This window comes from Stomoxys calcitrans, chromosome 2 (assembly GCF_963082655.1).
Source record: "Stomoxys calcitrans chromosome 2, idStoCalc2.1, whole genome shotgun sequence".
In the NCBI taxonomy this organism is placed as follows: domain Eukaryota; kingdom Metazoa; phylum Arthropoda; class Insecta; order Diptera; family Muscidae; genus Stomoxys; species Stomoxys calcitrans.
This window is the reverse complement of record NC_081553.1, coordinates 36,063,953-36,208,131: the sequence shown is the minus strand read 5'-3', so window position 1 is coordinate 36,208,131 and position 144,179 is coordinate 36,063,953. Positions and strand designations below refer to the sequence as shown.

General features: G+C 38.9%; 9 protein-coding genes across 9 annotated transcripts in view; 6 read left to right on the top strand and 3 right to left on the bottom strand.

The window, feature by feature from the left end:
* Positions 1-23,848: 23,848 nt before the first annotated feature.
* LOC106089177 (basic salivary proline-rich protein 1) lies at positions 23,849-25,832 on the bottom strand. The gene has a single exon (XM_013254960.2). The coding sequence runs from the start codon at positions 25,762-25,764 to the stop codon at positions 23,923-23,925; it is 1,842 nt and encodes a 613-aa protein (XP_013110414.2). The 5' UTR covers positions 25,765-25,832; the 3' UTR covers positions 23,849-23,922.
* Positions 25,833-35,254: 9,422 nt separating this feature from the next.
* On the top strand, positions 35,255-51,428 carry LOC106089201 (fibroblast growth factor receptor-like 1). The gene is made up of 5 exons (XM_013254995.2): positions 35,255-35,644; positions 44,588-44,832; positions 44,891-45,006; positions 50,438-50,663; positions 50,729-51,428. Exons 2-5 carry the CDS (start codon positions 44,703-44,705, stop codon positions 51,334-51,336), a joined length of 1,080 nt encoding a protein of 359 aa, XP_013110449.2. The 5' UTR covers positions 35,255-35,644; positions 44,588-44,702; the 3' UTR covers positions 51,337-51,428.
* A 13,347-nt stretch (positions 51,429-64,775) lies between these two features.
* On the top strand, positions 64,776-65,526 carry LOC106089180 (glutathione S-transferase 1). The gene has a single exon (XM_013254964.2). The coding sequence runs from the start codon at positions 64,778-64,780 to the stop codon at positions 65,453-65,455; it is 678 nt and encodes a 225-aa protein (XP_013110418.2). The 5' UTR covers positions 64,776-64,777; the 3' UTR covers positions 65,456-65,526.
* A 6,976-nt stretch (positions 65,527-72,502) lies between these two features.
* Positions 72,503-73,195, bottom strand: LOC106089181 (glutathione S-transferase 1). Its single transcript, XM_013254965.2, has one exon. The coding sequence runs from the start codon at positions 73,181-73,183 to the stop codon at positions 72,503-72,505; it is 681 nt and encodes a 226-aa protein (XP_013110419.2). The 5' UTR covers positions 73,184-73,195.
* A 2,436-nt stretch (positions 73,196-75,631) lies between these two features.
* LOC106089182 (glutathione S-transferase 1) lies at positions 75,632-83,725 on the bottom strand (the record flags this gene model as incomplete). The annotated part of the gene is made up of 4 exons (XM_059363340.1): positions 83,595-83,725; positions 81,603-81,690; positions 76,372-76,426; positions 75,632-76,307 (listed from the first exon to the last, which is right to left on the bottom strand). A coding segment is annotated over exon 4 (660 nt), but the record flags the coding sequence as incomplete, so codon positions are not given.
* Positions 83,726-88,220: 4,495 nt separating this feature from the next.
* LOC106089200 (venom acid phosphatase Acph-1) lies at positions 88,221-96,063 on the top strand. Its single transcript, XM_013254994.2, has 5 exons — positions 88,221-88,731; positions 93,277-93,372; positions 94,114-94,356; positions 95,117-95,656; positions 95,716-96,063. Exons 1-5 carry the CDS (start codon positions 88,582-88,584, stop codon positions 95,881-95,883), a joined length of 1,197 nt encoding a protein of 398 aa, XP_013110448.1. The 5' UTR covers positions 88,221-88,581; the 3' UTR covers positions 95,884-96,063.
* Positions 96,064-100,216: 4,153 nt separating this feature from the next.
* LOC106089199 (juvenile hormone esterase) lies at positions 100,217-113,704 on the top strand. Its single transcript, XM_013254993.2, has 5 exons — positions 100,217-101,091; positions 112,566-112,776; positions 112,839-113,162; positions 113,223-113,355; positions 113,417-113,704. Exons 1-5 carry the CDS (start codon positions 100,282-100,284, stop codon positions 113,616-113,618), a joined length of 1,680 nt encoding a protein of 559 aa, XP_013110447.2. The 5' UTR covers positions 100,217-100,281; the 3' UTR covers positions 113,619-113,704.
* A 1,402-nt stretch (positions 113,705-115,106) lies between these two features.
* Positions 115,107-132,112, top strand: LOC106089174 (uncharacterized). Its single transcript, XM_013254957.2, is given in 11 exon segments — positions 115,107-116,037; positions 116,390-116,600; positions 119,813-120,133; positions 123,232-123,364; positions 123,443-123,627; positions 125,485-125,563; positions 128,002-128,902; positions 128,973-129,183; positions 131,296-131,616; positions 131,679-131,811; positions 131,876-132,112. Coding segments are annotated over 11 exon segments (3,510 nt in total). The 5' UTR covers positions 115,107-115,209; the 3' UTR covers positions 132,063-132,112.
* Positions 132,113-143,208: 11,096 nt separating this feature from the next.
* Positions 143,209-144,179, top strand: part of LOC106089202 (carboxylic ester hydrolase) — a 4,908-nt gene continuing 3,937 nt past the window's right edge. Inside the window, exon 1 of the mRNA XM_013254996.2 lies at positions 143,209-144,179. This exon is cut by the window's right edge and continues 1 nt beyond it. Within this exon, the coding sequence (XP_013110450.2) occupies positions 143,356-144,179 (824 nt within the window). The 5' untranslated portion in view covers positions 143,209-143,355.

The window sequence follows — 144,179 nt, the reverse complement described above, 5'->3', positions numbered from 1 at the left end:
CCCATGCCAATATGGCTTAGGTTGTTGTTGTTGTAGCAGTGTGTTGCACACTGATTAGAGCTGGCAAACTATCGATAATCGCAACATTCGATAATTTAATAATAACTATCGATACTATCACTATTTTCCAATTTCCTATATTCAAACGAAAATGAGTACTAAAAATCGGGAGATCGATTTATATTTATAAAAGCAAATAAAACCAAGATTTATAAAATCGGTTGGAAGTCATGAGAGAAATCATTATAAAAAATGTTAGCCTAATCGCATAAAAATTGCGCCCTCTCTCTATATGGCCGCTGTATCCAAATCTGAACCGATTTGGGACAAGCTGCAGAAGAATGTCCAAATGCCTAACACAACTCATTTACCCAAATTTCGGCGAAATCGGGCAATAAATGCGCCTTTTATGGCCCCATAACTTTAAGTCTGGAGATCGGTCTGTATGGCAGCTACATCTAAATCTGCATCGATCTGAGCCAAATTGAAGAAGAATGTCGAAGTTTCCAACACAACTCACTATCCCAAATTTCGGCTACATCGGACAATAAATGCGCCTTTTATGGGCCCATAACCTTAAATCGAGAGATCGGTTTGTATGACATCTATATTCAAATCTGGACTGATCTGGGTAAAATTAAAGGATGTCGAAGAGCCTAACATAACTCACTGTCGCAAATTTTGGCAAAATTGGCAAGACCTTAAAACGAGAGATCGATCTATATAGTAGCAATATCCACATCTGGACCGATCTGAGCCAAATTGAAGAAAGATGTCGAGTGGCCTAACAAAACTCACTGTCCCAAATTTTGGCAAAATCGGACAATAAATGCGCCTTTTATGGGCGCAAGACCTTAATCGAGAGATCGGTCTATATGGTAGCTATATCCAAATCTGGACCGATCTAAGCCAAATTGAAGAAAGATGTCGAGTGGCCTAACAACAAACTGTCCCAAATTTTGGCAAAATCGCAAGACCTTAAATCGAGAGATCGGTCTATATGATAGCTATATCCAAATCACTAGTGGCCTAACACAACTCACTGTCCCGAAATTCAGCAAAATCGGATAATAAATGTGGCTTTTATGGGCCTAAGACCCTAAATCGGCGGATCGATCTATATGACAGCTATATCCAAATATGGACCGATCTGGGCCAAATTGAACAAGGATGTCGAAGGGCCTAACACAACTCACTGTCCCAAAATTCAGTAAAATCGGATAATAAATGTGTCTTTTATGGACCTAAGACCCTAAATTATCGGATCGGTCTAGATGGGGGCTATATCAAGATATAGTCCATCTTCGAGCTTAACCTGCTTATGGACAAAAAAAGAATCTGTGCAAAGTTTCAGCTCCATATCTCTGTTTTTAAAGACTGTAGCATGCGGCCCTTACAAAAAATTCTGACAAGCCTTCGATCAAACTCATTCGAATATTCCGTTGTCTCCGTGAGTCCCGTCCCTTGGAAAATGCGTTTTCACCAAAAGCCTCTACATGTCCTCCGTTGTCTCTGCTCTCACTCTTATGTCGACTGCTAACGTTTTAGTTTGGACATAGGTTTTTGAGAGAAACCTTTTCATCTTCGCAACGTTATTGGCGCTATCGCCCTGTCTGCAGAAAAAGCTTTCAGGAAGCACGTTTTGTAGCTCTGATCATCTTTTCCTTGAGCTGTGTGTAATACACATCCCCATAAAGTGCCGCTTTTTCACCATGTGCTCTATTATAATGTCGGCGGATCTCTTTCCCAATGATGCGAATCTCCCCAGTCCGTGCTATTCTAAAGCTAATGTAGCGATGGACCGAAAAGGAATGCTCCATTGAGACCCTCCAATGCTGAACCTCATCAAGTAAATTTTCAGATGTCATATAAGATTTTCAGAACATATCAGTACATCTAAAACCTCCTCCTTGATTCTATTAACAAACCCTTAAAGAGTTATTAGGTTCATAGTATTCAAGAACTTTGCCATGGCTTGGCCCAGCTTATTCATCTTGGTACTACCACACTAAATGTGGAAATGTGATTCTCATCGCACCCTATTATTGTAGTATCTCCTTTCCTGTTTTTTTTCGACTTCCTTACCAGTCGGTGTCGGAGAGTCGACAAAATTTTGAAGAAACTTTCTCCAAAGACAAAATTTTGGAGAAACTTTCTCTAACGAAAAATAAATGTTCTCTCAAGACCAATTTGTTCAATTTCTACTTAAAATACCGAGGGTGAGGTAGAGGCTGACACCGGAAGCGCATTCGTCAACGGTAGTTTGATGGAAATGGGATGAGTGAGGTCGGGACGTTTCGCCAACCGAGGAATACATTATGACAGCCTTTCTCGGCATCGAGGGGGCTTAACAACATTTAGATGGGTTCGTAATCGCTGCCATTTACCGTACAAGGGTTCACCCAAATACCTCGTGATGTGGTATGGATGCGGGGCAAGTTTCTGTCGAAGATCAACGATATGTCAGTGAGGAAACTGTTGAGGTGCGCAATGAGGGTTAGGGATAAACTCAAGGAAATACAGCTGGTTATCATCTCACGGGGAAATCTTCGATTCGAAATTGTTCTGAAAGTTAAATAGAAAGGATGAATCCGATGATGCAGCCGTGGGTAGAATAGTGCTGGCATATGGAGCTCTGGTATGCTGAAAGGCTGTATATAGGAAGATTCATACAAGGAATCTCGAAAGGGTGTAAAGACTGGCCTACATTGGAATTACGGGGGCGTTGACGTCCAAACTGCTGACTGGATTGCTGGATGCAAGAGAGGTTTGGGAGACGGATAACCTGTTTGAAGAAATTGCGAACTGTGTCTGTCTTTACTGATGATTGCAAGACGATGGCTGGCTGCATTGAGTGTCTAATCCGAGACACTCGATATAGGTATTTTGCTGAGACTGCCTGATGAGTGCACGGCCTATGCTATAGTTACATTCTGGATACTATAGATGCGAAGAAAAGATTGAGAATGGTCACAAGACTACCTGGCTCCGAGACCGATTAGAGATAAGGGCTTTAGTACTCGCTTCCCGAAAGAGAAGGTAGAAATGAGGTGTTTTGAGGAAAATGGTGTCAGGGACGGGATTGGGGTCTAATCCAAGACCCTCGATATCTGTAATTTGCTGACACTGTCGGACGATTGAATCTATAGTTCTAGAATGGATACTATAGACGCACCGGGATCAATTAGATAAAGGGGCTTCAGGATTCGCTTTTCCCAAAGCGAAGATTGGGAGACGAATGTTGTGTTTGAGGGAGATGAGACCTCAGTGTTAATAGATTCGATCACGAAATGGATTCAGGCACGGATTTGGCGATCTACGCTGAGAAACTCGATATCGGTCAATCGCTGAGTATCCCCGTCGAGTGAGCTGAGAAAATTTTTTTCTCGTGAAGTGCACTATCTGTCAACCAGTTTTGAATGTGTGTGTGTATTATAGTTAAGAACTATAACACACACAAGCAGCGAATAATGGTAACACACACAAATTCAGAGTTGCACTAATCACTGATTTTGACAGATAGTGTACTCAATATTTTGTTGTTGGGCAACTGCCACTACCTGAAAATGAATATATCATGCATATGAAATCCTGGGAAGGGATTAACCACCTTCGAAACTCAGGATTTATATCGATAGTATGGCGGCGCTTGGATTCGAGGGTACTAAGGTCAAAATGCATGACGAAATGTTTAGAATCATATGAACTTATAACATACCGCTGACTTTTTTGGTATTGGTCGAAATTGCAGAAGAAATGGCCAGATTGGGGTCGAGACGGCCGATGCGAAATATGCATACTACCCAGATGTACATTAGGGACTATGCCGCTGAGGTTAAAGGAACTCGGAATGTATGCTAAGGGGACGGGTACGGCCACGGATCCATTCTGGTTTTGGGGGTTAGACTGAGGAACTTCACGGCTACCTGGCAACGAGACCGATTCAATATACAATCTTCCGGATGAGAGGATTGGAAGAGAGATTTTGTGTTTAAGGAAGATGAGACCTCATTCTTCACTGAGAGTTTCAAGATGGAGTCATGGAAGGGATTGGTGTTCTCCATGCCACTCAATATCAGCTTGTCGCCTGTGTTGTCGGGCAAGTTAATGACATTTTAGACAGAGGTCTGTGTCACTTCGGAAACCGAAAATTAAATCTTGGGAAGTGGTTTACCGCCTTCAAAACTGAAGATTTATGGGGACGTTATGGCGGCGTTCAAGGCTTTGGATTCGAGGCGGGTAAGGTCGCGGTGCATAGTGAAATGTTTGAAATTCCTAAATGAATTCCGGATTCTTTCCCGGAAAAGAGGATTGAGAGATGGATGCTGTGCTTGTGGTTTACAAGAGCTGGGTCTTCCCTGATGGCTCCAAGCTGGAGTCAGGGACGGGATTGGGAGTCTACTTCGAGACACTTTACAACGGATTTTCGCTGGGACCAACGAACGAGTGAATCGACTTTCGGCAGATATCTATGCCAATTGAAATACGGGGAAGTACTTTCCTTCTACGAAACTAAGGATTTATGTGGATTCGAGATCAGTGGGGTGCGTGACGTAGTGCTTGGAATCCCAAAATTGAGTTCGGGCTATTGACATGTCGCTTTCTTGTGTTCCGGGATGTGATGGTTTACCGACAAATGATAAGATTTTTGTAAGAGATTCCTGATAACTTTTACAGGAGTTACAAACTAGCACAGAGTGATAGGCCATATGGCGGCGCAAATAGGAATCCCGCATAATGATGACTGGAGAAGCTATTTTGATGAGGATAAGGAGAAGACGATCAAGCTTTGTCCATGCCTGATCTACTTTGTCCCAGGATTTTTATCGTCAAGTTGTAGTTTTTCCCCGATTTGGTTGCAGATGTATCTCTAGAAGGTCTCCTTAGGCACGTTGAAAAGACGGGATGGTTTCGACAGAGGATGGATTGTCATGTGAGAGTAGACGCGCAGGACCACTGGTTGGTATAAACCGATTACAAAATGGGCTTGGACATGCGTACTCTGGCCATGCAGATACATATGAGTGTGTCGGATAGAGGAAATATTATCTAAGAATTTTTCTCTAAAGGTAAAATTTCTAAGAAATTATCTCCAAAGATGACATTTCTAAGATTTTCTCTAAAGACAACATTTCTACGAATTTTTGCCAAAGACAACATTTCTAAGAAATGTATCTCTCCATCTAACTCTAATAAATCTCTAAATAAAAAATCTATCCATATTTCTAAGATTTTTTCCAAAAAAAAAATCGAAAAAATGTTGTCCAAATTCAAAAATTTTAAATTTTTTCAAAGTGTATGTAGAAAAAAATCATACATTATTTTAAAAAAAAAATCCAAAATGATTCAATATATAATTGTTTGTTTATATGCGAGAGAGTGAAACTTTTTTTCTAATCTTTTCCAAGAAGAACCCCAAAAGATGATAACCCTGTGACAGCTTGGTCTTTGATAAAGTTTAAGTGCGGTTTTTGGTTTGCTAAAAAAAAACTCAATTCTTATTATATTCCCACTTAATCATTCAATTTAGTTTCATTGTCATAGTCATTGGAGACAATCCATTAAAAATGCAAAGATTTGGCAAAGTGCTAGTTTTTATACTGCTTCTAAACATTTTCTGGATTCATAGCAGCCAGGCGGGTTATACAAGCGAGGAGACACATGAAAATAGTGCTGCGACTTCGATGTTAGTATCGAGCGAAACCAGTAAACATCATCGGAAACACACTTATGATAATGCACCACCATGTTCTGCGGCTGCAGGTTGTCCTTTGAGAGCTCCTGTCTAATTGCCAGTTCCAGGTACTCCTGCTGCTCCACCCCCATCATGTCCAAATGGTGCAGGTTGTTCTCCCAGCGCTTCAGCCAGATTCGTTCAGCCTCCGGATACTCAACCACCATGCCCTGGTAATGGCCAACAATGTCCTTTGACGAAAACCACCTCATATGGCAATGGCATAGTATCGCCTACAGCCCCCGCAGGTTATTCTACTTTTCCTGGTTATTATGGAATACATCCAGAAACACAACCACCGCCGCCTTCTCAAGCATCTTTTGTACATGGAGGACAAGTTGGAACTTATGGGCCTCCACAGCCAGCTGGCACCCATGTTCCTCCCCAGTTTTTGCCCGCTGCATCTAGTCCACCTACAGCAGCTACTGATTATAAATATCCTAGTTTTCCCGGTTATTATCCTCTTCCATCTGGATACCCACCTCCACCTTACGGTTATATGGGACATTATGGAACACTTCCAGAAACACAACCTCCGCCGCCTTCTCAAGCGTCTTTTGTACATGGAGCACAAGTTGGAACTTATGGGCCTCCACAGCCAGCTGGTACCTATGTTCCTCCCCAGCTTTTGCCCGCTGCATCTAGTCCACCTGGAGCCGCTACTGATTATAAATATCGCACCCCATCGCAAGTTCATTTTGGCCAACCTGAACGAGGTTACAGTGTCTTGAATCATTCGCTTAAAACCAAATCGGATTACACTGAGGTGGGCTCACACACGGGACCTTTGCAACAGGCCGGTGGTAATGGCTATGGCAGTGGCTATGGTGGATATATGGGCATGTATAATAGGCCTGGTTTTTAAGTGTTTATGGATCCACATCAAATCAACCTTATCACAATAGGTCTGTTCGCGTACTTTTCCAGTAAACAATTGCAGGAGAGGGAGTATAGCATTTTTTCTCTTTTGCTATTGATTTGAAGTAAACAGCTGATTTTCATAAAACAGCTGCTCTATGCTGCAATTTTCTGTTGGGAAAGACCTCCAGTAGAAATTTGCAAGCTCTCAATAACCAAACGCTCAAAATTTTGCTCGCTCTTCTGCTGGCAAAAAAAGTACGCGAACGACTTCTAACAATAATTTGTGCAAATTTGCGGCATGCGAACACACATAGTATTTGTTTATACGAAAAGTTTCATATATTTTTTGTAATACTAGCTCAAACGGGCCCACTCCGCTGGGCCTTCTTTTACTTTATATGGAACAAAACTATCTTTGCAAATATATTTTCGACAATAATAGAGCTTTTAGTAAAATACCATGCTTGATTAACAGCATAACAGTATAAACGCCTTTATCTGAATCCCATATTATCTTTATTGTACAACGAAGGGTTTGGGGCCATTTAAGTTTGGATGTTAGATGTACTCCACTTTTAAACTACATTATTTGAGGCCGATATTCCCATAGAGATTTTGGGAGTGGGAAGGCCCCTAAGGTGGTGATTGGTGGGTTTTGGGGGGTGGTGTGGAACCCCAGTGTGGACTTCCGAAAGTGGTTATGTATTTCGTGCTCTACTCCCAAAATACCTCTTATTTGAGTCCCATATTGCCATGATAGGTAAATATGTATGTCCGATTTAGAGGCTTTTTCGGGTGTGAGTTGGTCCCACGTAGCCTTGAAAAAAATGTAAGCATAGTGCTCTACTATCAAATACCATTTGTTTAAATCCAATATTGCCATAGGTGTAAGGAAAGTTTATGGGATGAAGCGTCCCCCAATCACTTGGCCTCAAAACTGGTTATCAAATTCGTTTTCTAATCTCAAATACTTTTTATTTGAGTCACATATTGCCGTGGTCGGTAAATTTGTACTCACTCTTTGGTGGTGTTTTGGGGAGGGGGCGTTGCCCCAAACACATGGTCCCACATCCGTATTTTACTCCCAAATACCTTTATTTGAGCCCTATGTTTTGATGGTCAGTAAATAATTGCTGTTTGCGGGGTGTTTTGGGGAAGGGGTAGACCCCCAGCAAATTTGTCTCGAAAGTGGGTATCAATTTCGTGCTCTACTCCCAAAAACCATTCATTTGACATGGTTGGTAAATATGTACAATGAAGGGGTGTTTTGGGTGGTACCCCAAACTCTAAGTCATGAAAATATTTCAGCATATTGCTGTACTCTAAAATGTCATTTATTTGATCTGCATATTGCCATTGTTCTCAAAGTTGGGTATCAAATTTGTTTTCCTATTGCAAAAGTCAGCAAATATGCCCAGTTTGGGGTACGGGCTCTAAAAACTATCAATATCGATCTCCACTCTCTTAAGGCCCAAATTGTCATGGTGAGCAAATACGTCGTATTTGGGTTTGTAATGGGGGATGGGGTGGCCACTCAGTAACTTGGCCCTGAAAATATGTATCAGATTCGTGTTCCATTCTAAAATACCTTTTCCTCTCCATATTGCAATGGTCAGCAAATACGCCCTTTCTTGGTGGTGTTATAGGGGTGGGGTGGAGCCGTAGACACTTTCCCGAATATTGATATCAGATTCGTGCTTTACTCCCAAAGACCTTTCATTTGAGCCCCATATTGCTATGGTCGTTAATTTGTACTCTTTGGGGGGTGGCAATAAAGAGCTCAAATAAAAGGTATAAGAGAGAGAAAGAGAGACTGGATAAACCATATGCTAAGGAACAGGTGGATAAATTGCGTGTCCCATGGCATAAATATAAGGGAGAAAGTGGCCACAGGGGGGCATTTTATCGCCACTCCTATGGGTGACAACCATAAATAACCTATTACGGATCCTGACTGAGGAGGGATTTGAACCCGTCTGGTTCTGCTAGTATCTAAATTTGGTCGTGGACCATACTCGGTTCGGTTATAGAGACCCTTGTGCTTCTCACTCTTCTTAATTTCAGTGAAAGCGGGTTAGGTTAGATTAGGTAGGTACTCTATATCAGGATATAGGCCTACGAGTTTATAACAGTTATATCTATAGTTCAAGTACAGCAAAACCGGTTAAAAGTGCAATTTTTAATGGGCTTAAGACCCCAAAGACTCGGGGTCGCCCCGGTAGACGAGTAGGTAGTGTGCTCGGATTTGCAGTGAGGGGTTGTGGGTTTGATTCCTAATAGAGGCTTGGTTTGTCGATATTGTGGTATCCCAATGGAATAAAATAGCCAAAATGGAATGCCAATCTAACATAACCGTATCTAAAGACTCTAAATTGACAGATCGGCCTATATGACAGCTATGCCTAAATATAGTTCGATCGGTACCATACTTGGAGAGGATGTTGAGGGAATGAACATACCGTTCGAAATTTAAGCAAATAAATGAGCCTTTTACGAACTTAAGACGCTAAATCGACGGTGGAGCATACCTGGCAATACTTTATCTGCTTTTCGACTCTCCGACACCGCCACCCACGTCGGAGCTGCAACGGCTGGTGAGGAAAGCAAAACAGACAGAAAAAGAGGTACTAATAGGGAGCGATGCGAACTCTCACCACATTTCGTGGGGTTGTACCGACACTAATAAGCGGGGCCAAGCATATGACTGGACTAGACCCAGAGGTCCAATGTTAACCCATAGAAGACTGAAATATGCCTGTTCACGGGGAAGACGAAGGTGGGCCAATTTAACGCACCACGTTTCCTCAATAAGACGATTTCGATATCTGACAAGGTTAAATACTTAGGTGTAAACTTGGACAGGAAACTGAATTGGAAGTGTCACATTAAAGAGCGTACTGACAAGGCTCACAGATGTTGGGCACTATGTAGACGGGCCGTTGGCTCGAAATGGAGTCTCAATCCGAGGATAGTCCACTGGCTCTACACGATTTCGATATCTGACAAGGTCAAATACTTAGGTGTTAACTTGGACAGGAAACTGAATTGGAAGTATCACATTAAGGAGCGCACTGAAAAGACTCACAGATGTTTGGCACTGTGTTGACTATGGCTCGAAATGGGGCCTGAATCCGAGGATAGTCCACTGGCTCTACAGGAGCGTGATTAGACCCATACTTATACGCCTCAGTAGTTTGGAGGACTGTTATGGAGAAAAAGTGCAACATAAGGACCATACAACAGGTTCAGAGAACATGTTGTCTTGGCATAGGCGGAGCGATGAAGACCACGCCCACTAGGGCACTGGAGACAATTCTAGATATCCGATCCATTGACATACAGATTAAGTGTGAGGCAGCCACTGCGGCTATGAGACTTAAGGCGATGGGAGAATGGATTGAGGATGGGAGCAGCTCATACCATCGCGGTATAATCGAGGCGACGATAGGAAACCTGGAAGTAAGGGAAAAGGTTTCCGATCGGATACCTAAGATGAACCTTAAAGTCGAGTGCAAGGCACTGCTGCCATCGGCACAGTCTTGGATTGACGGAACCCTAGTATTGCCATCTGGAAGACCATCTTACACGGATCAAAGCTAGAGGACAGAGTGGGCGTGGGGGTCTACATTGAGAACCCAGGGACCGAGATCTGTTTTAGACTGCCTGACCATAATACGGTCCTGTAGGTGAAGATCCGGGCGATCACAGAATGCGTGAGGAGGTGTGGTGCTAACGCGAGGACGTCAAGTGTGAACATCTTCACCGTCAGTACAATTGCCATAAGGGCAATAACAACCAGGACGGTAAGGTCACGAATAGTCTTGCAGTCTAAAAAGGAGATTAACGCCTTCTCTGAGGATCGCAAAATCCGCAACGTTTAGGTGCAGGGCCATAACGGAGTAAGGGGAAATGAAAGGGCAGACGATTTGCCGGTAAAGGCCAGAGGACTGCCGTCAATAAACTTGGTTATTCCGAAGCCTTTCGGGTTGACGCAGTCCGAGTTAGGGGAGTGGGCGACGAATGCGCATTCAACATTGTGGAACAGCGAAACGGTCGGTAGGACGGCGAAAATCCTATGGAGGGAGGGATCCAGATCGTGAGTGGATGGGGCTATTACTGAAAGGAAGTAAGAAGGAGATCAGTATAGCTTTTGGTATCATAATGGGACTCATAGGACTACGAGCTCACTTAGTCCTATCGGTGTGGCAAGTGATAGCATGTGTAGGGCATGCGGGGAAGATGAGACGTTGGAGCATTTCCTTTGTCATTGCCCGGCTTTCGCGTCTAACAGATAGCGGCACGTAGGTGGAGACACAATACCAGACATGAACCAACTTAGGGGAGTGGTATTGAAAACAATTAAGGATTTTGTAAGTAGCACGGAATTCCTAACTTAAAATTTTCTTTTTAGAGGTTACTTTATATTGGGTTGCCCAAAAAGTAATTGCGGATTTTTCATATAGTCGGCGTTGACAAATTTTTTCAACGGCTTGTGAATCTGTAATTGCATTCTTTCTTCTGTCTGTTATCAGCTGTTATTTTTAGCTTGCTTTAGAAAAAAAGTGTAAAAAAAAGTATATTTGATTAAAGTTCATTCTAAGTTTTATTAAAAATGCATTTACTTTTTTTTTTTAAATCCGCAATTACTTTTTGGGCAACCCAATAGTTTTTAGACCGCATGGATCTGAGCGGAATTTCAGCTTATTATCTTATTTTTACAAGGTTTTAGTGTGATTACAACAGACGGACAGAAAAGTCCAAAATTCAACTTTTGGAATATCAGAAAAGTCGATTTTCAATCTCACTGCCAACCCTTAGCGCGAATACGTTAAACGGCCCAACCTCGGTCTGACCTAAGATATATTTACAGGTAGTGGCAGTTACCCAACAACAAAATATTGAGTGCACTATCTGTCAAAATCAGTGATTAGTGCAACTCGGATTATGTGTATGTTTTTAGCTCACGTCATTTTTCGTTGTTTGTGTTTGTTATGGCTCTTAACTATAATAAACACACACAACCAAAACTCGTTGACAGATAGTGCACTTTGCGAAGAAAAATTGTTCTCAGCTGTTTACGGTACACTACCTGGTAATTATGCCATGGGTCTGACATAGCGGCGAAGGTTTGCGATGCTAGATCGTGGTTGTGGGCGGTACTTTTGTACTTCTTTAACCACAGTGATGAAACCGTAATTTTTTTGCACTTTGTTCAATTTTGTGCCAGTTTTCGTATCTGGAAAACTGGTGTAAACTTCATACTACAGAGGTGTCGCTCTGCGGTAAGCCTTTCGAACTCGGCAATAAAAAAGTATGTGCCTTATCGTTGAGTTTAAATTTGTAGAAGACAGCAGTAATTGATTTTAGAGAAGTATCCTCTTTATTCTTTAATGGAATGTTCATAAGCAAATGTGAATTTTTCGTATTTGAAAAAGGCAAATATTTTCTTTTAGAGTGTCTGCAGTGTACAACCAATTTCATTAAAAACAGTGTTTGAGTAAATTTATTAATGATTTTTTTTTTATACAAAACATTCAAGCAAAATGAATGGAATTTGACAACGTTTTAGGCCATCCTAATATCAATGGGCAGATAAACAACTTCTTCATCATTGTCAGTGTTGGCCGTTGGAACATGCTGATTAGATGTCTCAGGTTTAACCAAAGGCGCAGGGTTGCCTGCGGATGGCAAGGGATTAAAAATGGGTCCATTTCCATTGCTGTTAGAAGAAGTTCCATGTGGTGGCGCAATAAGAGGACTTGCAGTTTGTGATAGAAGAGTGTTTGAGCCCATAACCTGTTGATGGCCAAAAATATTTGCCAATATGGCCGGATCTATGGTGGGTTTAACATTGTCTTGACTTGATACACTTGGGTTATATGTCTGTCCAGGTGGTGTTTGCACAAATGGAACTTGTTGTCCTGGTGGTGTTTGCACAACTGGAACTTGTTGTCCTGGTGGTGTTTGCACAAATGGAACTTGTTGTCCTGGTGGCGTTTGCCCAAATGGATTTTGTTGTCCTGGTGGTGTTTGCACAAATGGAATTTGTTGTCCAGGTGGTTTTTGTCCAAATGGTCCCTGTTGCCCTGGGGGCAGTTGGGTAAATGGTGACGTCTGTTGATTGGGGATTCCCACCGTCTGCTGTTGCTGTGGAGGTACTTGAACAATTTGTATTTGAATGGGAGTAACTTGAATTTGTTGTTGCTGTTGTTTTTGTTGCTGCTGCTGTTGTTGCTGTTGTTGCTGTTGTTTTTGCTGCTGCTGCTGTTGATTCGGTCGATTGTTTTGTTGATTCTGGTTTTTATTAGCCGCGGGGTTTCTCGCATTATTGGGTCTGGCCTGCTGGTTGAGACGATTGTTTTGTTGCTGTTGCGGCCTTTGTACTCCCTGATTTTGATGCATTTGACCTTGGTTAGGTCTATGATTGCCATTTCCCTGGTTTTGCTTGTGTCCTTGCTGTTGATTTCGATTTGCATTTTGCCCTTGATTGGGTCTTGCATTTTGCCCTTGATTGGGTCTTGTATTTTGTTGATTTTGACCATTATGCGGCCTATTTTGGGCATTTTGATTTGGTCTATGTACCACACTTGAAGATGATGCACTGGATGTGGCAGTGGCAGTTGCTGTGCCACGATTGCCATGAGCATTGGCAGTGGCTGTGGCCACAGATACCACCACTGCCTGCCCTTGCACCTCACTGTGTGAGGTTTGCTCCAATAAGACAATGAGGACAATGGTCAAGTTAATTGATAACAATTTGAATTTCTTCATATTGTGTGTAAGCCAAGCGAACAGCAGCGTTGAGTTTTTAACACTTCTTTATGGTTTGAAAACAATGAATATACTAAAATTGTGATGCTATGCTGAGATTTTGGTAATCAAATTTATTTTTGTGGGTTTTTTGTTTGTTTTGAAATCTCCAAGAGAATAGAAAACTTATGTTTGAGAAGAGTATGGCAAATTGGGTGAAAAGAAATGTGTTTAACACATATGGGTCATTCCATGATGATGATGAGACATTAAAAAGCAAAATCTGCCACTAAAAGAACCTTAAATACCAACATGGATTCGTTAAAAAAATTACAAAAAATTAATAGCTCAGTTAACGTGAGGTTCATTTGGAGGTCCAGATCGATGAATGAATGGCTTCTGCAAATTTGCCCATGAACATTCCATTAGGGAACAGGGCCAAACTTCTCACATACCAATGAGTGCTGTCCGATTCAAGTTTAGGCATAATGATTAGAGACCTCTTTTTATAGCCGAGTCCGAATAGCAATTTAACATGACTTCTATGCATAGCAAAGTACCTCACAAAATTATTTTCGTCAGGATACGAACCCATGCGTTCAGCTTCATAGCCGACATGCTAACCTGAAACCGAAAAGTAACTCCTAAGAAATCTATTGCGGGAATTTCGTGCTGCTCATGAAACCTTTAATCGTTTTTCATTTTATGCCCTTAAGCTGTCTCACCTCAGAGGGTGTTATTATCGCTTCTGCTCCGGATCCTCGTAATGGACGATCTTCTTGATAGAGGATGGGTGTTAAAGTTTGTGCGAACGGGGGACTATCTGGCTATACTCACCACAGGGAATTTGTTGGACGCGGTTTCGGAGGTCTTGAATGGCGCACGTGGATGAGTTGCTACATGGGTGATGGGTTGCGGCCTGGGTATGACAACGGGGAAGCGTGCCAGCAGCACACTATCTATTCTGTTTACGCGTAGACAAAAGACACTTGTCTTTAGGCTAACAAATTTACAGGGGGTGACTTTAAATTATAGCAGTCGGCGATGTTTTTGGGGGTGAAATTGAACAGCAGACTGCATTGGTGACTGGAACATATTCAAGGATTACAAAGGCCTTCTCGTCATTTTATTCGTATCAGAAGCCCGTGGGGAGCAAGTGGGGTTTATGGCCCAGGATAATGTATTGGTGGTGCGGCCAGTCCTAGCCTACGGCTGCCACTTTTGTTGACCGGTGACGGTTTTTATGTCACATGTCTGCAACCTTAACAGGGCAGCTTTAAGTTAAGTGTCTGGGAGTGTTGGAACCATTGTGATTAAGTCATTAGAAGAAATGCTGGAAATTCAGGCTATAGACTTATTTATAAGGGAAAAAGCGAGAAAACTCTTCTCAGATTGTTGCTTGAATTGAATCGTGGGTCACGGGCGAGACACACACGCATATTAAATAGTACCATGACGGTCTCTCAGAAGGAGAGAGTCCTTCCTTCAGGCATTTGGATTAGTGGCTTTTGTATTTCTAGCTTCCGTGCAGGTAAAGTCATGCGAACAGCTGGGTACAATTTTTTTATTATTGTTTTGATTTTGCAGTAAATCCAAATGTCAAAGGCTTGATAGCCCAGTTGTGATTTTATTCGACATTTCATTTGCCCCTCAAGGCAGTTTCTTTGGGGTAGACTTTTGTTGTTGTGCTAATGACTCTACCTCTTAATTTTACCATGGATCCGAATCTATGTTCGCTCATTGGATCGATCGTACACCTAACGCGCTGTATGAAAAGTTATTAATTTGGTTCCTTAGTTATTGATCTGGAGACAACAATGTAGCTTTGTGACATATTTTAATTTAAAATCTGGAGCTGTTCACTACCATGTTTATTGACGCGGCGAAAACTATAGCCCCAACCCATAATCGGACATTATCTCTCAGAGGCTAAACCTAAGATATTTTCTTCCCTATCTTCACATTCTTATAACGATTTTATGGGTCAATTATGGATGACAACCTTAGGTCAATTGCGTTGATAAATTTGTATTACGGATGGCAACTTTCAACTGAAGTTGCCAATGTCAGTTGCTGAAAATGGGATTTTTCGGCAACCACTTTTTTGTAGTTGCTCTGTTGTTTTTATACCCACCACCGTAGGATAGGGGGTTTATTCATTTAGTCATTCCGTTTGCAACACATCGAAATATCAATTTCCGACTCTACAAAGTATATAAATTTCGGATCGTCGTAAAATTCTAAAACGATTTAACGATGTGTGTGTGTGATGCCGTCTGTCCGTCCGTCTGTTGTAATCACTCAACAGCCTTCAACATTTGAGATAATGGGCTGAAATTTGGCACATATACGTCTTTTTGGTGCACGCTGGTTAAGTTCTTGAACGGGCCAAATCGGACCATATTTGGATATATGTAGCTGCTATATAGACCGATCTGCCGATAAAGGGTCTGATGCCCATAAATGCTTTACTTTTTATCCGATTTTACAGAAATTTGAAACAGTGGGTTATTTTCAGCCCCCCGACATCTGACCCAAATATGGTTCAGTGGGTTATTTTAAGCCTTCCGACATCTGACCTAAATATGGTTTAGATCGGCCTATAAATAGATATATTGGGATGCCCAAAAAGTAATTGCGGATATTTCATATAGTCGGCGTTGACAAATTTGTTCACAGCTTGTGACTCTGTCATTGCATTCTTTCTTCTATCAGTTATCAGCTGTTACTTTTAGCTTGCTTTAGAAAAAAAGTGTAAAAAAAGTATATTTGATTAAAGTTCATTTCAAGTTTTATTAAAAATGCATTTACTTCCTTTTAAAAAAATCCGCAATTACTTTTTGGGCAACCCAATAGCTGTCACATAGACCGATTTCCCGATAAAGGGCCTAATGACTTTTAATGCTTTATTTTTTAACCGATTTGGCTGAAATATGAAACAACGAGTAGTTTTAGGCCTCCCAAAATAGGATCCAAATATGGTTGAGATCGGACTATATTTCGATATAGCTGCCATATAGACCGATAAAGGGTCTGAAGCACATAAAAGCTTTATGTTTTATCCAATTTCGCTGAAATTTGAAACAATTAGTAGATCTAGGCCTCCCACCATTCGACTCAAAAATGTTTCAGAACTTAGATATAGCTGTCATATAGACCGGTCTCCTGATATAGGGTCTGAAGCCCATAATAGCTTTATTTTTTAACCGATTTCGCTGAAACTAGAAACAATGAGTAGTTTTAGGCCACCCAACATTGGACCCAAATATGTTCCAGATTGGACTATATTTAGATATATCTGTCATATAGACCGATCTGCCGATCTGAAGCAGTGCATTTTTTTAAGCCTTTCGACATCTGTGCTAAATACTGTTCATATCGATCTATATTTAGATATATGTAGCTGCCATATATACCAATCTGCCGATAAAGGGTCCGAAGCCCATAAAAGCTTTTTTTATTACCAGATTTTGCTAAAATTTGAAACAGTGTGTTGTTAGCCTCCCAATATCCGACCTTAATATGGTTCAAATCGGGCTATATTAAGATATAGCTGTCATATAGACCGATGTTCCGATAAAGGGTCTGAAGCCAATAAAAGCTCTATTTTTTCATCCGATTTTGTTGAAATTTTAAATAGTGAGTTGATTTTAACCTTCGGACATCCGCCCAAATATGGGACTATATAGATTTAGCTGTCATTTAAACCTATCTTCCAATTTAGGATCTTAATCCCATAAAATGAACATTTATTGTCTGAAAATGTTACTTGTATATGAGTTCTCGGGACCTGAATAAAATATGATCGAGACCATCCACTATATAATAAAATAGGATGATTATTATATCTTTGTTTAATTTAGTACATATCGGTCCAGATTTGGTTATAGGTGCCATATAGAACGATCTCTCGATTTAAAGTCTTGGCCCTATAAAAAGTGCATTTATTATCCGATTTTGTTGACATTTTACGCAGTGAGTTATGTTGGGCTTTTTTAAAGACTGTAGCGTGATTACAACAGATAAACGGACATGGCTAGATCGTCTTAGATTTTTACGCTGATCAAGAATATATTGGGTTGCCCAAAAAGTAATTGCGGATTTTTTTAAAGAAAGTAAATGCATTTTTAATAAAACTTAGAATGAACTTTAATCAAATATACTTTTTTACACGTTTTTTTTTTCTAAAGTAAGCTAAAAGTAACAGCTGATAACTGACAGAAGAAAGAATGCAATTACAGAGTCACAAGCTGTGAAAAAATTTGTCAACGCCGACTATATGAAAAATCCGCAATTACTTTTTGGGCAACCCAATATATATTTAATAGGGTCGGAAATGGATTTTTCGATGTGTTGCAAAAGGAATGACAAAATGAATATACTCCCATCCTTCGGTGGTGGGTATAAAAAATAATTGAATATAATAATATAAAATAGAATTAAATAGTACAACATATTACTTACCTGGTGCGTTAATATCATCTACTTCCTCCTTCCATGCTGCCTTAATTGCATTCCTGTTCGAATGCAATCTGTGGGGTTTATATGCTCACGCTTCATTTCCTCTGTAAACTTATATTCCTTTTTTGGCATATAATAAATAAAAAAGACCCTATTAACACCAACAGAACTTACAACAAAAATAATGCCGCCGATGGTTACCATATGGTTTCAAGTGTTGCCAATGCCATCTTTTTGTAATTTTCCTCACTATTAATAGAGTAGTGCTTTTTCACCTATTTTCCTCCAGCGTTTCGCCGAAGTTTTTTTATATGGAGTTTGACAGCATTCCGCCTGAAAAGCTGAACAGAATACTCAGTTTAAAACAACGCCGACGAAATGTTGGCTAAAAATAGGTGGAAAAGTAGTGAGGATAATGGCAATAAATATTATACTGACAACACTAGAAACTTTTGCTGGCATAATTTTTGTTTGTTTTAAAGGTTCAATAGTTCATTTTCTTTTATTTATTGGTGAAAAAATATATTAAATAGAGAAAGCAATAGGTGCAGATAATGAAACGTGATGGAAACAAAAACATTTGGTTGCTGTCAAATTTCAATCACGAAACAACTGAAAATTTCCGCATCTATTCCGAAAGCAGAATAGAATACCAATACCCTTTCTTAGAAATCTGAACGGAATCTGAAAGTTTGATTTGCCTGTTTCTTAATGGAATGTTCATGGGCAAATTTTCATTTGCGAGTAACATTACCTTGATTGGCACAATAATTTACTTCAAATGTCATATTGCTTCTATTGTAAAAATGCGTTTTAGTGTTTTATTGTAGTATATTTGTCGTGGTAACATTTGTTTTTTGTTTATGTCTTATATATCGGATGAAGTATAATACGTTATAAACTTTTAGGTAAACAGCTTTGTTAAAAAGGATTTGACATTTAGAGTTATTAAAAATTTTGAGGTGAAAAAGCTGTGCTCAGCTGGCCGCTTGATTCTACCTTTTGGGTGTACGCGCTCGTTCTCAGTTCTTGTTCGCTTTTTATTCTTTTTCTTCTCATCCTCCTCTCTAAATTGGATGATGTTAGAGAATTGTGGTGATGATGGTTGCAGCATTTGATTTCATGGCTGTTCAGGTTACTGAATATGAGGGGTAGTTTGCATGACATAATTACCAGGTAGTGTACCGTAAACAGCTGAGTAAAATTTTTTCTCGCGTAGTGCAACGAGTTTGTGTTGTGTGTGTATTATATTTAAGAACTATAACACATACAAACAAACAAAATATTGGCGCCAACTAGTAACATACTAAAAATCAGAGTTGCACTAATCACTGATTTTGACAGATAGTGCACTCTACATTTTGTTGTTGGGCAACTGCCACTACCTGTAAATGAATATGTATTGAGTAGTTTGCGATGGTTTTGCATTAAAACAAAATGGACCATGTTTTGGCAATGTGTCTGTTTGGGTTCATTCGGATGCTGTAGGTTTTAAATATAAGGACCGCATGGTTATGGTTGAGGTATGAGGATGTATCTAATCATTAGGTACTTTTTGGCATATCCAAGAACGTCATTGTAACCATTCTATTCTGATATACGAATGTCGATGGCCAGATACTCTTCTTCATCTTCATCTACATTATTGGTGGATGGTGTAGTGCTGGTAGGAGGCATGATTGTAGTCATAAGCGGTGTGGGATTTAATACAGGATCGTTTACATTCTTACGTGGTGGGTTTTTTGTGGGAGATTTGGTGGTGAGTTTTTGACCTTGCGACATTTGACTTTGGTTGGGTCTAGTTTGATGCTGCTGAGGCCTTTTATTGCCAATTCCTTGATTTTGTTTTGGTACTTGTTGTTGACTAGGAAAAGCATTTTTCCCCATATTGGGCCTGACACTTTGATTTTGACTATTGGGAATATTTTGGGCATTTTTAATCAATTGTTTACCTTGGTCAGCATTGGATCCCAATACCGCATATGAAGTGGATGCACTGGAAGTAGCAGTCGCGGTGGCACGATTGCCCTGAGCGCTGGCGGTAGCTGTAGCGACAGCAACTGCCACAGCTTGTCCCTGGACCTGGGTGTGTACGGTATGCTCGAATAAGACAATGAGGATAATCGTCAAGTTTAGTGGTAAACAATTTATTTTTTTCATATTGTGTATAAGCTTAGCAGCCATTAAGTTCTAAGACTTCCTTAAGGTTTAAAATCAATGAAAATACTAAATTTGTCATAATGTGTTGAGATTTTGGTAATCAAGTTTATATTGGGGGATTTACCATTTGTCACTGCTGTAGAACAGGGCATTATAACTTGGTGCATTTGTTTGTAACATTCGAAAAAAATAGGTCCATTGTTAGATATAATATCGAATCAGATCAATTGCTGTATTCGGTTTTACCATTCCCTTTTGGATTGCTGTCTGTTTGCACGTTCTTCTGCTTGCTAGCCTGTTTATGTGGTTTTGTGAACAATGTACAGACTAAATTTGTGATCAGGCTTCATTAGTAAACAGTTTGTGATCTGTTTTCTTAGCTTGTTACTCTCAGAACCTAAAGTGGGTGCCTTTGGAAAGCGGTGCAGATATAGCTTTCATATATGTATATTTTCGCCCAATTTTTACTAATATTGCAAAATTGAGCATACAAAATTTTGAGTGTAGTATTCCCTTAAGAGTCTTATCATTATAGGTTAATTGTATGCAAATCTATTTAGGTTTATGCATATATCGCGATTTACAATATTACTAATGGACCCATAAGAGCAAATCTATTGATAAATGTTCTTTAAGTTGTAGCGAATGATCTCTCCTATGTCAATATACCATAAAATACACTGCATAAGGTCAAATACGGTTGATACTCAGATAGATCCCCTATTTGTAGCTTTCTACTGATTTTCATTTATGGAACAATAGCTATGGCATAGGAGTATATCGGCCGATCTTCCCCAGAATTTCGCAATCTCTGGTCCATTTAGATATATATGTCATATGTATACGCTATCCAATTTGCAGTTACTCGTAAAATATTCTTAAAATCAGTTCAGACTTAGATATTAGTTTGTATAGATACTATAAAAGACCTTCTGTAATACTATTATGGTTTAGGTTACTAAAATGTCGACTTTGTTCGAGTTAAGGCAATGTTGACTTGTTTAGTTTGTTTTTAAATTAGAAGAGAATATTAATGTTATGTTTAAGAGTGCAGCATTTTAAATGAAAAGTAGTAGTTTAAAGACATATGAGTCATTCCATGTCTTAATGAATCTGTGAACTCGACTCCCATACAAGACAAAAAATTCATGGAAAATCCCCATGAGCATTGGGGATGTCAATATGTTGTAATAAAAACAAGTAAAAAGCCGCTAAGTTCGGCCGGGCCGAACTTTGGATACCCACCACCTTGGGTATATATGAAAACCACTTTCCGTCAAAATCCGGTGAAAAATGCATATCTTATGCCCCATAGCAGCTATATCGAAATATGTTCCGATTTGAACTAAGTGCAAGTACAAGTCATTGTTCAATTGTGTATAACAAAATATTGGTCTTTTTAGTAGCTATATCTCAAAATAAAGCGATCTGAACTATATACGACACGGATGTCGAAAAGTCTAACATAAGTCACTGTGTCAAATTTCAGTGATATCGGATTATAAATGCGCCTTTTATGGGGCCAAGACTTAAAATCGAGATATCGGTCTGTATGGCAGCTATATCTAAGTCTGGAACGATTTGGGCCAAATTGCACAAAAGTGTCGAGGAACCTAACACAACTCACAGTCCCAAATTTCGGCGATATCGGACAATAAATGCGCCTTTCATGACCCCAAAACCTTAAATCGAGAGATCGGTCTATATGGCAGCTATATCCAAATCTTGACCGATCTGATCCAAATTGAAGAATAATGTCGTAGGGCAACTCACTTTCCCAAATTTTCTCGACATCGGACAATAACCGCGTCTTTTATGGGCCCAAAACCTTAAATCGAGAGATCGGTCTACATGGCAGCTATATTCAAATGTGAACCGATCTTGGCCAAGTTGAAGAAGAATGGCGAAGGGCCTAACACAACTCACTGTCGCACAATTTGGCGAAATCGGACAATAAATGCACCTTTTATGGGCCCAAAACCTTAAATCGAGAGATCGGTCTATATGGCAGCTATATATAAATCTTGATCGGTCTAGGCCAAATGGCAGAAATATGTCCAGGGGCTTAATTTAACTCCCGGTCCCAAATTTCGGCTAAATCGGACAATAAATGTGCCATTTATGGGCCCAAAACCTTATATAGAGAGATCGGTCTATATGGCAGCTACAATATATTCAAGTCTGAACCGATCTTGGCCAAATGGCCAACTTTTTCCCTAGTACCTTTTCCCAACGGAAAGGGTAGTTTTAGTACCCGTTCCCAACGAAAGTCTAGTTTTAGTAACCGATCCCAAGGGAAAGTCTAGTTTTAGTGCCCATTTCAGAGCTAAGTCGTTTACCCTTCCATTCCCCCTTACTTCACTATGACGGATATAAATTGTTATTCCAAGAATGTTTTTGATCTAAACTGCCTGCTTGTAATTGCCGTAGTGGATGTTCAGTCTTGACGAAACCACGAAACTTTTTGCATTCCATCCAGTTTTAATATTGTCGCTTCAAATATCTCGCGATCCTATGGGCTGCTCCTATCTTCCATCTACTCTCTCATCGCTTTAACTAATTAATTTGTATGTCTATGATTGGGACAGTTGTCCAGTTATATTCTCTTAAGTTTTGTAATGTATTTATAATGCGCTTCTTTTCCATTATACTACCGAGGGATTATCTTCAGTGTCAGTGCTCAACATCTCTGAGTCTTACCACTATGTTTCTGTATATGACACATCCAGTTCAGTTTCATATCCAAGGTAACTCCTAAGTGTAGTTCTTGTCGTATATTGAAGTCGTTCTGTTGATAATATGTGGCGCCTCCACTCCACTCCATTGGGCAACTTTCGTTTTTACCCTAAACGAACAGATTTGAGTTTTCTCTGGGTGAACATTTAAACTTAAACCGAAGAACTAGCCCACTCGTATGTTATCTCCAAGACCTATTCGGCCTTTCTGCATAGCTGATTCGGATTTCTTCCATTGGAAGCTAAAGGTTTAAATTGCTCTTTAGTTAGGATCTGTGGTAGGCATCACATGAATGGTGTTGGCACTAAAATGCCCCTTTATTATTGAAGGAGTCTCTTTCGAAAAAACCGAGAATTTTGTACTATATATTCACCTCATCTTAACAGGATTAACTATTGTAATACAGGTAGCGGAAAGCCATATGGCTACTTTTTTTAATATTTGACATTAGGCACCACATGGCTTATCCACCTTCTAATGATGTTTCCTGATCAGTATACAAAACCAAACCGTACAAAATCGTAGTTTATAAGGTCAGAAATCAGCGGCAGCCGTCTATGAAAAGACCTCGGGTTCGTTTACTGATACTGAAAACCAAGATATATTAATTTACAGGTAGTGACAGTTGCCCAACATCAAAATATTGAGTGCACTATCTGTCAAAATCAGTGATTAGTGTAACTCTGACTTTGAATATGTTACTAGATCGTGCTATTTTTCGTGGTTTGTGTGTTATGATTCTTAACTGTAATACACACACAACCAAAAATCTTTGACAGATAGTGCACTCCGTGAGAAAAATTTGTACTCAGCTGTTTGCGTTACTCTACCTGGTAATTATGTCATGCTGAAAACTCAAGACATATTAACCCAGGTAGTGTACAGCAAAGAGGGTACAATTTTTTCCCGCGAAGTGCCAAAGAGTTTTGGTAGTGTGTGTGCTTATAATTAAGAACCATAAGTTGTGGTCCATAACACAAACAAACAACGATATGGAGCTTACTAGTAACATACTCAGAGTTGCACTAATCAATGATTGTGACAGATAGTGCACTCAATATTTTGTTGTTGGACAACTGCTCCTACCTGTAAACGAATTAATCTAGCTGAAAACTCACCTTATAATTGTAATACCCAAACAAAAAGTTCTGAGAATTGTGTAGAGATGTATCTTTAAAATACTTTTTTATAAAACATAATTACAACAACAAATATTAAAATTATTGGCCTATCCGAATGTCAATAGGAAGATACTCTTCTTCTTCTTCATTTCCATTATTAGAAATTTGTGTGGTAGTTGGTGGTAAGGTCGTGGTCGTAAGGGGAGCGGGATTGAATACAGGACTATTTATATTTGCAAGGGGATTGTCCACAACTTGTTCTATTAAAATACCCTGCTGAGGTGAATTGGAATTAAGAGAGTTGCCCCTTGGTGGGGCTTTTGTGGTGAGTTCTTGCCCTGGGTTGGGAAGATTTTGAGATGGGTTTTGGAGAAGTTGGGAGGGTGGGGTTTGTTGTTCTGGTTGATTTTGAGGAAGCAGTGCAGGTGGAGTTTGTTGGCCTGCTTGGATGGGTCTATTTTGAGGTAGCTGCTGTGGATTTTGAGGAAGTTTGGCAGGTTGTGCTGATGGTTGCTGTATATAATTGGGTCCAGTTTGGTATGGTTGCTGTGGGTTTTGGATATAAGAGGCAGTAGGTGAGGGTTGTGGGTTTTGAGGAAATAGGCCAGCTGGTGGTTGCTGTAGCTGGTTAGGGCGATTTTGATGTGGCTCTTGTGGATTTTGAGGCAGTTGCCCAGGTTGTTGTTGCATTTGGTTGGGTCTATTTTGTAGTTGTTGTGGATTTTGGGGAATCTGGGTAGGTGGAGGTGGTGGCTGTAGTATCTGCGCGGGACGATTTTGATATGGCTGTTGTGGGTTTTGGATATAAGGCTCAGATGGAGATGGCTGTGGCCTTTGAGGGAATTGGGCAGGTTGTGTCGGTGGTTGCTGAAACTGGTTGGGATGATGTTGATATGGCTGTTGTAAGTTTTGAGGAGGCGGAAATTGCTGCACTTGGTTAGGTCGATTAGGTGGGGCTTGAGGGTTTTGCAGATATTGACTAGGTGATCCTAGGTTGGGTTTATTTTGTAAAGGTTGTTGTGGGTAGGGAGAGGGAGGTGGAAATTGCTGTACTTGATTAGGTCGAGTTTGAAATGACTGTTGGGGGTTTTGTGGATACAAAGTGGTTGGTGTTTGTGGCGGTGCTTGATTGGGCCGATTTTGACATGGTTGCTGTGGGTTTTGGGTATACGAAAAAGGTGGTGATTGTTGATTTGGATATTGCTGCAGTGGTAGTCTTTGATTTTGAAACGGCTGTTGTGTATAAGATGGATATTGCGGCAGCGACTGTTGAGGATTGTGATTTATGGGCCTAACTTGATTCTGCACTGGTTGAGGAGTGTATGGTGCCGGAGCTGGACTTTGCGCATACGTAGCAGTTGGTTGTCTTGGATTTTGTATGGGCTGGGGATACTGATTTTGAACCAATTGCTGAGGGTATTGAGTATTTATAGGAACATTTGGTTTATTTTGAATCGGTTGCTGCTGATTATTAGGATATTGGGGTGAGCGCACTGGTAGTTGTACTAACTGTTGGGTATTCTGAGGGTATTGAGTTGTAGCCCTTACCGGTTGTTGAATGTATTGAGTATATTGATTAACTGCTTGACCGGGATGCTGTGCAGGCGGCCTGACTTGGTTTTGTATGGGCTGCGGCTGATATTGCGGAGAAGGAGCTTGAACGATTTGTTCCCCAGGTCTAGCTTGATTTTGAGTTGAAGCTGGATAAACTTGAGGTGTTGCTGTTTGAGTGGGACGGCCTCCCTGAACTGGTTGATTTGGACGTACCTGCTGTGCTTGAGGTTTCGGATCATCATCGTAGTATATAACATAAATAGTAGTTATATCAGAATTGCCACGATTATTAGCCAAGTTTTGACCTTGAACCAAGAAGCCATAAAACGCTAAGACAAACACAATAATTGTCAACCATTGAATGGTGAATGATTTTTTGTTTGCCATTTGCTTGAAAACGTCTAAAATGATCACTTCGATCTTAATAGCTTGAAATCAGCCCAAGTACTAATAGAATAATTATCTGTCAATAAGTAAGTTGTGTGTTGCGAGACATACAGATCTTGCATTTGCGTGATAATATTGACGGCATACAAATCTCAAAGTTTTTCTTAACAGATGATAATAGATCGAGCGTAACATATGGGCTATTAAGAAGGATGACAAGTTGTGTTTTTGTTTTGGCGGGGAATTTTCGACAACAATTTAGTGTATTCTCATCATACGAAACAATTAATGATGAATTGTTTTAGGAAAATCCATATTTTTTTGGAGTATGACATTGACTTAAATGTTTATTATTTGGAACTTGACACAGAACGTCTTATCTATATGGGCCGTTTAGTTTGCAAAACTTATAAAGCATTGTCACCTTGGGCACACTGAATGCGAAGTGCGCATTCAATAGCCTCAGATGGTCTAACCTATTTCGCCCACTCAGAGAGAATATTAATGTACCGTCATCTGAGGAGTTACTTGCATAGCAATAGGATGATTTATAACTCTCAAAATGGAATATGTTAATATAGGGTTACTGCCATCTATGATGGAATACTGCGAACAGAAATGTCAGACGAAACCTTTCTAGTTAGATATGTTGATTACTTCACTGCAGTCATCACGGCAAAAGACACGGAAGGGCCAGAAACTAAACTATTTCAGTTGACTCTAAAAGCCAAAACAGAATAAGCGCGTTGAGCTTTATTTTTGAGCGTTGCATTGAAAAATGGAACTCTGCAAACAAATCCCACAAAAGCAACGTGCAAAAGTTAAACAATTTTTAACCTTGACACTACTTTACGTATGGCAACACAGAATGTCGCGCTTCAAGCCTAGTACTGACATCGAGTTTTCGTCCGAACAGTTGTCAAAACGCACTATAAAAACAACTTTATTAAATGACTAGGAAATTTTTTTCTAATAGGCAATACTAGGTTCTTTTTACAAAATGATTTCAAATGATGATAGCAACATTGTAAAATTTCATAGATTTTAAATGTACATGTCTATTAAATGCATCAAAAATTGTTAGTTTAAATTTGTAAAGAAACATTGTATTTTTGTTTTGTGTGTGTGTGTTTTTTTTTTGTGTAGAGATATTAGGGATACGAAAGACGCTATACCCGACCAGAAGTGAATGTGAGTCTCTAATACCTAGGAAATCAATAAAAACCTCTGCTCCAGTGCCCTCATTGAATTTGGACCAATCCGTGTTAATAGAGGGACCAGAGAAGTTCGGGACGGCCTCAACCCAAAGCTACCTCTCCGAGAAGACAAACTCCAAGTCGTCATCTAAGAAAGATCCGTCGTCCACGCCATCGGCCTACCGCAGAAATCCGAAGAACGCGAGTTCTTGACTCTTCCAATCATAAGACTACTCAACGGAACGCCCTCCACGTACAAGTGCAAAGGTCTCAGATTAAGTATCGCATTCAGTGCTGCTCTTGGAGCACTTCCCATCGCCTCCGATATCAGCACCGCCGCAATATCCTGTACTTTTTCATCAAAACTATCGTTAGCAAGTTTAGTATTGTGTGTTTACAGAGTTGTATTTTTAAACGCAAAGCTCAAAAACAATTCTCATTCTGTTTTGGTCTTAAGAGCAAAAGGCTGGCTAGACTCCCACCGCTTGCAACTTACGATGCTGAATACGGAGTTGCTATTTCTAACGCGAAAAAATACCCCAGAGAAATTGGATATGCACATAGGCGACATACTGGTCTTAGAGATTGGTCCAATATCTACGGATCCGACAGGATGCAAGGCTAAAAAACCGCGAAGACATCGGCGTAACTCTGTAGACTGAAGCCGAACACAGATGGGACTCTCCCAAGCAGACACAGACTCTTAATTGTGACATGGAATAGCATCCTCCTATATGGGAGTAAAATATGTAGGTAGAAACTGCAGACAGAATGCGGCTATTGAAGATCAGCTCCATGAGATGCAAACTTCAAGAGAAGAAGAACAACTTTAATTGTGCGATTAGCTAATGCGATAAATGACGTAATCGACGGGATATGGAATATTGAGATCAACTTAAAGCTTCACCGGGGGACTCTTGAACATCCACGCTCTTAGAGATTATTCTACCCGAAAACTGCCTGCTTGGGATTAGAATGATGAAGACCAAAAGAAATAGTGAAGATCTGTAAATTTTGAGGATGTGGTTTCATGTTGAATAACTCAGGGAAGTGGAAGATGAAATCTACCGACATTTCTTTGAAGATCAGCTCCATACTATGCAAACTTCGAGAAAAGACAAACAACTTTAATTGTGCGTTTAACTAATGCGATATATGACGTTATCGACGGGATATGGAAGATTGATATCAACTTCAAGCTTCACCGGTGGGACTCTTGAACATCAACGCCCTTAGAGATTGTTCTACCCGAAAACTGGCTACAAGGGATTTGAATGATGAAGATCCAAAATAATGAAGTTCTGTGAGGATGTGGTTTCGTATTGAATAACTCAAGGAAGGTGGAAGGTTTAAGATGAAATCTACCGACACTTCTTTTGAATAGTTCCTGTCCTGTTAATGCGGCTATTGACGATCTGCTCCATGAGACGCAAACTTCTCCAAAAGAAGAACAACTTTAATTGTGCGATTAGCTTATGCCATATATGACGTAATCGACGGGGAGGAATTCGTCACAGAAATTATGGCTACAGTGACAGTATTAGGGAGCACTGATTAAGGTTAACGTTTTGACAATCTATTTATTGAGTAGGTTGCAACAGGTCTAAGGATCTCAGGGATAGCTTTCGTAATGGAACGGTCTTCGGGTGTGCTTTGAAAAGCTAAGGTTTACAATGGCTTAGCTAGACCTACTCGTGTTCGGTACATCGACCTTGGGTGCTCGGGGACAGGGATCTCTAAAGCAGACGGGCTAAGCAAAGGCTAGGGCGATCGGAGGGAAGAAAGGGTATGCTGCTTTAACCTCTATGGATCGAGCCTGATTTGATATGGTACTTCTATCAACGGATTTTAACGCTAATGCCAATGCTGGAGTTTGTCTGGGCATTTGGAGTTGCTTGACGTCTTTGATGGGGTTTATTTTGAGGAAGCTGTACTGGGAAAACTAGGCTGGTTGTGGTGACGGCTGCTTCTTTTCTGTCTATTTTGTTGTGATAGTTGTGGGTTTTCGATATAAGGGTCAGTAGATGAGGGTTGTGGCTTTTAAGGGCATTGACCACGTTGTGTTGGAAGTTGCTGCATTTAGGTTAGGTTTTTATGGTTTTTATGGGCCTAAGACCCTAAGCCGGTGGATCGGTCTATATGGGGGCTATATCAAGATATAGCCCGATAAAGCTCATCTTCGAACTTAACCTGCTAATGGACAAAAAAATAATCTGTGCAAAGTTTCAGCTCAATATCTCTATTATTAAAGACTGTACCGTGATATCAACAAATAGACGGACGGACATGGCTAGGTCGTCTTTGACCATGAATATATATACTTTATAGGGTCGGAAATGGATATTTCGATGTGTTGCAAACGGAATGACAAAATGGGTATATTCATTCCATCCTTCGGCGATATATATAATATATAATTATGGGTCAAGTGTCAGGGTTACCAACAAACCTCCAAAACAGGCAATATAGACCAATCCCAACAATATGGGACATATAACCCTGACGCGATTGGAACATTAGGATGCTAAGTGAAGTAAATTAAAAAGGAGACAGGATAGTATATAGTTAGTGTTGAGGAATCCGCATCTAATTACATACAATATAGTTTCGAGCGTACTGAGTTTGGTATCCTCGAAAGATGACAATGCTGCACTCACCGTATTCGAGAGAAACCTTATTCGTAAATTTTATGGGCCAATATGCAATGGTTCTTTAACTTTAAGAAGAATCTTTCTTTCGGATATGCTAAGTCCTACTGTTTACGATGTAAACAATGATGACAATAATGACAATACATTGACTAATATCTCGTCGACCATTCACAACAGTTTAGCTAAATCGCTCCACAAGTTTAAAAATTATCAAACAAAAATATCTGTATAACTGACGAACGAACTCTATAGCCTTTAAAAATTAAGGTTTTGAGCTGAAATTTGGCATACGTCTTTTTGATGCACGCTGGTTAAGTTCTTGAACGGGCCAAATTAGACCATATTTGGATATAGCTGCTATATATTGGGTTGCCCAAAAAGTAATTGCGGATTTTTTAAAAGAAAGTAAATGCATTTTTAATAAAACTTAGAATGAACTTTAATCAAATATACTTTTTTACACTTTTTTTCTAAAGCAAGGTAAAAGTAACAGCTGATAACTGACAGAAGGAAGAATGCAATTACAGAGTCACAAGCTGTGAAAAAATTCGTCAACGCCGACTATATGAAAAATCCGCAATTTCTTTTTGAGCAACCCAATAGACCGATCTGCCGATAAAGGGTCTAATGCCCTTAAACGCTTTATTTTTTATCTGATTTCCCTGAAGATTCAAGCATTGAGTAGTTTCATGCTTCCCGACATCTGACCTAAATATGGTTAAGATCGGACTTTATTTATATATAGCTGCCATATAGACCGATCTACCGATAAAGGGTCTGAAGAAGATAAAAGCTCTATTTATTACCTGATTTCGCTGAAATTTGAAACAGTGGGTTATTTTAAGCCTCCCGACATAGGACCCAAACAGGGTTAAGATCGGACTACATTTAGTTATAGCTGTCATATAGACCGATCTGCCGACATAGGGTCTGAAGCCCATAAAAGCTCTATTTGTTACCCGATTTCGCTAAAATTTGAGCCTCCCGAAATCTGACCTAAATATGGATCAAATCGGACTATATTTAGATATAGCTGCCATATAGACCCATCTGCCGCTAAAGGGTCTGACGACCATAAAAGCTTTATTTTGCAACCGTTTCGCTGAAATTTAAAACAGTGATTAGTTTTACGCCTCCCAACATAGGACTCGTCCGAGGAGGAGTCCGATCTAAACCATATCGGACTCTATTTAGATATAGCTGCCATCAGACCGATTTCCTCATTAAGGGTCTGAAGCCCATGAAAGCTCAATTTTTTAACCGATTTAGCTGAAATTTTAAACAGTCAGTATTTTTACGCTTCCCAACAACCGAGTCAAATATGGTTCAGATCGGAGTGTATTTAGATAAAGCTGTCATATAGACCAATATGACGGTTAAGGGTCTGAAGCTTATAAAAGCTTTATTCATTAACTGATTTTGTCGAAATTTGAAATACAAAATTCAACAGTGACTTATATTTATTGGACCACTTAATTTCCGTGCCGAATTTGAATGCATAAGTTATCCAATTTTCACCGGATTGTGACGAAAGGGGGTTTACATATATACCCCAGGTGGTGGATATCCAAAGTTCGGCCCGGCCGAACTCAATGCCTTTTTACTTGTTTCAAAATTATGTAGTTTCGATTTGTTTACTTATACTTACTATGGCACATATTCTTGCAGTGGAATGACCCATATGTTAATTAAGAACCAGTTTTTTTAGCGCTTGCCAAAAAAAACCTACAAACAATACTCACTTTTTTGTTGTACTTTTTTTTGTAAAACAAATAACGATGAATAAGAAAAAAAATAAATATTCATAAGTGAAGAGAGCTAAAGGTGTAGCATCATGCTGATGACGAAATAAACGACCAAAAGAATCAATGATCAATACATCAATAAAGAAGCTTTATGGCAACTAAACAATAGTAACTACTCCTTGGCAGAGTTGGGGAAGTCCGAAAAAGGTTTTAGTCTTCTTCTTTTCACATTGACAATGGATGATGACAATGACCCGGGCCATCATTAAGTGGAAAATGACAGCAAACCAACAAAATTCTCATATAAATATTGAACATTGAACGGAATTTACAACATTCACCTCCAGATGTATTTCCTATTGACATTCAACAGAGCAGCATCCCTTTCCATTGTCTTGCTGTGGTCCACAATACTGCTAATGCAACATATCGATGTCATCCATGGCGTTTTAAGAGAGTTTCCTGAATCAAGAAACGGACGTTCATATTTGGATATAGCACGAATTATCAATCCAAATCCCTATGCATTTGTACGCATGCAGCAACCATATCCGGGGCAACCATTTTGGCCGCAAGGAGGTTGATTGAGCAAAATGAATCTACGAGTTATCAATTGTTTATCTGATTTTGATTGTAAATGAAAATATGGGGTTGATAAACCTAAATAAACACTTTCCCCTCCCCTCTATCGTTGGATATTATTTGAAAATCCCCAATGGTCGTATCAATTAACGGTCAATATTTATTTAACTAGCCATTGCGTTTTTATCACTGGCATTTAATACCTATTTTTGGTATTTTTTTTTGGATGCCCACCCAGGTGCTAAGAGTGCGAAGTTTATGAAATTTGAAAAATGAGCGTTTACTCTATGAGCTGCTATCAATAATATAATAAATAAGTACACAGTAAGTAAGCATTGTTTAATTATTACCGTTATTTTCTGCTGGGTGTACATTAGGCTGAAATGCATAAAATGTTGCGATAAGTAGTGAAACATAAATAAAAATAAGGTAGGGTTGGTACTCTGCTCGGCTTTTCACGTGAACAACTGTCAAACTCAATTAAAAAAAAAAAAAAAAATTAAATGAAAAGTGTGTGGCAGGATTGATTGTGTTGGTGACTTCTTGAGACCAAAATAATCCAAATGCAAACTCAGTTAATAAGGGAAAATTTTTACCGGTCTGTAAACAAATTCGTAATCTACTCCCAAATACCTTTCATTAGAGTCCGATATTGCTATGGTCGGCTAATATGCCCATTTGGAGGCAATTGGGGGTGGGCGGCCTCCCATTACTTGGACCAAATGTTTTATGCCATATTTGTAAACTACAGTCCCATTTTGACATGAACTTCCAACATATCTGTTTAGAGGAGTTTTGGGGTTGGGGGGCCCGCTGGGTACTTGGACCCAAATTTTAATACCATATTCGTTTTATGGTTTCCAATACCTTTAATTTGATACCCTTGTTGTGCCCATCGGACCACTTTCGGGGAGGGTCCGCCTCCACCCGATATCTAAAAATTATTTAGTCTATGTATGTTTCCTTCCAGACAAACGTACACAATCTATAAAAATTTTAAGAAAATCGGTTCAGCCAAGTATCATAATCGATCTGATTTTGTATGCCAGATTCGTTATATACTCCCGAATACTTTTCATTTGATACCCTTATTGTAGTGATTACCAATTATTCGGCACACTTTAACTTTTTCTAATTGATTTAAATAGTTTTACTAGTCACCCATCTGCTCCCACTTCCCTGTCGATCTTTATCGAAGTTATGACCACCTCATTCTAACTTGGCGATAAACATAAAGGGTGATTTTTTTGAGGTTAGGATTTGCATGCATTAGTATTTGACAGATCACGTGGGATTTCAGACATGGTGTCAAAGAGAAAGATGCTCAGTATGCTTTGACATTTCATCATGAATAGACTTACTAACGAGCAACGCTTGCAAATCATTGAATTTTATTACCAAAATCAGTGTTCGGTTCGAAATGTGTTCATTCACCGTTCAGCGATGAGGCTCATTTCTGGTTGAATGGCTACGTAAATAAGCAATATTGCCGCATTTGGAGTGAAGAGCAACCAGAAGCCGTTCAAGAACTGCCCATGCATCCCGAAAAATGCACTGTTTGGTGTGGTTTGTACGCTGGTGGAATCATTGGACCGTATTTTTTCAAAGATGCTGTTGGACGCAACGTTACGGTGAATGAACACATTTCGAACCGAACACTGATTTTGGTAATAAAATTCAATGATTTGCAAGCGTTGCTCGTTAGTAAGTCTATTCATGATGAAATGTCAAAGCATACTGAGCATCTTTCTCTTTGACACCATGTCTGAAATCCCACGTGATCTGTCAAATACTAATGCATGAAAATCCTAACCTCAAAAAAATCACCCTTTACATTGAGTATCGTCTTCAGGGATATCTTATGCAATATTCTCGTCTAGGCTAGGAAAAACTCTATTTGCATAACGTAAACAGACTATTTGTGTTGTATCTGTGACGAAATTCCTTTCCTTGTACATATAAAGGGTGATTTTTTTGAGGTTAGGATTTTCATGCATTAGTATTTGACAGATCACGTGGGATTTCAGACATGGTGTCAAAGAGAAAGATGCTCAGTATGCTTTGACATTTCATCATGAATAGACTTACTAACGAGCAACGCTTGCAAATCATTGAATTTTATTACCAAAATCAGTGTTCGGTTCGAAATGTGTTCATTCATGTGTTCAGCGATGAGGCTCATTTCTGGTTGAATGGCTACGTAAATAAGCAAAATTGCCGCATTTGGAGTGAAGAGCAACCAGAAGCCGTTCAAGAACTGCCCATGCATCCCGAAAAATGCACTGTTTGGTGTGGTTTGTACGCTGGTGGAATCATTGGACCGTATTTTTTCAAAGATGCTGTTGGACGCAACGTTACGGTGAATGAACACATTTCGAACCGAACACTGATTTTGGTAATAAAATTCAATGATTTGCAAGCGTTGCTCGTTAGTAAGTCTATTCATGATGAAATGTCAAAGCATACTGAGCATCTTTCTCTTTGACACCATGTCTGAAATCCCACGTGATCTGTCAAATACTAATGCATGCAAATCCTAACCTCAAAAAAATCACCCTTTAGAAATATAATCTTTCCAAAAGGTTAGAAAGATTATATTTAAAATAGTTTTATTAGGCTGCTGATAGTGGTCATCCACAGGAGTTGTGATAAGATATTTCCCGTACCTGTGCTATTCTATACCACTTACCTAACTAGCCTCATTCCTTTCCTTAGCTGACTAATCCCCTCAGATTCCAAGAGACCGATCCAACAGCTAATAGTCTAAGAATTGTTCGGGTCAGTACGCCGGTAGACAAACAATTCAATGAATTTTTATTAAAATCGAGAATCGTAAGTATTTAAAGTAGGTATTTTAAGATTTCAACAAAATTAACTGGGTACTTGGTTGAATTTCGCATTAAGTTTGATCTCATTATTTTTATGGATTTTTTCGCATCACTGTGCAATGAAATGGGCAATTATAATCGAATATTAATAACGCCCCCACCCTTGCCCCCAGACATATGCATTACTTGCACTTACCACATACAATGTCGGCTTTCGCGCTGCCATCGTCGTGGCACATCGTACATTAGCTACTACTCGTATTTATCAACAAATGACTACCGTATATTTGCACATTGATATGTCACGACGATAGATGGATGGAGGAAATAAACAAATACAATGAATGAGCAGTAGCACACAATCCGACAGACAGAAAAACAGAATAACATTGGCGGGTTGCTGTCGTCGGTTGGCTGTCGATCGAATCGATGGTCTTTTATGCGGTTGGCGTTGACGTCGCCGTCGTCGTTTGGGGCTAAGCATATGTAGAACGCAAGCACAATTCTATTTGTTCAAGCAGTACTAATTTGTTCTGATCACAAGCCGGAGTAGCTAGAGCGTGTAAATGAACGGTCCGCCGCCGGTCTGCTTATCACAACAAAAATACACACCTCCTTAGTTGTTGCTAGTGTTGTTGTTGTTTGCCGTAAAAGGCAAGGAGTCTAGCCTACCCCCATCCACCCACCTTTGTGACACTGTAACACTTGTTGAACATTGCTACTGGCAATCGATTTGTGTTGTATCTGTAGGACGTATGTAACGCCGTTACCGCCATTGCCAACACCGCCCTTTTCAATTGATTAGACGCTAACCAGACGCGTGTGTGTTTAAACGTCTTTTACTTATTTCAGTGATTCTTGCGGATAAAACAAAGAAAGTGTGTAAAAGTTTTTTATATCAATTTAATAGTATATGAATGTAATTGTCCTCTATTCAAAAATTATGCTTAAGTGTGGTGAATTAAATAAAGTGCGAAAAAAAAACAAAACATGGTTGCCACCCGTATTCGCTGTAAAATGTACCGCTATAAATTATGCTTCATGTCGAGGAGTAATGTTTTTGAATGAATTTCCGTTTTTATGTGCAAACAACAAAAAACATGTGGCAAAATAAATAATTATTTGCGAATTATAAACATACAAACGTATACCCGTTCACACACTGACACCCCCTTTCCGCAATTGGCATTCACATGTGGATATAAGCTGATGTGTGGCATTCAAAATAATTAAGTCGTATTGAAAAACAACAAAATCCAAATACCAACCAAAATAATAGCAAAAAAAAACAATATATAAAAAAGTAGAATTTATGGCATATAAAATCTATAAAATAAGTAGTCAGTCCTACCTACGTAGTACATAACATACCTGTTGTGGTAATGGATAAGATACCAAACAACTAACCAGGCATTCGGCAACCGATTCTCTACAGCGGTGGAAGACAAGTTTTGGCAGGCCTTAACTGTAAGGTCTTACAAATTCATAAAAAAAAGAGGGCTAACGTAATGCATATAGAACTTAAAGAGTTAAAATATTTGCGAACTGATAACAAGTAACAGCGTGCTAAGTTCAACAGGCCGAATCTGGATCGCATTTGTCGAGTTCTATACGCGGTATCTCTTTTTAGGCAAACAAAGAATATTGAATAAGAACTGTTATGCTATTGGAGCTATATCAAGTTATAGTCCGATTCGAGTCATCAATGAATGCTGAACATTGTAGAAGTCATTGTGTAATATTTCAGTTCATTCGGATAAGAATTTCGCCTGGCAGGGGCTCAAGAAGCAAAATCGGGAGATCGGTTTATATGGGAGCTGTATCAAGCTATTGATCGATTCAGACCATATTGAAGACGTATGTTGAAGGTCATGAGAGAAGCCGTTGTACAAAATTTCCGCCAAACCAGATGAGAATTGCGAGCTCTATTGGCTCAAGAAGTCAAGATCGGTTTATATGACAACTATACCAGATTATGAACCGATTTAAATCATACTTAACACAGTTGTTGGAGGTGATACTAAAACACCACGTGCAAAATTTCAGTTAAATCGGACTAGAATTGCGCACTCTAGAGGCTCAAGAAATCAAGACCCATGATCGGTTCATATGGCAGCTATATCAAAACATGGATCGATTGAAACCATACTTAGCTCAGTTGTTGGAAGCGAACAAAAACACAATTTCAGTCATATCGGACGAGAACTGCGCCCTCTAGAGGCTCAAGATGTCAAGACCCATGACCGGTTTATATGGCAGCTATATCAAACATATGGACAGATTTGGCCCATTTACAATCCCAACCGACCTACACTAATAATAATTTCAAGCACCTAGCTTTACTCCCTACAAAGTTAGCGTGCTTTCGACAGACAGACCGACGAACATGGCTAGATAGACTTAAAGTGACATGAGGATCAAGAATATATATACTTTATGGGGTCTCTGACGCATATTTTGAGGTGTTACAAATAGAATAACGTAATTAGTATACCCCCATCCTATGGTGGAGGGTATAAAAAATGGAAACACGTTTCTTCTCAAGATTGCTGACATAACTAGCCACCAATTAGGACCCCATTTTTAAAAAATGGTTGCACTCTATTATATGAGAGAATTCTTCTGTTGGCAAAATTAGTCAAACCATTTGGAATCGGCTATAAAAACGAGCCCCCTTACCCCTTCAGTAAACTAAAAATGGCAGCATTTTTTTAAATAGGGTATTTTTTCTCTAGTGATCAAAGCGATGTACGATTCTCTAGTCCTACATTACATACCTTGCGGTCATATTGGGTTTTAAATCAATTGTCTGAGTATCACTGTTACCTTCTGTTTTGAACCAAATTCTGGATGATGCCTACGTATAGATCCTATCGACTAGAAAGATCTGCACCCTCTCGTGGCTAACCAAATTCTGACATGAGTTCTCAAGACATAAAGGCCACCGTAGCGCAGAGGTTAGCATGTCCGCCTATGACGCTGAACGCCTGGGTTCGAATCCTGGCGAGATCATCAGAAAAATTTTTCAGCGGTGGTTTTTCCTTCCTAATGCTGGCAACATTTGTGAGGTACTATGCCATGTAAAATTTCTCTCCAAAGAGGTGTCGCACTGCGGCACGCCGTTCGGACTCGGCTATAAAAAGGAGGCCCCTTATCATTGAGCTTCAACTTGAATCGGACTGCATTCATTGATATGTGAGAAGTTTGCCCCTGTTCCTTAGTGGAATGTTCATGGGCAAAATTTGCAATTTTTTGTTCTCAGGACGTTTTTTGTGCCGGGCTAAGCCTCAGTCCGATGTTTTTTCACGCATTGCTAAGCCCAGTGGTGTTACTCCCAAGAAATACATTAAATAATTCGTTTACCGATTTAATATCAACACATGTCTTGTGCAATTGTTCTTTTTCGCTTGCTCATCCATTACTTTTTCAACCGCGTCCAACGTGCGGGAATCTTCCCGGCTCGTTGGAATGTTGCGAACGTTCAGCCAATACCCAAGAAGGGTGAGGCAAACAACCCTGCGAATTACCGGCCAATTGCGATATGCTCCCCTCTCTCCAAGGTTATGGAGAGCATGGTTAATCACCATCTGGTGAGGTATTCAGAGTCTAATGGCCTTCTTAGCGACCAGCAGTATGGGTTACGCAGAAATTGCTCTACGGGCTCTCAATCCACCAGTTTGGTGAGAGTAAGGTTGTGGCTCTGGATATCTCCTCTTAATAGAGTCTGGCACGGAGCACTACTATCAAAGCTTGTCGCATTCGGTGTTGGCAATGGCTTCGTTCGATATATTTCGAGTTTTCTCAGAGATCGCACTATACGAGTCATTATAGATGGGTTCTCATCCAATGAGCATAAATTGACCGCAGGTGTTCCCCGGGCTTTGTCTTTTCTCCTTCTCATTTTCATATTTTCATCAACGACCTGTTGAGTCAGACTGCGAATCCGATGTACTCATTTGCGGATGTCAGTAATCTGTGTCATTCGTACTTATTCGACCATAGGACGAGTCTTCGAGAGATTGAGGACAAGAGGCGGGTTATGAACGATACACTCTGCCAGGATTTGCTGCCCATTCCTGGGTGGGTTCGAATAAATCAAGGAGGAGAGCGATGACGTTGATTGGGGATAGTAGGTATCCAGCAGACCAGTCATCGGTCTTGCCTACGTGCCATTTGTCGAGCTACTGAACACAGTAGAGGGGATGGCCAGGGCGGTGTCGGTGTCTAGGTGAGACACGGTAGATAGTTGCCGGACAGCGAAGGCGCTATGGCCGGTCATCGACAGGAGGAAGACGAGGGAATTGCTGGCGTTCGATAAGAGGTCGATGAGTGCTTTGACAGTGGTCATAACCGGACACTATGTTATAGGCCGCATGGCGGCGCACATGGCGATTCCGCACAATGACTTCTGTAGGAGTTGTCTCGATGAGGATTAGACTATTGACCACTTGCTTTGTTCCTGTTCGGGTCTGCAGAGACGTAGGCTCTCCTTTCTGGGGAGCAGTTTCTTCTGTGATCTGAGTGAACTTGCGAACGTACCTTTGGTATCCCTCACGAGGTTTGTTGAGGTTGTGGGATTTTAATGCTTTTTAGACTTTTTCATTGCTTCTTTAAGGCCTTAGACGATAATGCCTTCAAATACATCACTGCCTTACGAGATGCCTAGACAAAGGCATACCACACACATGGAATATTCATCATAGTCACAACAACTACTTCTTATCTGCCTTCTGTTGTGGCGGTCGTATAAGTTTTCATTCGATAAAGTTGTAAACGTCAGCGTACAAAAAAGTGCCAATAAATTGAAGTATTATTGAATAATTATCTAATGAGAGTAAAGTCGTAAAAATATTATGTAAATTTTTTATAACTAAAGAAAAATGAAAAAATATTTTTTGATGCCATAAATTTATTTAAAATTAATATTAAAAATAGTTTTGAAGAAATTTTGATTAAAGAAAATAGGTCCATTCCAGTTAAGTTCAGGTGGGCTTAGCCTGAGATTCAACACAAAGTATACGCAAATTGAATCAGTTAATATGTGGATTATTTTGGAGAAATCTGATCGTAGAATGTATAAGGAATCTAGGGATAACATGCTATATCCAGATCTGAATCGATATAGATGGTACACCTATAGAAAAATTCAAGCACAGCCTTGACAAAGTGACCACATGCGTTCATTATAGTGAAGCAATACACAGATGTTATCAGAGCAACCACAAATGTTTATCAACCAACAACAGTTTTTGTAAATGAAACGTCCACAGCCGTTCCAATTCTGACAACGTTTAGCACAGATTTTTAAAAAAAATGCAAAAAGGTTTTTCGTGCTTCTGAGTGCTGAACCTGTGTTCCATCCATCTCATTTAATGTTTACAAACGCATAGCACATTGCACCAAAGACTGCTATATACGTACAATGTTTTTAGAATCATTTAAACCTAAGCTTGGTATACATACACATTTTGTAGGGATGATGTTCATAACGATCTCTGCATGAAACAACAACGCGTGTTCACAAAGTCATCCACGCTTGTTAACAATATTTCTAAAAACGTGTGTGAATGATAGGGACAACATTGGTGCATGATTTTGTAACGTATTTATATGCATTTTATGCATTCGCGATCGATTTAGTTACAGCGAACGCTACTATGATTTCCTTTGAAGCATGGTCGGACGGACGTATATGACTAAATCATCTTAGTATATCTTTTATCCTTATCTGCTCGTCTAAAAAACATCTTGACTTTACTTTAATTGGCTATGACAGAACATTTGATCCACTAGCCAAACGTAGAATAGCGTTCCAAGCGCCTCGATCTTCTGCGCTCATTCTAAAATCTCTGACACCAAGTTGCGAATTGTCTCCCACCACTTGATCTTTTCATCGGTCTTTTGGTCTTCCCGGTTTGCGAGTACCACCCTGTTTGAAGACCACCCTTCAGAAGACTTCTTTGCTGGAGCTTCTTCATCCATTCTGACAACATGACCTACCCAACGCATCCGATGTATTTTGATGCATGTAACTATGCAATCTTCGTCATACAGCTCGTGGTTCATACGTCGCTTATATTCTCCATTAACGCAAACTGGTCCATATATTTTACGAAGAATCTTTCTCTCAAATACTCCAAGCACTACCTCGTTTACTTTTACAAGTACCCATGCCTCAGACAGGGGTAGTATCAGTGTCTTGTATAGTGTAATCTTCGTCTGTCGTGAGGTGTCCTTGTTCCTAAACAGCTTCATAGTAGAATTATAGTTCAGAGTATAATTATTTTTCGCTTTATCTCAAAACTGGTGTTATTCGTTTCGGTAACGGCGGTGCCGAGGTAAATAAAGTTACTGACTATCTCAAAGCTGTGGTTCCCAACTTTCTCTATTTTCTTTATCTGCTCGGTTGTACAAGGCGTTTTGGGAGTTAAAAACATCTAATCTTGCAAAAAAATTGTATATGCAGTTCCCAAAATTGCACAGAAAATATAAATCGTTTGTTCCAAAAGACTCTTCTGTAAATGATCCCATATTTGCACATGTTTATTTATTTGTTTATTTCCTCGTTGGATTTGTATTTTTGAAATATCAGCATTTATTTGCCAAGAAAAGTGTGCAAACGTTTAAACTTAATTGTACAAAAAATACCCAAGGCAACCACATAAATAAAATTGCAATGAAAACAATTTTTAACAAATTCTGCCACTAATGCATGCACATGCACTTGTTGGTTTTATTTATACAGTGAGAAACAAATATCGGTTTCCTTAAAATGATCACAAGCTCATTGTTATTTGGAATATTTAAAAATGTTATACAAAGGGGGAAAGAAAAAAAGCTTCATGTGGCTAAAGAAGTTGATGTGGGGGCTATAACCATTTATTGGTCTATGTGAGCTGTGAGGGGTGGCTGTTGAACAATAAAATTCAGACGTCGAAAGGCGAAACAATGTGGTGGACCCGTGAGTTGGAAATAATGCGGCGGAACGTCGGGAGGAAGCGATTTCGAAGAGCCAGAAGTTGCAATGCTGAGGATCTTGTCTCACGCCGAAACGACTACCTTAGCAATTTGAGGACGTTCAAGTAACTGTTGATTAGAACCAAGGAAGATCGCTTTAGGAGATTTGTACAGGACAACAGAGATGATCCATGGGTCAAGATAAACCGCGTGTGCTACCACAGAGGCAACAGGGTTCTAGTCAGGGTGGCCTGGGCGTTTTTAGAGTGGGGGACAATGTGTTGACTTCTTGGAACGAGTGTGCTAGGGTGTTAATGGGAACGTTCTTTTCCGATGCGGATGCGCACGAACAGGCTCCCAGTGTGGAGATAATCGTGCCTCCTCCAAGTCTGGAGAGGGTCGAGATAGTGGACAGTGTCTGCCGGCTTAGAAGCGGAAGGTCACCTTGCATGGACGGTATGACGGGACAGATGTGTAAAAGCATCTGGAAGGCTATACCTGACCATGTCGAGTTGAACCTCACACGTTGTGTCGAAGTAGGCTATTTCCCTCGTACGTGGAAATGTGTTCGAGTCTCAGTCCTTCTGAAATCGCGCGATCGATAGAGGAGCAATCCGAGATCGTATCGGGACATAAGTCTCCTCCGCGTGCCTGCAAAAGTATGGGAGAGGATAATGGTGACAAGATTTAGGGAGGACTGCGAGGAGAGTACTTCTCCGTACCAGTTCGTCTTTCGGGAGGAAAAGAGCACTGTGTATGTGTGGATGCATGTGCAGAACTGTGTGAGAGAATCGAGGGCCTAATATGTGATTTAGATTACCTTTCATGGCGTAGTGTATTCACGAGATTGTCGTGAACTTTCTCTCTGGCGTAGTTACTTCAGTGATAGAAGAGTAGTTGGTGCTAGCGATACCGTTTGGAAGGATATTCAGCGTGGCTGCCCTCAGGTGTCCATCTGTGGTCAATATATATAGGGAACCTCATGATGGAACCCCTGCTGGGACGTCTCGCTTAGTCCTTTAAATTCAGTGCATATGCGGATGACCTGCTCACCCAGGTTGAAGGTGATTCCAGACTTACTCTGTAAACTCGCGGTTGAGCTTGCCATGGGCATTGTGCCCGAATGGAGCGATCATGTTGGTGTTTACGTCGCGGAGAACAAAACCGTGACAATGGTGCTCAAGAGCATCTTGTCGTGGAATCGTCCACCTACGATTCGAACTGATGGAGCTAGCATCAGGAATGCAGGGCTCGTAAAATATCTAGGAGTGATTGTTTCGGAGAGACTGGGTTTCCTGGTCCATTTGGATCGGGTGAAGGAAAAGATGACTGGAGTACCCGGTTTGGTTAAGAGTGTTCTGAGAAGCAACTGGGGTCTTAGTCGTCGCGCTGTTCGGTCCATATATGGTGGTCTATTTGTTGCTTGCACAACTTATGGAGCGCGGTATTGCTGCGACAGTCTTAGGACGAAAGAAGATCCTCTCTTGTCAGAGGAGGGCAATGCTGGGTTGCTTGCCAGTGTGCAGGACTGTTTCGACAGATGCACTACAGGTATTGCTTGGCGCGCCCCCGCTTGATTTACTCGTGAGTTACATGACCGTTCTGTATAGTGTGAAAAAGAGAATTCCATTAGTTCGTGAGGATTGGCTCACTACTTCTGAGCTTACAGATGGGGATGTTAGGCGGCTCAAGGCACTCCTTTTGGAGCGTCTTGATGTTAGGTGGAGAACTAGATGGACGAACAGTGACAATGTTCGGGTGACTTACGAATTTATTCGTGGCGCGACGTGGAGGCGTGGCGCGAGGACTGGAGGCATGTACTGACGAAATGCCCGTACTATGCAGACATTAGAGATTTAGGCGCGATGGGGATTAGCGAGGCGGTGTGGAATTTCAATAGGGCCCAGCCCTGATGCAAGGCTGGCCACATTTTCCCGGAAAGTATTTCATAGGAGAAGGGCAAAACTTAGTGGAGGCATGAATACACGCTTGTTATCCATAGCGAGGTGTTGCTGTGGTGGCTCGACCAAGTGGTTGGGGCTGCGGCGTTTGCCCATCGTTGTTTCCCGTAGCTTTTGTGGTTGTGTTCGGTCATCTGTGAGGGTCCCATGATGATATGTGTGGCGTAGCCCGAGGGCTACCTTGTCCTGTTTGTATTTGTGTATATCGTCCTGATGTATGTTGTTTTGGTGCATACTTTCGTATGCTGGCTTTAGGTCGGCTTAGGGCGATTCATTTCTTCCAGGTGACCAGTCCGGAAGTGTTTGGGATTTAACTGGTAGTAGTTTTTTAAGGCAACGAAGTTTGAACGGAGACTTTAATCTGGTACCACGGGTGTCAGGAGACCCTGGAACTTCGGTTCCAGCCTGGCAATGGTGAGGCTCAAGATGGGAGCAACGTGGTGGCTATGGTTTGTACCCAAATCACGGGTAGAGCATAAGTTCCGGCGTGGAGTTGCGTTTTCAACCGCGTGCCGTGACCCATAGATCGGAAGGAGTTTTAAGTAGTGCTCCTTTTAACCAAGGAGGTGAATGCGTCCAAATACGTGGGATCTAATTGGTACTCATGTGTGGATTACCACATGTGGGGGTGGACGCATTGTATTCACCCTTGGGCCTAGCAGGTTCGGGCCGTGATGGCAGGCATCTGCGTTAAACATATTCGTGTCTCAATTTGTAGCGTAGAACGTTGAAATCAGCAGAATTTTAAAAGGAAAGAATAACGGACAGCTGTTTGTTACCTAATGCAAAAGCATCTCCTTTGAGTTATATTTCTCTTCTATTGTTATTTAAGACTTTTGTTAACCATTATGAACTTATTTTTGTTACTCACTGTATCTACTCTCAATTTCACTTATTCAACAGACATCATCACATAATATTTGGATTTAAAAAAGAAAAATAATTGAAAACCCTAGAATTCCCTAAACAAACTGTAAGCGATAATGTTTACTTATGCCCAATCTGGTCGCCATTGAAGATGGTCCGTGAAATTGCGGAAAAGATTATAACGCTTCAGCATTCACAACTAATAGTACTAGTACTACTACTCGCTGTTGTATATCAAGGTCCTGGCCACAGTGCATTCGCCCTATTTGTCGATTATGCTGGTAAGCAATTTTGTTGTTTTTATTATTTCTGTTTAATCTTGGAAAATTCCGATTTCAGAAAATACTGAACTAATTCAACAGAGTAGTGGTTACAATATAACACTTCAATGCGGTACAAAGGGTCTCATAGATGAAAGCAAAGATAATAATATCAAATACCTGTGGTATTTTAAGGTAAGTTAAGGTATGGTAATGAATTCTGCCTATTTAGAAAAGCAATGTTCAAAATGAATATGTGATTGTATTTGTGAGTTACTCTCTTTAAGTTTCTTTTAATTCTCTCAATATGTAAAAAATCATGTTTTGGAATGAACGATTGATGTTTTGATGCACATATAAGCATTAAATAAGAAAATTTCCATACTTTGCTGTTCTTTCCAAGCCTTAAATGAAAAAATATAATTGTTTTCAAGATAACAGATGATAATTTTTTACTGTTTTAAGTCAAGTACTGACTTTGACTTTTCACCCGAGCAACTGTCAAAACGCATTATAAAACAATTAAGAAAGCATTAAGTTCGGCCGGGCTGAAGTTGGTGGATACCCACCACCTCGGGTATATATGTAAACCTTATGTCCCATAGTAGCTATATCGAAATATGTTCCGATTTGGACCAAATACTAATAAGTACAAGTCATTGTTCAATTGTGTATAACAAAATATTGGTCTTTTTAGTAGCTATATCTAAAAATTAACCGACCGAGCCTAACATAAATCAAAATTTTCCAAAATTTGCCCATGAACATTCCACTAAGGAACAGGGGCAAACTTCTCACATATCAATGAGTGCAGTCCGATTCAAGTTTAAGCTCAACGATAAGGGGCCTCCTTCTTATAGCCGAGTCCGAACGGTGTGCCACAGTGCGATACCTCTTTGGAGAGAAGTTTTACATGGCATGGTACCTCACAAATGGTGCCAGCATTAGGAGGGGAAAACTACCAATGAAAATTTTTTCTGATGGTCTCGCCAGGATTCGAACCCAGGCGTTCAGCGTCATAGGCGGATATGCTAACCTTTGGGCTGAGGTGGCAGAGTACTAAACAAAAATTTTGAATACAACACGGTCAATTTTGTATTGAATTTATTGTTTAGTACTACCTGTACAAACTAGTACTAAATTGGCAATTCATTGACATTGTCTATTTAGAACTACATTGACAGATTATTACTAAAAGGAAATTAGGTATTTAATTCGGCACTACTGTACTTTAGTGAAAAAGTTGCCTTTAATTGGAATTTAATACTTTTTTCACATAGACAAATTAGTGCTTAATTCATTCTTTAGTATTATTGTAGTATTGTACTAAAATAACCATTTAGCCCTTCATTGAAAAATTAACACTAATCTGTCCATTTTGTACTATATAGACAAAGTAGTACTAAATTGAATTTTAAGCATTACTTTGTACTTAATTGACTTTTATGCATTACTTTGGGAAATTTGAATTTTTTGATTATTAACTAATCGTTACACATTAGTACTTAATTGATTTTTATTACTACAGTAACAAATAGGTGCTTAATCGATCATTAACATGTTAGTACTAAATTGACTATTTAGTACTACATGGACAAATTGTTAGTACATAATTCGACACTTAGTACAGCATTGACAAATAAATACTAAATTGAACATATTGTACTCCTACATTCAATTTAGTACTGAGTGTCTACTCTACTACTTAATTTTATAATTAAATTAAGTACAAAAAAATTAAGTACGAAATCAAAAGTTCTGATTTGCATGTTTGGAACTACAGTGACACATTAGTGATAAATCGACTTATTAGTACTAAATTTATAAATACGACTACTATCATCATTTACTATTGCTCAGTCGATCATTTCGTACTACTAATTTGATCGTTTAGTACAACATTGGCAAATTAATACCTTAATGATCATTTCATACAACATTGACAAATTAGTTCCAAGTTCAGTACCACATTGGCAAAATGGTACTAAACTTACGTATGGTACTAAGTAAATTAGTGCTTCATTTTTAATTTTACACTGCATTAAAACTAGGACTTAAATAACCATTAGTAATAAGATGATCAATAAGTACTTAATTGAATATTTAATTCAACATTGACCTAATACTAAATTTATGTATTGATCGTTTTATACTACATTATCAAATGAGTACTTAATTGATTTTTTAATACTATATTATCAAATCAGCACTTTACAGATGTTTTAGTACTGCATTGATAAATTAGTACTAAATTTAAAATTAGGCACAAGATTGAAAAATTAATACTAAATCGACTAGTTAGTACTACATTGACAAAATAAGTAGTAACTTGTTCTCAAGTATTATATTGGAAGATAAGTACCTAATTTGTCATTTTGTACTACAATTATCACTTTGTAATAAATTAAGAAATTAGTAATAAATATCATTTTGTACAATATTGACAAATTAGTATAATAATTTCCCATTATTTCTACATTGACACCATAGTACTAAAATGGAAAATTCGTATTAAAATTATCACTAAGTACTTCATTTTCAATTAAGTACTAAATTGAAAATTAAACATTAACTAACTGGAATTGACAACTGTACAATATTGTGAGGTTCCTGTAGGTGGACAGTATGAACTGTTGTTGTACTCACAGATTGAAAGTAAAATCCCAACAACCAACCCCAGATATAAGATTGTGGCGGTTTATGAGCAGCTTCTTCTCTTTCCGTTTCAGTCTCCCCATGCCACTATGGACATACACATAAGCCAGTAATCGACTTGTAAAAACTAAAAAGTAACCTCGAAAAATAAAATTTGTAATTTTTAGGAAATGCTCCAACGTCTTATCATCTTCCCCACATGCTCTACACATGCTATCACTTGCCGAACCGATTTTGCCTAAGTGAGCTCGTAGTCTTATGTGTCCCGTTATGATACCAAAAGCTATACTGACCTCCTTCTTACTTCCTTGCATTAATAGCCTCGTCCTCTCACGATCTGGAATCACGCCGTAAGATTTTCGCCGTCCTACCGAGAGTATCGCTGTTCCACAGTATTACGTTTGTCGCCCACGCGTTTAAATCGGACTGCGTCGATCCGAAAGGCTTCGGGCTAACCGAGTTTATCGACGGCAGTCCTCTGGCCTTCACTGTCAAATCGTCTGCCCTTTAATTCCCCCTTACTCCGTTATGGTTCTGCACCCAAACGATGCGGATTATGCCATCCTTAAAGAAGGCTTTAATCTCCTAATCTCTCACCAACACTCCTTGGTGACTGTAAAAATGCAAAAAAATTTCGAACGCATCGCATCACCAATCTCCAAGATCTGATGTTTTTAAAAATTAGGGTAATTAGAAGTATTTTTGGGAAGCGATGATAGCTCAGACATTTCGACTCAAATATGGATACCAAATTCGTGCAATACTCCCAAGTCCTTTTAATTTGAGCCCCATATTGCCATGGTCCGTATCTATGAACCATTTGGAGGGTGTTTTGGGGCTGTGGCGGCCACCGGTACTTTGCCCTGAAAAAAGATATCAAATTCGTTCTTTACCCCAAAAAACCGTTATTTTGCCATAGTCGGATATGAAGTCCAGTTAAGAGGGGGGGAGTCGCCCTAAAGCACCATCTAAACTGAACTTCATATCCCCCAAACTCTTGGCTTCAAAATTGAATGTCTAATTCGTTTTCTATTCTCATATACCTTTCATTTGAGTCCCATATTGTCATAATGGGTCAAATAACCTATTTGAAGTATATTTAAGAGGAAAAGCTCCACCTTGACTGAACGCAAATTGTAATGTCATATTCGTAATCTACTTCCAAATGCCTTTCATTTGAGTCTCATTTAGTCATGGTCGGCTAATATGCCCATTTGGGGGTGGGGCGAACTCCCATCTAATTTGTTATGCCATATTCGTAATCTAATGCCGAATACTTTTCATTTGAGTCCCATATTGATAGGAACGTCGAATATATCTGTTTAGAGGAGTTTTGGGGTTGGGCCAGCCCACTGGTTACTTGGACCAACATTTTAATACGATATTCGTTTTCCACTCTCCAATACTTTTCATTTGATAATAATATTGTGCCCATCGGTTCACTTTTGGTTTTGGGTGGGGTAGGGGGGAGGAACCACCCCATCCGATATCTAAATATTATATAGCCTATATTTCCTTCCAGACAAACGTACACAGTCTGTGAACATTTTAAGAAAATCGATTCAGCCGTTTTTGATTCTACGGAACAAACAAAAAAAAAAAAAAAACCGAGTCCCATATAGTCATGATGGGTCATATGCCCATTTTTGGGAGGTAGGGTGACCCCCTATACTTCGAACTGATTTTGTATGCCAGATTCGTAATCTACTCCCGAATACCTTTCATTTGAGGCCCATATTGACATGAACGTCCAATATGTCTTTTTGAGGAAATTTCAGGGTTGGGGCCCTTAGGAGTACTTAGACCCAAATTTTAATACCATATTCGTATTCTATTTTCCAATAACTTTCATTTGATACCTATATTGTCCCGATCGGTCCGCTTTTTATTTTGGGTAACGGGGGAGGTTCTGCCCCCTTCCGAATAAAGCCTATTTCTTCTTCCTGGCCATATTCGCAATCTACGTCCGAATACCTTTCATTTGAGTCCCATATTGTCATGATCCTCCAAAAAACCTTGGACCCAATTTTTAATATGAAATTCGTATTCTACTCCTGAATACTTTTCATTTGAGTCCGATATTGTCCCGATCGGCCCACGTTTATTTTTGGGTAGTACTTTCGGAGTAAGGGGGAGGGCCAGTCCCCTTTCCTTATCAATAAATTATAAAGCCTATTCCTACTACCTGATCATATTCGTAATCTACTCCGAAATACCTTTCATTTGAGTCCCATATTGTCATGATTGTCAAATAAACCTATTTTAAGGGGTTTTGGGGCTGGGGCGGCCCCTCATGTACTTGGACCAAACTTTTGTAATCGTACTCTACTCTGTAATACCTTTCATTTGAACCCAATATTGTCCCGATCGGTTCACTTTTATTTTTGCGTAGTACTTTTTGGGTAATGGGGAGGGTCCGCCCCCTCCCAATATCAAAAAATTATATAGCCTATGTTTCCTTTCAGACCAACCTTCCCAAACTGTCGAAATTTCAAGGTAATCGGTTCAGCCGCTTTTGAGTCTATATGGAACAAACAAACAAACCGGCCGAAGATGAGGAGCTAATAGTAGTACATTATGCACCTTATGTAATTCAGACGCCTAGGTTCAAATCCCGGCGTGAGCATAGAAAAAGAATTTCAGCGGAGGTTATCCTCTTACTAATGCTCGCAACATTTGTTAGGTATCCTGCCATGTTAAGACTTCTCTGCCAAGTGGTGTCACTATGCGGCATGCCTTTCGGACTCGGCAAAGCATTGAGCTTCAACTTTGAGCGGACTGCACTCATTGTTATGAGAAAAGTATCCGCGGTTCCTTAATTGAATGATCATGGAAATTAATTGAATGTTCACGTTATTAAGTAGCAAAATTTTGTACTAAAAAAAATAATATTTATTACAAATGAATAAGTTTGTGTGCTAAAAAGCTTTGCTTCACTTCTAATGTTGATTGCTTTTCCTTTTTCTTACAGCAATGTATAGAATCTTCTGGCGGTAGCACCAATTGTTACCATAACGATGTTGGCGATGAGGACTGGACCCAATTACCTTGCGAAGATAATTTCTGTAAATCTGAGCTGCAATTGAAAAATGTAACCGAAAAATACTCGGGCCTCTACAAATGCACTGTGGTGCCCCATGTGGGAACAAGTGTAGTGGATGTTAAGTTAGTAAGGACATTTCAATTGGACATTAAAAGTAAGTTCCACAGCCACGTGGTGTGCCCCAATAACAACATTTTTAATTTTTTACCCTCTCAACAGATACTTCACAAAAAGTGCCTGAATTTTTGGATGCCTATCCTCTGAATAGCTCAGTGAGTTTGGGCTCCCAAGCTGTATTCCAATGTCGTGTGTATAGTGATGAGTATCCCACAATAAAATGGTTTCGCCGTCTACCTGATCTCAAATATATCGACTATGAAAGTCTACATTCCATCGTCTATTACAATGGGCGAGCATACGAACTCTTGACAACGCCTCGTGAGAAACCCATAGGCCGAGATGTATATCTAAGTAAACTCATATTGAATGAAGTAAAAGCTCAAGATGAGGGCTTCTACGCTTGTGTGCCCATCACAGTACGGGGCTATAGCATACGCGAAGCATATCTACAAGTTGATCCAGTGGAAGATGATTTTGCCACCTATTGGTCGGATTATAGTGAGGAGAATGTAGATGTGGCGCATAGTGATCCACAGGAATTTTGGCTACTCTTTCTAATGCCGGTGGGTTTGGCTATATTACCACTGTCCGTGTGGTTATGCTATATTTTGCATAAACGATGCCGCCACAATGAACTGGGAGATACTGTGGATTTCTCTGAGGAACAAATGACTGCCACAGATCAACAGCGTATGCTTAGAACGTAGTAGGATTAAGTGTAGGGGAAATTAGTGCCAAAGTTTGTTTTAAAACTAGTTTTTACAATGTGTAAATAAATATAGACTAGCATAAACTTAAATCCGATTTTGTATCTTTTCGTTCAGTAGCCTGTCGCTTAGGCGAAGTCTCAACCAGGTGGAATAAGCCTTGCAATAGGAGGTCGTTATAGCTCTTGTCCTGCCGAAGGTTTTTGAAGTCATGTCACTCTTTTTGAGAACAAACGCATCGCGTTGCCTAAGCCGGGCCTGAAACCTTGGACAACGTATTATTTGTGTGGTTACCAGTTATATGTGGAATTTAGGTATAGAAAATCGAAGCCATAGAATGAAACAAAAAATTCCCCGAAATGGAGTGATATATTCGGAGCTGTTTAATTTCTTCTTATTCTAACCCTTCTTTGTTGCAGTCATCCGAATCATCTCCTTATGGATGGGTAATCCATGAGACATCAAGCGCAAGGTTCAACTGGTGCAAAAAAAAGCCTCTACATCAAGAAAAGTATTAGGAAGTTCATAACAGCATTCATGAGGATATTGTAAGGTTGCGGAAAGCAATCAGCCGACATAACATTTTTTAATTCTTGACAGTTCCTGTCACTGAGGATGTCAACTTCTTCTCTACTTATTACACTCATTCTTTGTTAATGTTTTCTCCTATTTGCGACATATTTAATCTGCACATGTTGATATCCTCAATGTTCATGGGACCTTTCCAACTTTTGTTCTCGGCAAGTGACAACCTACTATTATTCAGTTATGAGAACACAGAAGCATTCCGCAGAAGTGGTACTGCGTTCTATGAGCAAAATAGCAGCGTCGTGTCGCTGCGTCAATATAAAATTCGCTTCAATTAATTGCAAATGTAAATAATGCAGGCCACCGTGGCGCATGTCCGCCAATAAAATCGAACGCCTGAGTCCAAATGCCGGCGTGAACATTAGATAATTTTTAAGCGGTGGTTTTCCCCTTACTTATGCTGGCTCCATTGTGCCGCGTCGTCAAACGTCTTAATAGAAGCGTGCCTGATCTTGTTAAATTGTTGAGGACATATAACATACCAATCGTCGATGACCTTTTCATATAGTTGTCGCGAATATCATGCATGACATTTTAAGCAGCAATGTTAACGAACATCTCATTATGTCCCATGACTATTGAAGTGAAAGGTGTGTTATGATGTCCTTGAAAGAGCGCCCGTTTTTCGTAGGACCAAAATAAAATTTTAAATTTTTCGTGGACACAGTAAATGGATTCGTCGACAATCAAATTTTATAACAGATATTCTGTAGGACATGTCAGCAGATATGCTATATCGGTGACAAACTTCAAATTGTCTTAAAGAAGTCTCTGAAGCCAATGTGGTGATAGACGTTTGGACTGCTGGGGTGAGTTGTCATGTGGATATTCGTAGAGCACTGATGGAACCTTCACACATTTAAAGATAACTTCGAACCCTGCCGGCTTATGTTGTGTACGTAGATATATGGACACTACTTATATAAGAAAAATTTTTCTTATATCTGTATGGACCTGTATAAGAAACTAGTTTCTAATAGCCAATTATTCTGTATAGGAAAAAACGCATACTAGAACAAGTAACAGCGTGCTAAGTTCGGCCGGGCCGAATCTTATATACCCTCCACCATTGATCGCATTTGTCGAGTTCTATGCGCGGTATCTGTTTTTAGACAAACAAAGATTATTGAATAAGAACTGTTATGCTATTGGAGCTATATCAAGTTATAGTCCGATAGAAGTCATTGTGTAATATTTCAGTTCATTCGGATAAGAATTGGGTCTTGTAGGGGCTCAAGACACAAAATCGGGAGATAGGTTTATATGGGAGCTGTTTCAAGCTATTTGATCGATTCAGACCAAATAAATCACGTATGTTGAAGGTGATGAGAGAAATTGATTGAGAATTGCGCCCTCTAGAGGTTCAAGTAGTCAAGATCTCAGATCGGTTTATATGGCAGCTATATCAGGTTCTATACCGACTTACGCCATACTTAGCACAGTTATTGGAAGTCATAACAAAACACCTCATGCAAAATCATTTCAGCCAAATCGGATGAGAATTGAGCGCTCTATTGGCTCAAGAAGTCAAGATGCAAGATCGGTTTATATGACAGCTATACCAGATTATGAACCGATTTGAATCATACTTAGCTCAGTTGGAAGATCGGTTTATATGACAGCTATACCAGATTATGAACCGATTTGAATCATACTTAGCTCAGTTGTTGGAAATGCTACCAAAACACTACGTGCAAAATTTCAATAAAATCGGATAAGAATTGCGCCCTCTAGAGGCTAAATAAGTCAAGACCCAAGATCGGTTTATATGGCAGCTATATCAAAACATGGACCGATTTAAACCATACTTAGGGTTGTTGTTGGAAGTTGCTACCAAAACACTACGTGCAAAATTTCAATAAAATCGGATAAGAATTGCGCCCTACAGAGGGTCAAGAAATCAAGACCCAAGATCGGTTTATATGGCAGCTATATCAAAACATGGACCGACTTGGTCCATTTACAATACCAACCGACCTACACTAATAAAAAGCATTTGTGCAAAATTTCAAGCGGCTTGATTTATTCCTTCGAAAGTTAGCGTGCTTTCGACAGACAGACGGACATGGCTAGATCGACTTAAAAATAGATGACGATCAAGAATATATATACTTAATGGGATCTTAGACGCGTATTTATAGGTGTTACAAACAGAATGACGTAATTAGTATACCCCCATCCTATGGTGGAGGGTATAAAAAAAAATTGGAATTTTTTGGACTACAGTTTACTTTATTAATAAATAATTGCTCACGATCTGGGTCACAAGCAATTCTGTTTCAATGTATAGGGCCTTTCAATAAGAGCGCTACAAAAGTTTTTTTCTAAATAAAACCAAAAAAGTTTTGGTTATCAATAAAATTCTTTATTCCCGTATTCCGTAGAAGTCCAAACGCTGAACCCAATTTTCGACGGTTTTCGCGCATGGATCAGTCGATACTGCTGCAATTTCACGTTCGATATTCGTACGAAGTCCATCAATCTTCACTGGGTGGTTGGCATAGACTATATACTTGACATAGCCCCACAGGAAATAGTCTAACGTCGTCAAAACACTCGACCGAGACGGCCAATCGACCGAACCATTTCGTGAAAAAACACGTTCTCCTAACTTGGTTTCTAATAAATTGATTGTGATATTCGCTGTGTGACTGGTGGCGCCGTCCTGTTTGAACCACTTGTCCTCCAAGTCTATATCTTCCAATCGGGGACAAAAATATAACAGTGAGAACGCCATTCACAGTAAGGTGCCGTTCTTGATCATCACGGAAGAAGTACGGCCCAATGACGCCGCCGGCCTATAAACCGCACCAAACCGAATTTTTCCGGGAAGCAATGATGACTTATGGAGTACGTGAGGATTGCTGTCTGACCAAAAACGCATAATTCGCTTATTGACAAAGCCATTCTGCCAGAAATTAGTCAATCGTAGCGCTCTTAACGTTGAGGCCACCGACTCTGAATTTCGACTTAAAACTTACTGAAGAGAAATGTCGAAAGAGCGACAAAGAGCTTTATTTACTCTTGTTTTGGGTTATTCTATGACTTTTGTTTGTGTTATGTCGTCTAGTTGTTGTTGTAGCAATGTGTTGTGTTCCATCTTTCGTCTGATTGATTCTGTTGAGTATCCAGATCCAGGAACCCTGCGACTAAGATGGGGTGCATCCAGTGGGATCTAGGTCTAAGACGAGTTGGTCTTGCTTGTGTGCCGTGTGGTCACAATCGGGACATACATCTTGCACTTTGGCATCAATCCTTGCTCTGTAGGAATTGAGTCGGCGGCATTAGGTAAATTTTTTCAGGTACAATGGGAGGTGCTCGTTCTCCAAGGACCAAATTCACCCGGTAGCTATTCAGCGCATCTACTACCGTGTCTGCATGAATGTTGTCTAGATTTGTTTGATACGCCGCTTGATCTAGAGGTTCCTCTCTTGGAGCGCTGGACCTCACGCTCTAGATCATGGAGATCTACTTTAAGGCCTCTGGGTGGTGAATACCTATCCACAAGATGATGATTTGGTCTCTGCGGTAACAGCCCAGAAGGTATTGCTTAGCCAGCTTGTGGTTATGTCTTCGCACGGGTAGGATCTTTGTCTCCTGATGGAGTTGGTCCACGTGAGAACTGAGGAGACAGCCCGCCGCGGTTCGGAGGGCGGCATTCAGACAGATCTGAATATTATTCCACTGCGTGTCACAGAGCTGACGAGACCACACTGACGCTGCATTACTTACCATAGACCACCAAGTATAGTCTATATCATTCCATAACTGATATAGCCGCCATATAAACCAATCTCTCGAATAAACATCTTGAGCCTCTAGAGGGTGCAATTCTTATCCGATGTGGCTGAAATTTTGCATGAAGTGATTTATTCTGACTTCCAATAACTGTGTTAAGTATAGCCCAAAATCAGATAACCGCCATATAAACCGATCTTCCGTTTTGACTTCTTGGGCTTCTAGAGGTCGAAATTCTTATCCAATATGGTTGAAATTTTGCATATGTCGTTTTGGTATGACTTCCAACAACTGTTCTAAGTATGGTCTAAATCGATGTGTGACAAGACATCCCAATTGCTGCCAGCAAAGGACTTGAGGGTCTTGTTTCTACTTTTAACGTTATCGCAAATGTGAGGTGAATTTGTAAGAGCTGTCAAATGTGACACCAAGTATTTTAGGGCACGCAATGGTGGGAGGCCACTGAATGCCTGGGTTCAAATCCTGGCGAGATCATTAGAAAAAATTTTCAGCAGTGGTTTTCCCCTCTTAATGCTGACAACATTTGTGAGGTACTATGCCATGTAAAACTTCTTTCCAAAGGGATGTCACACTGCGGCACGCCGTTCGGACTCGGCTATAAAAAGGAGGCCCTTTATCATTAAGAAGTTTGTCCCTGTTCAGTGAGAAGTTTGCCCCTGTTCCTTAGTGGAATGTTCATGGGCAAAATTTGCATTTTGATGGTCGGAATTGTCACTCCGTCGATCATAACTTTCAGTTCCCTACGCACCTCATGCGTGTATGTAGTGAACAATGTGGCTGAAGATTTGGTGGCAGATATCTTCAGATTTCTTGCAGCGAAATAAGAGGCAAGCTCGTTGAGGTAGACGTTTAACCTATTGCAGATGTCATCAATGGGTGGGAGGCCTGATGCCATAATCGTACGACTCCCCCTTACTCGGGTCCTTTCTAGGCTTCAGTAGCGTGATCACTCTGTCGTCTAGTAGAATACGGTTACTGTTTTAATTATAACACCCCGGCTGAATTTTTCCATTTGAAGCATTTAATGTCAATGTCAGTTTAATTTTTCCAATTTTGAAGTTTTTGTTGTTCTCAATAGTTTTTAGTCAAATATTTTATACATATTTTTTTTTATATATTCCCTATCGTTTGTTTATCATAAATTTGGCTTAAACTTTAGCCAGATATCTCGAAGACTACATTATCATTAATGATCGTGAATATTTGCTTGAATCTCTTTTTGATGAGTCAACTGGAAGTTCACAGCGTCTATGTACACCTTGACATAAATTTTGCCTATCTATTGGAAGCCTTACCCTTGTCACTGGATTTGTTGGAATATAGGAATTAGCTTGGGATAGTATTTAAGAAAATGTCACATAGAAGAAACGCTTATAGAGCCCTACCAGCCATCAATCAATTTCCAGCAAATGAGAATGCTGAACAAGCAGGTGAACATGCATATTTCCTACCCGGATGTTATCTTGTACCTCAAGTGATTGATTTTAATCACATGCCTAATAGCTGGATGCCATCATGCACTTGCACATGTAGCCTTATAAATGATTATGGACCAATTTACCAAGAAAACATTGAAATCGGATTTCATCCCATTGCACCAGTTTTTAGGGCAATGCCGATGGTAGCTCAAATGCATTGGCAACATATACCTATTGATGAAGCAACATTGATAATGCACCGCTTGCCCCAAATCGATAGGGAGGATTTGTATGATCCTCCCGAGAGTCCTTGGAGGCGGAAACATTCTAATGAAGATCCCAGTGTGTCTAATGAAAGCTCAAGCATTTCGAAGAAGGAAAAAGGAAACGTGTCAAATGTTTATCGTTCCAAGGAGGGGTATTTGGTTGAGGAGCCGTCAGAGGAAAATTAAACAATTTTTAAATGGGAACGAATATTAATATCAACAACTTATACACATTTTTAGAATGAAAAATCCTAATAAATGTGTACTTCTTTCGTTTAGTTTACAAAACGAAAAAAAAATCTAAAAGAATTTAGATTTTTGACCGTTAGAATCTATAGACTTGTAAGATCAAAATAAGATAAATTGAAAATTTATAGTGGAAAGATTAATGGTAATAATTTGCAGGTTTGAGATTCCACTCCGCAGGACATTGTCCGACTCTAGACCATTTTCTTTAATGCCTTTCTCTTCAAAGAGTAGCATTGCAAAACACATTCACTGCCCGGTTCACAAACTTTTTTTTTTAACTCAAGTGAGTCGAGTCACTTTCACCAACATCTGTTTTTCCTTTATGAAATCAGCTGGTTTTGACAAGAGGGCGAACGAAAATCGCTCACTTTCAAAGTTAGTGAACCTGACGATGTTACAATAATTCTAAGGGCTAAGGATTTGAACGAGCTTTCCAGAAGGGGCGAAAGGCTCTTGCATATGGCATATGACTGGGCTAGACCCAGAGGTCTCAATGTTAACCCAGAGAAGACTGTTATATGCCTGTTCACGAGGAAGACGAAGGTGGCCCAATTTAACGCACCACGTTTCCTCAATAAGACGATTTCGATATCTGACAAGGTCAAATACTTAGGTGTGATCTTGGACAGGAAACTGAATTTGAATTGTCACATTCAGGAGCGTACTGAGAAGGCTTACAGATGTTGGCCACTATGTAGACGGGCCGTTGGCTCGAAATGGAGCCTGAATTAGAGGATAGTCCACTGGCTCTTACTTACGCCTCAGTAGTTTGGTGGACTGCTATGGAGAAAAAGTGCAACATAAGGACCACACAACAGGTTCAGAGAACATGTTGTCTTGGCATAGGCGGAGCGATGAGGACCACCCCCACTAGGGCACTGGAGACTATTCTTGATATCCGACCCATTGCCATACAGATTAAGAGTGAGCACCACGCCCACTAGGGCACTGGAGACTATTCTAGATATCCGACCCATTGACATACAGATTAAGTGTGAGGCAGCCACTGCGGCTATGAGACTTAAGGCTATGGGAGAATGGATTGGGGATGGGAGCAGCTCATACCATTGCGGTATAATCGAGGCGACGATAGGAAACCTGGAAGGAAGGAAAGAGGTTTCCGATCGGATACCTGAGATGAAACTTGAAGTCGAGTGCGAGGCACTGCTGCCATCAGCACAGTCTTGGATTGACGGAACCCTAGTATTGGCATCTGGAAGATCATATTACACAGATGGATCAAAGCTAGAGGACAGAGTGGGCCTGGGGATTTACACTGAGAACCCAGGGACTGAGATCTGTTTTAGACTACCTGACCATAATATGGGCCTGCAGGTGGAGATCCGGGCGATCACGGAATGCGTGAAGTGGTGTGGTGCTAAGGCGAGGACGTCGAGTATGAACATCTTTACCGATAGTAAAATTGCCATTAGCGCAATAACAACCAGGATGGTAAGGTCATGACAGTCTTGCAGTGTAAAAAGGAAATTAACGCCTTTTCTGAGGATCACAAAATCCGCATCGTTTGAGTGCCGGGCCGCAAGGGAGTGAGGGGAAATGAAAGGGCAGACGACTTGGCGGTGAAGGCCAGACGACTGCCGTCAATAAACTTGGTTAACTCAAAGCCTTTCGGGTCGACGCAGTCCGAGTTAAGGGAGTGGGCGACGAATGCGCATGCAACATTGTGGAACTGCGAAACGGTCGGTAGGAGGCGAAAATCCTATGGGGGGATCCAGATCGGGAAAAGACGAGGCTATTACCGAAAAGAAGCAAGAAGGAGGTCAGTATAGCTATTGGTATCATAACGGGACGCATAGGACTACGAGCTCACTTATGTAAAATCGGTGCGGCAAATGATAGCATGTGTAGGGCATGCGGGGAAGATAATGAGACGCTGGAGCATTTCCTTTGTCATTGCCCGGCTTTCGCGTCTAACAGATACCGGGACTTAGGTGGAGACACAATACCAAACATGAACCAACTTAGGGGAGTGGTATTGAAAACAATTAAAGATTTTGTAAGTAGCACGGCATTCCTAATTTAAAATTTTCTTTTAGAAGTTACTTTCTAGATTTTAGAGCGCACAACAAGCCGATTACTGGCTTAGGTGTATGTCCATAGTGGGGTGGGGCGGATTAATATCTGCACCCTCTTTTCAACCTAACCTAGTGAACCAGACAGTTAAAATTCAGCAAAAGTTTGGTGTTGCTAAAAACAATGTGACCGGGTATTCGTATCGCCATTTCTGATTCGCCATGAACTTTCGTCAGTGGATTTTGTCAAATGACTTATTGGTGCTGTACATAACTACTAAAAGCCTTCTAACCAAAGGCAAAACGCGTCCCATAGTGGTTGGTGTGTGTGGTGATCTCCGGCTTTTGTTTTCCATTGCAGAAAAATCTCCGATCATTGAGTTTAGGTTGTAAAGCACACACCTGTTGATATGTAGAGCACCATTTATCCATTTGACAAAATCCACTGGAGAAGGTTCATGACGAACCAGAAATCGCGATAGCCAGTCAAATGTTTTTAGCAAACACCAAACTTTTGCTGACTTCTAAATGTCTTTCGCAAAGCTATTCTTTGAATAGAAAGGCATTAAACAAACTAGTCTAGAGGCGGACAATATCCTGCAATGGAATCGCAATAAGATTTTAAGACTGAAAAATTAACAGAGAATTTGCAGGTTTGATTAGATGCCTCTCATTGCTACAGATGCCAATGTCGTTTATTTTTGAATTGGGCCAAATAGTTAAAAACTCGTCTTTGTAATAAATACCCTGTACGAATTGTATGGTAATACGTTAAAAAACGTTACTCTATGTTGCTTTTTGAGAGTTATTTGATTTATACTACTTTGAAAATTTACGGCTGTAATGTATTCGTATAAAAACCTGATATGAGTGCTTACAAAATGACTCGTTATAAATGAGTATTAAAATGGAAGTAAATGAGCAATATCGATTTTTTTTTTTAGCTACACCATAACCAAATAATAGTAAAATAAAATAGAATAGAAATAAAATCTAATTAAATATTAATAAATTATAAACTAAAATAAAATGATATGTATATAATAAAATAGAATAAAATAAAATAAAAAAATTAAATAATATAAAAAAATAATTTAAAAAAATAAATAAATTAAAATAAAAAAATAGAATAAAATAAAACAAGTAAAAGGGCATTAATTTCGGCCGGGCTGAACTTTGGATACCCACCATCTCGGTTATATATGTAAATCCCCTTTCGTCACAATCCGATGATTATTGGATAACTTATGCACCCAAATTTCAACGAAATCGGGTAATAAATAAGGCTTTTATGAGCTTCAGACCCTTAACCGGCAAATCGGTCTATATGATAGCTATATCTAAATACAGCCCGATCTGAACCACTGTTTCAAATTTCAACGGAATCGGTTAAAAACTAAAGCTTTTATGGGATTCAGACTCTTTATCGGGACATCGGTGTGTATGGCATCTATATCTAAATATAGTCCGATCCGAACCACTTTTGAGACCAATAACGGGAGACGTAAAACTACCAACTGTTTAAAATTTCAGCGAAATCGGGTAATAAATAGAACACTTATGGGCTTCAGACCCTTAATCGGGAGATCGGTCTATATAGCAGCTATATCTAAATAAAGTCCTATCTGAACCATATGTAGGTCATATGTCGGTAGGTTTAAAATAACTCACTGTTTCAAATTTCAGCGAAATCGGGTAATAATTACGGCTTTTATCGGCTTCAGACCTTTTATTGGCAGATCGGTATATATGGCAGCTACATATAAATATAGTCGGATCTGAACCATATATGAGTCAGATATTGGGAAGCCTTAAACTACTCATTGTGTCAAATTTCAGCAAAATCTCATTAAAAATAAACTTTTTTTTCCTTTATCGGAAAATCAGTCTATATAGCAGCTATATTCAAATATGGTCAGATTTGGCTCGTTCAAAAATTTAACCAGCGTGCATCAAAAATATATATCTGTGCCAAATTTCAGCTCAATATCTTAATTTTTGAAGGCTGTAGAGCGATTACAACAGACGGACGTCGTTAAATCGTCTTAGAACTTTACGACGATCCGAAATATATATACTTTGTAGGGTCGGAAATTGATATTTCGATGTGTTGCAAACGGAATGACTAAATGAATATAACCCATATCCTACGGCGGTGGGTATAATGAAATAAAATAAAATAGAGTAAAAAAAAATTAAATAATTCAAAATAAAATAAGATAAAAACAAGTAAAGCGCGCTAAGTTCGGCCAAGCAGAATCTTGGGAACCCACCACCATGGATTCTGCTAAAATATGGGAGCTAAATCTAGTTATAGACCGAATTGGACCGCACTTGGCACAATTGTTGAGAGTTATAACGGAACACTATATGCAAAATTTCAAGTCGGAAGAAAATCGCGGCTTGTAAGGGCTCAAGAAGTTAATTAGGGAGATCGGTTTATATGGGACCTATACCATGTTATTGACCAATTTGAACCGTACTTAGCACAGTTGTTGGGAGTCATAACAGAACACTATGTGTAAAATTTTAGCCAAATCGGCTCAAGAAGTCAAATCGGGAGATCGGTTTATATGGGAGCTATATCAGGTTATAGGCCGATTCGGACTGTACCTGGCTCCTTTGCTGGGAGTCATAACAGAATACAATGAGCAAAATTTTAGCCAAATCGGATGAAAATTGAGGCTTTCGGCGGCTCAGGAAGTCAAATCGGGAGATCGGTTTATATGGGAGCTATATACAAATCTGAGCTGATATGGCCCATTTGCAAGACCTACATCAATATAAAGTATCAGTGCAAAATTTCAAGCAGCTAGCTCTACGCGTTCGACCGCTATCGGGATTTCGACAGACGCACTGGCGGACATGGCTAGTTCGAATTGCTAATTGGATCAATTAAAAAATTGGAAAAATGTCAAGTTTTTTAATTAAATATGCAAATTTTTCAATTGAAATTTTTTTCGAAAACAGTGATTGATACTATCATTTTCGTAATTGAAGAAGTTTCAATAAAAAAAATTAAATGGATCAATTAATTTTGTGATTGAAAACAATTTTTGTTTTTTTCTGTGTATGAGTGCTATATCAGGATTTAGACCGATATGAATAACAAAGCCCCACGTGCGAACATCAAAACATGGACCGATTCGACCCATTTACCATCTTAACTGACCTACAGGAATAAGTAGTATTTGTGCAAAATTACAAGTGCATATCTATGCGCTTTCGAAAGTTATCGTCTTTTCGATAAACAAATAGATAGACGGACATGGGTTAATCGACTGAGAATGTTAAGATGAACATGAATATACATACATATATACTTTATTAGCTGGACCGGTGCGCTTCGCTACAGCACAAAATTGCATTTTAAAAATCGATTTCTCTTTATGCAGGGCTACGGGTCTCGTTCAGATCCACATTAAATAACTTTTTCTTTGTATTGGTTAACTACTTCAAAATCATATTTCAAAGTTACCACTTGGGATACCAAGGCAGGTGTTGCCTGCGTTTATCCCAATTTGAGGGTAAAAAATTTACTCTACCAAAGACCTTTTATTGCTGTTCTATTCTATCCTGATCGGCCTTCATATATTATTTTTAATTCTTTTTTGTTTTTGGTAGGATTGGTGGAGGGGGATTGCCCCATGGCTCATCCTTTCATTTGAGTAAAATATATTCTCGGTCGTCCTACATGATAGTTTGGTGTTGCTTTAATTGGGAGGAGAGGGTCGGCCCACCCGACGCTAAGATCCAAAAGACAATTTTTTTGAGTCCTTTGTTGTAGCGATCTACATGTCCTGCTGAACGGTAGGACGTGACCCAGATACTTGGATCTTTATATCAACATTAGATTTGAACTCTACTGTCATAGACCTTCCTTTTAATTACCATATTACCCCGATCAAACTACATGTCCTATTAAAAGGTATTTAGTGCGTGGGCCGGTCCTCGACTCTGCCAAATGATAAACCAGATTCGTAGTCAAATCACAAAGAACTTCCATTGCACACCCATTTTGTGACGTTGGACATTCATGCCCGTTTTGGGGGTTTGTAAGGTTGGGGAGGCACCTTCGACCTAATTCTTATGACAGATGTTTACAGAACATTCACATATCTTTCATTTGATACCCATATTGTCCCAATCGGTGAATATGTCCTGTTGAGGGGTTTTGGGGCATGGGGAGGCGCCTCAGACGCCAAGGAATAAGTTTCAAATTTTTACTCCTCTTTTAATACCATTCATTTAATACCCATATTGTCCCAATTGGTAAATATCGCCTGCTGGGGGTTCTTGGGAGTTGGGCAGGCCCCTCTGATGCCAAGGAATAAATTTGTATGTCAGATTTGTACTCTACTTTTAAATACCTTAAATTTGATACCCATATTGCCCAAATTGGTGAAAGCGTCCTGTTGGGGGGTTTTTGGGGCTGGTGGTGGGGGACCGCCCCAAATACTTAGTGTGTAATTTGTATGCCAAGATCGTATTGAACTCTTAAATACCTTTTATTTGATACCCATATTGTCCCAGGCGCTAAACACGTCCGTTAGGGTGGGTTTTGGGATCGGGCGTTCCCCCAGGTTAATTGACCCAAAAGTTTTATACCAATTTCGTGTTTTTGGAATACCATAAGGAGGCATACAAAATTTTGCTTAGATCGGTGCACCCATCTCCATGATCTGGCGTTTTTGAAAATTGTGATAAGAGGGAGGGTACGCCCCCTTCGGATATCAAAAAATGTAGTACCCTATTTTCGACGGGGGCTCAAACTCTAGCATCTGTGAAAATTTCATGAAAATCGATTCAGCTGTTTTTGAGTCAATACGGAACAGACAAACAAACAAAGCGCAAGAATTTCATTTTTATTTCACATTCATTGAGCAATATTTCGTGTTGTTGCAAACGGAATGACGTTGTAAGTAAACAACCATCCTATGGAGGAGGGTTTACCAATTAAGTGTTAGTACCCCATATACCCAATGTAGGGGACCCTCTCAACACATGGAGTTAAAATTGAGATTAGATTATCTCTTATACAAAATGTGTTTTCACAGTTTGTTTGCTCCGCAGCGGCATTCGAAAGTTCAGCAAGAATTCTTTGAAGGTAGTTGTGTTTTGTCAAGCAATGGCATCGAAACCAATTCTCTACGGTTCTCACACCAGTCCCACGGTAAATGCCGTCGTCATTACGTTTAAAGCACTCAATGTGGACTATGAATTTCGAGAAGTGAAACCATTGAAAGGTGAAAATCAGACACAAGAATATTTGCGTAAAAATCCCACCGGCACAATACCTGCTTTGGAAACAGAGGATCATAAATTTATAGGCGATTCTCATGTCATAACCGCTTATCTGGTTGATCGCTATGCCCCAAATGATTCGCTCTACCCCAAGGATTTGTATAAACGGGCCAAAGTTCAACAACTGCAACATTTCTCCAATAATGTTCTCTTCACCAATTGTGTTAAAGCTGCCTATGCGCCTATATTCGCGCGTTTGAAGACCACAGTGCCTGAAGAGATTTTGGCCAATTTTGATTTCGCCTATGCTACGCTGGAAAGATTTCTAGAGCAGAACAAATGGGTTGCAGGTGATCAGATGACGGTGGCCGATTTTAATTGTATAACCTCGGTGGTATCGATGAAATCTTTAAGGCCAGTGACTAAAGAGAAATATCCCCTAATCTATGATTGGATTAATCGTATGTTGGCCATACCCTATGTTGCTGAAACATTTAACAGTGAACCCATGCAGTCATCGCGAAGATTTTTAAATAAACAAATGGCCAAGTCACATTTGTAAAAGGTGCAGTGTTGTCGCAGGCAACTGAAAAGTTTTTTTTTTATGATTTTTGTTTTTTGTTATGATTTTGTTATGGGGGTATTAATTTTAAATAAATTATTTATCTTATAAATATGATGATGATGGATATTGCGCCCCCTAGATAGAGCTGGCAAAATATCGATGGCACTATCGATATTAAATTTTTTGACTGCATATCGATTGCTATTTTTCCGATGGATGCTATCGAAAAAGCTAAATTTTTTGCAAATTTAAACAAAAATAAGCGATACGACACTTAATGTATCCTTTAAGATACAATAGGCCTATAGAGCGCGCAATTTTCATCCGATTAGGCTAACATTTTGTACAATGATTTCTCTCATGACTTCCAACTGACGTTATTAATCTTGATTTTATTTGGTCCGTGCCTTGATATTGCTTCTATATAAATATATCTCCTAATTTTTACTTCTCATTTTCGTTTGAAATAAAGTTGATGGGATATTAGCGATAGTATTCGATAAAATATCGAATGTTGCGATTATCGATAGTTTGCCAGCTCTACCTCTAAAGCCTTAAGAAGTATAATAAGACATATCGGAAGTCATTGTGCCTAACTTCAGTCAAATTTGAGAAGAGTGGTGCCCTCTACTGGTTAAAGCTGCAAATCGGGAGATCGGCCTACAGGAATTGAAATCAGGTTATGTACCGATACGCACCATATTTGGTCAGGATGTTAGAGGTCATGTTTTTTTTAAGGTCAATGATAAGGGACCTCCTTTTTGAAGCCGAGTCCAAACGGTGTGTTGCAGTGAGGAGAGGAGTTTTTATATGGCATAGTACCTCACAAATGTTGCCAGCATTGGGAGGGGAAACCCATCGCTGAGCATTTTTATACCCTGCACCATAGGATGGGGGTATACTAATTTCGTCATTCTGTTCGAAACAGAATGACCATAAAGTATATAGATTCTTGATCGTCATTACGTTTTAAGTCGATCTAGCCATGTCCGTCCCTTTGTCTGTCGAAAGCACGCTAACTTTTGAAGGAGTTAAGCTAGTCGCTTGAAATTTTGCACAAATACTTCTTATTAATGTAGGTCAGTTGGGATTGTAAATGGTCCATATGGTCCATATGTTTTGATATAGCTGCCATATAAACCGATCTGAGGTCTTTACTTCTTGAGCCTCTAGAGGGCGCAATTCTTATCCGATTTGGCTGAAATTTTGCATGAAGTGTTTTGTTACCACTTCCAACAACTGTGCTAATTATGGTTGAAACTGGTACATAACCTGATAGAGCTGCCCTTTAAACTGATCTGGGGTCTTGACTTCTTGAGCTTCTGGAGTACGCAATTCCTATCCAATTTAGCTGAAATTTTGCACGATTCGTTACGACTTTCAACAATTGTGTCAAATGTGGTTCAAATCGGTCAATAACCTGATACAGCTGCCATATAAACCGATCTGGGGTCATCACTACATGAGCCTCTAGAGGGCGTAATTCTTATACGATTTAGCTGAAATTGTTCACGACGTGTTTTGTTTTGACTTCCAACAAATGTGACAAATATGGTTCAAATCGGTCCATAATCTGAAATAGCTGCAATATAAACCAACCTGGGATCTTGACTTTCTAAGCCTCTAGGCTTATCCGAAATATAGCCTGATACAGCTCCCCTATAAACCGATCTCCCTATTTTACTTCTTCAGACCCTAAAATTTTACACAGTGAATTCCACTACGGTCTTCAACAATCAAATCAAATATGGTCCGAATTGGATCATAACTTCATATAGCTCCAATTTATCCTTTGTTTGCCTAAAAAGAGATTCAGGGAAAAGAACTCGACAAATACAAATGCGATCCATGATGGAGGGTATATAAGATTCGGCCCAGCCGAACTTAGCACGCTTTTACTTGTTTTCAATGATCTAGCCAGGATTTGAACCCAGGCATTCAGCGCCACTGGCGAACATGCTAACCTCTGCATATTTTGAAGACCATATTAAATGGAAATAATTTGGTAAAAAATTTTAGATTAATTAAAAATAATATTGAAGAAGTGTATATAAGGAATTTAAAACGGAATAAGGCGAACATTTGTGGTTTTGGAGATTTGAATTTAAAAGAAAAAACATAAAACAAATATGTTTTAATACATTGAAGAGAACATTTTTTAATAGACTTAGTTGATCCAAAAAATGGGAAAATAAGGAAATTATATAAGAATAAAATATGGTGAAAAATGCATACCTTATGTCCCATAGCAGCTATATCGAAATATGTTCCGATTTGCACCAAATAATAATAAGTACAAGACATTGTTAAATTTCGTATAACAAAGTTTTGGTCTTTTTAGTAGCTATATCTAAAAATAAACTGATCTGATCCATATACGACAGGGATGTCGAAAAGCCTAACATAAGTAACTGTGTCAAATATCAATGAAATCGGATTATAAAAGCGCCTTTTATGTGGCCAAGACTTTAAATCGAGATATCGGTCTATATGGCAGCTATGTCCACATCTGGACCGTTTTGGGGCAAGTTACAGAAAAATGTCGAAGAGCCTAACACAACTCACTGTCCCAAATTTTCGCGACATTGGACTATAAATGCGCCTCTTATGGCCCCAATACCTTAAACCTAAAGAACGGCTCATATGGCAGCTATATTCAAATCTGGACCTATATAGGCCAAATTGAAGAAGGTCCTAACACAATTCACTGCCCCAAATTTCGACGACATCGGACAATAAATGCGCCTTTTATTGGGGCAAGACTTTAAATCGAGAGATCGGTCTATATGGCAGCTATATCCAAATCTGGACCGATCTAGACCATATTGCAGAAGTATGTCGAGGGGCTTAACACAACTCACTGTGCCAAATTTCAGCAAAATCGAAAAATAAATGTGGCTTTTATGGGCCTAAGACCCTAAATCGGCGGATCGGTCTATATGACAGCTATATCCAAATCTGGACTGATTATGGCCAAATTGAAAAAAGGATGTCGAATAACCTAACACAACTCAGTGTCCCAAATTTCAGCAAAATCGGATAATAAATATGGCTTTTATGGGCATAAGACCCTAAATCGGCGGATCGGTCTATATGGGAACTATATCAAGATATAGTCCCATATAGCCCATCATCGAACTTAACCTGCTTACGGACAAAAAAAGAATCTGTTAAAAATTTTAGCTCAATATCTAATTTTTAAAGACTGTAGCGACAGACAGACGGACGGACATGGCTAGATCGTCTTAGATTTTTACGGTGATCAAGAATATATATATACTTTAAAGAAAGTATATATATTTCGATATATAAGATATTTCGATGTGTTGCAAACGGAATGACGAAATGAATATACTCCCATCCTATGGTAGTGGGTATAAAAATTTACAAGCACAATTGTAGGCAAATCGGATAATAGTTGCGGCTTCTAGAGGCCCAGGAATTCAAGTCGAAGGACCATTTTATATGGGAGCAATATTGAAATCTGAACCGATATGACCCATTTGCAATCGACAACGACCTACAACATCAATAAAAATTGCAAATGCAAAATTTGCCTAAGAACATTTCACTGAGAAACAGGGGCAAACTTCTCAGAAATCAACGAGTGTTAACCGATTCAAGTTTAAGCTTAATGATAAGGGACCTTTGTAGCCGAGTCCGAACGTCGTGCCGATGTGAGACACCTTTTTTGGGGCTATATATAAACTTAACCTGCTTATGGACAAAAAAAGAATCTATGCAAAATTTCAGCTCAATATCTCTATTTTTAAAGACTGTAGCGTGATTTCAACAGACAGACGGACAAACATGGCTAGATTGTCTAAGATTTTTACGCTGATCAAGAATATATATACTTTATTGGGTCGGAAATGGATATTTCGATGTGTTGCAAACGGAATGAAAAAATGAATATACCCCCATCCTTCGGTGGTGGGTATAAAAATACATTATCATTCATTAACTTCATTCAGTAAAATGTTACAGTGAATATGAATATTGTCATTCAAAAAAATGCCTCCCACGAATTTGGAAACGATTTTCCCCCTCTAATAGATCTGGCGAAATCAATGAATCCATAGAGATATTATGGTGCCTGCGTGTGGATCAGTTTGTGCAAGAAAGTAAGTGACTTCAAGCACAAGGGCTGCAAATTTTGCACTTGGTGTTTGGTTATGATTTTTATGAGTCATGAGAGCTACGATCGATATCGCCTTGGTATAGCTCTATAAAAACCCGATCTTCTTATTTGAAAAAATCATTAAAAAGTCTTGTGGTCCTTAGTGAAGGGTATATAAAATTCGACACAGCCGAAACTAATATCCGTTTACTTGTTACGGTTTAGGAAATAAAATTGTGAAGTTCTGATTTCGGTTATCGCTCAGACATTGTATTGTGGCCAAAATTTCATTTTATTGGGCAAATTTCGTTTTATTGGGCTATTTCTTCTTATCTTATTATTTTTTTAATTTTACCTTAGAACCGAGCCTTATGTTAAAAAAGGGGATAAGTAGAAAACGCATTCATAGACCGTGAATCATAATAAAAATTAGTATTTAGCATGTATAAAAGATTAAGTTCTGCTGGCGATGGCCCTCTACCATGGATGTCGTTGTAGCCACATTTTCATGTGGAGGTGACGATACTTGTCAAACTCCTGTAGGTGAGCAAGCTCGTTGCGGTCCAAAGGAGCGATCGCTGCGGGAACAGGGTGACCATTGCTTATTTAAAGGCGCCAATAACCTGTGGACGGATAAGCTTCTCGTGACAGCACTGAACACCAAACAAATGGAACTGCTCACAGCTATTCCGAGCCACCACATCTTGTACTAAAGTAAGCAATATGGGAACTGCATCTGAAAATGAGCCGATTGAAGCTTTTTCTATCCTGTGTGGTTTTCAAAGCTATTCCGGGCCATCACCTACCATCGTGTACTACAGTGAGCAATATGAGAACTGCATCTAAACATGAGCCGATTTAGCCTTTATCTATCCCAACCGACCTCAATAAGAAATATATGTGCAAAACTTCTTCTAACGGTTGCCGTACTAGTTCGAAAGACATACGGACTTACAAGGATGTTTGGAAGTCATAACCGAACACTACGTGCAAAATTTCATCCAAATCGGATAACAATTACGGCATCCAGTGGCTCAAGATCTCAAATCGGGAGATTGGTTTATATATGGGAGCTTTATCAGGCTATAGACCAATTTGGACCACACTTACCACGGTTGTTAAAAGTAATGAAAATAAGTAAAAAGGAGCCGGGCCGAACTTTGGATACCCATAACCTCGGGTATATATGTAAACCACTATTCGTAAAAATCCGGTGAAAAATATATACCTTATGCCCCATAGCAGCTATATCGAAATTGTTCCGATTTGGACCAAATACTAATGAGTGCAAATCATTGTTCAATTGTGTATAACAAAATTTTGGTCTTTTTAGTAGCTATATCTAAAAATAGAGGCCAAGACTTTAAATCGAGATATCAGTCTATATGACAGCTATATCCAAATCTGCACCGATTTGGGCCAAGTTTCAGAAAAATGTCGAAGAGCCTAACACAACTCACTGTCCCAAATTTCGGCGAAATCGGACAATAAATGCGCCTTCTATGGCCCCAAAACCTTAAATCGAGATATCGGTTTATATGGTAGCTATATCCAAATCTGGACCAATCTGAGCTAAATTGAAAAAAAAAGTCGAAGGGCCTAACTTAACTCACTGTCCCAAATTTCGGCGACATAGGACAATAAATGCGCCTTTTATGGGCCCAAAACCTTAAATCGAGAGATTGGTCTATATGACAGCTATATCCAAATCTGAACAAATCTGTGCCATAATGCAGAAGTATGTTGAAGGACTTAACACAACTCACTGTCCCAAATTTCGGTGACATCGGACAATAAATGCGCCTTTTATGGGCCCAAAACCTTAAATCCTGAGATCGGTTTATATGAAAGCTATATCCAAATCTGGACCAATCTGTACCATATTGCAGAAGTATGTCGAGGGGCTTAACACAACTCACTGTCTCAAATTTCGGCGAAATCGGACAATAAATGCGCCTTTTATGGGCGAAAGACCTTAACTCAAGAGATCGGTCTATATGGCAGCTATATCCAAATCTGGACCAAATTGAAGAAAGATGTCGAAGGGCCTAACATAACTCACTGTCCCAAAATTCAGCAAAATCGGATAATAATGTGGCTTTTATGGGCCTAAGGCCCTAAATCGGCGGATCGGTCTATTTCGATGTGTTGCAAACGGAATGACAAAATGAGTTTACCACCATCCTATAGTAGTGGGTATAAAAATTTACAAGCACAATTGTAGGCAAATCGGATAATAGTTGCGGCTTCTAGAGGCTTAGGAACTCAAGTCGAAGGACCATTTTATATGGGAGCAATATTGAAATCTGAACCGATATGGACCATTTGCATTCGACAACGACCTACAACATCAATAAAAAGTGCAAATGCAAAATTTGTCCAAGAACATTCCACTGAGAAACAGGGGCAAACTTCTCAGAAATCAATGAGTTCTGACCGATTCAAGTTTAAGCTCAATGATAAGAGACCTTTGTAGCCGAGTCCGAATGGTGTCCCGATGTGAGACACCTTTTTTGGGGAGAAATTTTTACATGGCATAGTAACTCACAAATGTTGCCAGCAATAAAGGGGGAAAACTAACGCTGAAATTTTTTTTCTAATGTTCTCACCAGTATTTGAACCCAGGCGTTCATCGTCATAAGCGGACATGTTAACCTCTGCTCTATGGTGGCCTCCACATCAATAAGAAGTATCTGCGAAAAAGTTCAAGTAATCGACCGCTATAATGATTTCGACAGACGGAAGAACGGAAATGATTAGATCAACTTAGAATGTCAAGACGATCAAGCATGTCTATACTTTATGGGTTCGCGGATAAATATGTCGAGGTTTTACAAAAGAAATGAGGTGGAGGTAATAAAAACAAAATTTTCTAAGCTTAATTTATTGGCGATTTTTTTATTAAAGTATCCTCTTATCCAGGTCTAAGCCTTAATAACATATTTATCCAAAAACTGTAAAGTACCCTTCATAGTATCACTGTATAGAGTCTCATTGACATAGGGTATATCCATCATTCGTTGATACCAATCCATAAGGCGGGGATGCGATTCAGCTGTAAACGGTTTTAGGTAATACAACGCAAAGATACAGGTAATGCAACTGAAATCGGCAATTGTCACATGATCTGCGGCAGCCCATTTATTTTGATTCAAAAATCTCTGCATCATGTCGAAGGCTTCATTGATTGCCTTCACAGTCTCCTCGGGCACTTTGTTGGTCAAGCGTGAAAATAAAGGACGAAAGGCTGGCTTTACACAGGTGGCAAACATAACGCTGTTGGCAAAATGTTGCAGTTGATGTACTTTGGCTCTTTTGTAAAAATCGCGGGGATATAAAGAATCATCTGCACCCTCTTTTGCATAGCGATCTGCCACATAGGAAATAATGGCGTGAGAATCACCTATAAACTGATGGTCCTCGGTTTCCAAAGCGGGTATGGTGCCGGTGGGATTTTTGTTTAAATATTCCTCAGTCAGATTTTCCCCCTTCAGTGGTTTCACATCGCGTAATTCATAGTCAACGTCGAGTGCCCGGAGTGCTATGACCACCGCATTGACCGTGGGACTGGTAAGTGAACCGTAGAGAACAGGTTTCGATGCCATGATTGTTTGAATAACACTAAATTCATTGATATTTTTTTACTGCTATTTTATAGGGTTAATAATTTCAGGCGGCAAGAGCTATCTTATCAGGCCTACAACAACCACATAATTTTTCCAAACTACAAAAATTTGGTTGAGATTATGTTAAAAGAAAAAAAAACATTTATAGAAAAAGCCAATATCGTTGGGGCCCTTTTGCCATTATTTAACCCAGTACAAGAGCGGATTTAAAAAGGTGGTCTCACGCAAACAGCTGTTAACAGCCGGCCAGGTTTGACAGTATTGAGATGTCAGATTTTTGTTTGCATTATCTTCTTTCTCGCATATTCTCTGCTCATGTACCTACACACGCACACAAATTTCTGTGTGTATGTTGGCAAAACATCGATCAGCTTGATGGCGATTTTACTACATATGGTTTTTATGTTGTTGTACAAATGAGACAACCTTTAAATAATTCAGCCATGTTTCAGTACCAAGGTTCATTTATAAGGCAAAGTTCAGAGATCAGCTGATAAGGTTAGCAAGTCTGCCGAAAGTCTAAGATTTAATCCAGGTGTGATTGCACGGTAGCCTTTATTACGGAAGGTCTTGAAATATTGATCTACGATTTTTATACCTACCACCAAAGGAAGGGGGTGTGTTCATATTGTCATTCCAACACATCTAAACATCCATTTCCGACCCTTTAAAGTATACATATTCTTGATCACCATAAAAATCTAAGACGATCTAGCAATGTCCGTCCGTCTGTCTGTTGAAATCACTACACAGTCTTTAATAATAGAGATATTGAGCTGAAACTTTGCATAGATTATTTTTTTGTCCATAAGCAGGTCAAGTTTGAAGAAGGGCTATATCGAACTATATCTTGATATAGCCCCCATATAGACCAATCCGCCGATTTAGGGTCTTAGGCCCATAAAAGCCATATTTATTATCCGATTTTGTTGAAATTTGGGACAATGAGTTATGTTAGGCCCTCCGACATCCTTATTCAATTTGGCCCAGGTTGATCCACATTTGGATATAGCGGTCATATAGACCCATCCGCTCATTTAGGGTCTTAGACCTATAAAAGCCACATTTATTGTCCGATTTTGCTGAAATTTGGGACAGAGGGTTGTGTTAGGCCCTTCTACATCCTTCTTCAATTTGCCCCAGATCGGTCCTGATTTGGATATAGATGCCATATAGACCGATCCGTTCATTTAGGGTCTTAGGCCCATAAAAGCCACATTTATTATCCGATTTTGCTGTAATTTGGGACAATGAGTTGTGTTGAGCCCTTCGACATCCTTCTTCAATTTGGCCCAGATCGGTCCTGATTTCGATATAGTTGACATATAGACCTATCCGCTCATTTAGGGTCTTAGACCTATAAAAGCCACATTCATTGTCCGATTTTGCTGAAATTTGGGATGTGTAAGGCCCTTCGACATCCTTCTTCAATTTGCCCCAGATCGGTGCTGATTTGGATATAGCTGTCATATGGAGCTCAAATCAACGGTATTTGGGAGTAAAGAACGAATTTGATATCTATTTTCAGTGAAAAGTGCCGGTGGCCTCCCCAGCCCCAAAACACCCTCCAAAAGGTTCATACTTACATATCATGACAATGTGGGGTTCAAAGTAAAGGGATTTGGGAGTGGACACGAATTTGATATCCATATTCCAGTCGAAATGTCACCGCTAAAAAGCACTCCTCATTACACTAATTTCAAAAAATAGCCCTCTTAAAATTAAATTTATATTCATTTTCGGGATAAAGACCCTGGGGTCCACCCCACCGTCAAACACAACTTATTTACCGATCATGCCATTATGGGACTAATACGAAATGTTTCGGAAATTAGAGCACGAATCTTATATTTACTTTAATGGCCAAGTGAACACCCCCGAAATAAGTCCGAAATATTTACCAATACGGTAATGTGGGACTCAAAAGAAAGGCATTTGGGAGTAGAGTAAAAATTTTCCCAGGAACCGAGCAGGGGCAAACTTTTCACACATCAATGAATGCTTTCCGACTCAAGTTGAGTTTACGATAAGGGAACTTTTTTATAGCCAGAGTCGGAACGGCGTGCCGCAGAGGTGTCTTCGGGGAAAATTTTTTACACGATCATGCATGGTATGGTACCTCGCAGATGTCGCCAGCATTAAGAGGGGATAACCATCGCATTAAAATTTGTCCAAAGTTCAGCCAGGATTCAAACGCAGGCGTTCACGATATCCACATTCAGGGCGAAGTGTCCCCACTCTAAAAAGATATAAGAGAGTTAAAGAAGGCGCAGCGGACCAGTACTTTACATACACAATTTTTTTTTCTCCTTTTATTAAAAATCATTATTTTAAACCCCTACCAATTTTATATGTTTCCCTTTTCCCTTTTTTGTTTCCCTAAATTTAAAAAAAACATATTTTTTACAATTTTGATACATTTTTATTTAGAAAATTTAAAGAAGTCGCCACAGAATTACCCATCAAAGTATCATAAACCTCCGATATTTGCATTATTCTCTGAAACCAATCGTGCAGAAGTGGATGTGTTTCTTGCGTAAAAGGCTGCAAGTAATACAATCCATACATGCAGGTAATACAATTGATATCGGCTATGGTCATATGATCAGCTGCCAGCCATTTGTGTTCCACCAAAAATCTTTCCATCATGGCATAAGCTTTATCGAAATTTTTGAGTATCTCTTCCGACACTGTATTGGATAAGCGGGAAAATATAGGAGCAAAGGCGGGTTTGACACATGTGGCAAAGAGTATGCTATCAGCAAAATGTTGAAGTTGTTGAACTTTGGCACGCTTATACAAATCTCGGGGATATAGGGAGCCATCATCATCCCTAGCATTGCCATAACGATCCACAATATAGGCTGTAATGGCATGTGAATCACCTAAGAACCGCTGATCTTCAGTCTTCAAAGCGGGTATGGTACCGGTGGGATTTTTCTTTAAATATTCGGGCATGCCACTTTCTCCCTCCATGGGCCGCACTAAGCAAAAATCAAAATCGACTTTAAGTAATTTGAAGGTAATGATGACAGCATTTACACCGGGGCTGGTATAGGTGCCATACAGAATTGGTTTGGATGCCATGACTATTGAAATCAAACTAAATTTTCGTATATTATTTAGGTTATTGGAATAGGAGTTGTTGGGGTCAAAAAAATTATCACCTTTCTATAGAGGGGGGATTATCTTATCTGATCCGCCAAGCGTATTGGGTGAAGACTGCTTGTGAGAGAGAAAGTTTGTTGATTTTTAATATGATATGGTTAAACAAAGAACTACGTACGAGTACACAAAGAATGCGGTTGCCACTAGGGATGTGAGCGTGATAGCAGATCGAGTTGGCACTGCCGATTCACGACTCTATTAAATGGTTAATAAGGGTATTAAACATGACATGCATACAGCGAAGTGCACTACCTGTCAACGAGTTTTGGTTGTGTGTGTGCATTATAGTCACAGACAGTAAATGGATATAGACAAACCATTGACTCTTTTAAGAAGCACCAAGTATAAGAGATTAGAAATAAACGAAGACAATTAAAAGAAAAGAGAATTCAATAGAAACTGTGTGTGTGTTTTACAAAATTAGTTTACCATAGGATGGGGGTATACTAACGTAGTCATTCCGTATGTAACACCTGGAAATAATGATCCGCAACCCCATAAAGAGTATATATTCTGCATCATCTCGACATTCTGATTCGATCTATCCAAGTCCGTCCGTCTGTCGAAATCACGATAGCGGTAGAACGCGTAAAGCTAGGCGCTTCAAATTTTGCACATATACTTTATATTGATGTAGGTCGTTACGGATTGCCTCATAAAGCTCCCATATAAACAGATCTCCCGATTTGACTTCTGGAAAACACAATTTTCATCCGATTTGGTTGAAATTTTGTACATGGTGTTCTGCTATGACTTTTAACAATTGTGCTAAGTACGGTCCAAATTGGTCTATAAGCTGATATAGCTCCCATATTAACCGATCTCCAGAGTTGACTTCTTGAGCCCCTGGAAGCCGCAATTTTTGTCAGATTTTGCACATAATGTTCTGTTATGATTTCCAACACCTGTGCATAGTACAATTCTAATCGGTTTATAACCTGATATAGCTCCCATATAAACCGATCTCCCGATTTGACTTGAAACCGATTGGTTGAAATTTTGTATGTGGTGTTCGGTTATGGCTATCAATAATTGCTGACTATGGTCCAAATTGGTCTATAACTTGATATAGCTCCCATATAAACCGATCTCCAGAGTTGACTTCTTGAGCCCCTGGAAAACGCAATTTTTGTCCGATTTGGCTGAAATTTTGTATTTGGTGTTCTGTTATGACTTTCAACAATTGTGCCAAGTACGGTCCAAATTGGTCTATAACCTGATATAGCTCCCATATTAACCGATATCCTAATTTGACTTTTTGAGCCCCTGGAAGCCACAAATTTCGTCCGATTTGGCTGAAATGTTGTGCACACCTGTGTCGAGTACGGTCTATAACCTGTTATAAGCCCCATATAAACCGATCTCCCAATTTGACTTCTTCCAGGGGCTCAGGAAGCCATAAATTTCGTCCAATTTGGCGGAAATTTTGTCCATAGTGCACACCTGTGTCGAGTACGGTCCAAATGGGTCTATAACATGATATAGCTCCCACATTAACCCATCTCCCGAATTGACTTCTTGAGTCCTTACAAGCCGTAATTTTTTGTCCAATTTAGCTACAATTTTGCACATAGTGTTAACTTATGATTTTCCAGCAACTGTACCAAGTACGGTCCAAATCGGTCTATAACGTAATGTAGCTCCCATATAAACCAATGACCCGATTTAACTTCTTGAGTCCTTACTAGCCGCAGTTTTTGTTGGCTGAAATTTTGCATGCGGTATTCTGTTATGACTTCCAACAACAGTGCCAAGTACGGTCCAAATCAGTTTATAACCTGACATAGCTCCCATATAAACCGCACCCTCGATTTTCCTTATTCGGTTCCAAGAAGCTTTAATTTTTGCTGGTTTGACAGAGTTTGGAACGTGGGATTAAATTATGCCCTTTAACTAAATTTAGTTTGTAAAAATTTGTCAAACGTCAAACTTCTTATCGTTGTTCGTGGTTGCAATTTTTTTTTTTTGAGAGAGAGAGAGAGGGAGTTGGTTTATCTACAGGAAATCCGTTGTATGTGATTATAGTTAAGAATCATAACACAAACAAACAATCAAAAATGGCGCGAACAAGTAATAAACACAAAATCGGAGATGCACTTATCGCCGATTTTGACAGATTGTGCACTCAATATATTGTTGTTGGGCAACTGCTCCAACTTGTAAATATATATATCTTGGTATCAAAGTACCTCATAATCGAAATATCAGCCCAATCACGTTCAGCGGCTCAAGAAACCAAATCCCGGAATTAGCTTATAGAACCCTGTTTACACATTTTTCGATTATTTTTTAAATCCGGATTTAATGGCTCGACCATCTGTTTTCCCTTTATAAAATCAGCTGACGAGAGCCTTAAATCCGGATTTAATGAGCAGTGTTAACGGGGTTTAAAGGGGCTATTTATGAATCTATCTGAGCAGAATTCGATGTGAGTGTATGAGGCTATAAACATTCTATACACACCAAATGTCATCCGAATCGTACAAACATTGAGGCTTATAGCGGCTTAAACATATTATATGGGGCCTATGTATTTTTGAACTAATCTCGGCCTATCCTAAGGGCTTAAGAATTCAAATCTAAGGACGTTTTTATATGGGAACTTTATCCAGAGTTGAACCGATAGGACCCATTTTCAATCCTCAGCGGCTTACATCTCTAAGAAGTATCAGTGCAAAAGTTCACTAGTTCCACTCGTCACAACGTTATAGTGATTTTGACAGACGGAATGACTAGATTAATATGGTGTTGGGTATAAAAAGTAATTTGTAAAATTTTTCGGTCGGTTTTTATTCACCTGCTCATCTTTTGCCAACGCTTTGTAGTCTACTTTGAAAATTCAGAATATTTTAAAAAAAGTACAAAGTACAGGCCACCGTAGCGCAGATGTTAGTATGTCCGTCTATGACGCTGAACGCCTGGGTTCAAATCCTAGCGAATCTATCAAAAAAAATTGTCAGCGGTAGTTTTCCCCTCCTAATGCTGGCAACATTTGTGAGGTACTATGCCATGTAAAACTTCTCTCTAAAAGGGATGTTGCACAGCGCCACGCCGTTCGGACTCTGCTGTAAAAAGGAGGCCCCCTATCATTGAACTTAAGACTTAAATCGGACTGCACTCATTGATATGTGAGAAGTTTGCCCCTGTTCCTCAGTGGAATGTTCATGGGCAAAATTTGAATTTTTTTACAAAGTACAGTCGGAGAATAATTTTAAGTGCATTCCTCATAATGGCAGTATTTCGACAAGATTCACTTCAACATTTTTTAACGTGGTGTAATTGGCTGTAAGCGAATGATTCAAAGAGTCGGAAGTCAGCACACCGTGGTCCAAATGTTAACTAATGGAAATAAGCGATCAACCGACATACAATTTTTTTTATTTTTCGGGAGTACTTCACATTGAGGATGTCAACTTGTTCTCTTTTTACATTCATTCTTTGTTAACGTTTTCTCCTATTTGATGATATTTTCAATCAGCAGATTTGACATCCTTTATGATGTTCATGGGGCCTATCCACTTTATGTTTTCGCAAATGACCTAACCATCTATTAGTGAATCCTGTGTTACATATAAGGTATCAAAGATAAATACTGTTCACCTATCTAACCTTCACACTGGTATATCTGTCAAACTAGAAATGACAGCTATATGATATTTTTTTTTGTTGACAGCTCATCATTTACAAGCCACCAGAAGTATTTGCTTCGGTGTTTATTTTAAAAGCAATTCATTTGTAATCGAGTTCAGGCGTAGAAGTTGGCTCGTACATCACATACGGATATGTCTGGTGATCTCAAACACCACAAAGTGAACAAAATGTTCGTGTATCGCACCATAAATCATTATAATGATACTGGTAGCGCTGATGGTGGTTTAAAAAAACTGACACAACACCTTAAATGGTTCAGAGAGTGAAGGCTCGAACTCAACGAAATCCACGCCGTAGTGGCAATCGAATGGCTAAAGATCTAAAAATACGCCGTGAAAGCGTGCAGAATACATTTGAAAAAGTTAAAGCGTGCTTTTGTTTAATTCTAATATTATTGAACATAGCAAACTTCTGTCAAACCAGCAAATATTAAAGCTTATAGGAACCCAACAAGGATGATCGAGAGACCGGTTTATATTGGAGCTATATCAGGCTATAGACGGATTTGCACCGTATTTGGCAAAGCTGTTGGAAGTCGTAACAGAACAGGTTATAGACCGATTTGAACAGTTGTCAGAAGACATAACAGAACACTACATGCAAAATTGGACAAAAACTGCAGCTTGTAAGGTCCCAAAAATTCAAATCGGGAGATTGGTTTATATAGGAGCTATACCAGGTTATAGACCGATTTGGACAGTACTTGGCACAGTTGTTGGAAGTCATAACAGAACACTACGTCCAAAATCGGAAAAAAACTGCGGCGGCTTGTAAGGGCTGAAGAATTCAAATCGGGAGATCGGTTTATATGGGAGCTATATCAGGTTATTGACCGATTTGGATCGTACATGACAGAACACTACATGCAAAATTTGAGCCAAATCGGACAAAAGTTATGGGAGCTATATTTAAATCTGAACCGATATGGCCCATTTGCAATCCTCAATGACCTCAATATTAAATTTCTGCGCAAAATTTCAAGCATTTTGACACACGGACGGACATGAATAGATTGTCTCAGAACGTCAAGACGATCAAGAATATATGTACATATATACATTATGGGGTCTTAGATAAATATTTATTTAGTTTACCCCATCCTATTGTATAAAAACGTGCTCAAGGTTCAATGGGCACACGATCTTACACCATAGCAAAAACAAAGTTAGACTCGAAAGAGCTAAGGATTTGCTGGGCGAATTTCCGAACATCGTGTTTTCTGACGAGAAAAATATCGCAGTTAAGCAATTCGTAATCTCCCAACATGATCGCTCTTCATTTTGTCCACACATTAGGTGTCCAATTCGCCAGATGCCAATCCGCTGGACTTTTCTATATGGGCCATTTTAGAGAGCAAGGTAAGGAACAAAAAAGTATTCTAGTATGGATGGACTGAATAAAGCCATTGTACAGAAATAGATCAAAATACCGGCAGATTACATTCGTGCAGCTTGCAACTCGTTTTTTACCTTACCAGAGATTATTGTCATTTATTACAGTAAAAAAGAAAATGTCATACAGAAACAGTAAGGAAAGGCAAAATTCGGGCGGTTCCGACTATATAATACTCTACACCTACCTTAAGAATACATTTTGATAGACCTCGGCGGATGTTTTCACATGGGTTATTAAACAATCCGTATTATTTTTTAGCAAATATGTTTGAACTATAATAAATGCGGCAGACAAATAACAACATTATTGCAAATTACCCAAAATCTGACGAACATATATATGGGAGCTATATCTAAATCTAAAACGATCTCGATCAAACTTCTCAGATATTGTGGTAGTTGTCGAGGAAAGCGTTGTACAAAGTTTTGGGAAGAGTGGTCAATAAATGCGCTTGCAGTGGCTCTTGGAGTGAAAATCGGGCGATATAAATATATGGCAGCTATATCGAAATCTGAACCGATTTTCATAAAACTCATCAATAATGTCGCGAGTCAAGAGAAAAATTTTCCCGCCAAATATGGAGAGAATCGGTTTACAATTGACCATTTTATTGCATTATTACTGCAAATCGAACGAACATACATATATATGTGAGCTATATCCAAATCTGAAGCGATTTTTCCAATTGTAACAGTCTTCATCGCTAGACCGAAAAACATGACTGTACCAAATTTTAAGACGATCGGACGAAAACTGAGACCTGTACTTTGTACACAAATTAACATGGACAGACGGGCACAAATCATCGATTCGATCGACTCGAATCATAAAGTGATTCTGAGTCGATCGGTATACCTATCAATGGATCTACCCCTCTCTTTATTCTGGGTGTTACAAACAAATTCACTAAGTTATAATACCCTGTACCACAGTAGTGTTTCAGGGTAAAAAAATTTTGTCGTTAGAATTCCCCATTATTTGTATACCCTCCACCATAGGATGGGGGGTATACTAATTTCGTCATTCTCTTTGTAACTACTCGAAATATTCGTCTGAGACCCCATAAAGTATATATATTCTTTATCGTCGCGACATTTTATGTCGATCTAGCCATGTCCGTCCGTCCGTCTGTCTGTCGAAAGCACGCTAACTTCCGAAGGAGTAAAGCTAGCCGCTGGAAATTTTGCACAAATACTTCTTATTAGTGTAGGTCGGTTGGTATTGTAAATGGGCCATATCGGTCCATGTTTTGATATAGCTGCCATATAAACCGATCTTGGGTCTTGACTTCTTGAGCCTTTAGAGTGTGCAATTCTTATCCGATTGGGATGAAATTTTGCGCGACGTGTTTTGTTATGGTATCCAACAACTGTGCCAAGTATGGTTCAAATCGATCCATAACCTTATATAGCTGCCTATAAATCGATCTTGGGTCTTGACTTCTTGAGCATCTAGAGTGCGCAATTCTTATCCGATTGAAATGAAATTTTGCACGTAGTATTTTGTTATGATATAGCTGTCATATAAACCGATCTTGGGTCTTGACTTCTTGAGCCTCTAGAGTGCGCAATTCTTATCCGATTGGAATCAAATTTTGCACGTAGTATTTTGTTATGATATCCAACAACTGTGCCGAGTATGGTTTAAATCGGTTCATAACCTGATATAGCTGTCATATAAACAGATCTGAAGACTTGACTTCTTGAGCTTCTAGAGGGCGCAATTCCTATCCGATTTGGCTGAAATTTAGCAAGACGTATTTTATTCTTACTTTCAACAACTGTGTCAAATAAGGTTCAAATCGGTTTATAACCTGATATAGCTGCCATATAAACTGATCTGGGATCTTGACTTCTTGAGCCTGTCGAGGTCGCAATTATTATCCAATTTCCAATTTTATCCTCTCATGACCATCAACATACGTGTTTATTATGGTCTGAAGCGGTCTATAGCCCGATATAGCTCCCATATAAATCGATCTCTCTATTTTACTTCTTGAGCCCCCAAAGGGTGCAATTCTTATTCGAATTGGCTGACATTTTACACAGGTCTCCAGCATATAATATAATTGTGGTCCAAACCGGACCATATCTTGATATCGCTCTAATAGCCCGGCCGAACTTAGCACGGTTTTACTTGTTTCAGTTTTAAAAATGGAATTGCAAAGTTAAAATACCTCCACACAACGAGGTGATTTTTTACACGATTTTTACTCATAGTTGTCAAAAAAAGTTAAAATTTAATGGTTTTAGACCTATAAGTAAGATTTTCAATAAACATTCCGTAGAGCAATTAAGCGATTTACGATTTGAATCTCACTGATAAAATGATACATTTATCTCTCTTGTGGTCCCGGGTTTATGGGTTTGCTGAAATGATTTTGCAAAAAGATGTGAGAGACAAATTCTTAGTCTCATTGGAAGGCTTTAATGGTTTTTTAACCTTCTTTTTTCGCTGTCTCTCATTTCTCTTGGCATTGCCATATTGATAAATTGTTGTTTTGTGACAGTAGTTGTAGTTTGCTTCAATGTATCGTTGTTGGTGGAAATATGTTAATTAGATTATTGGCGCTTCACATAAATGCGAGAACAAAAGAATAGGATTACAAATTACAACAGTTATCAAGTCTTTCACATCATTTTTGGGGAATAAATTATATATAAATATTTTATACTATTTGGAATATGTTTTATGCTAAATGTAACTCAATAAATTAAACGTAAATGATTATTTTATTGAGCACTAGCTAATCCGGTCCGCTCAGCTGCGCCCTATAATGCTATGTTGGAGAGGAGTACTCTAAAGTTGAAAATTTTTGTTCGATTTTCGCTTTTTTTTTTGTTATGTTAGTACTCATGTCAATAATTGCGCCCTCTAGAGGCTCAAAAAGTTCAATCGGCTCAAGAAGTTCAGTAATTGCGTCCTAGAGGGCGCTATTATTGTTCGATTTAACTGAAATTTTACGTAATGATTTCTCCTATAACCTCCAACATCCATGGCAAGTATGGTCAGAATCTAAATATGTCTACTGCTCCTTAAAAACAGATCATCCTAATTTACCTCTTAATCAATTCCTAACCAAATTTTAAAAAACAAGTAAAAACGAATTGTGTTCGTTCGTGCCGATACTCACCACTATGAATATATTTATTATCCTATTTTATTATTAACCTACTATATTTATATAAATGTCCAAGTATGGGCCGATCTGAATCATATTCGGTTCAGATACCGAGAAGTTTATATAAGTCACTGTTTAAAACATCAAGGAAATCAGGTAATAAATGGTCCAATTCACTGCTCTAAATTTCAGCGAAATAAGGAAAATTCGGCCTTTATGGGCTTAAGACCCTAAATGGGTAGATCGGTAAAACCTTAATGCGGCAGATCGGTTTATAAGACAGCTATATCTTAATATGGTCCGATCTGGACCACACGCGGTTCGGGTATCAGGTGGCCTGGTACGACTCCATGTTGCAAATTTATATCAAAGTATAGTAAGATCTGGACCGGATTTGGTCCAGACAGCAGGAGTTCTGGTCCAATAAACTGCTCTAAATTTCAGCGAAATAGGAAAATTCGGCCTTTTTGCCCTTAGATCATAAATGGGTAGATCGGTCTATATGGCAGCTGTATTTTTAAACCCGTTCCAGGTTTAAAAATTTGCTCCGGCAAAAATAGGCCTGCTTCGCTCTACGCTCCATTCCACTCCGATTCTTTGGTTGCAATAGATCACTCATATTTAACCAAAATTTAAAAAAATTTTATCTAAACTTATTTGGATGTAGACTTCAGTTGACAGCAACCGTTTTGGATATTTTAACAACCGGACGAAATCACTTGGGTTGATATGTCTCTTTGTTGGCGTTTACCTTATAAACATTAAAATATTTGGTGCGTAGAATACATAATTGGATTGTGTTTAAGTTCCGGATTTGGCATTTATAGACGTTAGTGTGCGCTATAAGATTGAATTTGAACACGTCTCGATTAAGAATATAACACAAACCGACTAGATTCGAATCCTGGCGAAAACATCAAAAAAATTTTTCAGCGATGGTTATTCTCAACTAATCTTGGCGACTTGGTATCCCGCCGTGTAAATGTGGTGTCGCTCTGAGGCACTCCCTTTGGACTTGACAATAAAAAGTTGGTCACCTTAAACATGATTTGGACAAGTATACCCACTGTTCCTTAATGGCAATTTTGTGAGAAAATTTGCATTTACTTTTTTGGAAGTCTGAACAACCAGTTGATATCACTTGCTGTGATAAGTCTCTTTGTTGGCGGTTAGCTTAAAAACAATAAGTGTTTGGTGCGTCGAATACATAAATGGATTGCGTTTAGGTTCCGGAATTGAGATATATATAAACTTAAGTGTGAGCTATAAAATTGAATTCGAAGAAATCCATCCTTCTTAATATACATACCCCTTTCTTAATAAAGTGGGATTAATTTTAAGGGCCGTTGTTGATTTTGAATAACTTTAACGCGTTGCTCGATTGTGTATCTACTATACCGGATTCAAATTTAGTTAAAAAAGTGACATCATAAGACACCTACATGCCATGTAATAGCGACTTTAGTAAATACCAGAAATTCTCAATTTTTAGGAAATAAAGCTTAAGAGAATGATTTCTTTTTCCATTCTTCTTGCCGCCCTTTTTCCCATACTGAGAGTTACCGCAAGTGAAATCTTCGTGGGTGAGAAATATATCCGCAGAAGTATGTCCGTTTATAACGCTGAATGCTTGGGTTTGAACCCTAGCAACGACGTCAGAAAAAATTTTTCAGTGGTGGTTATCCCCTCACTAATGCTGCTCGATTTGGTGGTATCGCTCTGCGGCACGCGGTTCGAATCAGACAATAGAGAGAAGTTTCTTATAATTGAGTAAACTGGAAACGGACAGCGCTTATTGATAAGAGAGAAGTATTTCCACAGTTTTTTACACCCTCCAACGAAGGATGGGGTTATATTAATTTTGTCATTCTGTTTGCAACACCACGAAATATCCACTTCCGATCCTATATATATATTCTTGATCAGCGTAAAAAACTAATATGATTTAGACATGCCCGTCCGTCTGTCTGTTGAAATCACGCTACAGTCTTTAAAAATAGAGACATTGAGCTGAAACTTTGAACAGATTCTATTTTTGTCCATAGGCAGGTTAAGTTCGAAGATGGGCTATATCGGACTATATCTTGATATAGCCCCCATATAGACCAATCCGCTGATTTAGGGTCTTAGGCCCCCAAAAACCACATTTATCATCCGATTTTGCTGAAATTTGGGACAGTGAGTTGTATTAGGTCCCTCGACATCCTTCTGCAATTTAGCCCTGATCGGTCCAGATTTGGATATTGCTGTCATATAGACCGATCCGCTGATTCAGGGTCTTAGGCCCATTAAAGCCACATTTATTTTTCGATTTTTCTGGCATTTAGGACAGTGAGTTGTTTTAGGCCATTCAACATCCTTTTTCAATTTGGCCCAGATCGGTCTAGAATTGAATATAGCAGCCATATAGACCGATCTCTCGATTTAAGGCTTTGGGTCCATAAAAGGCGCATTCATTGTCCGATGTCGCCTAAATTCAAGACAGTGAGTTAAGTCAAGCCCCTCGACATACATTTGCAATATGGCACAGATAGGTTTAGATTTGAGTATAGCTGCCATATAGACCCATCTCACCCATCCTTCTACAATTTGACCCAGATCAGTCTAGATTTGAGTGCAGCTGCCATATAGACCGATCTCTCGATTTAAGGTTATGGGGCTATAAAAGGCGCATTTATTGTCCGAGATGGACCGAAAATATGGACAGTGAGTTGTGTTAGGCTCTTCGACATTTTTCTGCCACTTGGCCTAAATCGGTCCATATTTGGATAAAGCTGTCATATAGACCGATATTTCGATTTAAAAACTTGGCCCCATAAAGAGCACATTTATAATCCGATTTCACTGATATTTGACACAGTGACTTATGTTGGGCTTTTCAACATCCGTGTCGTTAATTACTAAAAAGATCAATATTTTGTTATACACAATTGAACAATCACTTGTTCTTATTAGTATTTGGTCCAAACCGGAACATATATTTCGATATAGATGCTATGGGGCATAAGGTATGAATTTTTCACCGGATTTTGACAAAATGTGGTTTACGTATATACCCGAGGTTGTGGGTATCCAAAGTTCGGCCCGGCCAAACTTGACGCCTTTTTACTTGTTTTATTTATGGTTTATTTTAAGGGTCCAAACTCAGGAAGGCTGTATAGAGCCCTAAGTCTTGCGTAATGTGTATAGTTAAATTTCCAATTCTACATCAAGTCATACTGCACCTATCATCAAAATTTTAGACTCAAAATGAAAGGTATTCTGAAGCATTGTTTGACTCTAGCCTCCAAATTCACGGTCAATCGTTATCGTCACCTTCCACCCTTAATACCTCCAACTTGACTTCTAGTTCCCATTAACCAACTATAGGGTACTATTTCTCTGTTTACACTCATAACCCATAAACAATGTTTGCAGATAGGTGATTATTTTCTCGCTTTGAAAATCTCTGTCTGCTCTAAGCTAAACAAAAACCAAAAGAGCAAGAAACCAAACAAAAAAATTAAAATACAAAACAAATAGAAAACAAGACTACAAACTCGTAATTATGCAAAAACGCATATGAGCTCTTCTCTCGCAGGTCTCTTGCTCTCAAATTCTCAGCTCAACACACATTTTTCGGTTTTCGACTACGATAACCACAACAACAGTGGGGAGGGCGACTTCAATGTATTGTGAACGTTGTATGGACTAGTACTCAGACTCAGTACATCTCAGTACCTTGCGGTAGGCGCACAACAAGTTTAATGAATTTTCGTATTTCATTGAACATTACGGTTCGGGGTCCCACAAAGAACACACACGCGATGTGAAATATTATTTTTAGAAGAAAAAAAAAACAAGAAACTAGCAAAGCAAAATACGAGCGCAAATAAATAACATAACAAATGCAAATTATGAATTCATTGAATGAAGCGTCCAAGTGAAAATTATTCACCAAATTTTTTATTTAAAGCATCCATGCTAACGTTGTGAAGAATATAAATCATTGATTTATTCATATTTATTTAATATACAACAAGTGAATGTTATCTCTGAAAAAATGACAAACATAGATTGTAAATCGAGGCGTGGCACCAAAATATCGGTGATCATTTTGGGCGGCGCTTTATGTGCTGTAATGATGGCTTATTTTGTCTTTGGCGATAATAATGATGAGCGGGGCCTACGCAATTTACGTATGATATCAATAGTAAGTAGGGCATTTACACTTGACTCGCAATTTGTGGTACAGTGGCTCAAGATGAACAAAAATATAAAGAGTAAAATAGGAAAAAATTTAAAATTTTTTTTCTTAATAACCAAATTTTTTGGCAACTCTAATAAGGGTTGAACATGTTCAATAAAGTGTTCACTAGTGATAGTAAAATGGATATTTAATAGAGGTGTGACGCACGAAAAAATCACGACTCGCGAAATAAATCCCAATTCATGGAAAAACGCAACCCCCCAGAAAATCGTGACTTATGAAGAAAGAATAACTTATTCCCAAAAGAAAAATTCAGAGAATCTGTAAATTTTCCCACTATATCGATAAGTGCTATCTGATTCATATCGATAACTACTATCTGATTTAAGGTTTAAGTCAATGCTACTAAACATAGACCAAGACTAGTTAAAAATTCTATTGTGTGAGCCCTTAAAATAGTACATTCTCCGCGACAAAAATTATATTTTAAAACTTTTTATCAAAGCAGTAGTCGATGGAAATCTCACTCCGAAAATAAGGACAGTAGAATAGCGATAACAATGCATTTTGTTGTTTTAAATCGCAAACTGTCGACAAACTATCTTGGAGAAGTTTCTAAGAAGTGAGAATTCAGAGAGGAAGTGGAAGGTAGAGGGTAGTGTGGGTAGACGATAGAACCTGAACACTAAAGACAAAGAAACGAATATAGATAATGCAATACCATAGATAATCCAACACCATGGACAGCAAAGTGCAAGAAACAATTCGTACAAATAAATCCGAATATAGCCTGATAGGCGACTACATAAAGTCGAAACAAAGCTGAGTTACTACCAATAGCAATTAGCTAAAATGGTACCATAGCATAGGAGACCACACATGCTATCTAAATAATTAACCTTATTCCAAAGCCTTAAAACGAGAGATCGGTCTATTTGGCAGCTGTATCCAAATCTGGACCTATCTTGGCCAAATTTAAGAAGAAGAATGTCGAAGGGCCCAACACAACTCACTGTCCCAAAATTCGGCAACATCGGACAATAAATGCGCCTTGTATGGGCCCAAAACCATAAATCGAGAGATCGGTCTATATGGCAGCTACATTCAAATCTGGACCGATTTGAGCCAATTTGCAGAAAAATGTCGAAGAGCCTAACACAATTAACTGTCCCAAATTTCGGCGAACTCGGACAATAAATGCGCCTTTTATGGCCTTAAAACCTTAAATCGAAAGATCGGTCTATATGACAGCTACATATATCCAAATCTGGACCGATCTAGGCCAAATTGAAGAAAGATGTCGAGTAGCCTAATACAAATCACTGTCCCAAATTTCAGCAAAATCGAATAAAAAATGTGGCTTTTATGGACCTAGGACCCTAAATCGGCGGATCGGTTTAGAAGGGGGCTATATCAAGATATATTCCGATATAGCCCATCTTCGACCACCATCCTTTGGTGGTGGGTATAACTAGGATTACATCCAACAGAGCGCAACCTTTGGTTATGGGACCGATTGGTAAATGGTAAGAATTTTAAATTCATAATAAAAATATGGATGCCAGTGTGGTAAACCTGTCCGCCTGAGACGCCGAATACCTGGGTTCAAATCCTGGCGTGAGCATCACAACGTGGTGGTTATCCCCTTACTAAAGCTGGCTACATTTGTAAGGTATCCTGCCTCGTAAAAATTGCTACCCAAAGACGTGTCGAAGTTTGCCCCTGTTCCAGAATGGAATATTCATGGGGATATTGTATTTGCAATAAGAGTTTGCGTACTCAAAAATTTGTGCAAATTTGATTTTTTATTTTTGCAGGAAATCGTGCGCGTGCTTTATTTGCCAGGAGAAGAGATCGAGAGAGTGAGTGAAAGCGAGTATAATTTTAAAAGTTTGGTAGTTTTGCGCAAATTTTTGCTCGAGGATTTTTTCCAGCAGCAATTTGCAGCATCAAACAGATACTTTTTGAAGACCAGCTGTTTTGTTCAAATAAATATTAAAAGAGATTACAAGCTGTTTTTACTTTCCGGTAAATTTTTACTGGAAAAGTACGCGAACAGAACTAAAAAAATATTAGAAACGCAGCCTTTTCTCCAAGACCTTTTATTGTAGTCCAATATTGTCCCGATTGGTTTACATGTAATGTTGGAAAGTTTTTGAAGATAGGCCGGTCCCCAGATAATTTGGAGACCAATTATCTGATTCGTCCTTATTTCTAAAGTCGTTCATTTGAGTCCTACTTTGTTCCGTTTGGCCGTCATGTTAATTTGGGGTTTAGGGAATGGGGCAGCCCTCGTAAAAATCGCATTCAAATAGTAACATTCGATAGACATAGTCGATATCCCACATTTGGAGCTGGGTGAGAGAGAGAGCGCCCTTTGGAGAACAAACAAGTAAGTTTTGATTAGAGATGTGCGCATCAGTGACTTTCCACTCACGAGAAAAAATTTCACGCACGACTTTTTTATGTGAACTGATGATCACGAGACGAAAATTTTACTCACGCGCGACTCACAAAACATGCACTATTCACGAAACACTTACGACTCAAGAGAAAATCACAAGGCACTCACGAGAAAACCACGACTCACGAAAAACTCACAAGTCACGTTTAAACAAATGTTTTTCCATGAAGCGAATAATTTTTTTTTCATGTGTCAAACATGTAATCATACATCATTTGAAAGTACAAATATTAATATGTAAAATGTATCAGCCCTGCATAACCAGTCATTTGATTTTTTTCCTTTTTATGCATCTGTAAACAGTTTGGGTATTTTAGAGCATCCAAAAATTTGATTTTTCGTTTTTTTTTACACTTTGGATGTGATTTTTTTGTGAGTCGTAATTTCCTCTTGAGTCGTGATTTCCTCGTGAGTCGTGATTAGTGTCGTGAGCATGATTTCACTCACTCACGCTCACGCACGAAGAATTTTAATTCAATCAGGGTTACACACGATCCCGTTATTTGATTTGGATCTCACTCAAGAATCACGTTACACACGATCCCGTGATTGGATTTGGATCTCACTCAAGAATCTCGTGACTCACTCGTAACACGACTTCTCACGTACACACCTCTACTTCGGATACCCATCCCCTCGAATATACATACATATCGATGGCTTAAAATAAAAAGAGCCTAATTAATTTTTTTCCAAAATAGTATAGTAATAGAGCTGGCAAAATATCGATGGCATTATCGATACTATGGATATTTTATTATTTGTCTGAATATCGATTGATATTTTTCCTAACGATACTATCGGCAAGTTAAAATGTTTGCAAAATTGAACAAAAAAAAAAGATATCAGACACTGAATGCATCCTATAAGGCACATTGCGCCTATAGAGGGCGTAATTATCATCCAAATGGCCTAAAAATTTCAACAACGATTTCTCTCATGGCTGACTTATTAAATTTGGTTTTATTCTGTCTGTCTGTCCATTGATACTGCTTCTATATAAATCTGTATCCTGATTTTTACCTCTCAGGTGATGGGAAATTAGCGATAATAATGCTTCTTTCTAGGGTACTGGAATTATATCCAAATCTGAACCGATATGGCCCATTTGCGATCCCCAGAGGCCTACATCAAAAAGAAGTATCTGTGCAAAATTTCGTGATCTGTACAAAATTTCGACGGACAAACGGACATATCAAGATCGACTGTCAATGCTATATATTCTTTATGCGGTAGCAGATCAATATTTCGAGTTGTTACGTACGGAATGATTAGATTTGTATACCCCCATCCTATGGTGATAGCTGTAAAAGAAACACTTGAATATCATTTTCTTTCTTAATACCCTAAAAATTGCTTTGATCCACAGTAAATAATTTTAAAATATTCATCGACCTGTACGTATAGACTCGTTTACAAGTGCAAACAATGAACGTGTGTGTGTGTGCATGAACAATCTTCAATGATAACTTGTACGATGGTGCATCAGAGGGGAAAAGCGGTTTCAAATCAAAATATTGTACATATTCTCATATGCAGCTAAACAAATATCCGAAAATATATTGTAATGCAGCCACGCAAAATAATCTCAAAGAGACTTCTAAAAGCAAGAGTAGTCATCAGCATAATACTCTGTATAAATCATATTGCTGAATTTGTTGTATTTCAAAGAGTGAGAGGTATTTTTCTCTTGCGTTTGATAGTTTCAACGCATACACGTGTCTGAAAGTCTCTGATCTTCTAAATGTTTATAGTCACATGTACTCAGAGAGCAATTAACACGTTTTCGTTAAACTCTTCACAAAATTAAATTTATTGAGATCTAATGGGTATGTGTGAATTAGAATTGTATACAGTGAAATCAAACAAACGTTGGCGTGGTGAACGACTAAGATGTACCCTCACACGCCCTCTGAGTTTTTTATTAGATCAAAAAAGCCTTAATTTGAAAATTGCTGATTTAAATTTAAAATATCGAAGCAATGAGAATATAAAATATAGCGATTTATCCGTTTCTGAAGAATTGTTTATTTTATGAATGCACAATTGAATAAGCTGCTTTTCTACTTTTATTTATTTTATAGCTCTTCAGACATGGGGAAAAAAATCCCAGCGGTCTCTATCCAAATGATCCGCATAGTACTCACGAATGGCCAGGTGGTTTGGGAGCTTTAACACAGGTAAAACCAAGATATATTCATTTACAGGTGGTGACAGTTGCCCAACAACAAAATATTAAGTGCACTATCAGTCAAAATCAGTGATTAGTTCAGCCTAATTTTGTTCGCGCCATTTTTCGTTATTTGTGTGTATTATGGTTCTTAAGGGAGGCCACCGTAGCGCAGAGGTTAGCATGTTCGCCTATGACGCTGAACGCCTGGGTTCGAATCCAGGCGAGAGTATCAAAAACATTTTTCAGCGGTGGTTTTTCCCTCCTAATGCTGGCAACATTTGTGAGGTACTATGCCATGTACAACTTCTCTCCAAAGAGGCACGCCGTTCGGACTCGGCTATAAAAAGGAGGCCCTTTATCATAGAGCTTAAACTTGAATCATTGATATGTGAGAAGTTTGGCCCTGTTCCTTAATGGAATATTCATGGTTAAAATTTGCAATTTGCAACTATAATACATACACACAACCAAAACTCATTGACAGATAGTGCACATCGCGAGAAAAAATTGTACTCAGCTGTTTACGGTCACTACCTGAACTAAGTATTATAGGGTAATTACTAGGTTCGACTGTCACAAAAAAATTAAACACCAAAAATTAATGATATTTCATATTACATTCTCATAATTTATAAATTTTCTTTGCTGTGAAACTCGAACTTAGTATCCATCATTATATGTATGTATGTAATTTCACTTAAATCCATCAAATATGTTATTTTTTACAGTTTTTCCTTTCTTGTTTCAGAAAGGTAGTTTACAATCCTACAATTTGGGCAAAAATCTGCGCATGCGCTATTATCGGTTACTACCTCCCAATGGTCTCTACACGCAGCAGCAAGTATCGGTTTTAAGTTCCGCAGCAGAACGTTGCCTTATGAGTGCCAATAGTTTGTTGGCAGGATTCATGCCGCCATTGGAGCATAATAATCCCTTGCCCATTGAATGGCAGACAGTGGCAGTGAATTCTATACCAAGGAATGAGGATACGGTAATAAAATAATTTTTTTAATTTTCCAAGGGTCCGATGAAAACCACCAAATACCAAGGCTACCACTGAGGTAGTCTTGTATTCAAAATGCACTGAAACTCTAGTAGTAGTAGGGAGGTAAATTTAGGTAAAATTTTATAGAAATTTATTCTTTGGGTAAAATTTCATAGTAATTTTGTCTTTAGGAAAAGTTTCATAGAAATTTTGTCTTTAGGAAAAATTTCATAGAAATTTTGTCTTTAGGAAAAATTTCATAGAAATTTTGTCTTTAGGTTAAGTTCATAGAAATTTTCTTATTAAAGAAAAATTCATAGAAATGTCGTCTTTAGATAAAATTTCATAGAAATTTTGTCTTTAGGTAAAATTTTATAGAAATGTCGTCTTTAGGTACAATTTCATAGAAATTATTTATTTAGCAGAATTTCACGAACATTTTGTCTTTAAGTAAAATTTCATAAAAATTTTGTCTTTATGTAAAATTTCATAGAAATTATGTGTTTAGGTAAAATTTCATAGAAGTTTTCTCATATGGGAAAAATTCAGAGAATTTCATAGAAATTTTTTCATTAGGGGAAAATTTTATCTTTAGGTAAAATTTTCATCGAATATTTCTTTAAAATTTCGTCTTAAGTGGCAATTGCATACAAATTCTATCTACTGAGAAAGGTCATTGAAATTTTGCCTCAAGAGAAAATTAAGGTTCATTTAAGTGATATGAATAATAATTTTTAAAGGTTTATTAAAATGTCTCTCCTTATAGTTGCTAGCCCAAAAGAAACCTTGTGCCAAATATGATACAATTCTGGAGAAATTGTATAAATCACCACCACCGGACTTAAAGAAAATCGATGAGGAAAATTACAATCTTTATCGTCTGCTGACCAAACACACTGGCAAGAATATCACCTCGGTCTTGGATGTGGAACTGTTGTATAATATTTTGAAAATCGAGAGTGAAGCTGGTCTTACACTACCCGATTGGGCAGAGAATATATATCCGGATCGTTTGGAACCATTGGCAGAACGTAGTTATACCCTATTTACCGAAACGAATCTCATGAAAAAGGTGAAGGGTGGAGCTTTTCTAACGGAAATTCATTCCAAAATGATAAACAAAAGAAAACGAAATTTAAATCCAGATAGAAAAATATTCCTATACTCAGGGCATGATGTCACCCTGGTCAATGTTATGAACTCTTTGAACATAATGGATCAGACAGCGAAATTGCCAGAGTATGCTTCAGCTTTGGCATTTGAGCTGCATCATAGTTCATTGTTTAAGGATGATTTTGAAGTGAAGGTAGGTTAATGATTTAAACATTGCTTATGGAATATGATTCATGTTTTTCTTTTTTTCAGATTGTCTATTATTACAACAGCGATGATAAATTCCCCAAAGAATTGGCCATACCCAATTGTGATGCCCCTTGTTCCTTGACCCAATTTACCGCTTCAATAAGTCATTTACTTTTGGATAATTATGATGAGACCTGTGAGAATCCCACACCCGCCGATTGCAAAACCTAGCTGGTGTACATTTGTGTGGGCCTTATAAAACATGGGGGTTGGGGAAGAATTTATTTTGTTGTTATATTGTTGAGGAGTATTTATTGTTAAGTGTAACTGTGTATTCATTAAAATGTACGTACTTTGAACTGATGTGTGATATTGAACCACTTAATAAACATTGTTGTTTATTAAATTAAATTAATAGAACATTGTGCACAGGCTAAGGTGATTAAAGTGTTACCCATTAAACATTGGCAATGGTGGTAAAGCGTGTCGCATAAGCAACACGTCATATTGGCAATACTGGTAAACAAACAAAAAAGGAAATTTCAGCTTATCAGCGCTATCTGGCTAGAAGAACGTATACCCGATGATTGGAACCTCAGCATACTATGTTCCATACACAAGAAAGGAGACAAGACGGAATGTGCCAACTACAGAGGAATAAATCTCCTCTCCATCGCATACAAGATACTCTCGAGCGTCCTGTGTGAAAGATTAAAACCTAAAGTCAATGAGATAATTGGGCCCTATCAATGAGGCTTTAGAACTGGTAAATCTACCCTGGATCAGATATTCACACTGCGCCAAATCCTGAAAAAGACCCCAGAAGGAAAAAAACAACACCTACTATCTCTTTGTTGACTACAAAGTCACTTTCGATACCCCTTTACGTTCAAAAGTATTTCAAGCCATGTCTGAGTTTGGTATCCCTGCAAAATTAATAAGACTCTGCAGGATGACACTTGCTGATACGCGTTCCTCAGTAAGAATAGGAAAGATTTTCTCCAAACCATTCAATACCAAACGAGGTTTCAGACAAGGAGACAGCCTATCGTGACATCACTATAATATCTTGCTGGAGAAGATTATACGAGATGCAGATGTGAATAGATATGGCACACTAATCACAAGAGAAAACACATGCTACTCGCATCTGCCGACGACATCGACATCATAGGTCAGTCACCGGAAGTAGTAACTTCTGCCTTTGAAAGAATCGAAAGCGAGGCAGTGAAAATGGGTCTGGCAGTAAATGGAGATAAGACGAAGTGGATGGTTTCAACTCCCAAAACACCCTGTACAACCGAGCAGATAAAGAAAATGGAGAAAGTTGGGAACCACAACATTGAGATAGGCAGTAACTTTATCTACCTCGGCACCGCCGTAACCTAAGCGAATGACACCAGTTTTGAGATAAAGCGAAGAATAATACTGACAAACAGATGCTACTTTGGACTAAGTAAGTAAAGGGTGATTTTTTTGAGGTTAGGATTTTCATGCATTAGTATTTGACAGATCACGTGGGATTTCAGACATGGTGTCAAAGAGAAAGATGCTCAGTATGCTTTGACATTTCATCATGAATAGACTTACTAACGAGCAACGCTTGCAAATCATTGAATTTTATTACCAAAATCAGTGTTCGGTTCGAAATGTGTTCATTCACCGTAACGTTGCGTCCAACAGCATCTTTGAAAAAATACGGTCCAATGATTCCACCAGCGTACAAACCACACCAAACAGTGCATTTTTCGGGATGCATGGGCAGTTCTTGAACGGCTTCTGGTTGCTCTTCACTCCAAATGCGGCAATTTTGCTTATTTACGTAGCCATTCAACCAGAAATGAGCCTCATCGCTGAACAAAATTTGTCAAAATTTGAACACATTTCGAACCGAACACTGATTTTGGTAATAAAATTCAATGATTTGCAAGCGTTGCTCGTTAGTAAGTCTATTCATGATGAAATGTCAAAGCATACTGAGCATCTTTCTCTTTGACACCATGTCTGAAATCCCACGTGATCTGTCAAATACTAATGCATGAAAATCCTAACCTCAAAAAAATCACCCTTTAGTTTAGAAACAAGACCACCTTTCGACAGATAAAGTTTACACTTTACAAGACACTGATACTACCCGTGTTGTTACATGGTTCTGAAGCATGGGTACTTGTGAAAACAGATGAGGCAGTGCTTGGAGTATTTGAGAGAAAGATTTTTCGTAAAATATATGGACCAGTTTGCGTTAATGGAGAATATAGGCGACGTATGAACCACGAGCTGTATGACGACGATAGCATAGTTACACGCATCAAAATACAACGGCTGCGTTGGCTAGATCATGTTGTCAAAATGGATGAAGAAGCTCCAGCAAAGAAGTCTTTTGAAGGCAAACACGGTGGTACACGCAAACCATGAAGACCAAAAGATCAAAGATCAAGTGGTGGGAGACACTTTGACAATTGGTGTCAGAAATTTTAGAATGAGCACAGAAGATCAAAGACCAAAAGATCAGAGATCAAGTGGTGGGAGACACCTCGAAGCTAGGTGTCAGAGGTTTTAGAATGAGCGCAGAAGATCGAGGCGCTTGGAACGCTATTCTACGTTTGGCTGGTGGAAGAAAAGTTCTGTGATAGCCAATTAAAGTAAGTAAGTGAGTGGGTCGAGAGCCAAATGTGTCTTTGGCATATTTGTCGATTTCAATTACCTTTCACGTTGGAGTGTAAAGCAAGGATTAAAGAACTATATCGTGTCCCCCGTCGGGCTCATCCACTTATGTCGATGTATTTGAAGAGATTTCAATGTATTACATTTGTAAGATCACCTAGATCGAAGAAGAATCGCCATCTCAAGATGGCGACACTGCTGTTGCTCACCTTTTCTAAGAGCCCACTGATAACATATCCTCTTTTACAATAGAGGAGCTAAGAAACGCGGGGCGCAGCCTTCAGAGCAGAAAAGCCGTTGGTTCAGGCGGAATACCGGCGTAGTCATCAGGCTGAGAGCAGACCGGAATTTCTCCTCAGAATGTTTAACCTACTGTCTACTAGAAGGAGTTTTTCCCGATGTATGGAAAAGATAAAGGCTGGTGCCCATAAGCATAAGTTGAAGGTGATCTTACATCCTCATATGGTAGGCAATCTTTGGAATGCCAGTTATGATGGAATGCAGCAAACTGAAAGGCCATATGAAACCCTTCTAGTAGAATATCCTGATGACAACGATTCAGTCATCACGGCGAGATACATGGAAGGTGCAGAGGCCACCGTCTATGACACTTAATGCCCGGGTTCGAATCCTGACAAGAGCATCAGAAAAAATGTCAGTGCTGGTTATCCCTCCCCCATTGTAAAAATTTTTTCCTAAAGAGCTATCGCACTGCGGCACGCAGCTTGGAACCGAAAAAAAATCGAGGCCCCTTATGATAAAGTTTTAAACTTAAATCGGACGTGAGAAGTATGTTCCTGTTCCTTAATAGAATGTTCATGAGCAAAATTTTGAATTTGCATAGGGCAAACTGCGGCAGGTGATGCTAAGGCTCAAGGACTGGCTGGATTCCCACGGCTTGCAACTTACGATGCAGAAGACGGAGTTGCTACTCCTTACGAGAAAAAAAAAATATCCCAATGGAAGTGGACATGCGCTTAGACGACATGCTGATGAGGACCAAAAGATTGGTCAAGTATCTAGCAATCTGACTGGGTACAAACTGACCTATGCAGCTTAAAACCGGCGTGACAAATTGACAAATATAGGTGGAGCAGTACCAATCTCTTAATAAACACATGCAATAACATCCTCCTCTATGGGAGCGAAATTTGGAGTCAGACATTGCAGACAGCACGGTGAGCTAACACCCTACTCTCGGCAGAGAGGAAGGAAGGACAGTTGCAGTGTCCACAGCCCTTGTAATAACTGGAATGGTTACGATAGACCTAAAGGCCATGGAGTGGGCCAGGCTCTACACCGCGAGGTGCAACACCCAGAGAGAAGCGGGTGTGATTCAAACGCATTACAAACGGGCCATAGGAGAGAAGACTATTGAGAAATGGCAACAAAGGTGGACGACCAAGTGTCGGGACAGGTGGATGCTACGACTTATTCCGGATACCGAATACCTACATTGAATGGGCAAATATCTTCAAGGAAGTGTATTTATGAGAATCTGGATTTTGCAGACGTTGTAGAACACACATTCGGCCACTGCGAGCGCTGGGTCGAAAGACGCAGGGAACTGGAAATAGCGATTGGCAAAGTTTGCCTGGCACAATAGTCCAGAGGTTGCTGAAGATGGAGAAGAACAGGGAAGCGGTGTTTAGATATGCCGAACAAATACTGCACAGGAAGACACAATGATGATGATTTGGATAATCACCGAAATGTAGTCCACCTCGAAGTAATGCAAAAGCGGTTTTGAGGTGGAATTAATCCACCAATAAAAATACATTTCTGATAAGTTTCAATCTATAACATTAACAGACATTTTTCTTTGAGTCTAGTGTTCTGTTCAAAGAGAGATATATAAAAAACCCACTCATTCAAACATTTGCAACACATTAAGATTGATCGTTGCTCTATAAACATCGTTACTTTCGGGAAAAAAATTAAATCAGAGAAATTGCTTCCAAGAAAATGTTTTTTGTTTTACTTATACTTGGCATCGTAGCAAGAACGTCATATGGCTTGCCTGCATTTGTGGAAGTGGAGACTAGTTTGGGAAGTGTTAGAGGATTGCAAATGCAAACTCGTTTTGGAAATAAATTTTGGGGATTTCGTGGTATTCGTTATGCTGCACCGCCAGTGGCTGAGCTACGTTTCCAAAATCCCCAACCAGTCAACGCTTGGAAACCAATGATATTTGATGCCACCCAAGATGGACCACGTTGTCCTCAGGTTACAAAAAATACAACTGATTTATCGGAAGATTGTCTACGCCTGAATATCTATACCAAGCATGTACAAAATAATGCCAAGAAACCAGTTCTGGTGTATTTGCATCCCGGTGGTTTCTACACACTAACCGCTACTAGCCCCTATGCAGGACCAGAATATCTCATGGAACGTGATATAGTTTTGGTCACACTCAACTATCGTCTGGGTTCTTTGGGCTTTTTGGCTGCCGGCACTGCGGATGCTCCAGGCAATATGGGCCTTAAAGATCAAGTTATGGCTTTGCAGTGGATTCGTCAACATATCGTGCGGTTTGGTGGTGATCCTAATTTAGTTACCATATGGGGTTACAGTGCCGGCAGCCGTAGTGTGGGTCTACACATGATGTCTCCCATGTCACATGGTTTATTTCATCGTGCCATTATGATGAGTGCTTCGCCATTGGGTGCAATACGTTATAGGTACAATCAAACTGATTTGGCTGAGCGACAAGCGAGGTTATTGAATTGTCCGGCAAATCCAACCGCAGTGATGATCAAGTGTTTGAAAGAGGTAAGTAACGAGTGAACGAGTAGGCTAGCTGCCAGAAATTTGACAAAAATACTCCTTAATCTGATATGAGGCCTATGTAAACTTCTCGAACACATGTAGATCTCAACTCTCATCCATTTGGTCAGGAATTTTAAAAGTGATGTTTTTATACCCACCTCCGAAGGGCCGAAGGATGGGGGAATATTTATATTGTCATTCCGTTTGCCACACATCGAAATATTCATTTCCCATCCTACAAGTATATATGTATAAGCTCTGTCGTCGTAATAATCTAAGACGATCTAGCCAAGTCCATCCCTCTGTCTGACTGTCCGTCGGCCGGTCCTTCTGTGAACGCTACAGTCTTTAACAAGTAAAAGCGTGCTAAGTTCGGCCGGGCCGAATCTTATATACCCTCCACCATGGATCGCATTTGTCGAGTTCTTTTCCCGGCATCTCTTCTTAGGCAAAACAGGATATAAGAAAAGATTTGCTCTTCTATTAGAGCGATATCAAGATATGGTCCGGTTCGGACCACAATTAAATTATATGTTGGAGACCTGTGTAAAATGTCAGCCAATTCGAATAAGAATTGCGCCCTTTGGGGGCTCAAGAAGTAAAATAGAGAGATCGATTTATATGGGAGCTGTATCGGGCTATAGACCGATTCAGACGATAATAAATACGTTTGTTGATGGTCATGAGAGGATCTGTCGTACAAAATTTCATGCAAATCGGATAATTTTATTTATTAATAGATTGAATTCAAATTACAATTCAAGAATAGTATTTCATAAAGTTCTTAAATACAATCTATGTTAGGCTTAGCAAAAATGCTGTTAGCCGTAATACAATGCTTATCACTAAATTGTTGTTTGTTTCTATATGTTTCTTGCTTTTTCTTTTTTCATTTTGGTTATTAAAAACTGAATTCATTAATAATTAATTTTCTATACTTAGTACAATTTTCTATGTATTTATATAGTGATGAGTTATTCGTGCCATTTAATATATTTAATACTTCGGACTCATTAAGGGAATATTTTCCGAAATAACTTTTTCTAAATTCTCTGTATAGTGGGCAGGCGCCAATAAAGTGAAGTGTATTTTCATCTTGATCTGTATTACACATAGAACAAGTGCCATGGGTGTTACTTCTGAATGATCTCGAGTTAAGGTCGAGTAAACCACCTCTAGCTTTAATGATTAAGCTAGTAGCTCGTGAAGATAAGTCAGCAGTATGAAATGGAATTATATTATACTCAAGCACAGAATAAAGATCGTGGAACTGTGAATTTCTTGCATCTGATTCAAATTCACGTTGTTCTTGAATTCTCAGTAATTCTACTATTTTGTCTGAATACATGCATATCGGATTTGTAGCATTAGCAGGAATATATTGTAGGGTTTGGCAAATATTTGACCATTCTTTTGCCCATAATGCATTCAATTCTATGATTTTCTCCGCCAGCAAGCGGGGCAAGCGGTGAGAGCTAAGTCGCAATATTCTATTAATGTAGTTAAAATGGATTCTAAGAGTGTTACAAAACATAGAAGAAAATCCAGTTTCTAGATACAACATGTAATTTGGTGTATTATTAGGCAAATAAAGCATTTTCTTAGTAAAAAAGCGAAAGAGCTTCTCTACATCATCAAACCTTGTGTAACCCCAAACCTGTGCAGCGTAAAACATTATAGATCTGGAACATGCATCGAATATCTTCATCTTATTAGTTTTAGCAATACTAGGGTGACTTATATACTTCGACCATGTGCTATTTATGGCCAGTTTGGAATCCGCAAGCTTCTTCTGTAAGTGTTTTCTAAATGACAAATTGTAAGTTATTTCAACGCCCAGGTATGTGTAACTATTAACAATTTCAATATTCTGATTTCCAAAGCACCACCTTAAATTCGACGAGATTCTAGAACCTCTACGAAAAACAAGAATTTTCGATTTAGAAAGGTTTACTTTCAAGCTCCACAACAAACAGTACCTCTCAAGTTCATAAATCATCTCTTGTAAGCCCAATGGAGAGTCAGATAATAGCACAATGTCATCGGCGTATAATAAGACTTTGACCGTAGTGTCCGCTACTCTTACACCACCAGGCAATATATAGGGAAGGTCATTCACGTATAACGAAAAGAGTACAGGACTGAGAATACAGCCCTGTTTCACACCAGATTCAACAGGAAAGTATTCAGAGAACGTACTTCCATCCCATACTCTACTTTCTGTGCCATCATACAGCATTCTTAATATAGTTACAAGTTTCGTAGATAGACCCTGACTAGATAGTTTATAAAAAAGGCTGTTTCTGGGAATCAAATCAAATGCAGAAGAGAAATCGACAAAAAACGCATATGTAATTTTGCCTTGTAGCTGGTTCAAAGAAACAATATTCACGAGGTTAAATATATTATCTATAGTAGAATACTCTCTTCTAAATCCAGCCTGAAATTCATTTAAAACATCGTGTCTCGTCAGCCAAAATGTTATACGGTTTAGCAGAACAGAGTTAAAAATTTTTCCGATAGTATCCAGAAGTGACAAACCTCTATAATTTGACGCCAAGTTTATATCACCTTTCTTAAATAGAGGTATCAATATTGACTTCTTGAAGGAAGTAGGAACATTTTCATGGAGGAATATCTTATTAAATACTACAAGTATTTCTTGCAGAAAACGGCGAGGAGCGAATTTATAAAATTCGTAAGGTATACCATCGTTCCCGGGGGCCTTATTCGATTTAAGTCCTTTTAAAACGGAGAGTAGCTCACAAAATTCAAAAGGGGAGTCTAAAAGTGGGTCTACATGAAACGGTATACACCAGCTGATAATTTTGGAATTATCTTCGTTAACTAGTAAAGAGTTAAAGTGTGCTAAGAAATCATCTGCGTCTAGATTTCCTCTACCCTTAACATTACGTTTATTCAGAGAATTTGCCAGATTCCACCAATCCTTGCTGCAGGAAACAGTATCTAGTTCTCTGAGGTTGCCATTGAAATATTGCAGTTTCTTCTCGTTACACATTCTATGAAACTTAGATCTGGATGAATAATAACGCCTTCTGTTGATAACAGTGTGTGACTTTCTGTATATCTTTAAATTTTTATGCATATTGGATCTTAAACGAAAGCACGTCCAATCGAACCACTTCTGCTTAGGCTCAAAAAATGTTCTATTGGTCTTCTTTACCTGAGCCCGCCTAATTTTATTTTTAATGTTCTCAACCAAATCCTCTGACGATAAAAAGACGCAATCATTTACTGGCTCTGCAAGTAAACTTAAGTTGTGATTGTATTGAGATCTATGCCTTTCATCCCAGTGTAGCTTCTGTATAGGCTGTTGAGTAGTTTCTGTCGAACTTTTCGGAATCTTAATATCTAAGCATAAGGGCATGTGATCAGAAAAGGGTTCAGTGGCCACCTTGAACTTGTCAATATATGACAGAAAACTCGCCGAACTTATACAGTAATCTATGACAGAACTACCCATTGCACCACAAAAAGTAAACTCCCCATCTATATCCTCTAAAGTTCTGCCATTTATGATAATACCGCCTATGTCATCAACAATACGTAGGAGATTCCTTCCCTGGGTATTAACGTTTCTGTCTTTGGAGCGTCTAGAATAGCTAATGTGGGGACAATCTTTAACAATGTTGTAATCTAGAACCTGTTCTTCGCCTATTCTTGCATTCATATCACCCATTATACAAAAATTCGTTGGGTTAAGGTCTTCCAAAAAAGAACCAAACCTTTCTACATCCACCTTCCAACGCGTACAGTTCAAATACGTAGGTATAAAATAAAATATATTTCCATCTAGACTAGCTGACAGCATTGTGTACTGAGAATCAGAGACGATAAAATTTAATTTGTATTTCTTTTTAATTTCTTTTTTGAAGCCGAAAAGACATCCACCACTGGCACGCCCAAATCTATTCACTTTAGTTGCGTCCTGCCACTGCAAATAGTAGTTTTGTAAATAAGACGAGAGATACGTTTGTTTATTGGGTAATACATGTGTTTCAAAGAGAAAGAAAATATCAAAATTATTAAGGTAGGTTATAAAATTTCCATAATTTAAAGAACTTTCGAGATTTGAAACATTATATGATAACAAATGGCACGAATCAAATTGCTATTGCGATGATGGGGGAACATTAAGGGTAACATTTTCAGCATTGTTGCAATAAACCTCAATGGGACTACCGTTATCAACAAGAATGTTGCTCAGAAATTTGGCATCACTTAAAGTTGGAGCTAGTATTTTTCCGTCGGCCCAGCAATATCTTTTATCATTCAAGAAGAGACAGAACTCTCCTAACCTAACTTTAACGTCTTTTTTATCGGATAATAATTGCGACCTCTACAGGCTCAAGAAGTCAAGATCCCAGAACGGTTTATATATCCGCACAGTTGTTGGATATCATAACAAAACACGTCGTGCGAAATTTCATTCCAATCGGATAAGAATTGCGCACTCTAGAGGCTCAAGAAGTCAAGACCCAATATCGATTTATATGGCAGCTATATCAGGTTATGAACCTATTTAAACCATACTAGGCACACTTGTTGGATATCATAACAAAACACGTCGTGCAAAATTTCATTCCAATCGGATAAAAATTGCGCACTCTAGATGCTCAAGAAGTCAAGACCCATGATCGGTTTATATGGCAGCTATATCAAAACATGGACCGATATGGCCCATTTACAATATCAACCGACCTACACTAATAAGAAGTATTTGTGCAAAATTGCAAGCGGCTAGCTTTACTCCTTCGGAAATTAGTGTGCTTTCGACAGACAGACGGACGGACGGACAGACGGACGGACATGGCTAGATCGACATAAAATGTCACGACGATCAAGAATATATATACTTTATGGGGTCTCAGACGAATATTTCGAGTAGTTCCAAACAGAATGACGAAATTAGTATGCCCCCCATCCTATGGTGGAGGGTATAAAAATAGTGATAGTGAGCTGAAAATTTGCACGGCTTCTTTTTGAAATTTTGCAAGTTGCGTTTTGCTATGACTTCCAATAACAGTGCTAGATATGGTTTAAATTGATCCCATATAAACCGATCTCCCGATATGACTTCTTCAGCCTCTGGAGGACGCAATTCTTATCCGATTTGGTTAAAATTTTGAACAATGACTATTTCTGGGACCTACAACATACGCCCCAATTATGGCCTGAATCGATCTAACAGCTGATATAGCTCCCATGTAAACCGATCTCCTGAATGCACTTCTTGATCCCCTATTGCGCGCAGTGCTTATCTGATTCGGCTGAAATTTTGCGCAACGATTTTTCCTATGATCTTCTACCTATGCTCCAAAAATGGTTTAAATCGTTCAATAATCTGCCATAGGTCCCATATAAATCGATCTCCCGATTATATTTCTTGAGCCTCTATAGCGCTACCCTGAAATTTTGCACAATGGTTTTTACTTTGGACTCCATCATCCAAATCACATATAGCCCGAATTGGTTTACAACCTAATATAGCTCCAATAGCGTAGCAATTCTTGTCCATTTTCCTTTGTTGACTTTTGAAAAGATATCGGGCAAAGAACTTGCCTCTCTATAGTGCTATCCCTGAAAGTTTGAACTATGACTTCTACCATGGACTTCATCATCCAAATCATGTATAGCCCGAATTGGTTTATAACCTGAAATAGCTCCATTAGCAAAGCAATTCTTATCCATTATCCTTTATTTGCTCATAAAAAGATACCGGGCAACGAACTTGACAAATGCTATCCATAGTGGCCAAACATATCACGCTTTTACTTGTTTTGTCCATAGACAGCTTAAGTTCGAAGATGGGCTAGATAGGACTATATCTTTATATATTCCCCATATAAGCCGATCTCCGATTTATATTCTTGGACCCATAAAATGCGCATTTGGTAACGGACCTATAACGAACTTCAACATTCTTGTTAAATATGGTCGGTTGGTGCCCCGGTAACCGAGTTGGTAGCGTGCCTGGATTGGCAGCGCGGGGGTCGTGGGTTCGATTCCCACCAGAGGCCTGGGTCTGTCGCTACTGTGGTATCACTATGGACTTGTCTAATTAAGTCTATAAAAGACTGCCACTCTAACCTATCCTAACCAAGATCGGATTGCCGGAGTCGTGGGTTCCATTTCCAAAGGAGGCCTAGGTCTGTCGCTACTGTGGTATCACAATGGACTTAAATTTATCTAAGTGACTCTGTTAAGGACTGCCACTCTTATCTAACCTAACCTAGCCTAGATCGTTATATAATTTGATATAGCTGTCATATATACCAAACTCTCGATTTAAGGTCTTGGGAACATAAAAAGGGCATTTATTACAAGATTTCGCTGAAATTAAATAACATTGAGTTGTGTAAAGCCCCTTGACGTTTATACCGAACTAGCTGGACAGGACCCGCTCCGCTGCGCCATCTTTCACTCTCTTATTTAATCTGAGTCCTATACTGGCACGGCCAGAAAATAAGTCCTATTTGGGAATGGTACGGCCTTTCCGATATTTCTCCAATGTGGTTATCAAATTCGTGCTCTACTCCCAAATACATTTCATTTGAGCTTTATTTTGCAATGGCAGGTAAATATGTTCGGTATGAGGGTATCTTTGGGGTGAGGCGGACTCCCGTATATCAGATTCATGATCTACATGTCCCTTTGAAGGTTTTGGATGGGGGGCGTCCCCTCAGGTACCTCACTCCAAATTTAGATACAAAATTGCTGGTTTTAGGTTACTATATGAGTGCAAACAAAATTTCACTTGAAACGTCCCACCAATCTCCAAGATCTGTCGCTTTCGGAAATTATGGTGCGGGGGAGGGTCCTTCCCCCTTCAGATATCGAAAAATGAAGTACCCTATTTTCACCACGCGTTCATTCTACACCATCTGTGAAAATTTCTGAGTCTATACGGAATATACACATAAACAAACAACCACAAATTGATTTTTATACCCTACACCACTAGGGTATCACTTTCTGATTCGAGTTAGCTATGTCCGTCTGTCTATTCGTATGTCCATGTTAATTTGTGTACAAAGTACAGGTCGCAGCTTTCATCCGATCGTCTTCAAATTTGGTACAGGCATGTTTTTTCGAAAAAATCGAAATTGGAAAAAATCGGTCCAGACCTGGATATAACTCCCATATATATGTTCGTCCGATTTTCAATAATAATGCAATAAAATGGTCATTCGTTAACCGATTTTCTCCAAATTTGGCAGGAAGGATTTTTTACGACTCTCAACATTACTGGTGAATTTCATGGAAATCGGTTCAGATTTAGATATAGTTCTCATATAATATATACATATAAATATATATATATATATATATATATATATATATATATATATATATATATATATATATATATATATATATATATATATATATATATATATATATATATATATATATATATATATATATATATATATATATATATATATATATATATATATATATATATATATATATATATATATATATATATATATATATATATATATATATATATATATATATCGCCCGATTTTAACTGCAAGAGTCACAGCACGCGCATTTATTGACCCGTCTTGCTAAAACCTTGCAAAACGCTTTCCTCGGCGACTGCCACAGTATCTGAGGAGTTTGCTCGAAATCGGTTCTGATTTACGTATAGCTCTCATATATATGTTCGTCCGATTTTGAGAAATAATGCAAAAAAGTGCTAATTTTATTAACCGATTCTGTCGACGTTTTGCAGGAAGGATTTTCTTATGACTCTCAATATAGAAATCGGCCCAGATTTAGATATAGCTATCATATATGTATATCGCCAGATTTTCACCCCAAGAGCCACTGCAAGCGCATTGTTTGACCAATCTTGCCAAAATTTTGCACAACGCTTTCCTCGACGACTACCACATTATCTGAGAAGTTTATTCGAAATCGGTTCAAAATTAGATATAGCTCCCATATATATGTTCATCAGATTTTGGGTAATTTGCCATAATGTTGTGTTTCGTCAACCGTAGTTTTTACAGTTTGAACATATTTGCCCGCCGGGGTTCATCAAAATTGGTTCAGAATTGGATATAGGTCCCACATTGTACTTATAGGGTAGGTGTAGGGTATTTTACAGTCGGCACCACCCGACTTTTGCCCTTCCGTACTGGTTATATATAGCAACATGGTCCATATCGGTTTATATTTAGATATTGCTGTCATATATACCAATCTCCCGATTTAAGCTCTTGAGCCCATACAAGGCGCAGATGCGGCTGCAATTTCGCACAGTGATCTGTGTTTGTTCGTTCGTCTGTCTGTTTTCCGTTCGTCTGTCCGTTGAAATCACGCTACAGTTTTTAAAAGTAGAGATATTGAGCTGAAATGTTGTACAGATTCTTTTTTTGTCCATAAGCAGATTAAGTTCGAAGATGGGCTATATCGGACTGTATCTTTATATAGCCCCCATATAGACCGATCTGCCGAATTAGGGTCTTAGATCCATAAAAGCCACCTTTATTATCCGATTTTGCTGAAACTTAGGACAATGAGCAATGTTAGGCCACTCGATATCCATCTTCAATTTGGCCCAGATCGATTTAGATTTGGATATAACAGCCTTATCGACCGATCTCTCGATTTTAGATCTTGGGCCCATAAAAAGCGCATTTATTGTCCGATTTTTCCAAAATTTGGGACAGTGAGTTGTATTAGGCCACCGTAGCGCAGAGTTTAGCATATCCCCCTATGACGCTAAACGACTGGGTTCGAATCCTGGCGAGACCACCAGAAAATATTTTCAGCGGTGGTTTTCCCATCCTAATGCTGGCAACATTTGTGAGGTATTATGCCATGTAAAACTTCTCTCCAAAGAGGTGTCGCACTGCGGCACGCCGTGCGGACTCGGTTATAAAAGGAGGTCCCTTATCATTGAGCTTAAAACTTAAATCGGACTGCACCCATTTTATATGTGAGAAGTTTGCCCCCGTTCCTTAGTGGAATGTTCATGGACAAAATTAGCAATTTGCATTGAGTTGTGTTAGACCCTTTGCCATCCTTCTTCTATTTGGCCCAGATCGGTCCTGACTTAGATATAGCTGCCATATAGACCGAACTCTCGATTTAAGGTTTTGGCCCCATAAAAGGCGGATTTATTGTCCGATTTCGCCAAAATTTGGGACAGTGAGTTGTGTTAGGTCACTCGACATATTTCTGAAATATGGTCCAGATTGGTCCAGATTTGAATATAGATACCATATAAACCGATCTCTCGATTTAAGGTTTAGGGCCCATAAAAATCGCATTTATTGTCCGATTTCGCCGAAATTTGGGACAGTGAGTTGTGTTAGTCATCTGCAGGATGACACTTGCTGTTACGCGTTCCTCAGTAAGAATAGGAAAGAATCTCTCCGAACTATTTAATACTAAACGAGGTTTCAGACAAGGGGACAGCCTATCGAGTGATCTCTTTAATATCCTGCTGGAGAAGATTATACGAGATGCAGATGTGAATAGATATGGCACACTAATCACAAGAGAACACATGCTACTCGCCTATACCGACGACATCGACATATCATAGGTCGCTCACCGGAAGTAGAAACTGCTGCCTTTGAAAGAATCGAAAGAGAGTCAGTGAAAATGGGTCTGGCAGTAAATGGAGGTAAAACAGAATGGATGGTTTCAACTTCCAAAACACCTTATTCAACCAAACAGATAACGAAAATGGAGAAAGTTGGGAGCCACAACTTTGAGATAGTCAGTAACTTTTTCTACCGCGGCACCGCTGTAACCGAAACGAATGACACCAGTTTTGAGATAAAGCGAAGAATAATACTGGCAAACAGATGCTACTTTGGACTAAGTAAACAGTTTAGAAACAAGGCCACCTCTCGACAGACGAAGGTTATACTATACAAGACACTGATATATAGTTCTTGTTATATAGTTCTGAGGCATGGGTACTTGTGAAAGCAGATGAGGCAATGCTTGGAGTATTTGAGAGAAAGATTCTTCGTAAAATATATGGACCAGTTTTCGTTAATGGAGAATATAGGCGACGTATCAACCACGAGCTGTATGAGTTGTATGACAACAACGGCTGCGTTGGCTAGGTCATGTTGTTAGAATGGATGAAGAAGCTCCAGCAAAGAAGTCTTTTGAAGGCAAACGCGGTGGCACACGCAAACCAGGAAGACCACAAGCCCGATGGAAAGATCAAGTGGTGGGAGACACCTCGAAACTTGGTGTCAGAAATTTTAGAATGAGCGCAGAAGATCGAAGCGCTTGGAACGCTATTCTACGTGCCAAAACTTGGGACAGTAAATGGTATTAGGCTCTTCGACAACTTTCTGCACTTTGGCCCATATCGGTTCAGATTTGGATATAGCTCCCATATAGCCCGATCTCTCGGTTTAAGGTTTTGGGCGCATATAAGGCGCATTTATTGTCCGATTTCGCCGAAATTTGGGACAGTGAGTTGACTTAGGCTCTTCGAAATATTTTTGTATTGGGTTGCCCAAAAAGTAATTGCGGATTTTTCATATAGTCGGCGTTGACAAATTTTTTCAACGCCTTGTGACTCTGTAATTGCATTCTTTCTTCTTTCAGTAATCAGCTGTTACTTTTAGCTTGCTTTAGAAAAAAAGTGTAAAAAAGTACATTTGATTAAAGTTCATTCTAAGTTTTATTAAAAATGCATTTACTTTCTTTTAAAAAATCCGCAATTACTTTTTGGGCAACCCAATAATTTGGCCCAGATCGGTTCAAATTTGGTTATGGCAGCTATATAGACAGATCTTTCGATTTAAAATCTAGGTCCCACATTTATAATCCGATTTCGCTGAAATTTGGCACAGCGACTTATGTTAGGCTTTTCGACATCCATGTGTGTATAGTTCAGATCGGTCTATATTTGGATATAGTTACCAAAAAGACTAATATTTTGTTCTGCATAATTGAACAATGAGTTGTACATAGTAGACCACTCAATAGCCATGTCGAATTTGGTCCAAATCGGACCATATTTCGATAAAGCTGCTATGGGGGCATAAATTATGAATTTTTCACCGGATTCCGACGAAAGGTGGTTAAAATATAAACCCGAGATGGTGGGTTTATTTTATTTTATTTTAATTTATATTATTTGGTTTTATTTTATATTGTTTTATATAATTTTTTTGTTTTATTATGTTTTCCTATTTTCTAAATATTGGGTTGCCCAAAAAGTAATTGCGGATTTTTCATATAGTCGGCGTTGACAAATTTTTTCAACGGCTTGTGACTCTGTAATTGCATTCTTTCTTCTGTCAGTTATCAGCTGTTACTTTTAGCTTGCTTTAGAAAAAAAGTGTAAAAAAAGTATATTTGATTAAAGTTCATTCTAAGTTTTATTAAAAATGCATTTACTTTCTTTAAAAAAAATCCCCAATTACTTTTTGGGCAACCCAATACATATCATGTCTTGATAGAAACCTATGATGGCTTTTGTGAATACCACCGAAGCAATGTTCGAATTCGAATGGAATCCTCTTATCAACTGGGAGCCTGTTATTGAAAATGATTGCGGCCAAGAACGTTTTCTGGTGGAGGATCCCTACAAAACCATGTTGAATGGAAATCTAAACAAAGTGCCTTTAATAATAGGAACTAATGAATATGAATTTTATTCGCCAGCCTATTGTGAGACAAAAAAAAAATTAACTTTTTCAAACACTTTACATCTTCCGTGTACTTCATTTCAGATAATCTTCGCAACGAGACAAGACGACAACGTTTCAATGACAATTTTGCCAAATATGCTCCTTTATACTTCAAATATGAACGGGATTCGCATAGATCACAATGCATTAGTTCAGCTTTATATTCATTCTACTTTGGAAATCATAGTTTGGAGTATCCCGGTTCGATGAAGGCATTTGGTCAATTATATAGCGATGCCATTGTGGGTTTTAATTATTATCGATTTTTAAAGCTGGTCGAGAAACATGTTCCGGTCTACACTTATTTCTTTAACTATAAGGGTCGTTACAGTTTCTTCAGAAACCCTGAGACCAATGAAACACATGGTAATGGAAGCGTCCTATTTAGAAATCTTAAACAATTAAATATTGAATTTTTCATTTTAGGTGCTGTACATCATGATGAGTTGTTGTACCTGCTTAATTTCTCTGTAAAGGCTCCTATTTTTAGAAAATCAGATCCTGAAAATGATTTGATAGAACGTTTTACCAGAATGTGGGCCAGCTTTGCCAAAACTGGGTAATTCTTGAATGATTTTCTAATATTTTCGAGTTTTGTTGTAAATTAATTGCGTTTTAAGGGATCCCAATAAATGCCAGGATGAGTACTTAAAGGATATTCTATGGCCTACGTATACTGCTGATCGTAAGGAATATCTGGAAATTGGTAGCCAAGTGCATTTGAAAACACGCGGCATTTTTGCAGAACGTTTGGAGTTTTGGGATAATCTATTTCCTGCTGGAGAAATGTTGAATACTGATGTAGTGATCAAATGTTTTTGAATATTAAAGTAATGTAAACTTTATTTTTTAAAATTTAATCTTCTTATACAATAAAAATCAAAATGTCGCGATTTTTCGTATAGACTCCAAAACGTTTGAAGCAATTTGTCTGAAATTTTAAGGTAACATTAAGTGATAATAGGTCGTCCTGTTAGCCGAGTTGGCAGCGTGTTTGGATTACCAGTGAAGGCCTTAGTTAGCCTGTTTAGAAAAATAGACTGTCACTTTAACCTAAATTAACATAAGATCCTTCCAGCCGGTTCAATGTTCGAAAGTGCTACATGAGCGCTTATCGCCCATTACCTAAACTAGAACTGTGTCGCCTCAAAACGATCCACGTTCGCCAAGATTGTCGGCGGCAGACCTCTGGCAATTATGCTAAGTCGTCTGTTTTTTTCTTAAAAGATGTCAACATTTGACCTCATCCCGTTGACCCTTTACCATCTATGCAAACGCAAATTTACCCCAGGAACATTCCGTTAAAGAACAGGGCCATTTACCAACTTTAAGCCATACGTATAGCAATAACTACCAGCTGGCAACTCCAGAGCTTGGTTAAAAGAAAACTGCAAATAGGCGATCCGAGACCTTCTCCGATGTAGTCAAGTTTCCTATCCTCGCTCTGGTCAAACCGCGGTAGCATGACCCACCAATCCCTATTCCCATCGTATTAAATCTCACAGCAGTGACTGCCTCATAATTAACCTGTATGTCTTTGGAACGGATGTGGTTCTCAACAACCCGCCTTTGCCAACACTATCCTCTTCCTATCCTTTATCCACTCTCCCATCGCCTTAACCCACGCTTCTGTAGAGCTAATGGGTTATTGCACATAGTGTTTTGATATCACTTCCAACAACTGTGCGATGTATGGTCCTAATCGGTCCATAACCTGATATAGCTGCCATATAAACCGATCTTGGGTCTTGACTTCTTGAGCCTCTAGAGAGCGCAATTCTCATCCGATTTGGCACAAATTTTGTACAACGGCTCCTCCCATGGCCTTCAAAATACGTGTGCAATATGGTCAATGCGATCTATAGCTTGATACAGCTCACATATAAACCGATCCACCGATTTCGCTTCTTGAGCCCCGAATGGGATTATAACTTGATATAGCTGCTCCTCCTTCCTTATTCATTATACTTTGTTTGCTTAAAAAAAATAGATACTGCGCAAAGAACTCGACATATGCGACCATGGTGGAGAATATATAAGATTCGGCCCGGCCGAACTTAGCACTTGTTTATTTGTAAAAATTAAATTTCGAAATGTTCTCGAAACCATGTCTAGAATGATATCACAAAAGATAAAAAAAACTATTTTAAAGAAAGTGTCTCATTGAACAAACATTTTATCTCGAGTGTACGCTTCAAAACACTTTTAAAAACAATTCTCAATGAATTTCTTTGGCATCGACAGCAATGCATTGAAGCTTTAATGAAAAGGGGTATAAATGGAACAGTTTTGCTACAATTCATTACAAACAGCCGCAAGCCGCAAGACAATAAACATCTCGCGCAGTATCGGTTTTTTTTGGTTTTCTAAAGAGAGAATAAAAAAAAACAAAAGATCTAGTCGATTATTTACAATGGTCATCATTCCGGGTATCTGTAGCTTTGCCCTGCTGATATTTATGGCAATAAGTAGAGCAGAGGAGGCCAATATTGTAGTGACCACAACTTTGGGGCCCATCAGAGGGTTGCAAATGGAAACTCGTTTGGGAAACAAATTATGGTCATTTCGAGGTATACGTTATGCCCAATCCCCTGAAGGGGATCTACGTTTTCAAAATCCCCGGCCAGTACGAGCATGGAAACCCGCTATCTTTGATGCCACTACTGAGGGTCCCATGTGTCCCCAGATCACGGAGAATAGAAGAGTTTTATTATCCGAAGATTGCTTGCGTTTGAATGTCTTTACACGCAATGTGGATGCGGCTAAAGGCTTAAAGCCGGTAGTGGTTTATTTACATCCTGGAGGATTTTATTTATTTTCTGCAATTAGCCTTGATGCGGGACCACAGAATTTTTTGGATCGTGATATTGTCTTGGTGACGCTCAACTATCGTTTGGGCTCTCTGGGATTTTTGGCTACCGGCACTGAGGATGCTCCCGGCAATATGGGTCTTAAAGATCAGGTGATGGCTTTGCATTGGGTACAACAACACATTGCAAAGTTTGGTGGTGATCCAAATTCGGTTACCCTATGGGGTTATAGTGCTGGTGCTATGAGTGTGGGCCTGCACATGATGTCACCCATGTCAAAGGGACTATTTCATCGTGCCATAACACAAAGTGGCTCGCCAGTGGCACAATATCGTTATAATAGCAATCAAATGCATTTGGCTCAAAGACAGGCCAGATTGTTGAGTTGTCCCGTGGAGCCAGTGAGGGATATGGTGAAATGTTTGAGAACGGTAAGTAGTTAATTTCTTCAATAAGATGAATAAAAAAAGTGCATTAAAAACAAAATGAAGTATTTAGGAGTTTAATACTATGGAACTTTTCTTAAAACTCATATAGACTTCATATATAGGAAGAGTGGGTTTATGTAACGGCTATATTCAAAGGTGATTTCGCGACCGACTTCTTGAATTGAACAAAACGGCTCAATACAAGAAAATCTGCTTCATACAAGAAAACCTTTGCATATAGCCGTCATATAAACTAACTCCCGGTTTTGGCATCTTAGCATGATTGGTGAAAGACCCATGATGCTGGGTTTGGCGCACATTTTAACAACTTTTCTCTCTACAACTTCTTTTTCAGAAACCCATGTTAGATTTTGTAGACTCTACCTTTGATATGTTTGAGTTCGAAATGAATCCTGGTCTTAATTGGATGCCAGTAGTTGAGTTACACGGTTGTCAGGAAAGATTTCTCGTTGAAGATCCCTACAAATCTCTGCTCAGAGGAAATATACAAAAAATGCCCTTGATCACTGGGATCACAGAGTATGAATTTTATTATGGAGCTTATGGTAAATATAAATTCACTTTACAAAACATACAAAAAATTAAATTTATTCTTTAGATTATTGCACCATGGGGGGTTGGCAGAGTCAAAGGCCACGAAAATGGTATAAGAAAGGAATGATTGTTCTCTATGAGTTATAGAAAAGAATTTGCCCATTTTGGACCATCAGGAGAGACTAAAAATACAACGCCTCTTTGGTATGATTACCGCATTATCTTCAGTACCATTGTGAATTATGAAATAGTACTGAAGATGATGATCTAGCCAATCATTGAAATGTAGTTATTATACCAAAAGGGGGTTGGTTAAGCTTATGGCCACAAAAATGATTATAGAAAGGAGAGATATTTTTCTATGAATTGACGAAAAGAAATTGTAAGCTTTCGAGGAACAGTACGCAGATATCACATCATTGGTAGACTCGTTTCAATGATTGGCTAAATCATCATCATCGTTATTATTGTGAATAACATTTATTGTAGAAGTGAAGCTGATGGCATAGCCAATGATTGAAACGCGTCTACCAATGGTGTGATATCGGTGCCCGATTGTCTAAAGTTAGAAATTTCATTCAACCCCCTGTTGGGGTAGTTGACTAGTTTCAACGATTGACTAGATCATCATCTTCAGTGCCATTCTGAATTTATAAATGGTACTGAAGATAATGAAGAAGCCAAACATTGAAACGAGTTAACTGAAATTGAGAAATTGAGAAATTTCTTTGAGATGAAAAAAGAAGTTGCCAGCTTTAGAGAAACAGAAAACAGAGATCACACAATTGATAGACTCGTTGCAATGATTAGCTAAACCATTATCATCAGTACCATTGTGGATTACATATATTGTGCTAGTGAAGATGATGATGATGAAGATGGTCTAGCTAATAACTCAAACGCCAATGGTGTGATATCTCAGTCCGCTTGCCTAAAGTTAGAAATTTCTTTTCCTCAGCTCATAAAAAAATATTTTCTCCGTTCTATTATTACTGTCATGATCTTTAGTTCAATTAACCCATTATGGGGGTAGTTGAATAGAGCCAACAATTATTAAATCGTCCCAAGGATAATGATGTAGCCAAATATTGAAATGAGTTAGCTGAAATTGAGAAATGGTTTTCTATGAGATGAAGTCTCTGGAGCTTCAGAATATAGATAACACACCTTTAGAAGACTAGTATCAAGTATTGGCTAGGTCTTCATCTTCAGTACCAATACATATGTTACTCACAATGGTGGTGAAAAAGCTGATGTAGACAATCACAGACACGCGAAATCTTGACAACGCCAACTTGCGACGATCAAGACACAGGTCTTGATCGTCTGAGGTTGACGTCGTCTACATTAACTCAATCGTCTCCTCTTCCACTATTGTGAATTACATAAATAATGGTACGATGATCAAGGCATGGGATAGCTGTGAGCACCACACAGGCTGGAACATTGAAGTCAGATCTGTGTGGTGTTCATTGCTGTCACGAGAAACTTAGCTGCGAGCTACCGAGCACGTCCACAGATTGCGGATAGATACGGAGTATCTGCAATGGCAGTCGCTCACAATCAGCTGTATCGAGCGGAGAGACTCAGTGAGAGGCCAGGCGGCACCGCCTCTTGCACACATACTGAGTGCCTATGATGCTCGATATGACAAGGCGAATTATTTGCGCCTTTAAAAAAACTAATGGCCACCCTGTTCCCCCGGGTCGATCGGTTGGACTGGAACGAGCTTCCTCAGTTTTGACGAGGATCGCCACCTCCACATGAAAATGTGGCTACAACAACAACAATATGATCTAGGCAATCACTGAAACGCTGTTACTAATGATGTAACATCAATGCCAAGATTGGTTGAAGCTGGCATCGTATATATTGGCTAGATCATTCTCTTCAGTACTATTGTGAATAACATATGTTGTGGTACTGAAGATGATGATCTGGACAACCACTGAAACGCTTTAAATAATGATGTGATATCTGTGTCTATTATGAATTATATAATAGTACTGAAGATGACGCGTCTACAAATGTTGTGATGCAGTGACCAGGTAATCTGAAGCTGGTTTCGTCTAGATTGGCTAGATCATCATTTTCATTGTGCATTATATAGTGGTAGTTAGCCACCTTAACTAGTTAGGTTTAAGGACCACTCTGCCATCAGACTCACTTAAACGTTTTCATCCATTGTAATGCCACAGTAACAGGGGAGGAAAGATACCTTCCAGTTCCTACCGTTGATTATCACCCACATCGCTTTAAAAAGGCCAACAACTTGTGAATGTTCACAACCGATAAATCAGACAAGTTCTCAAAGAAACCTAAAGGAGAACTTCTTCTGACTGTGAGTACGGGACACACATACAGCAGATGTTCTTCTTCTATCTTCTTCTTCTTCTAAAATGAGGATTCCTAGAGGACTATCTTATAACTTATAATAGTTCGATGCGTCTACCGCCTGTATGTAATCCTTCTGAAGTACACCTTAAAATTTATGAGGCACGTGTGAGTGCCTATTGAACTTTTAATATTTTTAAGCAGTATTTATTGGGTTGCCCAAAAAGTAATTGCGGATTTTTTGAAAGAAAGTAAATGCATTTTTAATAAAACTTAGAATGAACTTTAATCAAATATATTTTTTTTACACTTTTTTTCTAAAGCAAGCTAAAAGTAACAGCTGATAACTGACAGAAGAAAGAATGCAATTACAGAGTCACAAGCTGTGAAAAAATTTGTCAACGCCGACTATATGAAAAATCCGCAATTACTTTTTGTGCAACCCAATATGTTCATGTATTTCCAGTGAAAGACAAACACTAGCTTGGCAATGTCACTCAATATTAAAAAGATATAATCATTAAAATTCGGAGACCAGGCTTCGGGGATGCAAAATAAGGAATGATATCAGACTTCGAAGTCACCGCCTTTTACCGCTGGGTCACAGCTTTTGTAAAATTCGTTACTTGCAACCTTCAGACTGTCAGCGTGTATTCCGCACTGCCGTAACTAGCGAATAACAATCTTCTCATATATGTGTCCTGATTCTCCAAATCTGGAAATTTCCTTGCTTCAACTTAAAGAAAAAAACAACATTTCCTTTCATATAACATTCCCTTGGCCATTAGGTTGATCAACCTCCTTTTGGGTCCCACTGGCTGTAACTGCCAAAGAAATGGCCAAAACAGATGAGAACATTTTTTAAATATTTTTTTTTCTTTATTTACAGATACTCTACGCAATGCTACCGAACGTCAAAGATTTAATGAGAATTTTGCTAAATTTGCTCCTATTTATTTCTTTTACGAACGCGATACACCCCGTTCTCAACGTATCAGTGAGGAGATACGTTCATTCTATTTTCAAAATACCACTTTGGAATTCCCTCAGTCTCTGCAGCGATTTGGTGAAATGTATGCCGATGTTGTGGGATTTCAAAATCATCGATTTTTGAATATGGCATCGAAACATATGCCCGTCTATTCTTATCAGTTCACCTATAAAGGACGTTACAGTACTTTTAGAAATCCTGAAACTAATCAAACACATGGTAAGTAAAATAGAATAAATATTAGTTCAAAAATATTTAGAACAAGTAAAAGCGTTTATATACCCTTCACCATGGATCGCATTTGTCCAGTTCTTTGAATTATTTTTCAAATATATATGAGCTCTATCACGTTATTTACTCCTAGCTTTACTCCCTTGAAAGTTAGCGTGGTTTCGACAGACAGATGGACGGGCGGACAGGCGGATCGACTTAAAATGTCATGAAGATCAAGAATATACTTTATGGGATCTTAGACGAAAGGATAATAGAAATTAATTGCTATGATATTGAAGCTGTATCAGTTTATGGACCGATTCGGGCCATACTTGGTTTGGATGTTGGATACCATAGCAAAAGTAATTGGGCAAACTTTCAGTCAACACGATCTCAAGATAAAGAGTCTGAAACCCATAAAGGCTTTATTTATTCCCCGATTTCGCTGAAATTTGAAACATTGAGTTGTTTTGAGGCTCCCAACATAGAACCCAAATATGGTTCAAATATGGTCCAAATATGCCATACAGACCGATCTCCAGATAAAGGGTGTGAACCATATAAAAGCTTAATTTTTTTCCAAAGTTCGGCCCGGCTTTGGATACCCTCCATATTCACTATGTCAAGTTTCGTGTAGATATTCCTATCCGTTCACATGTTAGATATGCTATCCAATCATCACGAAAATATCACTTTTTCAGCCCAAAGATAAATGCTATCAATTTTGTTAAAATCGGTTCAGATATTGCTCCCATATATCTTATATATAAAAATTAATTTGTGTTTGTTTGTTTGTAAGTTTGTGTGTTCCTTATAGACTCAGAAATGGCTGAACCGATTTTCTTGAAATTTTCACAGATGGTGCATAATGATCCCGTGGTGAAAATAGGGTACTTAATTTTTTGATATCTGAAGGGGGAGACGGACACTCCCCCTTACCTTAATTTTCAGATCTTGGAGATGGGTAATGCGATTTAAGCGAAATTTTGTGTGCTCTCATATAGTACCCTAGAAATACAAATTTTGTATCCAAATTTCGGATGGGGTACCTAAGGGGCCGCCCCACCCTAAAACCTACCAAACATATATTTAGACCAATCACGACAATATGGGACTCAAATAAAAGGTATTTAGGATAAGAAAACGTAACTGATATCCATTTGTCGAACCAAGTGCTAGGGGGACCACCCCAACCCCCAAAACACCCCTAGATCGGACATATTTACCGACCATGGCAATATGATGGTATGAAAAAAAATGAAAGGTATTTGCAAGTAGAATACGAATCTGATATCCAAATGTGGGACCATGTTCCTAGACGTTCACCCCTTCCCCAAAAAACCCCCCAAACAGGACTTATTTACTGACCATGAGAATATGGGGCTTAAATAAAAGGTATTTTAGTGTAGAATTCGAATCTGATATCCAAATATGTGTTCAAGTGTTTGGGGGGCCGCCTCTCCCCAAAAACATCCCTCAACGGGACAAATTTACGACAATAGCAATATGGGGCTCAAATGAAGTGTATTTGGAAGTAAAGCACGAATCTGATATCAATATTCAGGAGAAGTGTCTATGGGGCCACCCCACCCCCACAACACCACCCAAATAGGAACTATTTGCTGACTACTGCTATATGAGGCTCAAATAAGAGGGTATTTAGAGTAGAACACGAATCCGATATATATTTTCAAGGCCAACTCACTGAGTGACCGCCCATCCCCCAAAACACCCCCAAGGCGGTCATTTTTGCCGACTATGGAAATATGGGACTCAAATTAGGGTGTTTTGGGAGTAGACCACATATCTGATATCAACATTAGGCACCAACTGTCTAGCGGACGTCCCACCACCATAACAACCCCCAAATAGGACGTATTTCCTCACCAAGACAATTTGGGTCTTAAAGAGAGTGGAACTAAATATTTATAATTTTTAGGGCCAATACCCCAAACCGAACATATTTGCTGACTTTTGCAATATGGAGTTCAAATGAGATTAGAAAACGAATTTGATATCCAATTTTAAGGGCAATGGCAATATGGGGTTCAAATAAATGATATACAGATATATGAGAATATATTTTAGTACGTTGCTGATATATTTTCCGGGCTTAGTGTTTGGGGACCACCCCAATCCGCAAAAACCCCCTAAATCGGGCGTATTTACCGACCATGTCAATGTGGAGCTTAAATAAAAGGTATTGGGGGGTAGAGCAAGAATTGATACCCACTTTCGGGACCAATTTTCTGGGGGTCTACCCCTTTACCAAAATACCCCACAAACAGCAATTTTTTAATGACCATCGCAATATGGGGCTCAAATAAAGGTATGTGGGAGTAGAATACGAATTATATATCCAAATGTAGGACCATGTATTTAGCATCACCCCTTCCCCAAACCACCCCCCAAAGGGTAAACATTTTTCGACCATGCCAATATGTGGCTCGAATGAAACGTATTTGAGATTTGAAAACGAATTTGTCAACCTCTTTTGGGGCCATGTGTTTGGGGGACGCCTCATCCTGTAAACTCCCCTAAACCAATGGCAATATGGGGTCTAAATAAATGTTTTTTGAAAAAAGAGAACGATGCTGATATATTTTCAGGGCCAGGTGTCAGGGGGACCGCCCGAAAACGCCCCTAAATCAGACATCATGCGAATATCGGGCTGAAATAAAGTATTTTAAGAATGGAGTACACCTTACATCCAAACTTAAATTCGTAGACCAGTAAAGATCCTATGGGATTCAGGTAAAGGCACTTATATTGTTAAACTGTTAGTCAAGCGATATACTATTTTCGTAGCATGGTATTTTACTAAAAGCTCTTTAATTGTCGAAAATAAATATTCTAAGGAAATTTGTTCCATATAAAGTTATAGAAGGCGCAGCGGAGCGGGCCCGGGTCAGCTAGTATATATATATAATACTTTTGCACTTTTAAGGGCGTATATACTATAAATTTTCAATGGATTTGCATGAAATTTGGTATGAAATGTTGTAATACTCATCTGAAAGCCAGGGCTAAAATTTATCAAAGTCGGTCCAGATTTGGAATTTAACGCGCTTTTATTTATTTATTTTTTTTTCATTATCTTTTAGGAGCCATGCATCTCGATGAACTATGGTATCTATTATATTTACCCGAGGTAACTCCATTGTTTACACAAAATGATCCTGAAAATGATACCATTGAACGTTTAACTCGCATGTGGTATGAGTTTGCTAAGAAAAGGTTGGTAGACAATTATTTCAAACAAACAATTGAAATAAAGGACTATAGTTTAATTTTGCAATTATATTTTCCAAAAAGCGATCCCAATCAACCTATGGACGAATATCTGAAGAATCTTAAATGGCCTCTCTACAATGATCGCAAAAAACCATACTTGCAAATTGGCAATGAATTGACTGTGAAGCAAAATGGAATTTTCCTGGAGCGTATGAAGCTATGGGATCGCCTGTTCCCCATAGAGGATATGATAAATAGGAATTTGTAAAAAAAAGGTGTACGAGTACATTCGACAAATGTATGAATAAAAAAGAACAATTTTAGAAATAATAAAACCAACAACCAAATTTTGCGTAAAAAAATAGTTGCTTTATAAAATTTTTAAAGGATGGCTCATTAAAAAGTTTTGTTTTCTGATTTTTCAGAAGCCTACCCAGTTTTTAGCACATTATCGCAAAGCTTAAACCTTGAACATATGATATTACTTACTTACTTTAATTGGCTACGACAGAATAATTGTTCCACGTAGAATAGCGTTCCAAGCGCCTCGATCTTCTGCGCTCATTCTAAAATCTCTGACACCAAGTTTCGAGGTGTCTCCCACCACTTGATCTTTCCATCGGGCTTTTGGTCTTCCCGATTTGCGTGTACCACCGTGTTTCCCTTCCAAAGACTTCTTTGCTGGAGCTTCTTCATCCATTCTGACAACATGACCTAGCCAACGCAACCGTTGTATTTTGATGCGTGTAACTATACTATCGTCGTCATACAGCTCATACAGCTCGTGGTTCATACCTCGCCTATATTCTCCGTTAACGCAAACTGGTCCATATATTTTACGAAGAATCTTTCTCTCAAATACTCCAAGCACTGCCTCATCTGCTTTCACAAGTACCCGTGCTTCAGAACCATATAACAGCACGGGTAGTATCAGTGTCTTGTATAGTGTAATCTTCGTCTGTCGAGAGGTGGCCTTGTTTCTAAACTGCTTACTTAGTCCAAAGTAGCATTATTGTTCTTCGCTTAATCTCAAAACTGGTGTCATTCGTTTCGGTTACAGCGGTGGAACATATGATATATTAGGAATATTATGGAAGATATCGAAGCTCAAGAAAGCCGTACCTCACAAACAAGCCCCTAAATGACCTACTTCTATATTTCAAACAACTGTAAGTCCATTTATACCCTCCACCCTAGGATAGGGGTATATTAATTTCGTCATTCTGTTTGTAACTCCTCGAAATATTCGTCTCAGACCCCATACAATATATATATTCTTGATCGTCGCGACATTTTATGACGATCTAGCCATGTCCGTCCGTCTGTCTGTCGAAAGAACGCTAATTTTCGAAGGAGTTAAGTTAAATACTTCTTATAGGTGTAGGTCAGTTAAAATTGTAAATGGACCATAACGGTCCATGTTTTCATATAGCTGCCATATAAACCGATCTTGGATCTTGACTTCTTGAGCCACTACAGAGCGCAATTATTATCCGATTTGGCTGAAATTTTGCTGTGGTATTTTTTTATGATTATCAACAACTGTGCTAAGTATGATTGAAGTCCGTCCATAACCTGATATAGCTGTCATATAAACCGATATGGGGTCATGACTTCTTAAACCTCTTTTGGTACGCTATTACTATCTGACATTCAACATACGTGTCAAATATGGTCTGAATCGGTCTATAACCTCATACAGCTCCCCTATAAAACGATCTCCCCTGAAATTTTATACAATGACTTCTACTATGGTCTCCAATATTCAATTCAATTATGGTCCGCATCGGACTTTAACTTGATATAGCACCAATATTAAATCAATTATTTTCTTTTATCATTTGTTTGCCTAAAAGGAGATATCGGGAATAGAACTTGACAAATGCGATCTATGGTGGAGGGAATATAAGATTCGGCTGGCCGAACTTAGCAACCTTTTACTTGTTTATCTTGCTTAAATTGTTGCAGGAAAATTAACAAATTTCGTCGTCGTTTTTTCGACAAAAGTTGTTGTTTTTCAAATTTTTTTTTTTTATCTGTGTGTATATTCGTTAAGAGTGCAGGATAAAAACATGGATTAGATCAAATACTGTTACATGACATTTCACTGCTTTATATTTTAGCAAAAGGGGCGTTATTTCTGATATTGACAGGAACTGGTACGAGTGTTAAAGGATCTCTTCCAAATTTCTTAAATTCTGGGTAAGAAATGCGGCTTATGTGCGTTCAAAATTCACCTGTTCAAAGGTTGCAAACGGAAAATGGGGCTATATGTTCACAAATATGTTCAGATCCGGTAAATACTCAGATGTAGAGAGGTTTATGCAACTTACGGTAACGGCGAAAATAGGTCATAAAAGCGTATTTCTGGGAACAAACCCTTAAATCGGGAGATTGGTTTATCCAAACTCGGCACAGTTGTTCATTGTAATGGAGGCAAAAATATATAATAAAAGCGGTATAAATGGTGGTATATCAATATATAGGCCGGCCATCTTTGAACTTTAGGCAATAGAGTGACTTCAACGAACGGACGAACATGCCTATATCCTCTATAAACATAATATGCATACTTTGTATGTTTGAAAATCTGTAATTTGATGTGTTGCAGATGGAATAGCAAAATAGCCAACTGTTCGGTGGTGTGTATGGAAACATAAACCGCATTTTTGGCTTGTAGAACATTTGCAAGGTTTAGTCGGTTTTGGTAGGATTTTTCTTAAATTTTGGTAGGAAATAATTTTCTTGAGTGTCAACACTGATTGGGTATATGATGGAAAATATCGAAGCTCAAAAAAGCCGTACCTCACAAAAACAAACCTCTAAATGACCTAATTCTAAATTTCAAACAATTATAAATCTTTTTTATTTTAAACTAGCTGACCCGGGCCTGCTCCGCTGCGCCTTCTTTTGCTTTATATGGAACAAAAGTTTCCTTGGAATATTTATTTTCGAAGATCTTTTAGTGAAATACCATACTAACTTGACTAAGAGTTTAACAATATAAGTGCCCATATGATCTTTATTGGTCTACGAATTTAAGTTTGGATGTAAGATGTACTCCATTCTTGAAATACTTCATTTCAGCCCGATATTCTCATGATTTCTGATTTAGTGGTGTTTTCAGGGGAGAGGTGGTCCAACAGATACTTGGCCCGGAAAAATATCAGCATCGTGCTCTTTTCTCCAATACCATTTATTTAAACCCCATATTGCCATTGGCTTAAGAGGAGTTTATCAAATTCGATTTCTAATCTCATTTAAACTCCTTGCAAAAAACTTGCAAAAGTCAGCAAATATGTCCGGTTTGGGGTATTGTCCCTAAAAACTATGGATATTTAGCTCCACTCTCTTTAGGACCCAATTTGTCTTGGTGAGCCTTTTTGGGGGTTGTTATGGTGGTGGGACGTCCGCTAGACAGTTGGGCCCTAATGTTGATATCAGATACGTGGTCTACTCCCACATACCTTTAATTTAAGCCCCATATTTCCATAGTCTGCAAAAATTACCGCCTTGGGGGGTGTTTTGGGGCATGGAAGGCCTCTCAGTGAGTTGGCCTTGAAAATATATATCGGATTCGTGTTTAACTTTAAAAACCCTCTTATTTGAGCCTCATATTGCAATAGTCAGAAAATACTTACTGGGTGGTGTTGTGGGGGTGGGGTGGCCCCATAGACACTTTTCCCAAATATTGATATAAAATTCGTGCTTTACTCCCAAAAACATTTCATTTGAGCCCCATATTGCATGGTCGTAAATTTGTCCCCTTTGGGGGATGTTTTTGGTGAGAGGCGGCCCCCCAAACACTTGGTTCCATATTTGGATATCAGATTCGTTTTCTACACTAAAATACCTTTTATTTAAGCCCCATATTCCCATGGTCAGTAAATAAATCCTGTTTGGGTGGTGTTTTGGGGAAGGGGTGGACCCCCAGAAACGTGGTCCCACATTTGGATATCAGATTCGTATTCTACTCGCAAATACCTTTCATTTGAGTCCCATATTGCCATGGTAGGTAAATATGTCCGATTTACGGGTGTTTTGGGGGTTGGGAAGGTCCCCCTAGCACTAGGTCCGACGATTGGATATCAGATACGTTTTCTTATCTTAAATATCTTTCATTTGAGTCCCATATTGTCATGATTGGCCCAAATATATGTTTGGTAGGTTTTAGGTTGGGGCAGCCCCCCTAGGTACCCTATCCGAAATTTGGATACCAATATTTTATTTTTAGGGTGCTATATGAGAGCATACAAAATTTCGCTTAAATCGCACCACCCGAGATCTGGCGTTTTTGAAAATTAGGGTAAGGGGAGGGTCCGTCCCCCCTTCAGATATCAAAAAATGTAGTACCCTATTTTCACCACGGTGTCATTATGCACCATCTGTGAAAATTTCAAGAAAATAGTTTCAGCCATTTCTGAGTCTATAAGGAACACACAAACAAACAAACACAAATTGATTTTTATATATAAGAAGAAGAAGATTTGTATGACAATAAAAATTGTTACTGTCACAAAATTCCAATTTCCACTGATCTATTTGCATGAGTGTAATTTTGATGACAAGTGCAACACTCAATACCGAGCTTTATTTAATTCTTAACTCCTAATCACAGTCTCTTTATAAATGGATGACAGATACTGCGATTCTACTCAAACAGCTACAGTTCGCGTAATAGTCAACACCTCAACACCACTTTATCCGATGAATTTCGCAAGAATAATTTTAAGTGCCTTTCTATTGACTGCAATAGAGAAATGTGTAGCTGCAGAAAGTTTGACCGTGGACACTGCTTTAGGAATCATCAAGGGCATACGCATGGAGACACGTTTGGGCAATAAATTTTGGTCGTTTCGAGGCATACGTTATGCCGAAGCCCCTGTGGGGGAATTACGTTTTCAAAACCCCCAACCTGTGAGACCATGGCAACCCAACATCTTTGATGCCACCCAGGATGGGCCCATATGCCCTCAGGTAACTTCAAATCGTACTAGGCTTTCGGAGGATTGTTTGCGTCTAAATGTTTACACGAAAAGTATTGGGGGGCAATCAAAGAACTTAAAACCGGTCTTGGTGTATCTACATCCCGGAGGCTTTAGCTTTTCCTCAGCCATTAGTGATTACCTCAATATTTAATGACCTCAATATTTAATGGATCGTGATGTGGTTTTGGTGACGCTCAATTATCGCCTAGCGACTCTGGGCTTTTTGGCCACCGGCACTGAAGATGCTCCTGGCAATATGGCTCTCAAGGATCAGGTCATAGCTTTGCGTTGGGTACAAGCACACATTGAGAAATTCGGAGGTGATCCCAAATCGGTAACACTCTGGGGTTATAGTGCCGGCAGCATAAGTGTGGGTTTGCATATATTGTCACCCATGTCCAAGGGTTTATTTCATCGTGCCATAATGCAAAGTGGCACACCATTGGCTCAATTTCGTTATGCCAACCATCAAATGGTATTGGCCCAGAGGCAGGCCAAGTTATTGAAATGTCCCATCGAGCCTGTCAAGGATATGGTGAAATGTTTGAAGAACGTAAGATTTTGAGATGGAGAGAGTAGAGACTTTGGTTTCATATCATAATTTGTTTTAATTTTTGCTCTAGAAACCCATGCTGGATTTTGTTGACACCACAGAGGCCATGTTTGATTTGGAATGGGTGCCTGGCCTTAATTGGATGCCTGTGGTTGAAACCAGTGGTAGTCAAGAGCGTTTCTTAGTTGAAGATCCCTACAAGACCATGTTGGAGGGCAATATCAATAAGGTGCCTTTAATTGCTGGTGTTACGGAATATGAATTTTACAATTCGGGATATTGTAAGTAAACTTTTTATCTTAAAAAGCTGATTGACATTAAAACGAGTAAAAAGGCGTTAAGTTCGGCCGGGCCGAACTTAGTTAAAGGGCATCATATTATTCTACATACCAAAATTCTATCAAACTAGCAAAATTAAAGCTTCTAAGAACCGAACAAGGATAATCGAGAGATGGTTTATATGGGAGCTATATCAGGTTATAGACTGATTTGGACTGTACCTGGCACAGATGTTGGAAGTCGTAACAGAACACTAGATGCAAAATTTCAACCAAATCGGACCAAATTGCGGTTTCCAGGGGCTCAAGAAGTCAAATCGGCAGATCGGTTTATATGGGAGCTATATCATGTTATGAACCGATTGGAACCGTACTTGGCACAGTTGTTGGAAGTCATAATGGAACATGGCATACAAAATTTCAACCAAATCGGAAGAAAATTGCGGTTTCCAGGTGCTCAAGAAGTCAAATCGAGAGATCGGTTTATATGAGAGCTATATCCAAATCTGAACCGAAATGGCCAATTTGCAATCCCCAACGACCAACCTCAATATTAAGTATCGGTGTAAAATGTCAAGCTGCTAGCTTTACGCGTTCAACCGCTATTGTGATTTCGACAGACAGACGGACGGACAGCCATGGCTAGATCGAATCAGAATGTCGAGAAGATCCAAAATATATATATACTTTATGGGGTCGCAGATCAATATTTCGAGGTTTTACAAACGGAATGACTGGGTTAGTATACCCCTATCCTATGGTGGTGGGTATTAAAACACCAGTCATAGAAAAACATCTCCAGAGGCTTAAAAAGTCAGATATATCAAGTTATATACCGATTTAGACCATACTTGGAACAGTTGTTGGAAATCACATCAAAACGACATATAAAATATTTCAACCATATTGGATAAGAATTGCGCCCTCTAGAAGCCCAAGAATCCTAATCGGCGTGCAAAATTTCATTCAAATCTGATAAGAATTGCGCCCTCTAGAGGCTCAAGAAATATAATCGGGAGATCGGTTTACATGGCGGCAATAACAGGTTATGGTCTATCTAGACTATATTTGGCACAGTTGTTGGGAGGCATACCAGAACAAAATTTCAGCCAAATCGGGTAAAAATTGCGCCCTCTAGAAGCTCTTGAAGTCAAGATCCAAGATTGTTTTATATGGCAGCTATATCAGATTATCAACCGATTTAGACCATACTTGTTGCAGTTTCTGGAAGTCACAACAAAACACTACGTGCAAAATTTCAGACAAAGCGGATGAGAATTGCGCCCTCTAGTGGCTTAAGAAGTCAAGATCCAACATCGGTTTATATAGCAGCTATATCACCGATTTCGCCAATTTACAATCCCAACCGACCTGCACCAATAAGAAGTATTTGTGTAAAATTTTATTTCAAAATTAGTTTTACTCCTTCGAAAGTTAGCATGCTTTCGACAGATGGACAGACGGACGGACGGGCGGACAGACGGACGGACGGACATAACCAGATCGACTTAAAATGTCTTGATGATCAAGTATATACTTTATGGGGTGTTACAAACGGAATGGCGAAATTAGTGTACCCCCCATCCTATGGTGGAGGGTATAAAAAATAAAGAGACAGAGGGAGGGAACAGAATTTTAGATTTTAAAATTTGCCTTAAATTTTCATTTATCCAAAAATTTACCTTTGTTCGTAACTGCTACATATAGGAAAATTTCACGACACACCACACCCCCCCCCCCCCCCCCCCCCCCCGAAAAAAAAAAAATTCTTTAGATTGGTCTCCCATCTGAATCAGTCTATATGGGGGATAATATTGGTTTGCCCAAAAAGTAATTGCGGATTTTCCATATAGCCGGCGTTGACAAATTTTTTCACAGCTTGTGACTCTGTAATTGCATTCTTTCTTCTGCCAGTTATCAGCTCTTACTTTTAGCTTGCTTTAGAAAAAGTTTTTCTAAGTTTTATTAAAAATGCATTTACTTTCTTTTAAAAAATCCGCAATTACTTTTTGGGCAATCCAATATAAACAAAACAATTTAAAAGAAATTAATTCAATAAGGAGAACCTTTTTTTCACTTTTATAAAAATCACAAAAACTTTCTTCCCACATCCAGATACCCTCCAAAATAAAACGCAACGTGAACGCTTCAATCAGGATTTTGCAAAATATTTAGCCATATACTTTTTCTACGAACGCGATACACCCAAATCGCGGTTCATAGGCCAGCAGATGCGTTCATATTATTTGCAAAATCAGACTTTGGAATTTCCACAGTCTTTGGGGAGTTTTGCTAAATTATTTACCGATTTGATGGTTTTCCAATATCATCGTTATGTCGAAATGGTATCGCAGCATATACCAGTCTATACATATCTATTTACCTACAAGGGACGTTACAGCCACTTCAGAGATCCTGAGACCAATCAAACTTATGGTAAAAGCAAATTTCAACCAATACAGTTGCCAAAACTTAAAAAAAAATTCTAAATTTTGCAGGAGCCATGCATCATGATGAACTTTGGTATTTATTCTATGTCCCACAGGCAACACCTTTGTTTAGCATTACAGATCCTGAAAATAAGATTATAGAGCGTTTGACACGTCTCTGGCAAGAGTTTGCCATAAAAGGGTAGGTTTGCCAACATGCTACAAATGATGAAATTTATTGTGTTTTTCTTTTTAATTTTTTGCAGTGATCCAAATAATCCTTTGGATCCATTCTTGAAGGATCTACAGTGGCCTCTATACGATAGCTCAAAAAAGGCTTATCTAGAAATTGGCAATGAGTTGAAAATCAAACAGCATGGCATTTATCCGGAACGTATGGAAATTTGGGATTGCCTTTTTCCCATACAGGAAACTCGAAATACGAATTTGTAAATTATAATACTTATAACTCCGTAGTCTAAATAAAAATTTATAATAATGTATAGAGGGGACTATAACTCAGGTTGGAAGACAAGTCTATATGAGAATCGATCGTAGGCTCGTCATTCATTGGTTTACATAACTATTTTCCCATTGAGAGATTCCATTGCAGGATATTGTCCGGCTTCAGACCGCTTTGCTTTCTATTCAAAGAATAATATAACAAAAAAACACTTAAAAGTCAGCAAAAAGAGTGTTTCCCATAAACATTCCATTAAGGAACAGGGGATAGTTCTCTCATATCAAAGAGTGTGGTCCTATTCAATGATATGGGACCTCCTTTTTATGACGAGTACGCACGGTTTGCCACTTAGCGAACCAATTGTTAAAGCAGTTTTAACCTGGCTGGATACCTAATAAATGTCGCCAGCATTTATAAGGGTATAACCACTGAACCTAGGCGTTCGGCGCCATAGACGGCCATACTAACCTCTGCGCCACGGTAGCCTCTATTTTATTTATTAATGACCAGAAATTACAAGCTAAAATAAAAAGGCAATCATGGTATCAATAGGGATTTTGCGAAGACGCAAAGGTTTACGTGACAGTCTGCCATCAGACTCACTTCGCTGTTTTGGTCCATTGTGATACCACAGGAACAGAAGAAGGAAGATGCCTTCTAGTTCCTACCGTTGAACCATCTAGATCGCTTTAAAAAGCCCAATAACTTGCGAATGTTCACATCCGCTAAATCAGACAGGTTCTCAAAGAAATGAGAACCTAAAGTGGAACTCCTTCTAACTGCTAGTACGGGTCACACACACAAAAGGTATTCTATAGTCTCTTCTTCTTCGATGTCCCTACAGCTTCTGCAAAAGTCGTTGCAGGCAACCTTCAGTCTGTCAGCGTGTTTTCCGATTAGACAATGACCTGTCATGGCGGACACAATGATTGAGACGTCTGTTCTAGCCAATGACAGCAAAGCAGTAGACTTCTTCAAGTCTAGATGAGGCCACATAATTTTGGAATGCTTACAGCCCCCTCTTTGTGACCAACTATCATTCGTTGCCCTTCGGGCCTGGTCCTGAAAGTTTAGCTTACATGTCGCTAGAGGCATACCCACAGATTCCAGGGTCCCTGTAGTGTGTAAGGTAGTTGCCTGGTAGAATTCCCTGGGATATCTCTGTAGTCCGGCACCCAGAACAGGTGAATTTTGAACTGTTCAGCCATCCGATTAAGATATCTGCGACAGTCGAGGGCGATTTTTGTGTTCAGAAATACGTTCTCCAGAGATTTAATGGCTGCCTGGGTGTCTGAGAAGATATTAATGCCAATCGTCGTTATGACGTTATATCTTAACCTTTCCAACACTTCTTTAATTGCAAGGATCTTCGCTTGATACCCACAACAGTGTTGGGTTAACCTTTTGGATATGACCAGTTCTAGATCTTTAGAGTACACTCAAAGCCCACCTGGTCGTCTAGTTTGAATCATACGTATAGAAGTCTATGTAACTTCTGTTACCAGGGATATTGTAGTTCCAATTGGTTCTATCAAGAATAGTGGCACAGAAATTTCTATAAAAAAGGGTCTAATCCACACTGTCTGAAACATCGGATCAAGGATAACACGATGTCCGTAGCCGCCACATGACCAATGAGAATGCTCCCTTAACCTCACGGCAATGTTCGCTACAATTTGGGTAGTCACAATGTCCAGAGGCATAAGATGAAGCATTAAATTCAGTGCATCAGATGGTGTCGTCCTCAGTGCGGCTGTGATGCACAAACAAGCCATCCTTTTGATCCGGTTAAGTATTGAGCAGTAGGTGGTGGACTTTTGAAGCACCGTCCTCCAGCCCACAACACCATATAGCATAATAGGTCTGACAACTGCAGTATATACCCAATGCATGACACGCGGTCTAAATCCCCAACTTTTGCCAATGGCTCTCTTGCAGGTGTATAGGGCAAGAGTGGCCTTTCTTGCCCTTTCCAAAATGTTGGATTTGAAGTTCAATTTCCTGCGCTTTCTGTAAAAGTGACATTTTCTCCACCCAAGGAGACAGGTTCCACTGTAGGCAACTTGTATCTCCTGCTGAAAAGAACTACTTCTGTCTTGCACGGATTTATACCCAGACCATTTTCGGTAGCCCACTTTGATGTTGAGTTTCCTGAAGTATATCTCTTAGAGCGCTGGAAAACTTATGCCTAACCGCAATTGCGGTTAGGCAAATCATCAGCATACGCGACCACTTTTACGCCTTTTTCTTCCAGAGCCAATAATCTATTGTTAATGGCTATATTCCAAAGTAGAGGAGACAGTACACCTCCTTGAGGAGTTCCTATGCTGACCCATCTTTTCAGATCCACAGATCCCAAGCCTGCCGCAATGCATCTGTTTGTAAGTAAGTTATTAATAAACTTTCTTACGGTAGAGTTGATGGCCAGAAACTCCAACTACTTCATGATTGACGTCGGCTTTACTTTATTGAAAGCATCTTCAATGTCAAGAAATGCTACCATTGACGTCGGCTTTACTTTATTGAAAGCATCTTCAATGTCAAGAAATGCTACCATTGTATATTCCTTGACAGCGAGAAAGTCCCTCTATGTAGCCGACTGATCGTGAAGGGCTGTTTCAGTGGATTTGCCTTTACTATATGCATGCTGCTGCCGCGACAAGCGATCTCCAGGGATCTCTGCCCGAAGTGCGAAGACGCAAAACTTTATATGTATAATAAAATAAAACAAGTAAAGGCGTGCTAGTTCGGACTGACCGAATATTTTATACCCTCCCCCATGGATTTTGTCGCATTTGTCGAATTCTTTGCCCGGACTCTCTTTGTAGTCAAACAAAGGACAATGGATAAGAATTGGTATGCTATTGGAGATATATCAGGTAATTAAACAATTCGGACTATTCTTGGTTTCGATGTTGGAGACCATAGTAGAAGTCATTGTGCAAAATGTCAGCAAAAATAAAATAAAATAAAATAAAATTAAATGCAATAAAATAAAATAAAAACAAAATAAAATCAAAATAAAATAAAATCAAAATAAAATAAAATAAAATAAAATAAAATAAAATAAAATAAAATAAAATAAAATAAAATAAAATAAAATAAAATAAAATAAAATAAAATAAAATAAAATAAAATAAAATAAAATAAAATAAAATAAAATAAAATAAAATAAAATAAAATAAAATAAAATAAAATAAAATAAAATAAAATGAAATGAAATAAAATAAAATAAAATAAAATAAAATAAAATAAAATAAAATAAAATAAAATAAAATAAAATAAAATAAAATAAAATAAAATAAAATAAAATAAAATAAAATGATATAAAATGAAATAAAATAAAATAAAATGATATAAAATAAAATAAAATAAAATAAAATAAAATGAAACGAAATGAAATGAAGTGAAATGAAATAAAATGAAATAAAGTTAAATGAAATGAAATGAAATAAAATAAAATAAAATAAAATAAAATAAAATGAAACGAAATGAAATGAAGTGAAATGAAATAAAATGAAATAAAGTTAAATGAAATGAAATGAAATAAAATAAAATAAAATAAAATAAAATAAAATAAAATAAAATAAAATAAAATAAAATAAAATAAAATAAAATAAAACAAGTAAAAGCGTGCTAAGTTCGGCCGGGCCGAATCTTATATACCCTCCACCATGGATCGCATTTGTCGAGTTCTTTCCCTCTCATCTCTTCTTAGGCAAAAAAAGGATATAAGAAAAGATTTGCTCTGCTATTAGAGCGATATCAAGATATGGTCCGGCTTGGAGACCTATGTAAAATGTCAGCCAATTCGAATAAGAATTGCGCCCTTTGGGGGCTCAAGAAGTAAAATAGAGAGATTGATCTATATGGGAGCTGTATCGGGCTATAGGCCGATTCAGACCATAATAAATATACACATACGTATGTTGATGGTCATGAGAGAATCCGTCGTACAAAATTTCAGCCAAATCCGGATAATAATTGCGACCTCTAGAGGCTCAAGAAGTCAAGATCCCAGATCGGTTTATATGGCAGCAGATTATGAACCGATTTGAACCTTATTTGACATAGTTGTTGAAAGTAAGAATAAAATACGTCATGCAAAATTTCAGCCAAATCGGATAGGAACTGCGCCCTCCAGAAGCTCAAGGAGTCAAGTCCCCAGATCTGTTTATATGACAGCTATATCAGGTTATGGACCGATTTGAACCATACTTGACACAGTTGTTGGATATCAAAATTCGTGCAAAATTTCATTCAAATCGGATAAGTATTGCGCACTCTAGAGGCTCAAGAAGTCAAGACCCAAGATCGGTTTATATGGCAGCTATATCAGGTTATGAACCGAGTTGAACCATACTTGGCACAGTTATTGGATATCATAATATAACACGTCGTGCAAAATTTCATTCCAATCGGATAGTAATTGCGCACTCTACAGGCTCAAGAAGTCAAGACCCAAGATCGGTTTATATGGCAGCTATATCAGGTTACAAACCGATTTGAACCATACTCGGTACAGTTGTAGGATATCATAACAAAACACGTCGTGCAAAATTTCATCCCAATCGGATAAGAATTGCGCACTCTAGAGGCTCAAGAAGTCAAGACCATGATCGGTTTATATGGCAGCTATATCAAAACATTGATCGATATGGCCCATTTACAATACCAACCGACCTACACTAATAAGAAATATATGTGCAAAATTTCAAGCGGCTAGCTTTACTCCTTCGGAAGTTAGCGTGCTTTCGACAGACAGACGGACGAACATGACTAGATCAACATCAAATTTCGCGACGATCAAGAATATATATACTTTATGGGGTCTCAGAGGAATATTTCGAGTAGTTACAAACAGAATGACGAAATTAGTATACCCCCCATCCTATGGTGGAGGGTATAATGAAATAAAATCAAATAAAAAAAAATAAAACAAACTATGGGCAAAATTTGTTGTAAATTTGTAAGATAAGATAAACTTCCAACAGATGCACATGTCTTTACCATGGGAGCAATGTAATTTGTGTAGGCATAAAATCTGCCATTACACAGAAGCACATACATTGGGAAAAGTACAGCTAAAAGACACGGTTGTCGAGCGTGGTTAATGTGGCATTTATATCATAGAGGCGTTTTCCGAAATAAATTCGGTATAAGTACAACATACCAAGGTGCGACCCTTGAAGCCTTCACACCTAATATGGCTGATGAGGAATTCTAAACCAAATTACGAAACGTCCCATAGTGGTTTGTGTGTGTTGCGATTTCTGGCTTTCCTTTTCATTTGCAAAGAAAAATCTCCTATCTGAGCTCGTCTCGAAAGAGCAACCAACAAAAATAAAACAACGTTAAATAAAATACAATAAAACTAAATAAAATAAAAAATAAATACAGCAAAAATGCAAATAAATATAATAAAATACAATAAAATAAAATAAAAAAATTAATAATGAATTATATATAATTAAATAGTCCAAGAAAAATTAAAAAAAAACCAACCGCAGCTTAATATAATTTTAATCGCAATGCGTTAGAGTGCAAATTAAATAAATGCGGTTATAAAGTAAATAGAACTGACATACAAGTATACTATAGAATATTTTGTTTCTTGATGATAACAAACTTTCGCATTTAATCATTATCAATTTTTATTGACAATTTCTTATGTCATCATACTGGGGTTTTCCAAAGTGAATTCATAGAATTTATAAATCATCCCCACAAATGGGCAATTGCAATTCGTGCAGTGTCTTTTCTATAGGGTTTTCAATATAGAATTTGATGCTGACAAGAACTCATAAATTCATCACTATATAATTTTGAAAGTACATATCTTCTTGATTCTCATGACAATTTAAGAATATCTAGCCATGTTCATTCGTCCCTCCGCCCGTTTGTCGACATGATAACGATTGAACTAATAAAAATATCTACTTTAAATTTTGCACAGATACTTCTTATTGATATAGGTCTTTGGATATTGGTCCAGATCGGTTCATATAAGAAACTAGCTCCCATATGAAACGGTATTTCGATTTGAATTCTTAAGCCGCAATTGTTATCCGATTCTCGAGTACGGTCTAAATCGGTCTAAGTTGTAGTTATTGTTGTTTTATGTGGAGGTAGCGATACTCGTCAAACTCCATAGGCGAGCAAGTTGCAATATCATGGCCAGTGGTTATTTAAAGGCGCCAATCGGTCTTTAACCTGATATAGCTCCCATATTAACTGATTTGACGTCTGGAGCTCCTGGAAGCCGAAATGTTATCCGATTTGGCGGACCGGACAGGACCCTGTACTGTGTGGAGGTAGACCCCATACACTTGGGGTAAATTTTTTTAAATATGTTTCATTTATCGCCGATATTATCTAGATAGTGTTACATGTCAATTTGATGGGAAATGTCAAGAATTCAATTCTGACGAGAAATACCTAACAATTGCAAACAACATCGGATAACATTTCGGCTTCCAGGAGCTCAAAACGTCAACCATGAACATTTCACTAAGGAACAGGGGCAAACTTCTCACATATCAATAAGTGCAGTCCAATTCAAGTTTTAACTCAATTATAAGGGGCCTCCTTTTTATAGCCGGGTCCGAACGGCGTGCCAATTTGAAATCTCAGTGTGACACCTCTTTGGAGAGAAGTTTTACATGGTATAGTACCTAACAAATGTTGCCAGCATTAGGGAGGGAAAACCACCGCTGAAAATATTTTTCTCATGGTTTCGCCAGGATTCGAACCCAGGCTTTCAGCGTCATAGGCGGAAATGCTAACCTCTGCGCTACGGTGGCCTAACACGGCAGTGCTATCATCTCATATCAATGAGTGTTTTCCTGTTCAAGTTTTTTCTCTATGATAAGGGACCTCTTTTTAATAGTCCGAACGGCAAGTCGTTCAATGACACCTTTTCATAGGCAATTGTTCCCCAGTGTCGGTTCGCCCGTGACCACAAATGATCTCCTGGTCAGACTTAATCTGCTTATGGAAAAAAAACTTAACTGTGGAAATACCCATACTAACCATCTGCCATTCTCTACTAAGTAGAATCGCAAAAGACCATAACTTTTTAGAGCTCCCATGTAAACCGATTTCTCAGCTGGATTTTTGTATAAGAAATAACACAAGTAATAGAATATCTTCAAATTTTTCCAACTCCATAAACATTGTCTTTGTAAGCGTCTTTGCAAACGAATAAATTGTCGTCGTCGTAGACCTTTCCAGTGTTTATTCCGTTGGATTGTACATCTCTTAATATACCACACTTGGATAAACGGATGATCTTGTCTTTATATTCCTCAATAATGGTACTTGGTTTTTGAACGCGTTTGTAATATCTCGAAATATTGATCTGCAATCCCATAAATTATTGCCTATTCTAGTACTATATAGTGCAAATTACGATTAATCGTTTCTTGTTATCTGTTATCGCATGATATCGATAATTAACCAGTACAACTTTGTACTGATATTCTATCCAGAACATCAAACTTGCACTGGATGGGACTAAAATAAAACAGAGCATATACATATATACGGTTTAATTGTCAAAACTTAATGAAGCCTTAAAATCGGTTTATTTGACAGTTCTATAAAGGAAATCTGTCAAATAAGCCAATTTGAAATCTACTTAAAGTTTTGTGAATACCGGCTTGACTATTTTCACATTTTAAGTCGATCTAGCCATGCCCGTCCGTCTGTCGAAATCAGGATAATGGTAAAAAGTTGAAAGATATTCAATTGAAATTTTCCAGAGATACTTTTTATTTATCTAGCTCTTTTGGCAGGTTGGGGGCTATGGGGCCCGAGACCTGCCAACCCCCTTCCATATAAAGTGGTACTCCGGTTTGACTTTTTGAGCCCCTATATGCCTCAAAATTCATCCGATTTTGCTGAAATGTGGCACTAAATTTCTGTTTAGACTCTCTACTTCCGTGCCAAGTATGATCCTAATCGGTCCATAAAGTGATATCTAAAATCTATCCCCGGATCTGAGTTCTTGAGAAGTTCCTCAGTAGTTTGATAGATTGCGGTGGAAAACAAGCAAAAAGTGTATTAAGGACAAATTTTATATATCATCCACCATTGATCGGATTTGTCAAGTTCTTTGTCCGGTATCCTTTATACGCAAACAAATCATAACGGACAAGAATTGCTACGTTATTCATCGGAGCAAACTTGGGTTAGATGTTGGAGACCATGTCAGAAGTCATGACTCAAAATTTCAGTCAAATCAGACAAGAATATCGCCTTATAGAGGCTCAAGAAGTAAAATCGGGAGATCAGTTTATACAGGAGCAATATCACCTTATGGACCTTTTCAGACTATATTTGGAACGTATGTTTAAGGTCATGGAAGAAGTCGTTGTACAGAATTTCAGCCAAATCGAATACGAATTTCGCCCTCTAGAGGATCAAGAAGTATAATCCGGGCATCGGTTTGTATGAGAACCATATCAGTTTACGAACCGATTTAGACCATACTTGATAAGTCAAAACAAAACAGTTCATACAAAATTTCAGCCAAATCGGGCAAGAACTGCGCCCTCCAGAAGTCAAGATCTAAGATCGATTGATATGGCAGACCTATCGAAACATGAACCGATTTGGCCATACTTAGCGCAGTTGTTGCAAGTTAAAAAAGCACACTTCAAGCAAAATTTCAGCCACAACCGATAGGAATGGCGCCTTCTAGAGTCTCAAGAATTCAAGATTCGAGATCGGTTTTTTTGACAATATATCAGGTTATGAACTGATTTGAACCATTCTGTTATTGAAAGTCCAAACAAAGTATCTCAGCCAAATCGCTTATAAATTGCGCCCTCTAGAGGCTGAAAAGTCAAGATCAAAGATCGGTTTATATGGCAGCTAAATTAAAACATTGACCGATATGGCCCACTTACAATCCCAACCGACCTGCACTAATTGGAAGTATTTGTGCAAAATTTCATGCGCCTAGCTTTATTTCTTCAAAAGTTAATGTGCTTTCGACAGAGAGACAGATGGACATGGCTTAATTAACTTAGAATGTCAAGGCGATCGAAAATACTCATATATATATTGTTTGGTCTCACCTCAATATTTCGATGTGTTACAAACGGAAAGACAAAATTAATATACCCCCATCCTAGGCTGGAGGATACAAAAAGTGAACATGGTGTCTTGGCATAATGGGGGCGACGAGAACCACCCTTACCAGAGCACTGGAGAAATTCTAGATAACCGGCTCACAAACGTACCGATGAAGTATGAGGGGGACACTGTCACTATCAGACTCAGGGCGATGGAAAAATGGACAAAGGATAGTAACCGGTCATACCATTGCGGTACAATCGAGGCGACGATAGGAAACCTGAATGGAATGGAAGAGGTTTCGGATCGGACATCTGAGACGACACTTGAGGTAATGTGTGGGGCACTGCTACCAGCGGCACAGTCTTGGATTAACGAAACTGTGGCATTGCCATCTGGAAGTTCATGATACACGGATGGATTAAAGCTAGAGGATAGAGTAGGATTGATGGTCTACATTAGGGACATAAGGGAATGATCTGTTTGCATCTGCCTACCCCTAATACGGTCCAGGATCTTCACATATTTACTGAGTGTGAGGTGGCTATCAGCCAGGACTGTCTTGAAGTTCAAAAAAGCAGATTAACACCTTCCCTGAGGATGGTACGATACGCATCGTTTGGGCGTCAAGCAATGCCCGCACAGATCTTTGTTGAGGCTTTTTTTAATATCCTGTAAACCAATTCTGATACTTTGGTTTAGCCATTGCATGTTCACCATAAGCTTTTAATAAATAACCGAAATTTTGGTAGCTTTTTCATACTTTTTGCCTTTCAGCCCAATTACAGATATAGCAAAAAGAGGTTTGATAATGGCAATGCAAACGTCAACTGATGAACTTAAAGCCAAGCCAACCCTACACGCTCTTTTTAGAGGGATATAACTGTCATAAATTGAGAAAAAAAATAAAAATGCGTGAGGACGTCGGACAGTAAAATGACCATCAGGGCAATTACAACCAGGGCGGTAAGGTCAAGAATGGTCTTGGAGTGTAAGAAGGAGATTAACGCCTTCTCCGAGGATGGTACCAACCACTTTGTTTGGGTGATGGGCCATGGCGGAGTAAGGGGATATGAAAGATCGGACGATTTGACCGTGAAGGTCAGAGAACTGCCGTCAATACACTTGAATAATCCGAAGCCTTTCGGGACGACGCATTCCGATTTAAGGGCGTGGGCGACGAACACACATGTAACTCTGTGTAACGTGCAGCTAAACTCTCGGTTGGACTACGAAAATCCTATGGACAGATCCGGTACGTAAGAAGAGGAGGCTTTTACCCAAAGGAAGTTGGAAGGAAATCAATATAGATTTTGATATCATAATGAGACACACAGAACTACGAGCTGACTTCTGCAGAATTGGGGCAACAAGTGATTGCTTGTGTAGGGCATGTGGGGAAGATGATGAGATGTTGGAGCATTTCCTGTATTATTATTTGGCTTTCGCGGCTAACAGACACCGACACTTAGGTGGCTACACAATACCAGACATGAAACGACTAAGGGTCGTGATATGGAAAACAATTTGGGATTTCCTGACATAGATTTTTTAAAGGCTATTTTTCGCACACCGAGCCTATTACCGGCTGAGATGTATTTCCATGGCAACATGGGACACTATTGAGACATATCCGTCTAAAGCCTATTCAAAAATCCAAAAATAACTTAAAATGTCTGCATTTCCTTAAGGACAGGTTTAACTGGAATTAGAATTTGTGTCTCACACATCCCTTTATAAGCGAAATATACTTCAAAAGCTTATCCAAAAAACATAAAATTACTGTATTTCCTTAACTAATAGAACCAGAACTTGTTTCTTAATCACCCCAGAATATTGGCTTTCTTACTAAGAATATTTTATAAATCCTTTTTATTATTTTTAGTCTAATTTTTTTCTTAAATGGATAGACTTTATTCCCCGAGTGTATGCCATGTAAATGCATACAAAGATGACTCAAAGCAGTTTTTTAATTTTATTTTATTTTGGAAGATCAACTTTTCATTGCGATTGAGACAAAACTGAATAAATAGAACGACCATAATACAATAACACTTAAACAGCTTCGAAACGTAGCACAAAAGACACCATACCCGGCATTTCCTAGCCAACTGGCACGGCCAATAACAAATAAAATAATTCTTATAAAATTTAATTAAATAAATAAAAATACGCAAATAAAACAAAAGAAAATTTTATGCAATGCTTTTAATTGCTGGTATTTGTAGCAGTTTATTGTTGTTATTGACAACATGGCCCGCTGCGGGAGAAGAAACAATAAGTGTGACCACCTCCTTGGGAGCCATCAAAGGCAGTCAAATGGAAAGTCGTCTGGGTCATAAGTTTTGGGCATTTCGTGGTGTACGTTATGCGAAGGCACCCGAAGGTGAACTACGTTTCCAAAACCCCCAACCGGTTAAGGCCTGGAAACCCAAGGTGCTTGATGCCACCATAGAGGGACCCATGTGCCCCCAAGTAACAGTTAACAGAACTTGGCTTTCAGAAGATTGTCTGCGATTGAATGTCTATACAAAAAGCCTTAATGGAACACAAGGTTTAAAGCCCGTCATTGTCTATCTACATCCTGGAGGTTTTTATGCGGTGTCTGCCATAAGTGCTTATGCAGGTCCCGAAAATTTCATGGATCGTGATATAGTTTTGGTTGCAGTCAATTATCGCCTGGCATCGCTGGGCTTCTTGGCCACGGGCACTGAAGATGCTCCCGGTAATATGGGCCTTAAGGATCAAGTTATAGCATTGCGTTGGATAAAACATCACATAGAGAAATTTGGAGGTGACCCCAATTCGGTTACTTTGTGGGGTTATAGTGCTGGTAGTTTTAGTATTGGCTTACATATGATATCACCCATGTCCAGGGGTTTATTTCATAAAGCCATAATGCAAAGTGCCTCACCATTGGGACAATTTCGTTACGCCAACAATCAACTTGGTTTGGCTGAAAAACAGGCAAGACTGCTGAACTGTCCTGTAAAGCCGGTGAGAGAAATGGTGAAGTGTTTGAAAGC

Excerpts from the sequence above, each read along its gene's own strand:
- LOC106089177 (XM_013254960.2), bottom strand. The coding sequence starts at position 25,764 with ATGGCAAACAAAAAATCATTCACCATTCAATGGTTGACAATTATTGTG.
- LOC106089201 (XM_013254995.2), top strand. The coding sequence starts at position 44,703 with ATGGTCCGTGAAATTGCGGAAAAGATTATAACGCTTCAGCATTCACAA. Across the intron at positions 44,833-44,890 it reads CCTATTTGTCGATTATGCTG|AAAATACTGAACTAATTCAA; the intron begins GTAAGCAATTTT and ends TTCCGATTTCAG. Across the intron at positions 45,007-50,437 it reads AATACCTGTGGTATTTTAAG|CAATGTATAGAATCTTCTGG; the intron begins GTAAGTTAAGGT and ends TTTTTCTTACAG.
- LOC106089180 (XM_013254964.2), top strand. The coding sequence starts at position 64,778 with ATGGCATCGAAACCAATTCTCTACGGTTCTCACACCAGTCCCACGGTA.
- LOC106089181 (XM_013254965.2), bottom strand. The coding sequence starts at position 73,183 with ATGGCATCGAAACCTGTTCTCTACGGTTCACTTACCAGTCCCACGGTC.
- LOC106089200 (XM_013254994.2), top strand. The coding sequence starts at position 88,582 with ATGACAAACATAGATTGTAAATCGAGGCGTGGCACCAAAATATCGGTG. Across the intron at positions 93,373-94,113 it reads GTTTGGGAGCTTTAACACAG|AAAGGTAGTTTACAATCCTA; the intron begins GTAAAACCAAGA and ends TTCTTGTTTCAG. Across the intron at positions 94,357-95,116 it reads TACCAAGGAATGAGGATACG|TTGCTAGCCCAAAAGAAACC; the intron begins GTAATAAAATAA and ends CTCTCCTTATAG.
- LOC106089199 (XM_013254993.2), top strand. The coding sequence starts at position 100,282 with ATGTTTTTTGTTTTACTTATACTTGGCATCGTAGCAAGAACGTCATAT. Across the intron at positions 113,163-113,222 it reads TGAGACCAATGAAACACATG|GTGCTGTACATCATGATGAG; the intron begins GTAATGGAAGCG and ends TTTTCATTTTAG. Across the intron at positions 113,356-113,416 it reads GCCAGCTTTGCCAAAACTGG|GGATCCCAATAAATGCCAGG; the intron begins GTAATTCTTGAA and ends TTGCGTTTTAAG.